The sequence below is a fragment of the Ammospiza caudacuta genome, chromosome 2, assembly GCF_027887145.1.
Source record: "Ammospiza caudacuta isolate bAmmCau1 chromosome 2, bAmmCau1.pri, whole genome shotgun sequence".
NCBI lineage: Eukaryota > Metazoa > Chordata > Aves > Passeriformes > Passerellidae > Ammospiza > Ammospiza caudacuta.
The window spans coordinates 72,191,717-72,335,895 of record NC_080594.1 but is presented as its reverse complement, the minus strand read 5'-3'; the positions used below and the strand labels follow the sequence as shown (position 1 = coordinate 72,335,895).

At 38.1% G+C, this 144,179-nt stretch overlaps 2 protein-coding genes across 9 annotated transcripts in view; both read right to left on the bottom strand.

Annotated features, from left to right (window-relative positions):
* Window positions 1–49,604, bottom strand: part of SLAIN1 (SLAIN motif family member 1) — a 49,938-nt gene extending 334 nt beyond the window's left edge. Inside the window, exons 1-8 of one of the 2 annotated variants that reach the window (XM_058799939.1) lie at window positions 49,156–49,604; window positions 45,912–46,051; window positions 20,943–21,092; window positions 18,919–19,068; window positions 16,518–16,856; window positions 6,850–7,014; window positions 4,613–4,904; window positions 1–673 (exon numbers count right to left, since the gene is read on the bottom strand). The exon at window positions 1–673 is cut by the window's left edge and continues 334 nt beyond it. In XM_058799939.1, the coding sequence (XP_058655922.1) occupies window positions 598–673; window positions 4,613–4,904; window positions 6,850–7,014; window positions 16,518–16,856; window positions 18,919–19,068; window positions 20,943–21,092; window positions 45,912–46,051; window positions 49,156–49,604 (1,761 nt within the window). In that variant the 3' untranslated portion in view covers window positions 1–597. The remainder of the gene's footprint in view (window positions 674–4,612; window positions 4,905–6,849; window positions 7,015–16,517; window positions 16,857–18,918; window positions 19,069–20,942; window positions 21,093–45,911; window positions 46,052–49,155) is intronic. The other variant, XM_058799940.1, reaches the window with a different exon arrangement.
* A 10,615-nt stretch (window positions 49,605–60,219) lies between these two features.
* Window positions 60,220–128,970, bottom strand: SCEL (sciellin). Of its 7 annotated transcripts, XM_058825393.1 has the most exons (22): window positions 128,747–128,894; window positions 111,604–111,671; window positions 108,926–108,978; window positions 107,076–107,190; window positions 106,886–106,998; window positions 100,809–100,887; window positions 97,582–97,699; window positions 96,908–96,970; window positions 96,528–96,599; window positions 92,186–92,254; window positions 90,444–90,509; window positions 89,203–89,268; window positions 87,143–87,175; window positions 85,796–85,867; window positions 74,444–74,503; window positions 72,737–72,793; window positions 71,661–71,720; window positions 70,093–70,182; window positions 66,650–66,724; window positions 65,270–65,378; window positions 62,861–62,963; window positions 60,220–61,837 (listed from the first exon to the last, which is right to left on the bottom strand). In XM_058825393.1, exons 6-22 carry the CDS (start codon window positions 100,849–100,851, stop codon window positions 61,821–61,823), a joined length of 1,173 nt encoding a protein of 390 aa, XP_058681376.1. In that variant the 5' UTR covers window positions 100,852–100,887; window positions 106,886–106,998; window positions 107,076–107,190; window positions 108,926–108,978; window positions 111,604–111,671; window positions 128,747–128,894; the 3' UTR covers window positions 60,220–61,820. The 7 variants fall into 7 exon arrangements, with proteins under 7 accessions (XP_058681376.1, XP_058681375.1, XP_058681378.1 ...); XM_058825392.1 differs by lacking the exons at window positions 108,926–108,978; window positions 111,604–111,671 and having other exon boundaries at window positions 128,747–128,970; XM_058825395.1 differs by lacking the exons at window positions 108,926–108,978; window positions 111,604–111,671; window positions 128,747–128,894 and adding an exon at window positions 107,903–107,937.
* Between the last annotated feature and the right edge of the window lie 15,209 nt (window positions 128,971–144,179).

Here is a 144,179-nt window from a genome sequence, read left to right as displayed (position 1 = left end):
GCCAATTGGTAAGATTCTGTAAGATATGTTTCTAGCACTAAAAAAGTACATTACCCCAAAAATATCATTTATGGCACAGAAAAAGTTAAATTATCTCTCTGTAGTTCAAGGTTCAGGCAAGTTTAAACGAACTTAAGTATACAAAATAAAATGTACTGAAAACACTAGAAAAAAATTCAAGCACATACTTAAGTACCCCGAAATTCAAAATAAAATGTGTGATGCCTTTACACTGAATAAATTATCTCAGAACTTCAGTATGGCAAAGCCACCCAAAAGCAAAATCTCCTAGTTCGTTCCAAGGAAATATTCTTTATTTTGCACACATATAATACTTTCTCCAGTTCCAAACGCCAACACTGCCATTGTTAGTCTGGTAACAATGCAGCTGTTCAGGTAACTGATTAAGTGCAATATTTAGTATCTGACTTTAAGATGTTCATTTTTTAAAAATGACATGGCATTTTAGATGGTTACACATTAAGATCCTGGGGAAAATAATACTGTATGACCCTCCTTTTCCAAATCATTGTTACCCAGCCAGCTGGGTAATGAAATCCACATTATGTGTTCTCCACTGTCAAGGGGCATCCTTCATCAATAGCAGCCGTCTCTCCAGTTCCCATCTCGTATCGTGCTCAGAGATGACAGGGGCTTTGGAGGCTGAAGGAAACTGTATTAACCAAATGACAAGGGGAAAAAAAAAAGGAAAAGGAGGTCATAATTCCTGTGAAAGATCAAGGTAAAACACATCATTTACTTCTGCAGTAACAATGGCTTTGGGGCTTGCTTAGAGACATCCCTCTGGTGCATTTCTGGCTACATATTAATGGACATATAAAGATCTATGGTGAAATTAAGGGCACTTCCAATGAGAAGAGCATGAAAGATTTGTAAAAAGGAATTGAGTGAATACCTGTAGTCATGAATGAGATGTCTCTAAATGGCTAGATTTCGTTTTCAGGGATAAAGATAGTAAAAACATATTTTTGTCACTATGGGCAGCAGAGAGCTAATGGGAAACACTTTCCAAAAAGCTATTGTGCTCAGCATGCTCAAGAAGAACCAGCAGTTTGTAAAAACACCATGCAAGCAGCAAAGAATTTTATCAGCTGGAGAACTCCACCAATTCTGCTCCAGACCCTGTTTTATCTGTCACAAGACATGTGATGATGTGTTTCCAGAGCCACCAGTTCCAGCACTGCAACTCCTGATGGGAACTCATCATCCCCTGGGTCACCACCCTCATACCTGGGCTGCATCTCTCACTCATAAACGAGAACTTCCAAAACACTTCCTGACCATCTTCCAAACCCTCCAGGTACTACTGAGGGAACTATTTCAAGTAAAACTAAACAAAGGAAAAACAACCATCTGACTTGATCTAGCTACTGGTAACACAGCAGGCTGTGTACCTAATTTGCCACAGCCATAATTATGTCACACCCCAATTTGCTGAAAAAATGTGTTCAATTTCATATAAAAGCAGACCTCAAGCCTTGTTTTCACGTTACTCTGCTTTTATTATAAGTTACTGATGCCTCCTCTCCCTTCCAAATGCTTTTTGCTGTAAAAAGGCAGAGATATTTTGTAAAGCAGGCAGTCGGTAAGTCAGTTGACAGAGCAGCTTCAACTCTCTGCTAACACTGCTTTTCTAGTAGCAAAAACACTGCATGTAAGTAAAAACACTTGGTTAAAGTTAGATTCAGCCAAGCTGCTTTTGTGCAGCTCTATTTCAGTGCAGCATCATTTATCTTTGATGTAAATCCAGTTACTTGAGACTAAGAACATAATCTGCCTCTGCTGTTTTCTGCAACTGCTGCTTTTGTTTCCAGAGAAAAACGAAAGTATATTTAATAATCTTCAAAAACACCCCCAACGCAAAGAGGGGAAAAAAAAAAAAAGCTAACTTAAAAATAATTTGTAAGAATACTGCTATGTATCTAGAGGGGCATCTCTGCTACAGGGCACTGACAGAAAAATGTGTCAGCAATGAAAATAATTTCAAACAAGCACAAGCTGTTGGTATGACATCACGTGGTTTGAGACAACAGAGTTTTGGAGGGGCCATAGTGCATTTCTACTTTTCCATCACCAGCTGGATAGCAGAAACTGGCTCAAGTACAAGGCAGCATGAATAAGCAAGCCCTGGCTCCACAGGTATGCTTACATTTCTACCACACTTGTGGTTGGTATCTGGCACGACCCAGACTCTGAGCTGCTGACTGACATTCTGGCTTTAGCTGGAACCTGTCTCACCATTGCGGCCTTGTCTGGAAACTGGGAGTGTTGGCTGACCCTGCTCACCATCAGTGGTGCTCTAGGCTGGGCACTCCAGGGCAGCCCAGCTGTCCCACTCAGCTCCCTGCTCACCCTGCCCTAAGGGCAGCTGCCCCCTCTGCTGTTCACACTGCATAAGGGTAAAACACAGAGAACTGGAAGGTGGGGCCTGCAAAAAGCCCCACAGCTGGAGCTGGAGAGGGATAAGGGTTGTGTGGACCCACTCAACAAATGTGCTGTCTGAATTCTAAGGCTAAGAAGAGATGGGTTACACTATCACAATTCTTTTACACTGCTTGAATCACTGATGATAAGGAGAAAACCAGTTAATATTTAGTTATTTATCTTGACTATTATAATTTTTTTACTATAAATTATTAAAGGCACTCCCTCAGCCAGTGTTTTATTCTATGCAGTAAATACTCAAGTTCCCTAATCCACCCCAATATAATGTGTCTAAGAACCCATTTTATGTATCTAAAATACCAGTAACTTGGCTACTTAACAGTATGGCCAAAGGTAGGAAGACAGATTTACTCTGAGTGTGCACTTCTCCCTAAACATCTGATTTATTTAAAAAAACAAAAACCTATTTTTAATCAAGTCATGACTACAAACACAATTTAAGTTTGAAAGAAGACTCTTAAACTGATAATCAGAAATGCCATTAACTAGAAAATACCACAGTAAAAAAAATAACAACTGAATTCCTTCCAAGAAAAGTCTGTATGAAAACTGAAACCACTTGTGTTTTTCCAAATTAATCTATAAAACTGAACAAGGGTGTTGAGGAACTGCAGGCTGACATCCAGTCTACCTGGGGGTTTCAAGTCCCGTGAACTCCGCACTCCTACAGTGCCAAGACCATCCATCTTCAACCATCACTGCTTTGGCTCTATGGCAACACAGGATGCTGCTAAGGCACACTGGTAGGAAAGGAGACAGGAGCCCAGACTTCCTGGACTGTAAATAGCTTTGTTACTGATTTGAATCAGCTTCTAATAAAAACAGTGTTGAGAGTACAGTGTCTCAGTCTCCCACTGAAACCTCTTAATTTTGTTTTTCTTTAATATTGTCTGTTGTATGAGAAGTTACAAAATAGCAAGGGACTGGTCTTCATGACCCAGAAAGGCTTCCTCACATGTTGCTATGAAAGATTTAAGTGCTCTGCAGAAGAACATGAAGTAGAGGAAAGGAAAAAGAAAAAAGGAAAGAAAACCCTTAGCTATAAAGAAGTCTAACTGAGAGAGCTTCCTGCTGAGAGCAAAGAAGGTTATGATAGAAATCTCATGGTACAGTCTTCATCAAAGAAGAAACCTGACGGCTCTTTATCAAAGTTTCACCACAGTTGGTCAAAGTCTGTTGTTAGTCACATCAGTGTAATCCCCAAGTAACTCAACCAAAGAGAGAATGTGAACAATTGAACTTATTCTGGATCTAGCCAGTATGTAGTGAAAAGTACAGAAATGATGAGAGCTAAACAGTGACAGCTGATCCAACAGAAAATGAAGCGGCCACACAGCAGGCCCTCACATGAGGAGGGATGTGTGCAATGCAAAGAAATAGTTGGAGGAGTTAACACAAGTTGAGAGAAGTTTTTCCTTGAGAAGATTTAATTCCTATTAATTACAGAACATGCAGCTAAGAGTTTAACTCCCAGCTATGATAAGGTGGTTAAAACACATCTTTCCTCAAGACTATTTTATTGCTTGACCTAAAAATAACTAATTTGAAGATTAATTTCTCTCTTTTTTTTGCATGCAAAAATTTGCATTTGCTTACAGTAAAGCTTATTTCAACTACGTGATATTCCAGGATTCCCTGTGCTTATTGTCTCCCAGCTGGAATTGAAAAGATGCTGGTTCAACCCATGACTGCACTATCCAGGGTATTTCCTTTTTCACAATGCTGTAATGGTACAACTTGCATTTTTACAGACTACTGCCATTTACAACAACAGGGATGCAGCTCTTTCTATGTGAGCACTCTAAGATTAGCTCATGCTGTGACTGAAATAGCAGTAGGCACAAGTCAGGGAGAAGGCAAGCCACATCAGTTAATGATATGAGGCCTGTGTTTGTTTGGATTTCTTACTGACAGGTGGCAATTCATTCCTAGTCACATGTGATTACACACTATCCATTATCAGAGATTACTATGGGCTACCAGCACTGTCCATCACTACTTCTGGCAAGCCATCTTCACCCATTCAGTGACTCAGCACTGGGAGACAGAAGCTTTTGTTTTATAGTTCCATATTCAGGAGGTAAAAAAATTCCACAATTTAGGCCTAAGCCATCTACACAGAGACTGAGGCCTGTTTAACCCTCACCTTCGAACTGGCTGTGCAATTTTACTTCTGGGAATGCCACTCCCATTGATGGCCAGCGATGGTCTTGGAAGAGCACTGCGCCCTACGATGCCTTGACCAGCAGTCTTGTTTGGCATTGGGATCCCAGTGTTGGAGTACAGCTGTGAGTTGCTGGACACTGGAATACTGCTACTGGTACTACTCCCTTGTACAGTTGGGCTTACATAGGCAGTAGCTTTAAGAGGCTGTCTGACAGACACTGGAAAATGTCCCACACTGTGAACTCGGTGTTGAAGCTGTCCTGGTGATGGAACTGTGAAGAATGGTAGAAAACAAAGCAACAAGATCAGTATGCAACAAATTAGACCAGGTAGTAATGCTCATTTCAAGATAGATCTGAATAAGGATAAACACACCATTATACAATTTACTTGCTGCTTACAAACTGCTGGAAAACCTCTTGAATCCAATACTGTATCCAGTAACACAGCAGTGAACTAAAATATCTTGTTCCACCCCCATCCTGAAAAAAAATTCCCAGTCCATATTCATCCTTTTCCTCACCTCAAAGAGATTAAATTAGCCATTATAAGCACACTAAATCCACCTACGCACTTAGAGCTTTAAACAGGAGAAACTGCTGAAGGTATAAATTAGTCACTGTTAGGTGATTTTGATTTCTGTGAGGTGGCATGCAACCACCACATCTTGCTCAAGCAACATTGCATTAAAGCATTATGAAACATCACAGAAGTTTAAGCTCTATGCAGAAAAACAATAAAAAGGCTATAAAAGGTCTTGAATGTAACAGAATATTCCACAGCTGATGTTATGTAAACCATCATTTTAAATCAAGGCTAGGAGCTCCAGCAGCTTTATATATATAGATTTTTCTACCCAATCCTGCCCTCTGCTGTGCATTTGGCAGGCATCACTTTCTGAGTCCACTGTCAATAGCCTGAAGCATATAAATTAAGACACTACATTTAGAGCAATCCTTTTTCAAGTCTTTGAAAAAAGGACATCTTTAAACCATTTAAAGTCACAGAAAAAATTGCAGAGGAGTGATTTAATTAGACTATACAGTCAATATATTGTTAAGGTACACTTATCACATAGCTCCAAAAATACCCCAGCACAGCCACTTACTAAGAATGGTTTTTTTAAAAAGTATTTCAGAAAAATGGAATTTTATACACACATATATATAAGAGCACGAACACACAAAGAAATATGTATTTCTAAAATAATAAACAAAATTAAATTTTCAATGCACAATCATGAAAATCCATGTGAAAACCTTAACTATTTCCATTCTCATATCCAAGCAGGAAAAAATACAACAAAATAACCCATCAGTCAAGAATATTTTCCAGAAAATAAGCAATTTAATTGAAGATTTTCATAACTTGTGCTCAACTTTGAAAGAAAACACCCACAACAAGCTTTTGCCAACTGCTCCCTCCAAAACCTCACAGGAAATGGAGAGCATAAGTTAAAGTCCTTCTTCCCAAATTACTTATTTCTTCCTCTTTTTCAAGGCTTCTGCCTGTGTCCAGTGAAATCCATTTCTCCCATTTCCACTCAAGAACCTCAACCACTGTGCTAGAAAAGATGGGTTTGGATCTTGATCTATCTTGCACACATACTATTTAATAATTAATTAATATTTCAGCTACTAGATCAATACTTCCTTCATACCCCCTTCAAGAAGTTACCTAAATTAAACCAATTACAGAGAAATTTTAATTCCCCCACTCAACAAGTATATTATACTTGAAAACATAACCCTCTTTTTACTGCATTTCCTCAGAAGAAAGTGGCTCAACTTCAGCAGGAGAGAGGTCATGTATTTTAAGATAGCGTTTACACAGAGTACTGTACAACCAGCATTGTATAAATTACCAAGAAAAGCAGTTTTTAATTGTAGTATCAAAACTAGAAATGTGAGCTCACATGAATTAATAGCATTTTTGGTGTTTCTACAATATTACTATTTATTATTATTATTATTTCAGTTTTAAGGCTAGCACAAAATAAATGGGCAAAGGAAAAAAAAGTGAAACAACTTTCAATAACAAGACTGGCAGAATTTGCTTTCCAAAACAGTAACTTTGAAAATCCTGAAGTTTATTAAAATCTGGTGCAAAAGAGCAGTTTGCTTTTAATTTTTCATAGAACAAAAGATCAGTGACCAGGACGTGTATTCTACCACTTTCTCCATCTCTTGTGCTCAGGTGAAGAACACAGGTACTTACTACACGACTGCATCCTTGAAATCCCATTACTGGCTCCATGCAAATTGGAGTCAAAGCTCTGACTATTCCTCACAGTGACAGGAGAACCAGCAAAGCCAGGGGTGCTGCTGATGGTGGGGGTGCTTGGCATCCGAGCGAGGTTAGGCATGCTTCTGCGGAGTTTGTCTGCAGCAAAAGAAGACAACACCCACAGTCAGGTCAGAACTTCCAACAAACACAAGCAGCCTCAGCATCACTCCTGCAGAAAATCAGAATTATAACAAACTATTTCAACAAAAAGAGAGGTTTTGCTCTACCAGAAGAACATGAATATGTTATTGACAGCTTTCAAATGGAACCATTATGTCTATTGTAACAGCATGATTATTCACAAGTCATTTTAAAGACACCAATAGGCAGTACATTTGCAGAACTGCAAGGATTTAAACAATAAATAATGATGAGTTTCACATAGATGTGTAAAGTAGGTCAGGTGAACCATGCCCTAAATGTGCCTGTTTCTTTGCAGTGAAGACAAAAGCAAGTCTGCACTGGCAGTCAGACACAGCTATGTACTCTATGGATGTCGAAAGACAGGTGAGAAATCTATCCTAAGTGACTGAAGTCTTGCTTTCAGGTGCCAGTAAGATGCTAAGTAACTCCATTCAGAACCTAACCTTGTTAGCATGTTAAGTTTCTGCAGGCAGCCACATGCAAAAACTGCAGAGTCTTGATTCTGCTCAGTTGCTTGGAGCCCTGTGTCGATATAAGAATTTTCAAATCTGGTGTTTCTCCCTCCTACCTCACTTGTGGTACCTGATTTGGTAGGCATTTTCAGAGTAAGGTTTTTTGTAGGACTTTTCACAAAAAGAAAGCTGCAAATGCCCCAGATGCTTTTGGGGCAGGTACAACAGCTAAGCAAGTGTCTAAAGAGGTCAGAAGACATCTTCAATCCCAGTCACACCAGCTCATTTGAAGAGAGGAACTGAAACCTTCCTGACATCTCAAGGCATCTTCCCAACCACACCACCATGAGGGAATCTAAAGGAAAACTCTTCTGGTCTCTTCTGCCATCCGGCCAAAGGGAGATGACTCAGTTATGTGCAATCAGAAGGGACTGGGAGAAAGGCACAGACTAAAGGACCTGGTCCTGTGACATGGCAGACTTCAGTAAAGCACTGCTGTGGGAAAACAAGGGGCATTTATTCAATTGTCACTGACAACATCACCAAGGTTTGCCTCTTGGCCAGGTTCAGAAGCACAAGTGCTGTGCCCTGCCGAGGTGGCTGCGTCGCCCCTCACAGCATGGCCGGCACAGAGATCACCAGCTCCTGTTCCACATAGGTTCCACAGGCTGGCAGAAAGACACTTCTCACACTGCAACAGAAAGCAGGTGTGTGCTTGTCTTGTCACAGCAGCTACAAGTGCTCTCTCCCACAGAGAGCAGGGCATTTCCAGACTGATGCTCTGGTTTTATGCATAGGATCAACACAGCACACTCCCTGGAACTGCTGGCATGGGTCAACCTCCTGGCTCAGTTCACAGAAACTGCATATTTATTTAGAAATCTCCATTCATCAGTCTACATAAATATCCAACCTATTTAGCACCATTATTAGCTCATCTAATCCTTAAAGCTGCTAACAAGTGAAAAGTAGTAAGACATGACAGTACAGTTCTATCTATACAAGTTATTAGGAGTCACTGACAGTAGCCTCAATATTTGTGATACCTACATAACTCTAGCAACCTGTGTCACAGAAAGGCTGTATCTCCAGCAGGAAAAGGAAATATAAGGTTTGAATCCCTGTGATCCAGGGTACAGTCAAATCCTAATAAAGAACTACAGCACAGACAATCTTTCACCAAACAAGTCAGAATTGTGCTTCAGTGACTAACTACTGACTGAAACTGTCAGTGGTACAGCAATGAACAGCAAGGGGATCACCACTGTGGTGCAGTCAGGTAGTGAGTATTAATATCAGTGATGTAACAATGATAAAACAGTTATCAGGTTTCCAAAACTGTCCTGGGGACGCAAACAATAGCACCCATACAGCTGCTGTATGTATCTATCTCTAAAATATTCAAGAATTCTGCAAACTGAAGAGGGAACACTGTCACCCTGTGATGCAATCCTTGGGCAAGAGTGACAAAAAAAAATCATGAGTTTGGGATGTCCGTAGCTACAGTTAATTCTGGAGTCCTAGCCTACCCTTTCGAAGTCCTAGGTTCTGAAATCCTAATTCAACATCACAGAACTTGGCAAAGAAAGGTCTGAGCAGCAGGATGGCGGTAGGAAAGACAGCACTGCATAAAATAGCTTTTTAAGTATCATGTTTTATAACAGAATTCTTTGGACTCTACATGCTCTTCCACTTAGAGACTGCATCAGCCAGCCCAGGCATTACTTGTGCCTTGAACTGTCCAGTGGATGCAGCCACAATAGCAGAAAAATAGGTACAGAAGTAGCTTGGATTTCCTCCATGTCTTGGGTGGCCACGTCTTTTGCCTCCTGTTCATTAGTCCCTTCTTGTTCCAGCAGTTTGCTCTGCTGCTGATTCATTCACTCCTCAGGCAGCAGATTCCTGCTGCACCTGCAAATTCTCATCCATCAAGCAGCTGTGTTACTTCTTTGATGGGTCCTTGTGTCTGCTGAGATAAATGGCCCTGAAAAGCAATGAAAATAGCGGGTCAGTTCTGTGTTTGGAGAAAACCCAGAAACGTTCACCTTGATGGCATTTTGCAGCTTTCATCTCTGTGGATGATGCATCCTCTTTCATCTTCTTCTTGAAGTTTGTTCTGTCACCTGCTTCCCTCCTAAGAACAGTAGAAAGAGTCTTAGAGATGTTTTGTTTGTAAATGAAACGATGGCTCTTGTGAGCTTAATATATGGAACCAGAAGGTGGGAATTATGTGATTTTAATATAATTTCAGGCCACTGAGATGTGAATAGATATGAACTTGCTGAAAATTTATGAGAAGAAAAAAAAATATTTTTCCAAGCTGCTTCACTTTTCAGACCTCTTCGGTGTCCTAAGACTGATGAGAAAATGAATAGAGAGGAGATGGAACAGAGATGTATTCTCAGTTGAGAATTAATTTGCTCAAACATCCTGTTTGTGATGAACACTGGAATTTGCTACAGTTTCTGCTACCTCTTCTGCGCTAATCTGGTTCAGTGACAAACCTAAAACTGTCATCAGTCGCTTGCAGCTGGTTTTTTAGGAAGAAGTGGATAGTAACACCAGTAAGAGACTTCAAAGGACCTACACCTGTTCAAGAAATTACTGGATGTGGCACTTGGTGCCATGGTCTAGCTGGCAAGGTGGTTGTCAGTCAAAGACTGGAGTTGATGATCTCCAACAGCATCCATAGTTGTTACTGTGACCCACTACTGAGTCTCAACTATAACTTAGGCTGAAAAAAATACAGTGTTTAAGTAGAATGCAGCCATATAAAGCAACACAGGTGTATCTTTGCCTTTCCCAGCCTTCTTTGAGATAAAATACTATGACCTACAGACATTGATTGTATTGTTGAGGTATTTGTACATGTGAAGAAAATTCAAGGATAGGTCATGCAAGGGGAGTTAATAACTGGTTCCTGGCTCTTACCACCTTCTAAGAATAATTCATGCATATACACACATGCTTGTAATTTCATGAGCTTTCTTTCAGCAGCATACGTTGCCCTTTCACATATCTGCAGCAGAACTGCCTACTGCATGTTTACATGCACACATGGGTATGTGGCATCCATGCTGAATTAGCCCATTGCCTCTACAGCACAAGAAAAGCTGGGAACTGTGAAATACAGATCCTATGCCCTCAATTGAAAATGTACACGAAAAGGTGTCACCCCACAGCACAGATCGTATTCACTACTACTAGAAACAGGTCAAAAAGCAGGAAAAGGCATCCCTTTGTCAAACATTCCACAAAATTCCAGTGAAGACAACAGTTCGCCTCTCACCCAGCTGCTGCCTCAGTTCTGATTTTTTGCCAGGAAGTTCTTCCTCTGATGCTATTTCTTCTCTGAAGTCAGCTCAGGATCAGGGGCCCAGCTTCTTTCTGGCAGGACACCAGAACACGCAGCACCTGCCTTCTGTCTTCTGATCCCCGCACCGCTGGTGGCTGTCCCCGTTCCACCGCTGCTTTCCTTTTCCCTTCCCTGACCTGACACTATCACTGGCCGAAGATTAATTCCATGTAGCATGCAAACAGACCTTGTCCTCAGAGCAAAGCTGCTCCAGAAGAAGTGCACTCTTGGTGGGCTGCCAGATGGGGACTTCTGTAGCAGTCCTTGGTCAGTATCATCTTCAGTCTGAGAAAATGCCTCATCCAATGAGGTTCTCCTTGCAGGGAGGGCTTAAGTTGACTCTACAGTGAAGTTTCTTAAAACACTTTTATTCCTTCACAGTTATTCTCTGCAAGTGTTGTCAATGTTTTATTTGAACAAAAGGACTCCCAAACCTCACCAAAAGCACAGAAATGTAATACAGTGAATCAGAAGTACTGGTGTCTCAGAGAAATCTGTATCACTGTCTGAGCTACCTTAGCAGTTTCTCACACATATTTAAATTTTTCACAGAAATCCTGCAAGTTCAATTCTGCTTTACATGTATTGTATGTAAAAATAGGTCAGGATAAAGCTATAAGGAAAAAACCTGTGCTTCTTGATTTTAAGTATTATGTTCTATACTATGTAGACATTCAGAGTGTGTTTCTGAAATCCTTAATAAATTTGTAGACTTCTCTTGTAGACTCTATTACAACTGCACTTTATGGGAATAATTTCTCTTCCTCATCTCTGAGGACGTGAGATGAGTATCTGCATTACATTTATCACAGTTATAGCATTTGTAACATCCCAAATACACCAGGGTCTCTTTAATGGTCTGTGGAATCACAAGCTGATACAACAGAGACATCAGTGTGTAAAAGCACAGATACAGATTAAAGCAAGACCTTCAGTTAAGTGAGTGATGTCATTCTCAATAATGTCAATACCTCCATTTTATTCAGAATTATTACTTCATCTCATCCTGGTTCCACACGCATATGTCTCCCGCCACAGATAGAGCCAATTAAAGATTTTTCCATTAGCTTTCCATGAGTTCTCCCACTGATCACTGTCCTCAATATAATCCAAAGGCAGCAAAGTAATACTGTTTTACTCCTTTTTTGTAATAAAGTCTGCAACAATCTCCTAGAAAGAATTTTTCCTTTCTTATTGAGCAAGAAAGGTTATGAGCAGAGAACACCTCGTAAGTCTATGCTGAACCTCTATCTAAACACAACGTACTGCTGCTCTTCTATGTCTGCCTGGAGTTTGCTTAAAATCCCAACCAACAAACAGAAACCACAACTGCAGCTTTCAAAATGGGGCAACTGCCAATGATGTCCCTAATATTTTTGAAGCGTAGGCGAGAAAGTTACTCATAACTAGTAATTTCTGGAAAAGCGAATTTTTTCAAGTGAATGGTATCTGTGGCTTTTTTAGGAAGGTTTATGCCAAGCCAAAAACTTAAAAAACAACATGAAAAGGAAATAGAAAATGTACAGTAAGATTAACCAGACTGAATGCGATGTGACTCTATGAACCATATATTTTTCATCCACCTCTTCTTACTGCATTATAATAAACTCCTTCTTTACCTGGAATAATTTATCCAAAATACAAAGTTTCTAATTTTCACGTATTATAAAAATGGACACTTTAAAATCTACATAAAATATCTACAATATCTTTTGTCTGCCAGGATAAAAGGTTGTGAGCAAGCTGATCTCAAGAGATGGAAAGTAGGCCTGAACACAAGAAAATCAATTCCATTTTCAATATCTTGTCATCTGGGTTTTGATTACTCTGGATGATTTCCCAGCACTACAGTTAACCATTACTTCTGGTTTCAGAAAATCAGAAGCATAAAGGGCAAAAATATTATCAGCTAATTAATAAAATTAATTAACAGAAATAAAATAAATATTTTAAAATTTGAAGAGAGGGCAGTTACTTTTGCATCAAAGTAACAAAAAGAATTAATACTTATGGACAATATAAAGCAGAAATCAGCTTGGTTTTATGACTTTCTGTGGTATTTCTTCTATGAAAATGATTATATATAAAGTATTCTGGATATTAATAGTTAGCAGCATTTTAAGTTGCTAAATAGTAACTTCTTCAAATTAGACTAAGGGGAGAGAGACATAAGCATAAATCTTTCCACTGCAAACATATTAAAAGAATTATTTAAGTATAAAACACTCACTAACTAGACAAATTCGCTTAAGTTAATTGAAACAGATAGGGTGTGAACAGCTTGTGAACTATCTCTCAGTTTTTCTTTACATTATCTATTTTCTGACCCATCGACCAATTACAAAATCCCCAAAAATCAGGATACCTTAAAAAGTTTACAAATGTAATTTTTCTGATGTAACTCATCATTACAGAAAATTCAGCTGATTTAGAAAGGTGTAATTCAACAAGGAAAACAAATCCAGACAGATTTCACACAAAGCTTATCTATATTCTTGCCAGAAGTGGCAATAAAACCTATTAGAAAGCAAAGATAACATAAACACTCCACAGACAATGGCTGTGAAAATGTTGTTTAAAAGTAACAACCAGTACACCTACAGCTCATGCTGGGAGTGCCCCACATACACCTTAAACACATTGCAATGTATTTCACATCTAAACATATTAAGATTGGCACACACCTGCCACTTTACACTAGTGTTTTACCAGGAGCCTTCCAGTACAGCAAGCTTTTGGGGCTGGCAGTAAATGAGACTGACACCATTCATTCAGGCATGAGTGGAATAAGGTGAGATAAAGAACCTGGACCTGAGAGTGGGGGTAACATGGTGTGGTGTGGTCCAGAAGTACGTAATTTTATCATCAAATAGATGTACAGCAATTTAAAACAGGGCAGAGTGTCAATATTACAGCAAGGGTAGCACTTTGGTACAATACATTGGCAAGAACAATGTATGAGCTCACTGAAGTATAGCTTCAGACACAGCTGGAAAACATTTGAGAGACTATTCTCACTCCCAGGAAAGGCAGAAAGAAGATCACTAGAGGAGCAGAAACTGCAAACCATTTATTTGCTACCTAAAATATAATCCTGTGAATGAAGAACAAGCTAAAGTGAGAGACCAGACACCTGGTGCACAAGTCAGTGCCTATGTGAAGGTTACGTCATGGCATCCCACAGATCCTGGGCTGTTTATGGAAGCTCAACAGCATTGACACAGGGTGATGGGGAAGCCACGGTGCAGCAAAGTACCTCATGCAATTCTACCTGCACAGCTGAATCAGGCCCTTCATACAGACGTGGGCATCCACATTTCAGCACTTAAATGTAGGTGCTTCTCATCAGGCAAACAATATTATACTCCTAAAAGAATTATGGAAATTTTCCAGGCTTACCACACCTTCACCATATTTTTCACATGCAGGTAATTAAGTACCTCGCCTAGAGGACCATGCCAAACCAAGTTCACCAAAAGCAACTAGGGCAGCATCCCTCAAACTATTTGCCTAAAGGCAAAAAACTGTAATTAAGCTAAATATGTAGACTATGACACACTAGAAATACTGTGTTCAAAGCTAAATACTGGGTTTTTTACCCTAGACTGAGTGTCAAAATTCAACAGTTACTTGCTGCTTGTTCTTCTTTTATGAAAAGCTCTGTGAATGCCAGATGAAGCAGAGGCCAGTCCCTTGACTGCACATACAAGAGCAAAAGTGATCTCTTTGGGAGAAGACAAAGGGATAAAAATTTAGGAAGACTGCTGGAATGGCCAAGAGCAGTACAGCATGTGGTATCTGTGACTTAATTATTAATAATGGATCATGCTTTCCACATATACTGAAGGCAGAAACTAAAGGCTCTGTTTTTCCATCTTCCACATCCTTCCTTTTCAACTGCCCTTGTAAACTAACAGTGTGGAACACACCATACATCACAGAGAGCTACAGACAAATTCTGGCTTTGCAGTCTACCTCCATTTCAATGTGCAGGAATTCTTGAGAGATAATGAAATTGTTGCCAAGATGGTAAGTGCTGATAAGATGTAATACTACACAGACACCCTCAGTACAGTGAACACTTGACTCCTTGTCTGCCAAAAGAACACAGTCAAACAAATGTTTCTCACCATCAGTATTTGTCACTTACATGGATCAGAGTTTCATGTGTTAGAGGCTGAAGGTGTAGAAGCTGAGGAGATCATTCCCTCCTAAAGACAGTGGTACTATTATAGCAATGTTTGTTAATCCTGCAAACAGGTAACTGAAGTCACATCCCCAGCTTCTGGGTTATGCCAAACACATTATCCAACACCTCAAATATCTTGAGAAAAAAGTCAACTAGGTGATAAAATGGTAATCTTTTACATGTATACACTTCACAGTTAATAAACTAGGAGTCTAATGTTTTTAGTACCTTAAAGGTTTTCATGCAGGAAATTCAATGCTTAAGTTCCACTGACACAGAACATTAAAAAAACCATTCAAAACATATTTGGGAGCCACATAAAAACATGGCAGCAACAAATAATTCTCTTATTCCTGAACAAAAATGTCCCAAAGGTTTCCTTTCAAACTGCCAACATTTCTGCAAGCCCAGCAATGCTGTCCCACTCTTGTACCTCCCTGACAAGAGAAGTAACATTAAAATTAATATGGCACAAATGCTGTACCAACAGACACCCACGCTGCTCTACCCTCTGTTAACATCACCTCTCCTTCTATATTGTCACTTGTCAATTATACTTCCATGCCAGGGCTTACTTTGAATAGAAGTGGTTTGGGCACCAACCCGTCATGTCTTGTTTGTCAGAAAAGCAACATGCATACCTGTAGCACCATAAATAGCAACTATATGTTGTTTTGAACAACACATTTATTTTCTTGCCCAAGGGTGAGCTGTAACCTGCAATGTTACAAACAAGACCCTGGATGGAAATGGATTGTTAAAAATTAACTTGGGGGAAAGACTGAAGGTATAGGAAAGTAAAATGCAGCAGAAAGAAGAAAAATTGTGATCATAATAAGGAAAGAAAAGAAGCTAACAGCAAAAATGGAGGGAAAGTTAAATCGTGAGTAAGCATCGAGATACAAATCTTCCATATTCTGGAATGCATCTCAAATGCAGTGCAAACAAGCAGCAATAACTCAGGATAGTTTGGGAGTGACATTATCTCCAACTATTTTAACAATCAGCCCTATCAGACCTGGAACAGAAGCAAAAGGCCATAAGCACTCATCACAGCACAGCTGCATTAACAGCAAACTCAGGAATAAGAAATAAAATTAAAATCTGAAAACCTGGATCTCTATTTTACTGCATCCAGAACGGACATGTGTACATCAAGCTTGAAAGCCCCAGAGGTTCTTCTAGCCAACTATTAGCCTGCTAAAACATGCTCTGCTTTACCTTCTTTCTTCACTTGTGGTCATCTTTGCAGCATTTTAAAACAGACTAAAGCCACAACTTTCATGACCAGGTCACAGATTACATTTTGTAGAAAACCGCTTAACAATAACATCCCTTCATCATTTACACAGGCTTAAACTGTCACAATGTTTGTCACAATTTGTGTACAATTCATCTTTAAAATGGCACTGGCACTTGGCAGAGAAAAGACCACTTTTCAGAAAAGCATGCAACCCACCTCCATTAATCCTATTTGGTTGCTGCTCTGGAGTTTGGGCTTGAGGAGAGCAGAAGGGCTGCTGATAGGTATTTGTAGGGAATTGTGGGGAAGTAGGGCTCCTCCTGCAGTCCCGGATACTGGAGAAAGTCTGTGAGTGAGGAATCCCTCTCTGGAAGGGGGAGCAGCGAGTCAGACGTGGCTGCGGAGGTGGGAGGTGGTCAAACTCTTCCTCATCCTCAAGACTATAGCGATCATACTCCTGGTCACTGCATGTCCCTTTTTTTCCCGCATTCAGAGAAACACTGGAAGTGTGCCTTGACACAGATGCTGAAGTTGAAGCATAATCTTGCCTAAGGCCTGTAAATTCCAAGAGGAGGATGATTCAGCTTCTGCTAAGTGATTAACTCTAAATATGCACTTCAATCTTGGAAACTACACAGGTAAGTAGACGGAATTTTACATCAAGAATTGAATTTAAAATCTAATCAGGCTGAGGATCTGATATAGGATTCATCTGATCCACCTTTCAGGCATCTAAGCCTGAATTCTCTCCTTGAATTTTTTTTTTTTTAATAAAATACTAAAAAAGAATACAAGAGTCCCCAGACGATGTCTGAGATGCCTTTCCTAAGAAGAACCACTCTCAGGAGGCACATATTTCTCTGCCAATAAGGATTACATGAGTACTAAGTTTTTAACTTCTCAATACTCTTAATCAGAGGAATTACACACACATTAGTTTTCCAAGCTGTTGCTATTGAACATTTGTATTCGTGCAACAAAAATGTTTACAATGACATTTCTTAAGCCTACAACCCACCTAAATCTTCTGGGTCTCCGAACTCCCTGAAAAAGAATTACTTCCTGATAGCATCCAGTCCCATAGACAAGGCTTAGCGGTAACACAACTGCATTTTACAGAGGTACACAACCTTCTCAGACTGTATTTTACACAGTACACCCTCTCAGAATGCCAGGTTTTGAAAACCATCTTACAATAAGCACTACCCTGTAAGAGCCTGTTTGCTCCAGATCAAGTGAGAGGGAAACATTTACATCACTTGCACATCCCTCCTTTCTCCAGCAACCAAGGAAAAAACACTGCACTTCCAGGAGACAAGTAACTCTGAAGTAGCTGCAGATAACAACCTTCCTAGACCTTCAAGAAGCTCTAATTTTTAACAGATGTCTTTGCTTCATAATGCAAACTTTCTTAATATGCTTCCTCTCCCTCTCCTCAAGTGGGAGTTTCTATTTGTGGCTGTGAAGAGAGCGTGCCTGTGTGCACATAAACTGCCACTTTCCACAGGATTAAGTGGTCAACAACTGTCACGTGCTCAAACATTGTCCACCAGCTGCTACTACAAGGATGACATACAATCAATTGCACATGACACAGATTTGAAGAGAAACCAGCATTTTTCTTTCCAGTCTGCCAATGCCCTGGTTCCTTAAAGAGCTCAGTACCTGAAGTATTTTTTAAACCTCACTCTGAAGGAGATGAGCACAGCTGTCATTTAAATAATGCAATCCTTAGTAACCCTGACAGTCATAACTTTTTTTCTTTTTAAAATCAGAACACTTGTTAATTTCTCTGCTGAACATGATGCATCCCACCAGATATTCAGCAAGCTCTCCTGCTGGCAGGTGATCACACTGCCTGCCCAGTCTGGTGGCTTCAGCCAGATCATGGCTCTAATTTTTTTTTCTCATTTTATTATTTTTGATTTATAAAATCACTTATTACTTAGCATTTTCATTCAGGCCCCGTCTGTGAATTTCTCTTGCTTTTAATCTCATCACTTCCTCCTTGATATCTCACTTGGCACTAACAGGATACAGGAGAAATACTCCACTTAATGTCTCAGTAACCTCTAAGTCAAATGCGTTTTATTTATTCATAAAGACATTTTACAAAAATTACTATTAAGCCAAACTAAAATCGATGTCAAAGAAGACTTTAGACTCAGATTTGTGCATAATTACTAGTTTTAAACCAAGATATTGAATTTAAAAGCCCCAATTCTGTATTTAAGCGGGATTTCATTTCAAAACTCATCTGAAAATTGAAGTGGAGGCAAAGAAAGCCAAGAGAGCTGCTTATTTTTACCTTTCTCATTAAATGCATGTATGAGAAAAAATGCTTTAGGATCTTTCCTGTCCAGAAATAGAATTATTTCAATTAATATTCAGGAAAACATAAACATCAGATTTTGAAAGATCCAGTACCAGTTCAGATTAACATGAACCCAACAACATACACACCTTCTCCATGCAGGTGAAGAGTACTTCCACTTGCCACTCAAGAGGCAATACAACTTAAAAAACATTTACTTCACTGAGACCAGACTGGAGCAGTTTTAACTATAATAAGAAGTCTTCCTCAGACTGTTGTGAAAACCAAAAAAGTGCCACCTACTCTCCTCCTGTAGACGAGCCATGATCTGAACATCAGTGAGGTCCTGCAGCTTGTATCCCATGGAGATGGAATCATCCTCCAGCTCCGAAGTGCTCAGTTCACTGTCTACCGATGACTGTGGACTCAAAGGGGAACTCCTAGAAATGTACCCTAAGTAAGAAAGCATACACTTTAGGCTACAAATATGGCCAACTTCATTCAGAATCATCTGAATTTACATTACAGTAGCTTAAAACATTTTCTGAATAGCACATAAAAACTTACAGAAGTGTAGTGCAATTCACTAACAATTAGCAAAGAGCTTTGATATTCACGAAAAGTAGTAAGTGTATGAATGGATCATGAATTCCTTGGCTTGTTCCCAAAATAGCATTGCATAGCCCAGACAATGAATAATTTACCTAATACTGTTCTGATACAGCTCAGATTAGTATAGTCTAACCAAAATCTGCATTTGCATCTCTCTTATGGAACTATGGTTCTCCCTACTCTGTTTTGAAAAACAAGTGGATATGTGTCACTGACTTCTGCTCAATACTCAAATGCCATTTAGCTAAATTTTACTATTATTTTTTTAAACTATATATAATTATCATGTAACTCAATCTCAGTAACAATTAGGGTTGAACATTATGCAACAGAGAAAGCATTACTTTCTTCACAGAGCTACCTTTTTGAAAGGCTCTGGATTATACTTTTTCCCTGAGTGTAATAGTAAAATATAAACTAACCTGCAATTAGTTGCATGAGCTAGTTGTTGTCCAACTTTAAAGAAAAGTCCCATCAACTAAAACAGTAAATAATTTTCTAATGTCCTGTGGACCACCAGAGACCCAGAGCCTGCAGGGCAAGAACTGCTGTGACTATGGCTCACCAGCTGTGCTTGTATCACAGGTGTGTCTGCATCCTCTAGCACTGCTGAAAGCAGCCACCTAAAATTCATCCTCAATTCAGCTATTTTCTAATAATATCTCCAAAAGAAAAGGATAAGCAGGGGATTACTTTGTTTTGGAAGGATTGCATGGAGTAAATGTGTTTGCTTTCTTAAATGTTTAAGTTACAGCAGTCCCTGAGGTTCTGCAGAGGTAGTAACAGCTGTGCTCTTTTGGAGCTGCAGAGGGAAGTTAGAAAAGGTACCTGAGGGTACCTCAAACAGCATGAGTTCATTTAGGAACTAGGCTTCATCCCACTGAATAGGGAAGATGTTTCACTCACACGCAGACAGCTACAGCAGGCTCTCTGTCTGGAGCTGTTTCTCACCCACAGTGCTCATATCCCTTAAAATAGGAATTTCTGCAGTGATTTCGAGCATTGTAAGGAACACTGCACACAGATGGGTGTGACACTGATCATCAGCCCATCCTCAGCCCATGCCTGCTCCTGCCAGCAATGAAACATAACTGTCTTTCACCCAGAAGATTGTTTTCTCCACTGCCACTGCAGTTTAAGCGCAGTCACAGATACAAACTGACTCCTGATATCTGTAGTGAAGAAGGAAAATGAAAATCCTTGCAATTTACAGACCACAGAAAGTTTTCTATTTTCCTAGAACTTATGTGTACCCTGAAAAATAGTGTAAAACATAAAACAAATCTTGAAAATAAGCAACAATATCAGCTTGAAAACAGGCATGATTCTGCCAGCTCTTCTTATTATAAATTCTCACTGCCAATTTCATTACACAGCTGTACATATGTTTCTGTGGACACAAGGAAGGGGCACCATGGGGCAGAAATGAGCAACAAAGCTGGGGACTGTTGAAGCTGACACAATCACAACTGTACTACTGGGTAAATCATTAGTGGTATTTACTAGCATCACTCTCCCGTAACATGCTGCGTAACACTTGTAGTTAACAGCCAAATTTTAGGGCATTAAAAAAATGCCCAAAACTCCAATTTCCCTCTGAGATATGAGTTCATATACAATCATTTTAAAAGAGTACTGTTGTTAAATGCTAGCAGGATTAGATACAATCAAGCACTTTTGTAAGCACCGTAAATCAATAAAAAGATAAGCATTACCTGTCCGCTCAGGTGTTAGTATTGCTTTACTGGAAGTTTTAGAGAAGCTGGGACTATTACAGCCATTGGTATATGGGGTGAGTCTTGCAACAGGACTATAGGGAAAAGCCAAGGAGACAGGCGTAGAGAAGAGGCTCCGCCATCGGCTAGCTGTTATGGATGCGAGGGAGGAGGGGGAGAAAACAAGATTTACAGTTATTAATAGAACAGTACTGTCAGAGAGAAAAATCATCTCATCTTAATCTGTTCATCATACATTTTCTACTTAATACAAGAGGAAAAAATGGTGAAAATTCAGCAGCAAATCAGAGGATCAGCACAGTCTTCTGCATGTAAAAGTGAGCTCTAAAAGGTTTTCTAGCAAATATATCTGTTGACTATATTTTGCATATGCACCGTTTTGGTATATGTTGACTATATTCTGCATATGCACCTTTTGGTTGGGTGACCAACACACAAATAACAGGAAGTAAAAACTGCTACAGTTAGCAGATAAATGAAAATGAAATTTATAGTGCTCTTCAAGGAATTGTTCATGACAATTAATCATCACACAATTGAATCAGCAGCTAAATTATGAGTTATGGGAGTTCAGAGACAGAGCAGTAAAAGACGCTTAACCATCAAGTGCTAAAAACAACTGTAATCCCATATCAAGCTTTTAAGCTACCATATTTTCCCTTCTCTTTTTACACCACCAAATTCCTGATTGCATAAGCATGATTTTTTTCCCCACTGTTTCTTGAATAACAGAACAAGGCATCCCTTTTTCTATACCTTGTTTACAAAAAGCTTGCAAGGCATCTGGTTTTCTAAGCAATATCACAAAGCACTCAGAGTTGGCAAAAATAAAGCTAAAGGCTTATTTCATTTACATTTATTTAATTTACATTTTCTTACCCACCCAGTATTAATACAACTGTCCTTTGCCTATTTTACATACCTTGAAAAAGTAGACTAAACAACATTCACATGCTCTTCCAAAAATAAATAAATATTAGTACTAAAATTGTTTTAAGAAAAAGGAAAATTTAAAAATACATAAATTTCAGAGAACTCATTCAAATACAAGGAAAGATGAAAAACATATGATGGAATTGCTTTTTTTTAAATAGAATCTATTTTCTACTCATAGATGTTATGTATACAACAGAGGGACCCAGGAAAATACTTACACCTAGCTTTGAAATCAATGGCATAACCTTAATACTACAATCTGCTGTGTTATCTGGATTTGTTAATCTGGTCATTTTACATGCTAACAGCCATTCAAATAACAATCAAGTTTTCTGTTTTCACACCAAAATTATTTAGCAGGGCATACAAACTTTATTCCTCCCTCCTGCTAACATCAACTTCAAGTAGCCATGGGAAGGATGTCTTGGCGGGCTGTCAATCACATCCTCACAACTTTTGGAACAATCAGTTTGTCACCAATCCAAACAGTGTCATTTCTCCTCCTATTCCTTCTGCTTTGACCTACTTAAATGTATCCTGGGTTTTTAAGGAGTAAAAGCCTCTTCAACTCCTCCCACAAGTGCTACTAAGCTTGGAATGAAGACAACTGCCTGCTTCCAGCACAGGCACACAGCAGTCTGCAGGGACAGGGAGTACCTGCACGGCTCAGGCTCTGAGAAAGGTAGTTTAGTACACATAAGTAGCATAAAAATTCAAACTGTGTTCTTTGCTGTCCCCTCACTGAAGAATTATTGCAATTCTCTCATTTTTGGTGATTCTGGTTCCCTCGAACTCAAAGACACCCAAAGTTCTGAGATCTTTAAAGGCAGCATCAGCACCACTTTCAGGAAATTGCTCAATGCCAACCAAGGCACACAACACAGACTGCCCAGCTGGACTGTTTGTCCTCAACATTCACTAACAGGATCAGTTCTAAAGTGAAGCATGCAAGTGTCTCAGGACAAAAAGGAGAGCAAACACAGATGAACGCAACTCTACAAACTAGCAATTAACATGAGTCCCTGGGGATGAGATTAATTCACAAGGTGTTAAAAACAGCAAACTGATCTAAGGTATTCACTGAAAGAAATCCATACATTAAGAGCAGATCTCAGTATCACATCCACAGCTAATGTCTGTCATTTCCACCAGGAACCATCAATAAGAGAAAGGGATGACAGTTGCCTGAGATTTTATTTTCCTGCCTAGGACAAGCTACTGCTTTGTAGCAGCCTGACCATTTGCCAGGCCAATTAGCTGCCAGCATGTTCTCACCCCCAGATGTGGTCAAGCACACAGCATAAATAAACATCATTCATTACCCTCTACAATAACCACTGTGAGCTGGCCCACTGAGCACAAGGCAACAGTTATTATGACTTTGAAAGCAAGAACCCACACCAAGAATTTAATTAATATTTATGGCTAACCAGATTTCAAACTCCTCTTTCAAACAGCATGTGTTCTCAAGGAAAGATGATGGATGGATGGATGGATGGATGGATGGATGGATGGATGGATGGATGGATGGATGGACGGATGGATGGATGGAGCCAAGAAGCTCTATCTACACTAACCTCTATATATATAAAATCTCTAGGGACACCAATGTAAAACATTCCCAATCCTACAAACTTCTGCCTCTCTGCCTAAAATAAAACTTTCTAGTCTAAACATCAGGAAATGTTGGATACTTTTTAGGCATATGAGTTAATCCATTGTTTAGGATCAAATATAAAAATCAGCTTTCATTAGGTTTCAAATAGGAATATCAATGTACATATTGAGCACTTTACCGTACTAAGAAAGACAGCAAAATTAAGACTTACTGAAGTCTTGTGCTAATGCCAAAACCATAAAAAGTTACGTAGGAAGTGAGCGCTATAGACATGTAAGCAAATATGTAAATTCATGTAAAATTTGTAAAATCCCAAACCTGTGCAATAGTCAGTCATTTCAGAACACTTATTTTGCTCCAAACTGAATGTGAGACTGTCCTGGTTAGCATGATAGGCACTAGTCTGCTGTGCATGGATGAGACAACATTGTTAAGACCTTTATTTTAAGTTTAAATTCCTAGCTGTTCAGCTGAATTTTACAGTATTTGTAGCTTCTTCTTAAAGCTCCAATGCCAGTTATCTGCAGTGAAGTAAGACTATCAGGTACCCTTTAAAAACAAAGTAAGTTTCTAATCTTTGCAGTTGAATAGGAACATAGATAATTCTGCTCTGAGTAAGTTATACTGAAGATGCACTGAAGGAAGGAAGAGATTCAGCCATGAAAAGGAAAGCAGAGACATCTAAAACAACAACCAAGAGAAAAGAAGCCAAAAAATCCATTTCATTTGCTAACATCAAAGACGTAAACATTTTAAATTTCATTTCTTGATGCATTAAGGTGGTGGAATGAATATTGTAATAAAATAAGCATAAATTGTCCCAGTCATCTTAAGTCTACAGCTATTAGAAGTGTCCAACTTTCTGCATATTATTTCCTTAGTCTTGATAAATTCTTAATAACTAGACTGCTGATAATGCACTGTGTTACACAGTACCTACTCTAATATGTTTAAAAAAGGACTTTCAAACTGACCACATAAGTGAGCAATCAAAAGCTTTCCTTCCAAAAATAAAATCAGCAACAAGTGAGACTGCTCATACCTTTTAAATATTTACTAATAGAACTGAAGGTTTAAAAATTAATTAATCTTATTTTTATAACATCCCTGGAGATATCAAAATGCTAAAACAGATGAAAACAGTAACTCAGATAGGAAAATATGAAGAAGTAATTTAAAAATAAAAATATTCACCATACTGAATCCTGTGAATAATCAGTATTTAATAAGAACTGCTGCAAAATTTCACATGAAAGCCTGAACATGTGAACATCCACAGCACTCAAAAGGAACCACACACCCTGCAAAACCACAGGATTCTGTACCATTTTTAAAGCAATCCCCCTCCTAAAACTAATTCCTCACTTAAGCCACATAAGGTAAAAAAAGAAGTCCTAAACATATACAGAAGCATGTTTTTGAAAGGGAAGATGAAATTTGCTATTTAAATTAATGGGAATGTTCATCAGCTGGAACACAAGGGAGTAACAGGTAGAGATCCTCATTATGTTGTTTTAGTTATGAGGGGTTACACTGATGTGAACAGGGACAGCTCAAGAACAGATCCTCTACTTGAGGAATCAGGTACACCTGGAACATCACATGTGATATATCCAGGACATGTGGGTGACCAAGCACTGGAACAGGCTGCCCAGAGAGATTGTGGAGGCTCCCTTACCAGAGGTACTTGAAAGCCCTATGGACACAACCCTGTGCAATGTGTTATAGGACAGCCCTGCCTGAGCAGGGAGATTGGACCAGATGACCCACTATGGTCCCTTCCAGTGTGACCCATTCTGTGATTCTGTTGTCATATTAGCTAAGGGTATAAGGGTTTCCAAGAAACCAAACCAAGTACATGCACATTTTAAACCCCTTCCCATTTTCAGGACTCCATTAGGAAACTCAGTGAGCTCAGTTTGCCAGACAAGAACTTTCTTTCACTCTAAGCAAGACAAATAAACAATATTTTTTTGCTATAAAGACAGAAAACAATAAAATCACATATATCAGTGTTGTACTACTGACTAAACATGCTAAATTATATCAGGCATCATCTGTCTTGTTTATCCACTCAATTAGTTAATTTTTGTATAGGCCTCCAGGCAAACTCAAAAATACCTTTTAAGTTCATGCTTAAACAAATTATATAGCATACATGCAGACATTTGAATATGGGTTCTAATTACAAAGCCTGAACAAACTCCCATTTTGAGCCAGCACTGGAGGAACACTTACAATACTGTGAATCTGCAGCACTGCAAATAATTTTCTGCCAACACAATTTCTTTAGAGCAGAAAACCCAAACCAAATCCCTGGTGTATTCTGAATATGTGTGGTTGCACAGTAGCCATGCTTAAAAGAAAAATCTCTCTCATGGGAATAAAACACAGAGACCTACACGGAAAACAGAAGCATTTAGCTGATCACAGGAGAAAATCCAGAGTGCTGGAAGGGAATTCATAACCCTCACTCTACCATAGATAGGAATGCCTAAGCCAACTAAGAGGCATCACCTCCGTGAAGCACAACTAACTTCTCCCTCCTGAAGACAGGTATTTTACCTTCACTTTTGGTCCCTGTTAAAAAGCCATGCAGAGTTTGAGAACTACTCCTGCAGTCAGATATACATCTGGGAATCTCTGTGTGTCTAACATGCCTGAAAAGACTGACAGAGGAAAACATGAAAATATTCCCCACTACTCATTCATTAGTGCTGTTATGCAATAACCGTACTGGCTCAAGAAGCAGGGAACATGGGCTCCCACTACTCAGCAGCCTGTAGAGATTTACTTGAGTCACTTGAAAACCCAGAGTTCATGTGAGAACTTGAAGCGATACAAGACAGTAAGTATCCTGCTAGATACATACCAGGAACCAACACTGTTGCTCCTATCCAATAGAAGAACTTCAGGGAGCCAAGTTTTCAAAAAAGCAGAATCTGTATTTCAAGTACCTCAGTAGCTCCTGAACACATGAACCTTCAAACTACGTGCAATCTTTGGTCTGTTTCACAGGGTGACGCACTCAGTCCTGTGCTCAGAATGACTGTAATACCTTCCACAGTTTTTCAAAACACAGTGTTCAAAGTTTTCCTTTGCAATTTCAAGTCCTAAAAATTCATTTTTTGGAAAAAATTATGGGTCTATCATTTACAAGATTGTAAAATCTGGGCTTAAGACAGCAACATTTTCAGTTCTAATAACTGTGAGTAAAAAGCATGGAGTTGTACCTGTAAATCTGGAAGTTAGTTTGGGACACGTCCATTTTCCCATCTTGTTGAATGTTATACAGCAAACTTCTTGACTTTTCAAGCAGCACACTCCTAGTTCCCGTCTCCCACAGCCATCAGCTTTGGTCATCCCATCAGCTTATTCCAGTTTGATTTCCTAACCACAGCTGAGCTCAGCCAGCCATCCTGCTAGTGGCAGAAACTTTCCTATCAGTCAGTCACACCTCATATGCTTAATGCACATTTGCAGTCACACTGAAACTGTCATTGCCCAGAACTATTTCCCTGCCCTGTCACACAGAGATCACAAAATGCTTGAGGCTTGTTTGTCATTTCTGTCTGTTGATTTCTCCATCATGAGAGGGAGAGCACCCCCTCATTCCCAACTCCAATGAGAACAGAAACTTCCCAGTATAGACTGCACAAAGGGACTCCTTTCAAGTGTCAGAAGAATTGAGGGGTGGGGGGAAGGTGTTTTAAGACTTGGTTTTATTTCTCATTATCAGTACTCTGATTTGATTGGCAATAAAATAAATTTTTCCCTAAGCTGAGTCTGGTTTGCTGTGGGATCTCAGCACCTCAGGATGGAGGTGCAGAGAGGCCGAGACCACCCTTGGGGGGCTCGGGAATCCTGGAATGTTGCCAGAAGTGTCTGGTGGCAGGATTTTGATCCTACACAGGAGATGAGACCTGTATGAAGACTGGGAGGATTCCACTGGGTGAATGGTGAAGGGATAAGTTAGTTAAAGTGTAAAACACAGGGTTTAGGATTTTGGTACAGGGGGGTCTAAAGAAGTAAGATGGAGGAATTGGGGCGTGTCCTGTCCTTCTTCTTCTTCTTCTTGGCCTCCATCTTCTGTGGTGATGGTGGCACTTTGGGATTGGTTATTACTAGAAGTGCACCGGTTAATAAGAGTAGAAAGTATTGGAGAAAAATGATAAATATTGTACACGTAACTTAGGGTATAAAGATAAGTGACCGCCCGGGGGCTTCGGGAGTGTGCCCATGGCTGACTTGCTGTGCAGACCTCTGTCGGGCTGAAAGAAAATCTTTTAGATAAACAATTAATAAACACCAAGACCGAGACAAGACCAGAAGTCTCTCCTCGTCCTTTGAAGCATCGGCTCTCCAAGGCCATCCCTGGGAATTCCCTGAGAATTCCTAAACAGCCTAAAACAGCAGCAGAAAACCTCACAAGCCAAAACAGCCGAGAAACCCAACAAGCGGCCTCCCGGAGCTATCTCCGGTCGTAAATCAGCCGGGAGAAAAATGAAATTTACAGTTTGCCTGTGATACTAACTGGTGACTGATCTCTCCCTGTCCTCATCTTGACCCACAACCCTTCCATTAAATTCTCTCTTCCCTGTGCAGGTGAGGATGGGAACAATAGCAGAGTTTTGGTGGGCAGCTGGTGTCTAGCTAGGGGCAATGCACCACATGGACAAACAGTGATAAATTAGGAGGAGCTGAGAAAATCAATGAAGAGTGTCCACTTGTCCCTAAGCCTAGGAAACTGAAAAACAACTTCAAGAGTATGTGAGAGCCTCTGTTTTAAAAATGTGAGAAAACTGGGAGTACCTGAGAAATTTGTTTCCCAGTTCATTCACATGAACTGATCTAGTATTAACATAGAATGAGAAAGCAGTTCAGTTGGTATGAATTAGTATAAAACTGCTTGATATACACAGCTACAACATACACCTCAAGAACTGTCCCAGAAAAAATAGCACAGACCTCTTTTAAAGGCAGAATCAGAAAGATTGTCTAAATTGCAGCAGTTCCTGTCACTTTCAGCTAGCACAGCAAGGAATGCAATCAGCAGTGGTGTCTGACATACTGCTATTGGTGACAAAAATGTAAATCTAAGATTCAAGACTTAATACTTTGCATGACACAGTCTAGTTGCGCCAGTGATTACCCATTGGTGTGAGCAGGAAAGTTTCAAAGGTAAATGTAAATTACTCTTCTAGTTTGATGTATTCCAGTGAAAGACTGACCTGAAAATTGTTTTTGTACACACTGAATGCTGAAAACACACCCACAGCACTGCCCAGCTGCAGCATGCTGAAGAGCATGGAAACTCCAAACACCATTCACTGACCCAATTTTGTAACAAAAATTATTTTATGACATCAAAGGATTCAAAAGACTAGAAAGGAAATGGAATCACAAGGTGCAAGCTACTTCCTACAAATCCCAAAGAAGGATTTTAGCTATGCCCTTTGGAGGGTAAGGTTGTGGGTTTAGTCTTGTTTTGTGGGTTTTTTTAACTTGGCTCTTTTTTTAAGGCAAGCCTTTTACTGTACAGCTATGTAAACAGACAAGCACAGAGGCTCTGTGAAAAATGCAACTCTCTCAGCATTCATCTTCCTCCTGGGTGCAAAACTCTACCTGCATTCACACATCCAAAAGCAAATGTTCTGATTAGAGCTAACAGCCAAACTTGGCTTCCCTCCTTTGAGAACTTGGCCAAATACTATGCTGAAATATTAAGCCTTAGGCATGACCTAGGGCCCAAATATCTGTTCCCTCCCCAGCTCCCAGTTTTTACACAAAAGTCAGTCTGATGCACTTCCATTCTATTTGGTGGATTGACCAGAACCCATGAGCATACATGAGCAGCTCACATTTCAGCTAGTTTGAAGTAAGACAGACCTTTCTGAGCAGAAGACTCATTCTCATGTACCAATACACAGGGTAACCTGGAACAAAATACACAGCCCCAGATTCTTCTACCAAACTATTAATATCTCATTATTAGGAAGAGTGTTTACTCCACTTAATTTAAAAGCCTTCAAGTAAGGCCTTAAGAGCCTTCAAAAACAGGATTTTGGTAAGGATTCTTACCAAAGGGCACTGTGAATGCAAAAATTAACACAGGAAGAATACACAAACTCACTAAAGAAGAATCCACCAAAGGTTAATAAATCACATCTAATTCAGAGTTCACATCTGGTTCTGTCAGTCACTGAACTGGCTCTACAGCTAGCATGGTGTCAGGGCAGTCATATACAGTACTTTCCCACATTCTCTCTCTTCCAGTATCTATTCATGGTGCTTTAGGATGCTGGATCCTGTGCCCCAGCCACAAGGAAGATGCTCTTCTGTACAGACATCAATGGCTGACCTAGTCACCTCAGGACACTATATTTCCAAGAGGAAGGAGAGGGAATGATTCATCTCACCTCTGCTTGCAAAGGACAAGTGAAAAGCATGATTCATCTTACCTCTGCTTGCAAAGGACAAAGAGGTATAGCACCCCTTGCAAAGGGAGCTATACCCCTTTGTCTGCTCTGCCTACAATGGCAGCCCAGTGTGACTGGCTCCAATACAGATCTCTGCATACAAACTAAACTCTCTGACTGAATTCATTACAGAGAACAATAAACAGAGCTTAAAAACAGAGTTCAAAGACTGCCTTCAGTTTTCACTTTTTCTAAACAACTGAAAAAGACAACTCTCGCAGCACTAGAGCACTGCAATGCTTGCATACATCCTCCTGAAACCAGCTGGTATTCAACTGGAGTCACCAAGCAACTTTCTCAGCAGCACTTCCAGTTGGAAGGGGACCTCTGTGTTAATTAATTTTTTTAAACAAGGAAGTGTTTCTCAAACCCCTTTACCAGGAAGATGAAGATCACTTGTACCATCACATTTAAGGGAGAGATGGAGAAGTAGAGAACAGTGGCAGGAAGGTGGGACAGCTGAAGTAACACTGCCTCCAAAAGAAACACATCAGAGAACAGACTCCAAGGTGTGCGTAAGGGTAGGAGAGATGAACTCCATGTCTGAATCCAGTCATTCACACACCCACACAGCACAGAGTAAAAGCACAGAGTAAAGCAAGACATTTTCAGCGTATTTTAACAATTAGCAACAAAAAAGAAAATTGTAACCACCTTATGATGTCACTCACTGGATAAAGATCTACCATCAGGATGTGCAGACAATGCACCTCAGGCCACTGAAATATCTTCCCCCAACTCTTTCTGGGCCAGCTGGATGGACCTCCTGACTCTGCTGGTTCTGGCTGTAAATTCCCAGGTGTCTGGTAAGGTACACCCAGCAGGTACAGACTGAATTGGGCATCATCCAATCATCTCAGCTAGTAGATCTGAAGGGGCAGCAACCTCTGTAAGCACAAATGAAGAGCTCTGAAGAAGCTCTGAGAAGACTAGTGCATCAACCAGAGGAAGGTAGAACTGCAGCAAGAAACTAATGTCTCTTCTACAATCAGAGTACCTTCAAAGCAGCCAGCTGTGCCGCAGAGGAAAATTAATCTGTTGAAATAACTTTGCCAAACCTCCATACCACACTAATTTCGGAGTTGTGGCCCTACTCCTCTAATGTGGAAAGGGTGTCTTCATAAAGACTTTGCTATTGCAGTCTGTGGCACTAAGATTCAAGCAGAGCTGTGCCACAAGTCATATCATATCACTTCAACATTGTTGGAGCGTTGTGATCATCATGAATCACATTTTACTCACTGCCTACTAATCCAAAGGGAAATCATTTCTGCTGGCACAATTTGTTAAAGAGTTTATATTTTCCTTAATGAAACACAGGTCTATCATTGACTACACACATGCACACGTTACCACAACATGACAGGCAAAAGCCAAAGTCTCATACTCATTTTGCATAAACATTGCAGAACTCACCCAACCTGGTTTTCTCTCTTGAATTTGCTACCTTTGGCAACTACTTTGTTTGTATTTCAGTGACAGTGTGATACAGCAAAATCCCACAGAATACTGTGGGAAGAGTATTTTGCAATCACTCAGACCTGGTTTGTTCTGCTTGCCACAACATTCCACAAGCAACAAAAACAGGTACATTTTGAACAGAAAAAGGTCTTTTTGTCTTTTTCTTTAAATGCAGGTTGGGTCTGTGGCATCTCCCAGGTTTAAGAGACAGCATGTCTGGGCCTCAGGACATCTCTTCACAGCCTACTTGCTTGCAGAGTGCTAGCAGACTTTGTCTACCATATAGTTCATTGCTTATAAATCCAGTAGAGATTTGCTTTGCAGATCAGTATGACATATTCTTGTCTGCAACAGTCAAGGGAATGTCTGCAGATATTCGGCAGCAAGAAGTATGTGGCTGTGGCCATCACCTCCACAGCTGCCACAATTCCAAACTTGCAGCATCTTCAGCGAACATGGCTGCCCAGGATGCAGCTCACGTGGTAAAATTCTGGTGACCAGGAGTTTCACAGGCACTGTGCCAGATTTATTACCAGCACAGTTCTGTGGCTTATGGCCATTACCCAGAATTATGAGGATGTAGGTAGATCTGTTTTCTCTGGCTCAAAACTGCTATACTTATCATCTTGCAGAGAGGTGCCTTGACTGTAACTGGATCAATGACATATCCTCACAGAGGAAAGAGGCACAATTTTGGCAACCTCACTTGAAATCATGTTGTTTGTAGGGTTTGCCACTGATTTTCAGGTCTGGTATAAAGAAACAAAGAAAGTTTAAAGTCTAAAGTCAGGCCCCAATCAAGATATTAAAAAAAAAAACCCAAAAAAAAACAACAACAAAAAAAAACCAAACAAAAAAAAACAAAAACAAAAAACCAAATTCCTTCCACTTTGATACGGAAAATAGGTACCAGAGCTGTTATTTTGCAAGACTGAAAACCACTTAACAGAAAGGAACAGGAGAGCTGTAGCACTCCAACTCTCTGGACACAATTCCCTGGGGCAGGCTGAGCCCTCTAACTCACAACTCTCAATAGCCAAGATTCTGGATCAATGAAGAGAGAAACCTGGTATTACATTTAAAATTAATAATGTATGTTAGAGTGAGAGTTGCTTCTAATGTAGGCCCATGATCATAAATCTGTGCACTTAAATAAGCCCTTCATCATCCTAAAACTTATCCAGTGGTGAAGCTGACTGAGAGGAATCTGGCCTGCTGCTTCTTTGGAAACCCATCTGGTATATACACTGGTTGTGTGACTTTTGTTAGAGGTCGTCCTCCTGCCCAGCCAGTCAGCTCTGTGCCTTGTGGCTATCCTTACATGAGGAGTTTGTCTCACCATCCAAGAGGAAGAAGCAGTTTCATGCCCCCTATTCAGAGGGCTTCATCCACCTTCACACACATCATGGTGGTTGTAGTGACAATTTTTTTCAGTTGCAGTAGAAGCTGGTAAATTCATTTTTGGCTAGCTCTCTGTCAGATAACTCCCTGAATATGCTTATGACCATGCTGCTTTCTTGGGCATCTGCCTTGCAGCTAGAAGATAGTGGCTTCCCCTAACCTGTCTACTCCACACACCCACTCAATTCTTTAGATTCCTTAATATGAAAACCAAATAAGCCTGTGGGTGAAGAGGCATTTTGCCAATACATTAGAATAACATCTGTAAATGACTTTTACACCACTGAGCAAAGTTGCTCTTTATAAAACACTCCACAAGCATTGCCATGGACTAGACAGGCTATATCAATACAAGGAAAACGTCCCAGAACAAATGTAGGTTCATACCAGGGACTTTGGCCAAAGCAGGTCACAGATGTACAGCTTTTCACATTCTTGATGAACAAAACCATGCTGCATTCACATCTTTAGCACAGACCTGACTTTCCCAACACTTTTACCAATGTCAAAAATACCACATGTAGCTCTGTTATGAGTCAGAAGAATCCCATGGTGTCTAGGCAAGTTTTGCGAAGTCCCCCTATAGTAAAATCTCTAAATATAGGGCATCAAATTCCAGAGTTTGACAGAATTTGTACTGATCACTGCCAGTCAAATTTAGAGCATAAAATTACTTCTTTTTCAGTCATGTTGGAAACAATACACATGTGGAAAGCTTACCACATTTTACCACCTCAAACATAAAGCAGAAGACTCCTCTCCAAGTTATCTGACACTCATCCCAAAAAGCATATGATTCATTGGCAAATATCTGGAGGAATATAAAGATAATGCACAAATCCCAGGTAACTTAAAGACTTCCAGTGACTTCAGCAGGCTTTGAATCCATACAGTTTTTTTTCTTACTACATTTCTATGATTTTAAGTTTTCTACTCCTATCTAGAGTATGTTAGACACAATCACAGAAGATTTTTAAAATGGTATTTATTTAGTTACCTTCCTTTGTACCACAAAACTGGAGACACTTGATTCTTGCCTCAGGTTAGTCCTGAAGTTGCAGAAAGCCTGTTTTCAACAGATTTAATTCCAGTATACCACAGGGTAAGTAAAAGCTGGAAATTAATTTTGCTTGATGATTAAAAATTCTTATGAGAGTTACAGTACAGAAGCCAATCTGAATTTCAGTCACAGAGGAGAAGGAGAACATTTGGCAAAACACAGCATATCCTCCATCTTTTAAGAAACTGTGACCTGTATTCATCTCAACTAGCACACAATATTCAAAGGTGACCTCCAGTCCTACCTAACCAATGATGCTACTCTCTGTCACTGGAGGAAGAGAGATCTCATGCTCTGAAGATGTTGCTTTTTTTCAACTAGTAACTAATTTCAAGCCTGAAGTTTAAGATGGCTTAAATAAAGTAGTATGAACCTCATCTTGAAAGCACTTAAAGCATGTTTAACAATGTTTAACACACAGAGAAACAGATATGGTAACTAGAAACCTGAAAACCAAAATATGAGCACTATCATGACATTCATTCACGCTGGATACCAGTGACAGCTATACCAATGTGCATTATCCATGCAGCACTGAGCTGTGCAGATATATTGGAGCCTGGCATGCTCTGGAGGGTGTAGAAAGGCTGTGTGCACTGACAGGATCAATTCTTACAATCTCCTGTTAGGTTACTTATGTTTTGGTAACACAACAAGAACATGTGAGGTCTTCTGTGAGCCTGGATATGCTCTGTATCCTTCAAGGCTACTAAGAACATAAGAAACTTCTCTCATCAGCAAGCTACTTTCTACATAGCGAAAAAATTATGAGTCTTAAGTGTTTTCTTAACTTCAGCCTGAGAAGGCCTGTTTTCAAGACCATTTAGCCTAATCAGGCTTTTTTTGGTGCAGAAATAAACCTCCACACTCTTTTAAAACAGTCTATTAGACATCCCCACAATATGCAGCCAATAGCAGATTTAAAATCCTGATAGCAATTCATCCACTATTTCAGAAATATTCTCAATCCTTAGAAAGTAACAGCTGCTTTGTAATTTCGATCATTTGTATTGGTCGGTGCTGAGTCATTGCAATCACAGCAATCCCAAAGAACTCTACTGAACAGACTCTCCTTCTGCAGCTTTGGTCTTCAAAGTCGAGTAAGTGATAGAAGACAATAGTAACAGCACCACTGCAGAAAAACAAATTAAGATCAAATCACCACTATGTAATAATCAGGACAAACATGCAATGGTAGTATAAAAAATTTTATTTATGAAAAGCATTGAATATATCTCAAGAAGAGCTCAACTGCTACTGACAAAATGAACGAAGATGAAGGGTGCCTCTGCCCTGTCACTCTCTAAGTCCTCGCTTAGGGAGATCCTCTAGGATAAGGAGCAAGGCTTCTCTGTGTGATTTAAAGAACAGGAATTAGTCAACTCCCCTTGCAGATCAGAGCTCAGCTACTACACAAGGTACTCTCATGCTGAAAACGCACTACTCATTTAGTCTATACATTGAACAAGTATAAAAAATGCTATTATGAACTGTTTAGCAGACTCTTCAGAGACAGTAACTCCAGTTAATAAAAGAGAATTTCATCTCCACATGCCACACAGGATGTACAACACTTCTAAGTGGACATGTGCTATACTGCTAATCAGACAGAATAGCAAGAATTTGAATCAAAGGTGTATTTTTGCTCTGAACAAGTTGCTGGAGGAAAAATACAGTTAAAAATATATAATTACATTTCCTAAATTTAAATTTTCTGGTAGCTTACATGATTCTTTCTTTGCTGCAATACCATCACCAAAACAGACAAGAATAAAGGGTAGGGGATCCATTCTGTTAAAAACAGACTCAAAAAAGGACAATTTCCCATTCTTCTCCTAACAGTATCTTTGTTATATACCAGTGAGAATTCAAATATTTGTGTCTGTTGGGATATAACTCTCTTGATCATTTATGACAGATGAAAAAACAAAAAAAAATTAGTCCAACTAGTCCAGGATTAACCCTTAATTGCACTTTTCCTATCCTTATTGTTTAGTCCTGAAATTCCTCTGCATCCCAGCAACACCTACACAAACACTACAGCTCCCCTATAACCATATCTGCTTGTCATCTGTATTCATAGGTTAAATTTCTGGCAGGAGGCTTCTGCCAGAGAGCCCAATTTACAGTTTCTGACTTCAGTACTGTTCCAAGATGCCCCACTCCCTTCTTTGTTCAAGTGTATCTGCTGTCTATATTGAGGCAGACTGAAAAAGCTAAATCTAAGGCTCAAATCGAGGTCAAAGCAGCACTTACCCTCCAGGAACCCTGTGGCTGTTGGATAAATATAGCAGGTGTCACAGTTATGTCATTATCATGGGAAACTGTTAACACTATTACCAAAAGCAGAAAAAAGATACACTTAAAAAATAAAAGCTACTGTGAAACAGATTTTTCATACTTCTAAAACACCATACAGGAAAAAATCTGTGAGAGTTTATGATTAATAAAGTTCTAATAGAGGTTTAATTGACTGTTAAATATAATAATATATTCAGAATACGTATTCTCATATAGAATTAAGGTTCAACAACAACCTTGAGCCAAATTAAGAAGCACTAACCAAAAAATTGCTACCAGGAAAATGAGTAAAGCAACATAAAAAATACCGTTATCATTACTGTCATAGGAGTTAGGGCTTCTGCAACAATTTTGAAGCTAAGCAGACCAGCCTCTTCAGATTCCCTAGAGAAAGACCAATGTCTCCTGACACTAACTCAGAGCACATTCCTACATTTAAAGTTCCCTGGGGTGATTTCAGGTATCTCAAGAGAGACTCCCTAGGTAAACTTTGCCTTGCAAGTACCTTCCAGATGTGCACTGTACCAAGAACTGTCCAAACATGTAACAGAGCGGCAATCTTTCCTCCTCACTAACAAGCAACACAGCTATAAGCTGGCAGAGGAGAGAGGAGTATAACATCACCCAAGAACATGGTACAACAGGGAAGGCATGAGAATGGCACACAGACAGGAGTCAAAAGCACACAAACTGCAGAAGCACCATCAGCACAACTATTACACTGCTGCAGCATTCTTCTGCCCTGCCTTACGGTTCAGGATAAAAGGTACTCTGCAGCATCTTTTAAGTGTTCCCATCATCAGAACCTGTCATGTCCACAATAAGCAGAAATGGGCTTGGACAATATAATTTGAGCTAATCCCTCAAACCTCTCTAGAAAGAAACATTTTATTTCTTCCAAATATTTATTAGAGATCTATCAGCATCCACATAAACCAGAAACAGGTAAAATATTTTTTTGGACTACATCCACTACAAGAATGTAGATGCCTACATACAAATTGAGATTATTTTTTTCAATTATAAATAAAGATCCATTTGTGGTTATAGTGAAGTTTTTCACACCCAGTGCTTCAAAGGACATTAAGAAACAACCATGAGGCAGTCTGAATACTGGCTACACAATTACAATGCATGAAGCAGAAATGACAAAATAGAAAACTGAGGACACCATGGAGGAACATGCCGAAGCCAAGATTCGACCCCTCCACCCTGCCCTGTTTCATGCTAGATTGCAAATCACTCTATATCCTCCCTTTCCTATGGGCTAGGAAGGAGGAACAAAGAACAGGGAAAAGGTTTGCTAGCATTTCACAGACCTGCTTGAAGGACATGGTGGACTTTTAGGAAGAAAGGACAGTAGGATGCTGAGCCAAGTCCTCTGTATCCGAAGGCAACAACGCAACAGATGACTCAGTTGCTATCACCCACGTAACAGCAGGCCACAAAACCCTGCCCTGCAAGGACTCCAAACATGCTATGAAGAAAAAACTGCCTGAAGATAAAAGTGACAGATACATCAAGCACCAACTAACTCTAAAATAAAATACAATAATAATTAAAAAATATATGGTGCCAGTCAGACGCAAATTCTAAAGACCTATACTCGATCCTACTCTTTTGTTAAAACTACAGTGGGGTAGGGCCTTGAGCCCAATGAAACTGGAATTACATTTTATGAGCCACTCCTAAAGAATAAAACAAATTAGAGCCCCTAGCCCTAAGAAATCACTTTATATTCTGACACAAATCTTTACATGATTTTCAAGTGATTTTAAATGAAGTGGCAAGCAGCTAATACTACTTAAAGTCAACTTGCAGTGGCATACTTTCACCACATGAGTGATCTTGCACTTACTTTCTTGTGTACTGTTAATTTTTCTATGAAATGACAGCACCAATATAAAGTGCATATTGTATTTTCTTATATGTAAAAAGCATATCTAAACAGAAAAGACAAAAAAATGCACACATACACACAGAAGAGCCTACTTGTAGACAGCCTCACTTTAACACCTACGGTCCGGAGCAGAACCAATCCCTCAGCGTAAACAGCAAGGGCATGATTCAGTCATCTAAAACCAGAATGTAATGTCATTTTAGTGCTCCAGCTGGTCCAGTTCAGAAAGGCTGTTGTGCAGATCCTGTATCATACCCATCTGCCCACCTAGATATGCCAAGGATGCAAAAGAGCGTCAGATTATTCTTGGTACCCTTGCTAAGATCAATGGATCAGAGTCAAAAAGTGACTGAACCTTAAACTGTGTATTTACTAGACATAAACCTAAAATTAGGTTGAACAAACCTGGACCATTACATATTCTATGAATTCACATATACACCTGAGACCCAACAACAAGGTCCTTACAGCCAGACACAAGAGGAAAAGCTCCATGTCTGGAGATGGAAACTGAGACACAAACTGTATGTCCAAGGAAGATTCAATCACATGGATGTCCCCCTGTGATATAGACACAACACAAAGCAATATCCCATGTATCTAACTTAAGACTGGCAGACAAAACAGTAGAATTTACACCATTTCACCAGTGATTGGAATGTGGAACAAAACTTTTGTGCATTTCTTAGAAAGATACAGATAGCTACTGGTATGTGAAAACACAAAAAGATCCGCAAGCATCCTGCATCCTCATTTTGGAGAATGAGCTTAGCTTCTAAACAAATGATTACAAAAAAGGTCAGAAATACCCTGATTGAAGAAATAGGAGACCATGAGAAACTATCTCTGCATGAAAGGCATCAGGGCTATTGTTGCAAACTGCAGAAGGTATTCAAAACTTGTTAAAAATTGAAATCCTTCTGATGCTAACTACTCCAAGGTCTTTTTCTAATTAGTGGAGAGAAATTACCATCTCCAGACTCAGTTCACCCAACTGCCTAAGAACAGCTGGGTGGACTGCAGCTTTGGCTTCTTCAGCATCTGTGGACAGACTGTTTCTCCCAAGTATCTAGCTTAAATGACTCAAGTTTCCGTAAAATTATGTGTAACATTTAGTATCAAAAAGAGCTCTTACAAATCCTTATTGTACTTAACTTGGAAACAATCCATCCTCCATCATCTACAGACAAAACTAAGAAAGAGCAACTGATCTCTCCTATGCAGCAGAGAACACAATTCATCAACATTTACAGAAGAATTTATCTGACTGCAGGAGGATATCTTCCAAGTTATCTGCCCCTAACTTTCTGAGAAACCATTTCAGAATTGTGCACTTCAAGGCACAAGTCTCCTCACCCTGAATTAATACAGGGCAGGCAGCAAAATCAACACTGGTACTTGGTACTACCTAATGGGAAAAGACAAGTGAACACAAAGAAGCTTTCTTTCCAATAGCAGGAGAAGTAGGAGACTTGTTCCAAGTCACACTGCATGAAGTGCAATGCTCCCCTCTGCATTAGAGGGGCACACAGGGTTGGCTAAGTTGAGCAAACAGCCAAAGTGAAAATACAGAAATAAACCTTTTAGTAAAGAAGCAATGCTACCTCTATCACATTCTGAAATGTTACTCCCAGCTCTCTTCTGCAGAAGTTAAAAAAAACAGACTGTGAAAGAAAGACAACATGAAAGACAAAAGCTGCAACAATAATTTGGGGGCTAACAAACAGTGAGTAAGCACATAAGACTATCAGAAGCAATAATGAAATTACAGCATCCACAACAGTCCAGTTTTGAAAAGATTCTCATTTCAATAGAAAAACTATCTCCAGAGGATAGGCTTCCAAATGCCCTCAAGTCAAATATTAAAACCTAGGTTTCTTTTTAATTTCTATCCAGGAAAGTAGTTGCACACTTCAGAAGCCAACCCAGGGATTAGTACTCTGCTAGGTAACACTACATGTGCCTGTACTTTTAGCAAAAAGCAGTGTTCATGCTACTTCTATTGCTTTTAGACACACACTGCATTACAGGCTTTGAACTTACATTGCGAGTATAAATTATTTTAAGTAAGAAAAAGCCTACTGAAATCCTAACATGAATTTTAACAGTGTTTCTAGCTGTTTAACCACTCATGATGAGATGATAATCCCAGCTCAGTAGTAATCATGGATTAAAAAAAAACCACACTCTAAAATGGGATGGGTGTCTTCTCAACTGAGGCATGATCTAACACCACCTATCATTACAGACACTTCAGAATTCAGGTTCCCCTTGCAAGTAAAATGACAACCAGAACTCTATTCTAAGCAAATAATTATGAGCTGCACAACAATCAATCCCCAAATATGAAAATAAACTCTTAAATAGTATGTAGATTGTAATTTAATAAAAAGTAGAAATCATATTGAAGAGCTGTAGTAAAAAGGCAAGAGATATCTCTGAAGTTAATCCAAAGTTAAGTGTCTGATCTTGTACAAATTTGTTGCCATAAGGGTTTTAAACCAAACACTTCCACCTTCAAGTGCACTTGCAGAGCAGCAATGTTACAGTGACAGAGAGAAATATTCTGTTTGAAATGCAAGTCAAGTATCAAACCTGAGTTTTCCCAAACTGAAATACACAAATCCTCAATAGCTGTGCTGCAAGATCCAGAGATATCAGCATTTGCAAAACCTCCAAGAAGTGCTTGGAATTATGCAGCGGTTACAAGAAACTACTTCAAATAAATGGAATCTATTACAAAGTAAGTGCTGTGCATGTATAGGGGTACTCCAAGCACAAAGCTTGTACTGCAGCAGAAGATGCCTCCAAGATGTCACATTCCTCAAAAGGTGCTGAAATGTGGATAAGAGCTATGGCTGCTTGTCATTTTTCATATTCAGAAACATACACAAAGAGGAACCAAAACTTCATGCCAATTTTTTCATACTTTTTAGAGCTTTAAACACTTTATTTATCATGGAAACAACAATCATCTGTAAGCTTCTACACATTATTACTTCCTGCCTCAAAAGCATTTTATGTAAAACTAACCTGCATTTTATATGATCAAGAAAGCTATATGAAATTTTATTAATCCAGTTAAGTATCACAACATACATATCTGATCCATCAATGGATGGCAAATAAAATTAAAGCTAAAAAATTTACCTTAGGAAAAAAAACCAAACAAAATCTGCCTTGTCCTTGTTTCAGCACAGGATACACCTCAAGCATACAAGATAAAAACTTTTGTTCACTTTTTTTTCCCTCACAATATTTTCTGCTTGTTTCTGGTTTTAATAAACTACAGCATAAAAATTCCCTATGACCGGGGTTTTTAACAGTTGAAGTGTATTCCACATCTTGAAGATTCATTCTTTCACTATGAACCCATGGAAAGCAGAAGAGAGTTAGGATCAGGGGAGAGAACACTGCCTCTTCCTGCATAAGCCACAAGTTATACATCCAGGTAAAACCCTCTGACTGGGGCCCTACCAGCAGTAACCTACCAGATTTTTCTTTAATAGGTAAAAAGAACACAGTACTATAAAAATAAATCATTTTGTTTGGTCTCCACACAGCTTTTCTTCTGGGTATGTTGTATGTTTGGCTATCAACCTTAACTGGTATGCATCATTGGGATACAGCACAATAAATAAAATTCCTCTAAAAAGAATCCTTGTTTAGTGGAATCTCAAGCGAAGGAGAGAAACTGCAATGGATCTGTTTCACAACAAATCTTGTCATCCACAGATGACATAACAGCATTCATCCTGAAACACAATAATAATTTAAGAAAGAAAACAGAGTTTACCTCCTTAAAACTATGAACTGTTACAGCTAACTGCAAAACCTACAGACTTGAGCTGCCTACTGTTCTTAAACATCTGAAATGGTGTTTCTGAGTAAGAACTCATCTCAGCACAATTCTGAATTGAGCCAATATTTCCTCTCTGGAAGGCTGAATTGGATGAGTTACACTTTGAGGCCCTGCATAAAAGCTGAGCTCCTACAGACTGACTCCTTGCTAAGCCTCTTAAGTCCTCTGTTTATCCACCCTCCTGCTTCAGAGCTTGTTCAGAAGTGAAGTTAGGCAGGGTATCTTCATCCAGGGTGTCAGTCACCACCATCTCATCACTTTCAGAGAGGTTACACCCATCTGCATCAGCTAGGAAGTTTGTATGTCACATCTCTCTGCACACTGAATTAATGCATGTCCCAACATCTTCAACTACCGCTAAGAAGACACAGAAGAGGCTCTACCACACCATTAAGACTGTTAGGTGGCCCTGTTACTTCAATTAACCTAAAAATATAAAATAAGACAGCAAGACTAAAATCCAAACAGCAAGCTAATTGACCCTACAACATATGAAGAACTGCTGCAAGCATAACAAACCAGAAGGGTTTCAAACAAAAGATAACTGATGAAGAGTGAGAACAAAGATGCAATCCAGTCCAGCCCACAGAGATAAAACAACTGAAACAAACAGCAAACAAATGTTACCTCAACACTGTAACTGCTCATGGAAAACAGGCACAATTCCAAGCAAAGATCCTATCATAGGAGGTTACATTAAACTTTCATTCTCCTTAAAGCTAGCATGCCTAATCCACAGAAACAGGGTTTGTAATAAGCCTGCTTCATTATAAACACTATAAAAGCTTTACCTATTTAGTGGTAGACCAGAGGAATGCTGAGAAGCTTGCCCAGGTTCTCAGAGTGGCTCACAGAAAAACCACCTGCTGGAGACCACCTCTGTGTTTGTAATAAACCCTAACAATTTATGCCAAAATGAATTCTTAACTTCCACCATGAAATACTCAAAACAGTCATTTTGACTAGAAAAGAAACAGGCTGCTGAGCACAGCAAAGTGAAAAGAAAATACCACCATTCAAGTGATTTTTTGGCCTGAAAGACCAAGTAGCTGTTAGACTATTTCACTGCCTTGGACTGCCCTGGCAGAAGTCTCTCACCAGACTTTCAGCCTTGTTATGAGATATCCTAATGCTGGGATATTTCAAAAATCAAATTGAAACTTTTATGACAATCAGGATGTAACACAGTAAAAAAATTTCCGGAGCAGGAATAAATGAGGGAGAATTAAAAATCTCAGTAAGAAAATCAGAATAAGTTACAGCTCAAAAATAAGACTCGCAATTATTTTTTTCCTTTCGGCTCACAGCTCTTCTCCCTGCATGAACTTATTCAGATATGCTGACTTTGCAGTCAAAAATCAGTTGTTATTGCTTTTTATTTCCATGTGCACCATGGTGTCTGAAGAGCTGTAACAACTAAACTGGTTTAATTTTTGGCTAATGCACCATGCACTAAGCGAATTCTACCAATAAGCCATTTCAGAAATCACACTCTGGTACATTACAAATGTTTTCTGACTGCTCATTTAATAGTTCTCAAGTACTTCAGTGTTAACCACTGATACAGAGCCAAGCAGAAGAGGCACAAGTAGATTTCAAAATACCTTGAAAATGCCCTTGCAAGGCATATGGCTAAAAGGGGAAAGCAGCATTCAACTTACAAGTACAAAGTTTGAAACTTTAGCACCAGAAGGAAGAATGCCATACTTAGTGAGTCACTTATAAAATTAGGATGGATTATGTGTACATATTTTTACATGTATAATACTGATTGAGTGCCCTGCAAAACAAAACATGGGGAAGTCAGGTTACAGAAAGTTTGCTTTACTTCAAAAACCAAATTATAATATTCTTACAAAAATCTCATATCTGGTTGAAAAACTAAGGAATAAACAAATATAATGAAATCAATTTCTAAAAGTTTAAGAGTAAGAAGGATGATGCTTGCTGATTGTGTATTACTTAAAAAGACACAGGTGCTAATAGAAAATATTTAGAAATACTAGTATTAATCAAGTCTTAACTGAATTATTAATTAAAGCAATTTTACCAAAGAATTGATGCAGTAAAATTACAAGTCTATTCACTCCTTGAACATACTGCTCCCACAATAGGTTTTATTTATGGCATATAATTTCTCAAACTTTTTACAGAGCTCAGGAAATTCATGAGCCAATTTCTCTGAGCAGAACATATGGATCAGAGTAACTCATTGTCAACACAAGTCAGTGACATATGCCATTTGCTGTGACTTCTGCAGAGAGAGACTGAACTGATAACCATAGCGCGATTTTAATTTGAAACCTTTGTTGCCTATTCAATTTAAATCAATCCTTTTCAGGGGAGGAAAAAAGGCCATGCAGTCCTCTTGCTTGTCTCTACACTGACATTACAGGCTTGACTCAACTGTCCATATTTGGATGCACCTGCCCACCTGAGAGGCCCTTGGGGAGGCCAAGATGTCATTAAAGAACACTAAAAGCACAGGACCTTTGGAAGGTCTGCATCTGCCCTGAACAGAAAACAGGGTAACAGGCCATCTCAAAGGGCACTAGTAACCCATGTGGGGCAATCTGAGCAGAGCTCCTACACCAGACTGCACCCCACTGTGGGATGCCCAACACCACACAGCAGCACCTTCAGGTAAACGTGGGGTTGAGTGCCAAGCACCCACTACTGTCAGCAGACTCAAGAGAGCTACTAAATTCATTCCACAGTCAGCACCTACATCTTGTCACCTGAGTAGCCCCCCAAATTCCTCGGACTCTACACACAAATCTTCCATTGATATTCAAACATGACACTCAGCTCACCCTACAGACACCTGAACTCAGACACCCAATCAACAAGCCAAAGTCCACCCTAAAACGAGATGGGATGATCACCAATATAGGAACCAGAGTTTGGCCCATGTAACTTGAGGCAAATAGGCTCAACTAAGTATTTCCAGATCAATAATCATTGTAGCATCTTTCATTTTTTTTTGCAGTCAATGCAAAGAGGCCAATGTCTTCAGAGCCTGATTCACTTAAACACTTGATTTTGGATAAGATTTATCCAGCTACCCATTTCCTCCAAAGCATACAGGAACATACTCAATCTCTCCTAATGATTGCTGTAGCTAACTTATACAGCCATATGTTCATGCTGTCATTAGCTTTATTCCTTCTTCTGTCATGTTCATGTATTGTTCATTTTCCTCTTCTTTCCTAGTGAGTTACAAACCTTAATATACTTCCTTAACTGCTTTCTTCAACACCACTTAATACAATCTTAATGAGACCCCAGATGGTACAAAAATAAGAAAAGTGCTGTCTGATATTTATTTAAAACAAAAGTCAGAGCACACAGAGAACTCCAGAAGTTCACCAGCACTGATCAGCCATCAGACAGATTCCAGTACCAGAGATTACAGAGAGGCCAACAAAACAGCACCACAGTCAAGTTACAGCTCTTTTTGGTGGGTGCTAAACTCAGCAAAGTTCTAACACTACATCATATGTTGATAAATATGTCTGTAAAGATTTATAGCCCCATGATAATTCTGACTTTACAAAAAACTACAATCACCCTTTTCCAAATCTCAATAGATACACCAACAGTAAAGTTAACATCACTATTTCCTTGCCAGGAGGTCTTCTATTTTAAGCCCTGGATGAAAACTGACAAGTTAGAACAAGTTGTGCAGGAGAAAAAAAATGGATAACAAAGGAGGCAAATACTTGCAAAACTGCATGATCAGAAACAAAAAAAAAAAAAAATCAATCATTTGTTAGCATTTATGTAATGAAGGAAGACTTGCATACATATGAAGAAACTCCACATCTGCCATGTGTAAAGCCTGCTAAACTGTGAAAACACCAAAGAGGAGTGAAACACAAGACCAGAAATGCCAACCTCCTAATAACAGAATTAACACAGTAAGATTACCTTGCTCCAGTCTAAAGCATAGGGAACGTTTTGCAGCTTCTATCTCAGGAGTTGGATGATCCAGAACATGTCTGCACCACTGCAGAGGAGTCAGTGATTTCTCTTGAGGAGTGCAAGTCTTGGTAGGCAAGACGTACAACCTTAACCAAAACACACAGAAGTATCAGCGAGATATGCAGTACTGCAAAGTTTGCTTTTGTATGCTCACTTTCCTATTAGATCACTAATAATTTATAGCATCCAGAGCCCTGCAAGAGGATATCTAATAAAAAGAAACATCCTAAAGTAGAAGAGTTTACATTTCTTTTCTTTCTTCCCTCCTCAGAAAAATAGGTGGCAAAATATCAACTCTACAGGTCTGGCATGGCCAAACAAAGTCCAAGTAGATTACACATTAAAATCTTCTATCTAATCACTACCACTGTCTACATTTCAGCACTGCCCAAAGTTCAAACGTATTAGGTGCTGTACACACACCAAAGGTGCTCTTGTTTTTCCCTATACTTATATTTACTGGAGATTTAGATAATTTCAGCATCTGAACTTATCTTCACACAGATGAACCAGATGTTGTTCAAGTCATATTTGTAATGATTAAAAAACATTCAATGAGAAAACACTGAAAATCTATTTTCAACATTCAACAGCAGAAGAAAAGAAAAAAAAGCACATATGCAAAAAAAGGTAGTGTACGTGCATTATTCTCAGACAAGAGTTGGCAACTGATCAGTTGCACATCAGGAAAGCAGGTTTCAAAGCAGATTTCATGGGAGAATTCTTGAGGCTGAGATCTGGGTTGCTGCTGTCGCCCTGGCAGATTAACAGGCACAGCAGATTAACAGGCCCAGCCAACTCACCTGGGAGAGTTCAAATCTTCCAGGGAGCAAACTATTCTTGTCTGCTGGACAAGACGCCGACTCACAGCTCCCTGGCCTGACCCCCTCCGAGACATGGGGCTAGGGACACCCAGAGCCAGACTCTCAAGGCACCACAAAAAAACACTTCACATGCCTTAAAGGGATCTGGCCTGTACAAAGGGGGAGTGAAAGCCAAGACCAAAAACTAAGCAGGATTTTGCCCTTCAAGGGGTCACTAACAGGTAGCAGCAGCCTTTCACCTTCACAGTTTTGGCTCAAGAGCTACCCAAGTCCCACCAGAGCAGCCCTTCTCCATGGAGTGGCTGCTCCATGGAGTTCTTTGCCTTTGAAGTCAATCAGCACTGTCTATCCAGCTCTCAAGGAACAAATATCCTCACTGCCATTGCCATCTCCCTCTCTTGGCAATCCCAGCAGAGATCAACTACTGAATTGCTCTGAGGAGAGGACTCATTTCCCCAGACTTCCTGCAGTGCCTGACCACACGTTTAAAAAATGATGCTGAGAAAACCAAAAAGCAAAGAAAAGAAAAGCTTTCAGGTTTCCTTTTAACCTGCAGAAGTGCTTCAAAAGCTAAACATCTGACTGATGATTTTCCTGTGAAAAGATGAACACTACAAAGTAGTTTCACTTGTCTGCAGTTTGACAAGGTTGGTTGGTTGGTCTTGGGGTTTTTTGTAACTGCAGTCAAAAACAAAAAAAAAACAAAACAAACAAAAAAAAAAAAGGCAAGCAAAACACAAAACCTCAAAGGTATTTAAGGCCTAAAATTGCAAATCAAAAACTAGGATATGCACTCAAGGCTTTGGCTTTCCAGGTAGCAGTTTGCTTTAAAGACTGAGATGACAAAAAAGCCCCAAGCAAATGGCATCACACGCCCAACCTTTCATGGACAATGACAGAGATTTATCCTTGAACTGAAAACATTCAACAGTTAAAACAACTACTCCTAGTGCAATAAATTTGTTAACAAATTGCTGTCATGAAATTCTGCCGGTGGACACACACATATGTGACATACAGGTAAATTTTGGCACCCAAATCTAGGATTGCTCCCAGGGAGGAAATCAAATTGGAAATTTCACTATGGCACACAATGACTGACTACCACCGTAAAATGTAAACAAGGAAAGCATTTTGCTTAACAAGACATTATCAAACAAATCTGATATTCCTTAATGCTAGGAAAGCTAGAAGTTGGAACCTATGTAAAATTTGATTTAAGTCTGGACTGACAAGCCCAAGCCAGCCCTGCAGACCAACCACACACACAATGAAGCAGCGCTGACAAAAATTTCCACACAATTTGTACATGGTCCTCAAAAGCCATTTCCAGAAACGCGATATTGTGTACCATGAAGCACGTAGAACAATCAGAAATATTTCTGATATTAATTTTTTAACATTTTGACCAAAATTAAGGATATTTGAACACATCTCAGCTTTTTTATACTACATTTTATTCTCATCTGACATTAACTTATAGCTTGATTCAAAAACTAACCTCATTAAAAGGAAAGCTACGTAGAAGCTTAAACAGATACTCTAAAACTTATTTAAATAAAGGTAATCTATATATTGCTATTGACACTTGAAAACAAATTGACGTTCCACATGGCTGAACGGCCAATACAGTATTCCAGCACTGCCCCTGTGATGCTCGCCCACGCTGCTGAAACAGGTTTTGAGGCACCAGCTTTACTGATCTACTTATACCTCTACCTTGCAGTCTCCCCTTCTGTTTCTTTTTACGGGAGTGTAACCATTACGGGTTACACACGTTAACCAGACCAGGTCGATTTCATTTTTTGCTCTATCCATTTCCGATTTATTCCATTTCCTAGCACCCTGCCGTGCCTTTTCAAGCTACATGGGCGCGTAAGATACACAATTTAGATCAAGTCTAAAAGACAAAAGCCCTCCCAAATCCCTGAAGATGGGAGTCAATTTGGCAGAGATTTTAAGATGAGCAGGCAGCGCTGCTCAGATCAAGGCTTTCCCGGAACGAAATTCCGCTATTTTTAATTCCTTATGTAAACACGGGGCTGAAACTAGGCTGAGATCTGAACGATATTCCTCGGGGTGGAAAACGAGCTCTGCTCCCCACGGAGGGCACGAGACGCCCGGGGCGAGCCGAGCGGTGAAGCCCCGACCGGAGCCGCGTCTCGTACACGGGGCCCTCCCTCGGCAGGGCGGCACGGTTTGGACGGGGGGAAAAAAGGAGAAAAAAGCAGATTTCAGTCTAAGCGGGGAGATCAAGTGGATTTGGGGGCTAACGCTAATCAGAGCCGGGAGACCGCTGTGGGAGGCCCGGCCGGGGGGCACAGCCGGGCCGGGCGGGGAGCAGGGCAGGGCCGAGCCGCATGTACCATGTATCCTCGTCCTCTCCGCAGCCGTCCTCCAGCTCCAGCACCGCCACCTCGTCCAGCACCGTGGCCGCCGCCCCCGTGCAGCCGCCGCCTTCCTGCCCGCCGCCAGCGGCCGGCGGCCCGGGCGAGGGCTTGAAGTAGGCGAGGGGCTCCGGCGGGCACAGCAGGGTGGGCACCGGGCTGGGCACGCACGGCGGGCCCGCGGCGGGGGGGCTGGCGGGGCGCAGCCCGCCCGGGGCCGGCGGCGGGGCCAGCAGCAGGTGCGGGCTGGGCGGGCCGGTGGCCACCGCGGCGGCAGCGGCGCGGCTCCGGAGCTGCTCGTTCTGCTTCTCCAGCTTCCGCACCAGCTCCTGCAGCTTCTTCACCTCCAGCTCGGCGCTAACGGCAGAGCCGGCGCCGCTCCCCTTCACCTCCGCCATCATCGCCGGCTTCAGCAAGGCAGCCTCCATCCTGCCGGCCCGCTGCCGCCGCCGGCACCTGCTCCGCCGCGCCGCCGGAGGGCAGCGCCCGGCCCCCGGGAGAGGCGGGAGCGCCGGGCAGCGCCACTGGCAGCGCCGGGGTCCGGCCCTGCGCCGCTGAGCCGCCTGCCCGGCCGGCCCCGCTCCGCCGCTCCTGCGCCTCCCGTTAACGGCGGCGCGGGCGGGATCCCCTCCCACTCCGGCAGCCCGAGCGCCGCGCACACGCACTCGGCAGGAACAAAGAGCCGCCCGGCGCCCCCGCCATCCAGCCCCGGGGAAGGGCGGCACGGACCACCTCCGAGGGGAGCCCCGGGTGCCTCAAGAATAAAGTGCCTTCCCCCAATGCCCCCAGCGCGGCTCGCCCCGCCCCGCCTCGGCCTGGAGCCGGCCCAGGGCGCCGCGCCTCTCGTGAGCCGTGTAATTAGAGCCTGGTGGTGTCAGGGTTGTAATTATGCAGATTGAGAGTGTGAGGGGAATGGGAATCACAAATAGAGGCTTTGTTGGGCTTGAAAGGAGGTAATTCAGCCAAACCGCCGTTTGTAGGTTTGAAACATGCTGATTCTGGGAGTTTTGGCACAAAGCGAGGAAAGCGACACGTTTTGGAAGTTGGTTGGTGGTGAAGCAAACACTGAATCGAACATTGCTAAAAACTACGTAACTGTATTTTGGTTATGTATAGGAGAGCTCCTGAGGTGAAAGATGCCCTCGTATTGAAATGTCTTTCTTAGCACAATCCAGGTACATAGGTGGGCTTGTAGCTTGCAGATCTTTGAGAGCGGTATGAGTAGGGTTCACTTACAGCAGTGGTGTTGCGTTGTCTTTCATTGCCCAGCACTGTAGGAAGCCATTGCTTGTGTCCCTTGTGTCACCTGGTAGGTGAGCAGGGATTCAGTGTTGCCTTGGACAGCTCAAGCATCACACAACCTTCGTTCAGTTCATTTTCTCTGGCTACAGCTTTAGGGGACAACCTTCTAAGTCACAGTCCTGTGTCTCCCACGGCTCTGATATGAAATCAGGTACAAACCTCATGAAGTCAGGGCAGGTTTAGATTAGATATTATAAAATATTTCTTCACCAAAAGTTTTATCAAGCATTAGAATTGAGTGCCTGGGGAAGTGGTTGAGTCTTTCATCTATTTGAAAGATGTGTAGATGTGGCACTTGGGGATGGTTTAGCGAGGAGTGGGCAGTGCTGGGTTAACACACTCAGTGATCTTTGATGCCTTTGCCAGCCTAAATGATTCCGTGGGTCTAAGGGTTGTAAGTTGCTCAGCTGCCCACTAAAAATGTCTATTGGTCAGTCACTACCCAGCTCTTGAACATCAGCTTTAGGCAGAGCAGTAGCACTGTCAGCCGCTGCTGCCTTCACCCCGCTTCGGTGCTGTCTCAGGTTTCTGGTGTAAGGAGGAACTGACAGTGATTCTCTGTTCAGGGCATAAGTCAACTTTGGAATCATCCAGCCTGTCACAATTTTGTCTCTTTTGTTTATAATCTGGAAACTTTCTTCTGCATGTGCACAGGACAACAGCACTATTGTTTGTCAGTCTTGGAAGCATTCTTTTAGTATAGATAATAACAACCAGTTCTAAAAGAATGACTAGAAAGGAAGCTAGAGTGGAGTACAAAGCATTGCCTTCCAGATGATATAATATCTATCAGAGTCAACAGAGTAAATACCCTCAGTAGCCCCCAGTGTACTACTTTGCAACCATATAGCAAAGACAAAACTTTGGTTTTGTCTTCTCTGTCCCTTTGGAAGAAAGAAGGGGAAAATGTTGAGTGTAAAAACCATCCCATCTGACCCCAATTCTACCATGTTTTATTAGAATGAGTAACATAATCCAGTTTTCACTACTACAGATATCTGTAATTTTTATTCGCACAAGTGAATGGAGAATTGAGCTTCTACATGTTTAGTCCCAGGCAAAATGTGTGTCTCTCAGTTTGTTATCACTAATAATGGTACTAGCCTTAATTCTTAGATGTGCATTGTTACTACAGCAAGATTGAAAAATTATATAAAAAGATTCATTAGCAGCATATGTAATATTGAATTTATTATACATCCCTAGTGTACAATAAAAAAAAAAAGCCAAGAAGAAGTTTATTATAATATCAGTCCTGGAGGATGCAATGAGGAAGTAGAGCTTCGGTTATATATCATAGCATTTTTTTTCACTGAAATAGTAGTAAGGCATTGCAATAAGTTGCCCATGTAATTTATTACATTAGTGGTTCCACCACTCTCTCTGGAAGCATTCAAGAGGTGTCTGGATGTGGCAGTTGGGGATATGGTTTAGGGGTGATAATAGTGGTGCCAAGTTGATGGCTGGACTAGATGATCTTGAAGGTGTCTTCAAACCCTGATGATTCTGTGAAATATCAAAAGAGATTCAAAATGGAGGTTTTTGTTTTTAATTTGAACCAAGGATCCAAAGTCTTTTAGTGCAGCAAAAAAAAAAAAAAAAAAAAAAAAAAAAAAAAACCACTAAATGGGTTTTTATTATTTAAAGTTTCAGTTTTCATAACAGGAATATGACAGTGTGATCTGGATATTGCATCACTAAAAATCTTGATGCAGACACCAGTTTGGAGATACATCAGGAGACACATTTGAAGACAGGGCAGAGCATGTAGCATCATAGCACAGGATCTTAAGAGTCACCATGGGAATGCTTGTCCTCAGTTACCAGTACAAGCAGTTGAAAATTTTCAAATGCCCTCTACTGTTTGTGCCACTTACACAAATGTTGCTTGCAGGCATTCATTTCAGAACTCAGTTGCCAGAGAGAAAAAGCTTAGGACTCAGTGTCGTGCCCTAGCATGGGTACAAATGCATCTTCTCCAGAGAAATGCATTGATCACAGACATCATATCACCAAGAAAACAGCCCAGAGATTGGCTCCTCCTTGACTGGGACTTCTTAAGTGAGATACCCAGTAGTATGGGTAGAAAGCAGCTTGACGTTGTGCATACTTCAGCTACCATGCTCACAGTCAGTGTGAGAGACTGTCTTTTTCAGGCCTTTCCTGTACAAGTGGATTTAGTAAAGAATAAAAATACATTTCACTGTGTTGTATTTGTTGCTCTATTTTAAGTGTACTTGTAATTTCACCAATACATAATTCCACTAAGAACATAGCTTCACACGGAGGTGCTGGCAGGTAAAATGTGTGTTGATGAATACACTGTCCCATGGTACTCAGGTTGGTCAGCTTGAATACTGCAAAGATTATTTGAACATCTTAGTCATTCAAATAGTTAACCTGATTGTTTAGGTTTTTAAACATAAATTACTCTCCTCCCAATATTGACATTACTAATAAATTGTTAATGAGTTCTATTCAGTATGTCAGCAATAAATGATGAGTTTGATAAACCCAGAACTTCATCAGCACTTTACAAACCACACTGAAGGCTTGATGGTTGCATTCTTTTTTTTTAAGGCATTGATAAAATGTGTCTAACCCCAACCCCAAACATCCTAATGTGCCATGAAACCTGTTACTCTTGGACTTGGGAAATCATATGCCCTAAATCAGTAGAAACCTACCATAGAATTCTACTTACACTGTATCCTCTGTTAGGAATTTCTGAATCAGTGTAGTCACTCATAGGGTGTCGATGCAGAGAACAAAGAAGCAGGAAGTCCGCAAATCCCATCTGCTCTTTTCTGGTAATAAGCTTGTTGCTTTATGCTGCAATAGCTGCAGGCAGGCTGGATCTGCCTTTCAGGCAAGCCAGTAAAGAATTAATTGGTGTAATCCAGTCTGGGCTATACAAAAGATGTGTAACAATAAGGTCAGAGCATGGACAGTAAACTTCAAGTCTTGTGAGATTATTTTAAAGTGCAGTTCCAGTCTGAAAAATGGCTGTGAAAGTTGTTTTATAAAAACAGAGCCACTATCATGCCAGCAGAAGTGCACCCTATCCAGTATTCTGCCTTTAGCAAGGGCTGATAGTAGCTTTGTAAGGAAAATATCTCAGAAACAAGAAAAATATTGAGGGATATTTTCCCTCTTTCAGAAGTCATTGAATCAGGACATCTGGATCATTTAATTTTGATAGCAACCAATGTGTAATAATATTCCATTTGCTGAGACCCATTTTTAAGCCATTTAAACATGAGGGCTCTACAACCCCCTGTGGCAATTAGAGCTGCAATTTAATAATGTATTGTTAGGAAAACTACTTCTTATTATCTACTTTAAAATCTGCTGCTTAGTAATTTGATTGGGTGCCCCTTAGTTCTGGTTTTCTGAGAAAGACAGAATGATTAATCATTCTCTATTCAGCTTCTCTTTGTCATTCATGACTACATAAAATTTAGATACTTCTCTTCCCAGCTGACAAGCCCTAATTTATATAGCCTTATCCCCACAGAAGTCAGGCCAAACCTCCCATTGTTTCCTGTCTCACTCCATAATGAAAATGGAATTTTCTAACCCAATTTTTTTCTTTCTATTCTCACTTCATGTTTTCTTATAAAGCCAAATTTTCTTAGTTAAAGAAATCAGCTTAACCAAAAGCATATTGCCTTCTTCAGAAACACTCATCTATTAATGAGCATGCCTTGCTTGAAAAAATCTCCAACAGATTGAAAACATCTCCTCCTGTAGATTCTTCTCCAATATATCATACATATCCATAGTTTCTGTATTCTGATATTTATTTCAATTTGTACAAATTAGCTTGATTAAAAAAAAAAAAAAAGACTAAATTAAATGTAGTTCCCCAGAGCAGTTTTCGTGGTTTTTTCAAGGCTGATGTCCCAGCTAATGCTTCCAATTTGTTTGGCACCAAGCCTGCTTTGATCGGTAGGGTAAATGTTTGTGAGAAGTTCAACACTGTCACACGTGAGTTGCCATAGAGATTTTGCATAGATCCTAGACCTAGCAATTTGTTATTGTTAAATTTATATGTTTACTCTGCATTATTTGAGCAATTAATCACTTTCCTGAAGTTACAGCATGTTTTCTTCATTCTCAGTGTGTCTTGCAAACATTTTGACTTCCTAGCTGTTGCTAATTTCATGCTAATTGACTTTTTCTTTCTTATACTGATTCCTTCTCTGAACTACCATGATTCCTTCAGGCTTTTTGCTTATTTAATTAATATTAAATTGAAGTACATTGTAATCACCATTAGAATGGATTTACTTTAAGTACAAATCCAAAATTGCATCATTTCAGTGAGCTCAAATTGCTCCAGCGCTTATGGTATCCAGAGATACTCTCTGTGAATTAAACTCAGGCTCTGCTAGTTCATAGATCCATCTAGACAGAATTATCCATGACAGCTCTTGTTCAAGGGGTTGTTATTTAATTGTTATCAAATCACTCTGACTTTCAAATGCTTTAAACTCCCTTCCCTTCCCTCCCCCCCTTCCCATCCCTTCTGTTTATTATAAACTGAAAGTGTCAAGGTGAATCTTGCAAATCAGGATGGGTTTCTTTCTAATGATCTTCATCGATAACAAAGACTAATTAGACTTTCAAAGAAGTTTGAATATTTACATTGTCTCCAGTATACAAAGATATTGGGGAGTATAATTTGGTTTACCACTGATGAATAAGAAAGAGAAGGTTGAGGGGGAGATGGGGTGTTCAAGGTTATTAATAAATGAGCTGATAATCTAAAAGTTTTTGAAACACTGTTTGAGTGTGAAATGCTGAAGATCATAATGACAGAAATACAGCTTCTCTCCAGAAGGCTAAAAATCCATGACACACCTTCTGCCAAGACTCCAGATTTCAGCTCGACTTATCTTCAGGGAACAGTGGCGGTTGATTCAGGAAAAATGCCTTATTTCCTGATAAAATGATTCTAGGAATCATCTAATCCTGATTATGATTTTTTCTTTTTTTTTTTTCCTTTTATTCATCTTCTGTAATCTTTACTTTTTCTCTATTTACATATAGTTGGGGAAAGAGATTGAAGGAGTTAATCAACTTTGCAAAAAAGTGGAAAAAAATTACTATCCATGTTAGTAAGTCCATCATGTGGATACATAAGGGATATTTACAGTTTGCAAAATGTTAGTAAGTGTAGGCCAACAGACTCAAGACTTTGTGATGCTGCAAATTGGTTTAGAAGTTATCATCCTAAAAAAATAAACAGCAATGTGCTTAGCATTGGTTATGTGATGTACGTAGGAAAAAAATTAAATCATAAAAAATCCTCAGGCCAGCAGTGATTGTGTTTGAGAAGGCACATCTGAGTGGCACCATGTCAAAGGAGCATGGGAAATTTGCAGTTGCTTGAAAGGCTTTTCTTGTGTCAAAGTGGGCGTGTTAGCTTTTCAGATAGGGAATTGTTTAAAAAAATAACTACCTGAACTTTCATCCAGGTTCAGTTTGGTTGAGCAAGAATCTTTGCTGACTATCCAGAAAAGTTCATGTAATTTATTTTTATCATTTATTTTTTAGTGTCAGGTAGGATAGAAAAAAAAGCCTGTAAAAATAGTGTATAAAAATTTTGCGGGTAAAAACTTGTCATTGCACTATCTATAACCCACTGAATCACAAAATGGCAGAGATACCCAGAAGGTAATTTAGGGACAGTGAGAAAACTTATGGACCCACTGTTCCATAAACTGTACAACTTGCAGAGTACTTGATATCTTTCCTGCAGCATCACTAGAGTGGCACAAAACCCCTTGCCCTTTCTCCTGCCATGCCAGAGCTCCTGGGTCTGGGTAGTGATGGATCTATGACAGGCAGTGATGGATCTATCAGTCTTACTCCCTCTGGGTCCCTTTTGTCCATCCTTGAGATGTGCAGTCAGTGCTGGACACACTTCCAGGGCTGGGGGGAGAGCTGGTCTAAAATCAGCCCTTTCTGGGACAATCTGGAAATAGAAAAAATGCAGTACAGCAAAGGTATTTCTTGAGTACTTTCATTGGATTGATGGAGGATGTATGAACTGTGGTTTTACTAAAGGAGTGTATTGTTCTTAGCTAGATCTTTTCCTTGTGTTTGCTCCAATTTCATTATGAGAAGCAAAGTCCCTGCTATCTTCACTCTCACTTTCATTTATGTTTCTACTGAGGAGATTCTGATTCTCAGTTAGAAGGCAGGGGAGTTTTTAAATAGTCCTGGTGATCTCCAAATTAAAACCCAGAAACCACAGTTCTCAAAGCATATGCCCTCCTGGGTACATGACTGGGTATTTGGGATGTCTCTCACTAGAGTGGAAGAGGCAGAAAAAACATTGTTCCTTCCCAGCTTTTGTCCTTCAGCTTTCCACAGATGTCAGTCATGTCAGAACTGGTATGCTTGCTCCCAGACAGAATTTTGGTGTGAGAAAACTGGTATTTTGTTGAAAAGGCTTTTCTGTTACTTTCACATATGTTACTTGGGCAAATGGACAAAGTCAATGCTCAAATGCATTATCAATTGTGAAAACAGCTAAAACCAGTGTTCAAATGCATTATCAGTCACATACTTCTGTAGCTTTCCTAAATATTGTTTAACTGTTTGAAATTACAGTGCTACAAGTGTGGTTAGCTGGATTCTCATTCTTAATTCCAAGATTTGAACTACATGCAAGGATAATATAATTCAAAGTTCTGTGGGTGGAAACTCCCTGGAGGAGTTATATCTTCTCCTTGGAGAAGATATGAAGACAGACCAATGTTTTCTGGAATATTCATCTTACAGTCAAGTTTGACAATTAATTTCAATGGCACCATTATTTACAACAACACTAGTACTGTTAAAATTCCTTAATTGACTTATTTGCATAATGCTTTCATCTTTTTCATGTTTTCTCCCTTTTCCGCTTCTTTTGGTATGTAAACATTCAAAAATGGCTTGAATGACAGAAGAAGTTTGTCCTTCCTTTCCAGAATTGATTGTGTCGTCTTTTTTCCTGAGTAAGTAGTTTTAAAATGTTGGCTGCCAATTGTTTTGACCACAATAGCTGTCTAAGCCCCCTAAACAGATGTCTAATGACTGCACAGCAATGCCAAGATTCAGACAAGTGCTTTTGGCGTGATTATATTCAGATATTGATTCTAACAGGACCAAACCGGTCACACTGTAGCTGTCAATTTATAACTGACACAATTATAAAAACCCCATTAAAAAATATTCCATTTCCAAGCAGCTTTCTTGGAAAGGGAGGTATACTCTGGATATTTCTTGGGTCATTCATACAGGTGCAGCAGTACCACCCAGAGGCCACTGCTGTGCTGGACACTGCACAAACCAGAAAGAGTTCCTGTCCCAAAGGGCTCAGAGGCTGGAAAGGCAAAGAAAACACTAAGGCTTAGAAGAGATTATCATATAAAGATGTATTTGTAATAGTCTTCAGATGAAAACTCCAAAAATGTCATTTTCTCACTGTCCTACTCAAACCAAATCTGAATGTAGACAACCCCTCTAATCATTGACACTGCTTTTAATTCTTAATTAGACCAGTTGGATGAGATCAGGAAATTCCAGGATTTGGTCCTTGGTCCCAAGACAACGTATTTTTTGTTCAGGAGTAATTCCTGAGCTATCAATAAGCATATAATGACTGTGCAAGCAGTGTGGCTATCCAGTGGAACGTGGGCCTTAAGGATTCAGCCTGCTCTGGGCAGGAAATGTGGCAAAAAGACTACCAGGAACATCCTGTTTATTCCACACATCCAGCTGTTCCACTGTGTTACACAACCTGCTTAGGTATGTTGGGGGAGACGCTGAACTTGGCACTCCCATTTTCTGGGCCGTTTCTCTGTTCAGAAAACATAATGTCCATGGTTTTAAAAGGTGGTAGTTATTCAGGTGTCCAAATGGTCTCATTTAGCAGATTGTGCCAAACATATTTATTTGAGAATACCTGCAGATTCTTCTCTCTGATATGCAAGGAATGTTTGTAAGTCCTAGTTTTGCTGATGATATTAGAGTTGAGTTGCTCAGACCAGGCAAAGCACAAAACAGAAGAGGAGGCCTTTGAAGTCAAAGAAGGACCTTATCAGGTTAAGAACTCAGTTTTTCTGCATCAATTAAGCAGCTAAACAGAGCTGTTATGGTCAACAATTTCAGACTTCAGCACATCAAATCTACCTATGTATTTAGTCTCTTTATCCTTTGCCTTTATGGAATGGTGGATGTCTCTGCTGCTGTGAAGAAAAATGAGGTGTTGTGGTGCAGCAGAAGGAAGAAAAGGAGGCATTTCTCCCATCAACTAGTCTGAAAGCTGAAATCAATTTCTGATGTAATAGATTAGCTACAATGAGCAATGTTCAAGTATGGTCAGAGAGCAAAACCAACCAAGAAAGTGGGTACTTTTCATTCTAAGCAATGAGATTATGTTAAAACATCAAGTATCAAGGAAGGCAAGCAGAGTTCTGACCTTATTGTTGTGAGTACATAAACTGAACACCTGAAGCTGTCCCAACAGTACACACATCCCTTTACAAAGAAGCAACGAACAGAGGTGGCCTATGGAGTAAATGCAAGATCTATTTGATGTTTTTTACAAGCCTAGGTAAGGAGACTCTGTGAAGTAGCAGAGACTGTGTCTTGTCAAACTGTCAAGGATCTTTATTTCCAGAGGAAGAGGATGAGGGGACAGTGTTACAGATGTTTATCCCTCTGTGTCAAGCACTGATAGGGAGGGATGCTCAGGCTGAGCATTCTGTGGGACCCTACACAGGATACAACAGAATATATTAACACTGCAAAGATGTTCTTATGACATTCCTTGTTCTTGTAAGTATCAGTAGTTTTGAAGCAATCTACATATTTAAATGCATCAATATGCATTATATGCATTATTTCACTCCTTTCCACTGATTGCTTGATTCCCCTCCCCGTAGAGCAATGCCCCAGCTTTGTAAAATAAAGTATCCATTGCACGCTGAAAAAATGGGCCTGATGAATCACAAACCTCCACATAATTTAGTACATCATCTCTCAATACAGCTTTTCAGTCTAATTTAATGCATTATTGAAGATAACACGTTCATTAAAACAGCTGCCAGCAAATTCTTCATTTGGATTGTTTCATGGAAGGACTAGTCAAAGGGAAATTAAACAGTACAGGCTAATGATATGCAAAAAGGACAAAAAACATTTAAGTTTTGATACATTGGTATTGAGATGTTAATATGATTTTTCTTAATGAGTACTGCTCTGCCAGATATGGTAAATCACAAACCTGGTGTTTCTTCTTAGCCAACTTACAACATATAATAAAAAACAACAAAAAAACACATGGCAAAATTACCAAGGCTGTTCAGTGAGGATGACTTAATGAACACAGAATTATTATTTATTGTTTTTTATTGCTACTTCTTTGTCAGTGAGTGTTTAAGTAGCAGATATTTTCATCCAGACCTCCTGGTCTCTGGGGGAGTGAACTGAAATCTCTCATCCCCTCAAACACTAAGAAGTTCTAGATTCTAATGTGCTGGCTCAAATGAATGTCTAACATCTTCCATTTAACTGGGCTTTAGCAATAAGTTTTGGTCTCTCAACAGGACCAAATTTGTGATATTAAAATTTTGCCAGTACTTTTTTCACCCCGTTGAACCATTTTTACTGGTGAAGCACAGAGTTTTAATAATTATTGTTTCACTAGGACATGTCATCAGCAAGAGACACACACCAGAAAAATTATCAATAACTAAAGATTTATTAGAGTTAATGACATTAATTAATAAGATATTAATAAAATTAACAAAAAAAAAATCTGCTGTCTCATGTCTCCATTGCATAATCAGTCTGAACATCCTTTAAGCCAGACAACATACTTACTCAGCTGCAGGCCCAGTGCTTTAAATTACACAGACATCCATATCTCCTGCCTCCCCTATGAAATGTGCAGTCAAGGAGAGAGTTTGACTGGGACAGCTACTCACCAGTCTATTATTAACCTATGGCTTTAATACTTTGCATGCTTTTAACCTCTTGCCTAGGTCCAGCAGCCTTCAAACACTAACTCTGTCACATCCAGGAAGTCCACTTAAGCTGAGATGTAAAGAAGAAAAATCCGTTCTGAATAAATCATAATCTAAAGCATCTCATGACAAAGACTAGTAGTCAATACCTTTGTCTGTCCAGTAAGCTCCTGAACTATTGATTATTTCAGACAACATATTATAAGAAAGCATGAATTCTTCTTCAGTTATATTCTGTTTCAATAGTTATATTCTCTCCAAAAGGAAAAATAAAAAGGTTTCACGGTAGTCTCAAAGGAAGGAGTGTGACTGACATAGTGTAGATGTCTAGAAATCTGAGCTGTTCATTCCAGGTTCCTTTACAAACCATGGAAGTAAAGATGAACATTGATTAACGTCACAGTAAAATAGATGTTTGCAATCTGACCAATTGAATTGCTTCCTACAAATGTCTGCTTCTCTCTATAGGATAGAATAAATCAAGTAACTCAGAAACAGAAATCTACACTGTAGATGTATAAATTTAGGCAAGATTAATCGATCCAAAGTGTTTTGATAGTCAGTTTAATAAAAGTAGGAAAGATAAATACAACATACTGTCATGCAAAGTAGGTGTTTGATTATTTCATGGCAACTATTAAGTGCACACCTCTTAAAAAAATGGTGATTAAATAGTTACCAGAATTGCAAACATGGAGTGGGGTAGTTCTTAAAACCCTCTAGCAATTTTTGTCCAGATTCCTTCTGCAGTAGTAGAGATGCATTTTCCAAAAATTATTTGTTCCATCTCAAACTTATTGTTCAAGTTATTTAGGAAGAATCTTTCTCTGGAGTTTGATGTCTCCCCTTGTAGGTGCAATATGAACCTACTTCCCTCTGCATGAAAAACAGTCATTTAAACTGAGTGATTTCTAAATGGCTAATCTTGATGAGGAAAATCCCATTCATGCTATATTAAGCAAACAGGTCTTTATATTGGAGTAAAAGAGAATACAGCCCCTTCAAAACAAATATGTAGGAATGTCCTGGCATTCAGAAAATTTCAATAAATTATCATTGATTTGACTTAAAATTTAGTGGTTTCACAGATCTGATATATATACTGACCAATATCTTGTTTTGCTTCCTGCAATGTGTGTATGAAAATGCATCTAAATTCTCATTAAAATAATTCTTTTAATAACCATGCAGTAGGACTTTGTTCAGAGAATTCCCAGCAGTAAAAATGAATAACTTCCCACGGTGTTTTGAATTAACAGGCCAATACAGTTATCTTAACATTAGTAATTTCTTCATCATACGTTCTGTATGTCAAAATTAGTAGATCCATTTTTCTGCAAAAGAGAAAAGATTGGTCAGAGATGCCAAACAAATCATTATACTCTAAGTGTCCTAAAAGGAAACTTCACATTTTTTTTCTTTTTTAGAATGTCTACTGAAGTCTGTCTGTCTGTCTTGTAACTTGATGAAATAGGACATGCCAATTTATTGTGTTTAATATAGAGATCCTTGCTATGTCTTTATACAGTTTTATAACTGTTAGTATGCTTTATTAATTTTCTGATCTGATTAGTTGCAAAATTCCCCATTCCCATCAGATTTTGCAATGAGTTAACAAAAGCATTCTAAGAAAACAAGTTTTTAATATAATTTTAGTTAACATCATGTTATCTCAGAATTACATAGTTGAAAACCAGCTTGTCAGAGTATTTCATCTACATTTCTGTTTATTAATTTGGTACAGAGGTGCTGACTTATAGTATTGTGAAATAATAATTGCCATGAAGAGAGAAGACTTAAAATCTAGCAACTTCTAGAAAAATTAATAAAACAAAACATTTATTTGTCCCTGCCTTGCACATTTTTTTACTCACTTTGCTCCTCACAAAGGTAAGAATCATAATCACATGTAATATCTTCATTATGATTTTATAGATTTTGTATCTTCTCTCATCACAATTACTCCACTAGGTGAAAATACCTCTGCGCCCTGGCTTGTTTCAGTAGAACAATCTGATTCTCAGATGGCCTTGTAATTTGTTCTCACTTCCAGGGCAAGATGCCGTTGCTTCCCTCTAGGGGTCTCTATTGACAGGTACAACTCTACAGAGAGACTTGAAGAGATGACCTTGCAATGAGACCAAGATCTCCCTCACAGATACAGAATAATTGTGTCTAGAACCTGGGGTTGGATATCATCCTAAGCACCCAAACTTACTGAAGTGGATGCTTTGGAAAGGTTTAAGTACACACCGATGGTCAAAAGCAACAGCTGTGTTGTCATAAATTGAAGTCTTTTGAATGAAGTTCACTAAATGGTTTTTCCCATCTTCAGTATTATACATCTTGTGCCTTACCTTTAACTTTGGAATAACAAGGCTCACAGTGCACAGTTTGTTTGTAAATCCAAATGCTGTCTCCTGCTTTTAGATCTTCCAGAGGTCTCTTACATACTTCACACTTCAACACACAAGTCAAAGAATGAAGAAAAATTAAAATGAAACATTTCTCTAATACTCTTACCCAGCATGCTTTCCTTAAGAAAACAAACAACCCCAGACTAGAATAGGAGTTATTAGTACTGCAATATAAAAATGAACTCTGAAAGAGTAGTTTTAGAAAACAAGAAGTTAGATATCTGAGTATGTCACTTTTAGATATCTAAAAATCAGATACCATTGTCTCAACTGGTTGCCTAGGTACTCATTACACTCAACAACCCTGTCCCTCCTCCAGACATTTCCCCAGGGTACTTTTACTTTCTCTGTCTTAGCTTAGGTGTTTATCCTGCAATAAGATGAATCACCATTTTGAGATTCTTTTCCTTCTTCACTGAATAAAGGGAGAATGATCACACATAATCATCTAACTCAGAGTAGATCTTAAAGAATCTAGATCTGCTTATTTCAAAATATCTTATGACACTTTATCTTAACGGTTAACTATGTTTCCCATTCTTGCAGTATCTGGACACTGCTTTCACAAACATCTCAAAAAAGTTAATTTTTTGAGATAGAGAAGTGAAACATTTCCCATGTTTCACATATGAAAATGCACACATACACACAGAGGCTGACTTACCAAGATCACAGGTAAAGCCTACAGTGGATCAAGAAGCATGGTAATTTGATACAGAAACTAGGATCATGATACCCAGATAACTTTATTTATTTATTTAAATCCGATGAAAGAATAGTAAATTCTGGGTTCTTTGCATATTTTATCCACTGATAAGTGAAAATCAGCATTAGTATTAAGGTGCTGTTAAAACAATCTGCTGTCTTCACTGATTTTATGTTTCTTTGTTTAAATCAGTAAAAGGGTGGACATGTGTTCAAAGCTCTGATCACCAATATTGGTTAGAATTTTTACACAGAGGAAAAAAATCTAAAATTTGGGTTATTTAATTAATGGGCATTTGGTATATACCTTTACAAGGAAATAAAGATGGTGTACTGCTGACAGCTATGTGCAAATCTCTAATGGATACAGGGTATTTGTTAGGAACTAAATGAATATAAATTATAAGAAATTGCACTACTTAGCTAAATATATACCTACAAGCATGAACCACAGACCTACATCAATTGTTAAAATTTTTTTGCCAATGCTTTCATAAGTTTGTAGTTATATAAAAATTAAGCTGAATATTCCTGGACAGACAGGTCCCTATTTGATAACAGGTAACAAAAGAAAATAGTTTAAAAAATAAACATAAGTATTTAACAGATATTATAGCCACTACCAACATATAAATACTCCAAATGAAAAGCCCATTCTTCTTTATGTGGGTTGATCTGTCTAAAAGGAGTGGAAGCAGACCAGAACTTATATTTACTTGCAATAACAATATTGAGGACATATTACGTAGTAGTTCCCATGGAAGAAAATGCCTTTCTGGTGCTCAGAGAGCTCAAAATGTCCACAGTTAACAAAAAGCTTTCACATGTATGAAGCTTCATACATGTGAAATGTAACCTTACTGCTGTATTCTGATTTGTGTTACTTTTCCTGTAGTAAATAGGGACTGCTGTCAGAAGCAGAAGGAAAAGCTGTGCAGGACTGGGCAGAAATATGAGCTGTGCTAATGCAGTGACTTTGCTGAGTATTGTTTGTTAGAACAACAAACTCTGTGTGTAGATGCAAGCAGAAATAAGACAAATGAAGCAGAAAGAAAATAGACTATGGGACTGAGCACTGCCAGGCATACCCTGAGAAAAGTTTAAGAGTGAATTTTAGGCTGAGGCCTAGGATTTGGAATTACAAACAAAAGAGAAATTTCTTCTGTGCTTTCATTCTTAATGGAAATAAGAAAAAATTACCTACTTTTTAATAATTAAGATCGTTTTAGATGTCAATCAAGAGCAACTAAAAAACTTCATAACAACTGAATAAAATTTTACAACATGAAGAAAAGGTAAGTTGATATAATTCACTGTATCAGATTTGAAGTGAAGGCTTATAAATGTGTAGGACTTTAAGAATACATTCAGCTGCATCCTTTATCTTACTGATGGTTGCAAGTGAGGAGAGTAGAGGGAGAAGGAGAGAGGGAGATAGAAAGAAAAAGGAAGGGATTGTGTAGAGAAGAGAGGCAAACAGAGAGATTAGTATTTCCTATGTTAATCATCTCCTCCAGTCTCAAGACTTCTTATCCTCACAGGTGGAGAAGGCCTAAGGCCTAAATAATCTCTTATTGTATGCGTACTATAATGCAGGTATTACAATCAAATTTCATTTCTTGATAGCAGGCAAAATCTTCTTACCTTGAAGCAAGTCGAATGACAGTGAATTTGCAAGGCATCTAAGATCATTTTGGCATCTACGCCCAAGGGCTTCCTGCAGTATGTACATATATCTTTTCCAATTATACTCCTGTGTATATAATATAACATCAGCTGTCAGAAAAAGAGCTGCCATTGAAATCTCAAGCAGAAAATTGATAAGGTTAGCACACTGTGTGGGAAAGACATTTGTATACTGTACAATGGCCATAATGGGAAAATGTCATTTGTGTATTCTCTCCATTCCTGTTGACAGGTGTTATACATGTACTCCTGTGATGGGCAAATTGCTGAGCATAATTGTCAAGTAACAAAAATACCTTGGTAGACAGAATGGTCTTCTCTGGTAAACTGAATTAAGTTGCTGAATGTTTGGGAATGTGTATACTAAACAGGGATAAGGTGGAGGGGAATAATTTTAATGTTTTAATCTCAAAAGTAAACTGGTAGTTGAATTCAAAGTGCCATAATTTGATCAGTCTGGTTCACGGAATTCTCTGTGATGCAGAGGTGCCTGAAAACATTTTTGACTTTCTGCACTGCAGACAGAACTCATACCTTCTTGGAAATTACAGCAAATTAATGTATGAACAGCCTACAGGGTATTCATGACAATAACATTTAAAATAATTTTCTCAGCTCTTGCTGCACTCCTTTGTGACATCACTCTGTACTTTGTCTAGATACAACTGTTGGTGTTGTTTTAGCATTACTAAATCAATGGCTCTTGCTCCTTGGCTGTCAGTGACAAACTGCTGTACTAATATGTAATCATCCCCAGAGTTCCTTATCCTTATGTTGGAACGGATACAAGTTTTTCTGATTAGGTATTTCTAGGTAGTAGAGCTGTCCAAATGGAATTGAAAATTGTGGGCACTTTTAACTTCTTTTTCCCCATGAGGTAAGTTATTACAGTTTGAGCAAATATCCTGCTTATATTTGGGAAATACTTACTTACTGGTGTGAAAAGATAGTTTTCAACAGCACTGTCACGTGAACCTATTCCTCCATGCTTGTACATAAATTTGATCATTACCATTCTCACAAAGGAAGGAAATTTTGCAGAGTAAGTGGCTGCCTGAGATAGAAACCTACAGAATCACAAAGCCAACTCTGTCACTTAAGGCATTGGCTCTTGTTTCTATAGATATTTTCAAATGTCAGCTGTGACAAGCCTAACATAATATTAGGCTGCTGAGCTGTGGTAATGATTTGATGACAAGATTTCACTGAAAGAGAGCTTTGTATGAAAAGCTGTCTCATGATGGTGACTTCCAGGGCTCTCTTTTGTCTGAAAACTTGAATGCTTATGTAAATGTCTGTGTCCTTTGCTACTCTACGATGTTATTAATGTGTACTTACCGATCAGAAGTAGAATAAACAGTTTTGATGGTATTTCCAGTTATATTTTTTTCATAGCCACCAAGTGATGATTTGCTGTGAAGCAAAGAGTACATAGCTATCACTAAACAGGACTACATTTTTTAAAGGCTTCACTACATTGATGATAATATGCAAAATAAACAAGACAAAATGCCTTGTAAAAAACATACTTGATGATGAATTCTTTTTCTGTTTTTTTTACAACAATCAAGAATAATATATCAAATAAAAAGTGTGAATTAGTAATATATGTAATATAGTGTCCTTAGACTGTGTTCTATTTTTGAATGATTCTTCAAAATTAAATCCATGAGCCCATTGAGCAAAGTTTACATAACAGTATTGGGTTTCCTGTGCTGATATCTCAGCCTAAATGATACATCAGAAAATGGTGACAGACTACATTTTTTTCATTTTCCTCTTCTTCTTTCACTTGTCCTCGAAGAGCTGTCAAACAGACAAACAAAATTACAATATGTCCATAGAATTAGAGTGAGAGTCTTTGTAATACAGGCTTTTCAGTGTATGATTTGTGTTCACTACAATAACTGTATTGTTCCTTATATCAGAGTAGAAAGGAATATACTGAATTTAATTATCAGGGAATAAAATCTTCCATTTTTAACACTCCCATTTCCAAGTTACTTAAATGTCAGTTTTTTTCCATGGAAGGGATGAACATGTATGTGACAGTAGAAGAAGTTATCTTGCTATATGTGTTTTGAAGATATCTGAATTGATTTATTTATCCTATTCTCCAAAAATTCTTAAGGCATATAGTAATTATTACATGTCTCATATCACTCCTGAATAATGCTCTGCAACATTAGGAGCAATTGTTTATAATCATGTGTATTTACCAAATGTTGATTTTTTTTTCCAGGAAATACAACAGATTGATAACGTGTGTGTAAGGTGTTACGAAGCTCAGATACTCTTTTCTACATACCTGTATTTTGTAAAGTACATATATCTTATTTGATTTCTGTGCAGCACCAGAAATGTATTTAAATTGCAGTTACTGATAAGCTGAAATGATAAATGTTTTATTTATATTTCATAGAATATAACATAGAAATAACAATGGGCTTGTTATTTAATCAGAATGTAAGAAACCTGGGTTTGCTTACCACAGAGGAATTATCTCCTCACATGAACACCTAGACCTCCATTTACATTTCCGGCGAGATGAAAGTAAGCTTACTAAGTAGGAATGCAAACTAAAGTTAAGTGATCACCTTTTGAAAGGGTTTCTCTGACTGAGAAATTCTCTTGACCAAGAATGTGCACAACACATGTCACAGGGTGCAACATGTTGATAGTGCAGTTGCCTAAAGTTTCTTGCTACAGTGAAAAGTGGCAAAGGAATATGATTTATTTGTTCCTGTAAAGTATGAGTCTTTGTTTGTTATTTTTGTTGTTAAGCTTATTTTTTCCCAAATCTTCCATTCCACTTGTATTTAACTGTGGAATCTTGGGGAAAGTGAGTACTGTGCATTGGACACTCGACATAATATGGGTATTTACATGCTGCATGCCTGAAAGTAACATTATCTTACAGGAAATCAAGTGTCCTAGTGTAGAGAAGAGCAACCCTTGGATTTTACTAACTCTGTCATGGTTGAAATACACAAAAAAGATATATAATCACAGCTTAGGTAGGAAACCTCAACTGGAGTTTGTAAAACAAAAAACACTGAAGTTACAGCAAAAATATTTTCAAAGCATCAGTTTCTAACCTTGTCAACTGAAAGTGTAAGGAAACTCAGAACATTTAAATAAATGCATAGTCTGACAGCTTGATGAGACACCAAGTGAAAACTGAGTCCCAGTGCAGCCTGAGAATTGTGCGTGTGATCACGTCCTTTCTTTCAGTTCATATCAGTCGCTCCTTTACTTGCTATGGTGTGACTTGTTCATACAGCAAACTACTCAACAAAAATACTCTGTAGAACCTATTGCATAAAACCTGAAAGAATAACCTACAAAGACCATTCATTTAATAAGTTTTCATGAATTAAAATGGGATTAGAGGTTCAGGTAGAGGTTATAAAGTCTATCAAGTGTAAGGTAACATTGCATATTGCAGCACATTCTTTGCCCTGTCGTTCTTCTATTACTGATCTCTATTTTAACTTTCAAAGATAATCAGAATATTAAAACTCAAAGCCATTATGTGCACAAAATTCTGAAAAATGCTAATTAATTTTTCCATTGAATATTAATTTTTAATCTTAAATTGTAGGCTGTTTGCCTTTGCTTTTATTCTCAGCCAATTTATGGGTCTGTCCTTCAAGGTCATGCAGAATTTTCAGAATACACAGATTTCAACTGTATTCCAACTGCAGATGTAAGAATATGAAGGATTAAAGATCCTGTGCCCATTCATATCTACAGCAAGGATCAGGTGTGCATAAGGTTAAGGATGGGGACATTGACCATAATTCCTATTAAGTATCAGACTGTGACCTTTTACTTTCCCTGTCAGCAAGACTCAATAGATTTCTCCTCTCCCTGCTGAGTCATCAACCCTGGCTCTGGCAGTTTGCAACTATTATACAGCAATACAAACCTCTAGGTTATGTCTTTAAACAATCCTTCCTACATAAATAATTAATCCATATAGATGGGTAGATTGATGCTGAAGAGAGGTTCTCTTAATCCAAAAAGGTCTTTCACTCAAGAGCTATATATATTATACTTTTTGTTGTCATATTTTGTGAAAATAATTTTGACCGTGACGAACGAGATAACATTTCCTTTTATTTCAATTATTTCCTGATACCAATAGACATGGTATACAGTTAGTTCTATTAAATATCCCTACGTCACATTTTCCAGTCAGGTTTGCAATATGTGGGTTTGTAGAGGCAGAATCCAGCTAGAGCATGAATACTGCAAGAGAATTTTTTCTTAAAATAGTTTGTTCTTGGTCAGAAAGTCAGAATCCCATGCCACAGTGTCAGTGGCATTGGGTTGGGTTGATGCTCTGTGGGTTCAGATTCATCCCATATAGGTGTGGGAAGTTAAAAGGGCACTTTAAGGGAACAGGTAAGTTCATAAGAAGTTCATAAGAAATAAGAGCATTCAAGAAATGCCTTTCCTCTATTGATTAGATAAGAATTCTGGCTTAGCTGCCCTCGTAAATTTTATGTTTCAGCTCTCTCTCTAGAGCTACATAGGGTGTGTCTTGTTCTCCTCACTCTGTGCACTTGAGTTAGGATTTGTGACCTTCTGTGCCTGGGATCCTGGAAGCAGATTTGGAGTGGGGCTGCCATGATTCCAGAGACCAATGAGAGCCTTCTAAGAATTCATAGAATTTCCTGCTTTTTATGAATTATTTATGAAAAAACCTTTTTCTGAATAATTTTCAAGAAATGGCACTTTAGCCATTACAGTACCCAATTAACTTTCCACAGTACCTGGTCTTTCTTTCATTGTCACTGGAGTACTTTATTTCTGGGAGATTATTTTGAGCCCTTGGAGGATTTTCATATGCTTTCTCAATTATCCTAAAATAAAAAAGAAACCACACAACAAGAAAATAAACAATTTTTAGAAATCTTCTTCAGCTACACACTTTTAATTTACACTTACAGTCATTAATGCAGAAGTTTGGACTAGAAAAAGCAAGTAAAATAAATTTAGCTTATTTTGGTCAAATCATTGCTGGTGAAAAATAATACAGTGACTGATCTACAATTTTTAGTCCTCCTTTATGCTGATATATTCATATATATTCATATAGGAAACTTCATCTAACTTTAATTGAACTCTAGTTTCCTCAAAGTGCCCACTGGGGTTTTCAGCTGTGCAATAATTCTCAGTTGTTGATAGCATCCCACATTTTCTTGTCCATATTCCATAATGTTGTATTCTTAGGCTTTTAGTTCAAAATTTTCTTTTTTGGATGTACTACTGTTATGTTTTAATTAGAAATGACCAAATAAACGTAGATACGTAGACTAATTTTAAAAAGCAGGACTATGATTGAAGCAAGAGAAACCTCCTCCTGCAGTTTTCCCTGCCACAAAACATGACAGGCAAACAAACATAAAAAATAGACCTTGTCATACAAATTATGGGATATCAGGAATAAGTACTAATAATGTTTCTGATGTTTTACAAAGCAGCTCAGACAAAGGCTGCTCTTGTTTGGTTCTGCCAGAGGTTATATTCTGGAACAACGTGCTCATTATCTGCCTTAACTCTGGGTGTGTGGGCTGCAGCTTGATTATTTCAGTGAGCCTTGCAAGGACAGAGGCTCTGCTGAGCGACCCTCCCTCAGTGCTCGTGGTGCTTTGTATGCAGAGCGGGGCTGCAGGAAGCAGCACCTCCTTTGTGCCCAACTCCTGATGGGGCAGGCCTCTGCCAGGACTGAAAGGGAAACTCATTCACTGGAGATGCTCAGTACATGCTTCCCTGGTCAGACCGTCCAGTGGAACTGGGATAAAAATATTTTCTATTAAAAATATAAGAACTGCCTATCTATACAGATAACTACATTCTCTCTCTTCATGTGGATATACTTCTAAATTGAAGACTCAAAAAAGACACCATCAGAATTGTACCTACAAACATAGTACTGATCTCACTTTAATTGTCAAAATGGATCCTAGATTTTGCAAATAATGAAGTCTAGTAGCAGTAAAGGTTTTATACTAGGAATGTATTTTCTTATATTTGCTTGAGATGCTAGCAGCTGAATTCACAGAACACTTAGATAAGCACAAAATACTTAGGATGATCTTGTCGCTAGTAATTTTCATTCTCCATGAGAGATTACATGTTTGACTCATTGCTTATCAAAATACATGCAGCTTTACTGTTATATTTGATTAATCAGGCACATTTAGAAATAATACAGATATCTTACACTGGGCAAATTACTGTCTGTAATAGTAATTCATATTTTCTGGTTCCACTAAACAGCTACAAGTCTTGATATTTGATCATTAAACATTAGAAGGAATTATGCATTGATTCTCACCACTTTTTACTTTGGCCATCAGCAGACTTTACTTCAGTGTGATCCCCAAGGTACTCATCTCTGAAAGTGAGAAAGACCTCAGAATTAATATAAGTATTTTCTTTAATCTAAATATATTAAATGGACTAAATTACTTATGTTAAAGAAGAAAAAAAAACTGTATGCATTTCCCAGGTAAGACTCCTGACTATAAGTAAGTTATCTGTTCAGGCTTCAATACTTTCCAGTTTCTTTCCAATGTGACACTGCAAAAGAATTACAAATGGCTCAGAAATGTCAAGTCCATGATAGTATTGTAGGATAATTCAGGTTTTAAGTCAGGGACTTCAGGACCTCTTTGTTCCAACCTTCTGCTCAAAGCAGGGACAGCACTGAGGCCAGACCAGGCTGCTCCAGTATTTGTCTAGTTGGGTCTTGAAAACCTGCAAGGAGAGAGATGGCACAGATGGCTACCTCTCCAAGCAAGCTGCTCCAGTGCTGGACAGCTGTCCACACAGCCAGTCAGAATGTCTCATGTTTCAGCTCATGGCCACTGTGTCACATCATGGTGCCACCCTACCAGTGAAGGTCCTGCCTACATCTTCCAAACTGACTGCGGCTCTGTCACTTTCACGTGGTAACTGACTTTCATTCAGTTCATGCATCAGTACCATGAGCTTTGGAAATGGCTATGAAAGCGTGTCCCTTGCTTTGTTATCATATCCAGTCCAAATCTCTCTTCCAGCTGCTGTTATCTAGGCTTGTGTACAATCTCTAGGTCCATGTGGTCACATTTATACCAGTAACTCACCAATCACTGGCTCTGAAAAAGCTGATTTAATATAAAAAATTTCATGTATTAGCATATGTCAGGTATATAAAATATAATTTTACTTTCATATCAGATATTAAATGCTCTATAGTAAAAATATTACCCATTGACAAATAGTTAAAGTTTGAAAAAAGGTCACAGTTGTCCTCATTTGAAAACAAATAAAAATCTAATTGTGTTTGCTGAACAGAACCTATTAATACCAATATCCAATCCACCATAACTATTTTATAAGTATATAAGAGGCAGATTATGACAGGCTTACCTCTTATTTTTCTGATCAGCAGTATTTTTTTCAGTCAAATCTGAAAGGTTTTTTCCTCTGAAAAAAAAAAAATAGAACTGTTAAGACATTCCCTCTATCTAGGAAGGGATAAAGTGTCATAAAAGAAAGAAATATATACGCACACATTTAAAAGAAAAAAAGTAAACTTTTAGTTAATTTTATATTAAAATTTTGCAAAAATGAGTGTTCTTCAAAAAATATGTTTGTAATTTTCCCCTAGCAAGGTAAAGTTCTGTACTATTTATTTATTTATAAAAATTATTATCTAGTACATCCAAGAAAATAAAAATGTTTTTTTAAATTGTATTAATTCCATAGTTTAAGATTGTTTTATGCCAGTGAAGACAGTGAAGAAGAAACATGAAGTTTCAAAGAATTTATAATTAATTTACAGATTCCAAGCAGCTTAATCCATGTTTACATCATTTATTTGCAAAAATAAATTTTTATTTAAACTAAGAAACTTCAGCTTCTGAAGATAAAACCTAAATATATGGCCACATGTCCAAAATTTCACTCCTGGAATGACAAGAAGTTACCTCTGTGTGTCATCATGGTTAACAATTAAAGCACTGATCATGTCTGTATTTATATTGAAAATTTAGTATCTGAACACTTGCATATTTTACGCATAAGGAAACCTTTTCTTTGATTTCTAAATGTAATTAAATTAGAGGCTAGGTTTTTTTTTCTGTTTTCTTTACTATTTTAAAATGGTTCCATGAATTCAGGAATGGAATGACTTATGAAAATACTGTAAGAAAAACCCCATGGTTCTCTTTGGGTAGAAGGAGAGAGCAAAACAGAAGGCCAAGTTAGCTCTGTGAAACTCCTCATTTGGTCTCTTCAATTCATGATAGGCTTAACACTTTGGATACTACTAAAATTCAGTAGTATCTCAAAGCCTTGGACTCTATCCTAATAAATTCTCTATAAATTAACAGGTTTTTTAAAAAAGATACCCAACTTGGAGTTTAGTATTAAATGTATATATATATACATTTAATACTAAACTCTATACATATCTAATGTATATATGCCTATGTGTGCATAAATGTAAGATTGTCTAACATAAAATAGATGATCACAGGTTAGCAACATTTGTCTGCTCTTACTGTTTAGAACATGGTTCTTGAAATTATTTGTAGAGTATCAGTGCTCAATGAGACAAATATTACAGTGCTCTCACTAGCACAGTACTCTACCAGTTCTTCTCTTTCTCTGTGCTGAAGGGCTGCTTGCAGACCTCCAGAAAATCGGCTTGAAACCCGTTGAACTGACACACTGTTCAAAAAAGAAAGTTCAAGCTTTTCTCTATGGATCACTTCCCTTGCTGATTGAAATGCATTGTTGCACCTTGCTGGGCAACACTTACCATCCATGAGTTCTACAAATTTTGCTTACTGCCTCTTCTCTAACCATATCAAAATATTTCAGTGATGGTTCAATTGTGGAAACATGTGAGGCATGCATGAAAGCTTGCCTTAGGTAGTACTTGTTCTGCTGACTATGCACATGCCAGTGAATTAATCCAGATTACTATATTCATCTTTCTGTATAAGGAATGCTACTTATTAATCTATAAACAATTTACAGGTTAGCAACATTACCTTTCCTGACATTCTCATAGTTGCAAACTACTCACTGCCTTAGAAAAGTAGGGCCTGAGGAACTTTGAACACTTACTCTTTGTCACTTGTGGAAGAACTTGGAATCACTTTGCTGAGGTTATTGAGGTCTTGGTTCCTTTAGAGACAGAACAAAACCCAGATCAAAACACAGTTAGTATAGCCAGTTGTCAATTAGTCAAATTAAATACTCATTTTAAAAAATGTTATAATTGACACATTCTGTATGAAAGAAAAAAATTAACTGATGACAGTCATTTTAGTAATTCAAAGGTATTCATAGATACAGCAATATGCCCACCGTATGCACATTAAGCACATACTCTTCCCGGAATAAAAAGACCACTTTATGTTTTGGAAACAAAAGGTTATATCTAGTGCTATTGTCCAAATGATATTTCCTGCTGAACATGCATTGTGGACAACTTCAAAGAGTGTCTGACCTCAAACATGCTATGATACAAGAAAATATCTTTACCAAGTAGCACAATAAACCAAGTACTCCTGATATGTGTGTGAATCATATCTTACCTAAAAAGTGATTATGGACTAAGTCTTTCTGTCTAAATAAAAAAAAAAAACCAAACAAGTTCTTTTGTCTGTTTGGTAAGCTATCTTGACCAGCTCCTTCCCAAGTAAACTCTCCCTTCTCACAAGAAATGTCATATATAAACTGAGGGGTGCTGAGATCTGGGTACACCCACTGATTCTTACCCTTCCACACAGGGATAGAATGTCATTTATCATTAATATCTGATGTAAGGACAAAAAAAATCTTCCTTGAATTCCATCTTGTCGGTTATTTTCCCTTTTCCAATATACTAATATTAAAAATATATTAATGCAACAAAACTATTTGAAAATAGTTATAGGGAAAATGTATTTTCATGGGGGCACTGGCATTGTGCCAGTGTCAAACCATGACAATATTAAAAATAGAAATGTAAATTAATGTATTTTATATTTTTTGAATTAAACTTTTAGAAGTATCATGCCAAAACATGGACTGTTGCTTTGAGTACCTTTATTTTCCTTCAAAGTATTGCACTAGTGTTAACATTTCTGTCAAGTACTTCATTTCTGTGAAAATGCATTTTCAAAAGGTAAACTCCTCTACTTGAAAATTTTCCAGCAGCTTTACCTAAAAAGCTACCGTCTATAACATTAGCTCACTACAAAAAAATTATAATTTTACTCCTCAAAAGAAAGGAATGGGGAAAGAATGATGCCTTTAATGATATGACGTCCTATAGAACCTGTTATATAACCTGGCAGTCAACAATGTTCCTTTCATATGTTTGTTTACTGACTTTTCATTCTGACCTGTTCTGTCATGAAACAACATCTCCATGGAACATAAAAGTAGCCATTTCAGGTTTCTTCTCGGTCATATTAGTGAGATTTGGGGCTGCCTTTGATAAGATTATCAAGATCTCCATTTTTTTAGGAATTAAACAGTTCAGTGCAAATAGAGTCAACTGCCATTTAGCTAGAATTCCATACTAGTCATTAATAAACTATATACTTGTGGAAAATATTTTTATATTATCACTGACTTAACACTTTTCAGAGTATTCCTTCAGAAGCTGAAGCCTTGCAATTATCCAAAAATATCCTTTCCTTGCTGAACTGGATGGCAAATTGCTTCCTCACTATGTGAAGGTAGCAACACTAAAATTATAGTAAGAGTAAATAAGAGCCCAGATAGTTACTTAACTTACATTTTTGCAACTTTTATTGAAAAAAAAAAAAAAGAGAAAAAGCCAAACCCAGCTGTGCATATATCTGGCTTGAGTAAGTATGTGTTATTATTCTTGTCTCTTGCATCCTCCATGTCTTTCTGTTCTTAGAGGTATTTTAAATATTCACTTCAAGTCTTCTCTAAAGTCTATTGAAGTTTTGAAGTTGCAGCAATCTCAGTTATGATCTTTATGGTCTCTGCAACCTGCACATATAAGCCAGCCTCAGTATTGTATATTGACCCAAAACACAGGAAGCAGATTTGAGGCTCCTGTTCACATTCTGCTTGCAATCACAGGATTATGTGCAGTTTACTCAGCACAGTTATCAGTACCCTTTCTGCTGACTTCTGCTGCCTTTCCCAGCATGGAGCAATGGAAAAACTGTGACAGTAGCAAAGCTGTGCCCTGCAGGCCACTGTGTCTGCATCCTCCCATGTCTGATTGTCAAAAGCATGTAAGCATTTGCAGAACCAAATCCCAATGTGCTTCCAATGAGATTTTGCTCACTAATACAGATATGTTTGGAATTGTTACTCATGTTGTGGATGTAAAATATTCTATTCAATTTTGTATGGTTTTCAATGTAATAATTTTAATAACTCCTGTGGGCTCTTCTTTCAGAATTAGATACCTTAATTGAAGAAGCCTTCCTATAAAAATATTCCAATACGATGCGGATAAAATATGCTCACACAAGGTCCAAATACTAGAACTTTCTGTGTTAATCTTTGTAAAAAATGTTAAAATATGTCAGTAATATTGTATCAAATACTACATAATTGCATGAATAATGCTATAGAAATATATTTTAGAGCACTGGGAAGTTGTATCACCTCTATATTTGTTCTTCTAGGTAGTAGCTTTCTGTCAAAAGGGGTGCAAGAAATTCCTTTGAAATGAGCAGGAAAGATTCTGGCTCTAAGACATGTTTGTTTAAAGTTTTCACATGTATTTTAACGCTCTTCCCACATAACTTCACATTTCTTTACCTTAAATTGCTCTGTTCACTTTGCACAGAGCTTTCAAAAAAAGAATGACAGTTATCTAAAATAGTTCAAACTTGGCCTACTGGAAATAAGTGGGGAAAGAAATTTCCAATAATTTAAGATTTATTCCTGCATGTACTAGCCCACATTAATCCTTGGCGCAACTTGAAGGATAGATGAGTTAGTTCCCTTCTGTAATCTTTAAATCATCCTGACTTTGTCGCTGACAGCATTTTGTTACTTCCTCTCACATTATTCTGTTCTTGTCAGTGCTTTGGGTATCCCAAAAGTGCACTGACTGGCTTGCAAGGAAGATTTTACTTGCTATCTAGATGAGGCTACACGTGCACTCCTTGTTATCTACAGCCTGATTCATAGAGCAACAACAGTGAAGGGTCCTAATAAGTGAACAGAAACAGTTGCTGCTGCAGATTGCAGCACAAAAATACAAGCAGACTGACCTGTTCAGCTACACATTATGGCTCCTATGAAAGAGAACTTCTATAAAAGAGAGCCTTGAAAGATAGTAATTTACTGTACAGTTCTCAAACTTTCAGCCCCAGGAAACACCTTGACATGACTGCAGCAAGTATCCAGGACTGATGTCCTGCAAGTTCTTTGCCTTGAGATGGCTGGCTTGGTGCAAAGCAGAAGTCATGGGATACACAACTGCAAGCTACTGGTTCAGGTTAGTTCAGGTTATTAGCAACTGAAATTAAAGAGCTGTTATTGACAAAAAGGACAAAATGTAAGGTAGAACAAGCTGTAGGACATGGGGCATGACTCAGAATTTATCTGATTGTGCTCAGGGCATACTTTTGCTGACTTTTTACATCTCTCTTTGTTCAGAAAGCTATGTTTGCTGTAGCATTAGCACACAGTACTATCAACCAGTGTTGATATTAGAACATAATTCAGCCTTACATTGAAAGTTAGAGTAGATCTGCATTACAGAGCTTAAACAGCATTTCAGGTAAGTTTTCGTTTGAGAGTTATTAGTGTGTTAAAAATCAGCAACATAACTTACATCTTTTTTAATACCTCTAAAAGAGAGGACAACTATTAAATTAGAAAAAGACTAAACTATATTCATACATTTAAAAAGCACCTTGAATATCAGAGTATCAGATGCAGTGAAAGGATCCTGTGGAAAAGGATTTCCAGTTGCAAGTATAATTTAATTTTCACTTGAAAAAATGGACTATTATTGTGTCCAAGGCTGGCTGAACTGAATTCATGCTTCTTACATTTGTCAACAACTTTTTAAAACATAGGTGATGATGGAAAACAGCAGCATAAAACTTCTATACAAAGCAGTTTAGACAAACTAGGAGGAATATATTTCTAGTACAGTAGGTGACTTGGAATAGATGTTGACATTTTTCATAGGTCATTCCAAAGGATGCCACCTCGAAGTATAGCATTTTCTGAGACAGCCATTAAATCCCTGTGAACATTCTGCCTAGGGTGACTATTTTTGAAATGGATGAGAATGAGGTAGGTCAGACAGCCTGCCAGGAGGAGAATATATAGTTTGCTGACAAATTTAATAGGATGAAATATTTTAATCAAGACTCAGGATATGGCTGGAAGTTTTTAGGAGCACCTAACTCAGGACAGCTAATATGCATTTTTGCATTCTACATAAAAGTACTTAGAATGGCGCTACAGAAGATTTTGTATTGCATATTGTACAAAAGGCTCTCAAGTACTGAAGAAAACAAATTAATTTATTATAAAATAGAAACATTAAGATTTGGATTAAGACCTAGGTATGCTTGTCATTAAAGTATGGAAGACAATTCTCTTGATTCATTTACTTTTCTGTTTGTAAGTGACCACCTCATTAAAAAAAAAAAGCCTATTTTGTCTTTAACAACATCTTTGCAGAAAAAATGCACAAAATAGCACTGTGAATCCAAAGAAAGCCCCACCCTGAATGATAGAAAAGCTCATGTGCAGCTGTGCTGCTGTGGGCCTTATGCTATAGACTTGTTAGCCATGAAATTTGCTGCTGCTCTCTGCTATTTTGCCTCTAGCTGCCTGTGTAAAATAGGATTAGAAATCTGACAACTAATGAAGACAGTCCAGCAGAATAAAAGACTAGCAAAGAGTATAAGTAGGTTTAAAAAAAGCTGTCAAGGCAGGCTGCATGCAAAATGTGTTGCTGTTTAGTCAGCAAAATGTATTGCTCCTGTTTTGCCTTATCTTGGATCCCTATGCCCCTCAGACACAAGCAGAAAGGGAAATTATATAAGGCTTGTGTGACAAATTCTATAGAAGTCAGCTAAATTCCAAAAGCTTAATATCTCTGATCCTATATCAATATCAAAATGTTCCTTCTTTATGGAACAAGTGTGGTTTGCATTACCTGATTGTATTAATGCCTTCCTTGATTAAATGTATGAAAGATCTATGGACATCTTCTGAAAGCAATCTTTAAAAGCAGAAAAATTAATGTAATATGTAATCACAAAGAGTGATTTTTTTCCTTTTATGGTCTGTATCAAAAAGTTAAGAGAAATTGAATTGTCTACATTTTGCTTTGCTTTTCAGTCTGCCTTTGATTTCTAACTCCGTTCACTTGAGATAGAGCAATAACATAATACTTTTCGGTTCTGCTCTGTGGTCTGTTCTTGTGAATCTCACTTATTTCAGATAGTAGTTTTGAAATTCTGGTGTATCTGGTGACAAGTCAGATTACCATCAAAAAAACCCCAAAAATTAATCTGATCCACACATTCAAGCACATCTAGTTCTTTCTGATTTCTTGGGGTTTTTTTAATATTGAAAACATAGAGATAAAGCTTCAATTAGGAAACATGAATCACACCTACAAAAAAGATTTAGTGATGTTATTCTTTAGTGAAAGCAATGAAAATATTTTTAATATTTGCATTTAAAATTCTGAAGGCAATGCTGAGGTGAAATTGAAGTTGATCCTAGACATGTGGGAGTGAAAAACAAAATTTTAAACAGACCCCAGCTAAACTCTTGAACCTCAACGTTCAGGAAGCAGAGTATGATCCCACAACTCTCTCATTATTTAGTGAATACTTCCCTAACCTGTAAAAGTCCTGAGCCTCTATCTAGTTCCAAATGTTCCCTAATTCTTGAAGGCATTCTTTCCCTATTGCCTAGAATTTTATCATCCATCCATCTTTGCAGCTACTCCAACAGTTGACATAATATCCAAGCACCAATAGCACCAATACTTTGTTATTTTATGGAATAGAAAACTAAAGGACCACGCCTAGTTCAGACTGGTTGAGGCACTTGATGTGAAATCCAGGGATACTCAGTGAGGTTTTGAATTTAGTCACTCTGTCATCATCGACATAATCATGAGCAATCAAGAGGCAGCTTTATTAAAGGAATCATCTACCGTATTTTTAATAGATCTGCATCTGTTTTTTTGATTAAAAGCCCTGAACAGAATTATAAAAACTACCAAGATGATTCCCTATTTCTAATATATGATATAATAAGATATATATAATACGCTTAAATGTGATACCAAACAAGGTGCATCTGATGTCCCTTCTTCAGTGATCTCCCTGTTGACCTACAAAGCATTCTGGTCAACAGCTTCTTCTTCTGACATGATGGAATATGAAAAGAACACGATAAGAAAGTCTGGCTAAAACTGTAAGGATATTTTTGAATTGGTCATATCAGCATAGGAAAAGAAAAAACAACCAATTGCCAAGAGGGCCTTCCAATGCTGAAATAAAAGAATTGGTCTCGAGTATATTAAACAAGTCAGCCATTTTACTGGGTAAAGTTTAGCATCATGGGCCCAGCTGAATTTTGATCCTCTGTTATGGCTGCTTTACTGTCCCTGTAAATCCCTGTCCATCAGCTTTTGTCAAGGATAACTGAGGATGAATAAAGGAACTTTTTCAGAGAAGATTGGCATTTATCCTGGAGCAGGGTACATTTCCTTTCACATTGCTATGCTCACTAATCAGTGCCAGGAGCCCTCGCTCAGACCTTTCATCAATAACAGCTGAGAGTTAGGGCACAGAAGATGACTGCAGTCAACTGTGAAAACCAATTTATAATGTGCCAAAACAAGTGTAATGCTTAGCCCAGAGGAATTTGGAGTTAAATACAGAGGAAGAAGCTGTTGATCGGAATGTTTTATAGGAGATAGACTGGGAAAGATCACTGGGAAAAGACAAGTTACTCTGTTTTTCTGGAAGGATATGTATCACCCTGTAAACACTGTATTAAAATTTCCTTTAGGAATAAGGGGCTTGGATCTCTTCACAGAAGCTGTGCAACAGTGAATCATTTGTATCAACATGCAGAAAAACTGCAAACCAGTGTTACAGTGAATGCCAAATCTATCAGAATTGAGAGAAAAAAGGACCCTGTCACTTGGAAGGCCCTTCTGCTAAAATAAATTTAAAAAAATTACTATATTGACTTGTATTATCAAACAATTTAGAAAGTGCAAAGCAACTTCACTTTACCATAAAGAAACAATTGTCATTGTAGCAAAAGCAAGCTAGTGAATTATGGGTGTGCTTATCTGAGTTCTGTTTCAGTATCCTTGCTTCCAACAACTTCTGAGGGGCACAGGTGACCTCCAGAACATTTTAGAGGTCTCTACATGGTCTAGCTAAAAATTCAAAGCAAATAAAAGACATCCCAAAGGAAAATTCATACAGGAATTACTCATGTAGGAGCCATGCCTTTAAATTTTGGCGATCTAAACTTTAGTCCAACCTAAGATAAGTCCTTTGAACATTTCTCATGGCTCTTTGGAATTGCATATCTTACAGACTCATAGAATGGTTTGGGTTGGAGCTAAAAGATCATCCAGCTCCAACGCCCATGCCATGGGCAGGGACACATTTCACTAGACCAGGTTGCTCAGAGCTCCATCCAACCTGGCCTTGAACTCTCCCAGGGATGGCAATTTAATGATAGCACATAATTAGCCAATGTCTCAAAATGCATTGATACGTTCTTTCAATTTTGTGCTTTACACAGCTCTAGAGTAAGAAAGGTTTTGTCAATAAATGTTTGTTTAGGAGACCTGACATCATGGTTTTAATTCCATTGGTTTGGAAAATTTCAAGTCAATAACAAGTCACTAATTTTTTTTTAATAGAACCCCTGCAACTTATTTTTTTTCTGCTTTTACAAGTTCCCCGGTGTTGATAGACACAGCAATGTTAGTCCTTATTAGAGGAGTTAGTATAAGCACAGGTAATTAATGTGTTCTTCTTTCACAATCTATTGCAATGATAACTGGGAACGCATCTTGGGTCAAACAGGAATATCATTAAGAAGGAGCATAGTACACAAAGATTTACAGCATTGTCTGAATTTTCTGCTACCTGAGAGGAGTAATAATAGTGAGTTATCCTGTACACTAGGGAAAAAAACTTGTACAGGAGCACAAACATAGGATTCTCTTAATTATGCTAGAAAAATTTATTCTTGTCCCTTGTTTCTCTTCCCTAGAAATTGCCTCTCTCACCCACATACTTAAAAATAAACAGCTGAACTATTTGCTTCAAGACAACTTCTGTAGCTGCCATACCAAAAAGACATCTTTTGTAAAGGTTTCTGCAATATGCCCTTTGTCCCCACAGACTAATAATCTTTCCCTGCTAGCAGACAATCTCACTACAGATGCTTTAAGAGCTGAGTGAGATCTCTCTCTTATCTCTTGTATAGCCCCTGTTACTATCACCTCAAAGCTTTTCCTAAGGTATGTCCAACATGAATTAATTCTGATATATCCATGAAAAATAAAGGATAAATCAATTAGTTCTACAGTTTATGAACTTATGGAAATGCAACCTCTTGATTATTCTGCATTATTGGGTGGTAATATTTTGTATGCCCTGGTAAATGTGCCTCACTGTGCTACACACCATTACTTTCTGTAACTATGTGTAGTTCAATACATGTGAACACCATTATAAAAGCCTTTTTATAGAAACACAGATATTTTTGTATCCTAACTGTCATCATTATTGAAAGACTAACTAAAGCTGTGTTAAACACCCTCAATGTTTGAAGTGGTTTAACATGATTTTCTAGAGAACATTGTTTTAAAAAATGCCAATTTTAAACACATGCATTTAATGGTTACTACAGTTATGGAAAGGAAAAAGGCAGAGTGAGAATCTTGCATCTTCACTGATGTGGAAAAAAGCACAAAAAGAACTTGATAAGCCACGAATAATAGGCCCATTGAGGAAATCAGAAAAATGTCTCTGTATATATCCAGTTCTCATCTCCTGCTGCATTTGTGAGATACCAAGAGACCTGATTTGACCTGTTATGCTCTGAAATGTGCACAATTTTTAGGCAGTAATCTCCACCTCTTCTGCATCCTAGCCTACTTTTGCTGCCTAAAGTATCTGTAGATGCCCTAACTAGTCATGAGATGCCCATTCTCTTAATCATATCCAACAGGTGAAGGTCCATAAATCCATGCCTTCAGATGTGAGATGTGTGTATATATATATATATATATATATATATATATATATATATATATATATATATATATATACACACACACACACTCTCTGTGTTTAAAGATGGATGCCAGGTCTAAGTGTTGTCCTTAATGCATTAATTGCTTTTTTCTTTTTGCAATTTTAGCCAGAAGAGAGTATCTGACATCCTTTTCAGGTAAATCCCTTCTGAAAGATTTTCCTTGTATCACTGAACAGTTTGTTAGAAAGCCAATTGCCATTTTCCAGTTATTTTATATTGAAATTAATTCCTCATTCCTTTAACATCCCTATCCAAATCCTGAATGATAGACAATTAATCAATTAAGTCTGGTGTTAAAATCATGACCTGAAAATCCTTCTATTCCAAGTAAAACTATAGGTAACTAAAGGATGTAAATTAAAACAGTATTCTAATACACATTTATATTACTATATATACTCTTCATGTAACTGTTTACTTGCCCTGTGTGACACAACCATTTTTGCTAAAAATGTAGTATTTATGTGACATCTTTAAAAAAGGGTAACTTTTACTGGCAGCTGATTAATGCAATTTTTGTCTAACAAAAATGTAACAAAAATCTGTAGTTTTGGGAAGCTAACCCATCAGCAGCAGATGGATGACATCTGAAGCACCAGCCAAATGTAAAGGAATTATAGCAGCAGTAGAGAGGGCTGAATTTTGCCCACTAAGATTACAGACTACTTACAGTTTATATACTGACACAAATAGCAGTGCAGTGTTGCCATAGAAACTTGTAGACCAGTGAAATATTCCTCCAGCTCTTCACCAATGAAGGGGCAGGAATACAGAGCTTGGTATGGTAATGAGAGCAACCAGGGGATGATTAATGTGAACTGATTGAGGGTGAGAATTAAGTCAGACCCTAACAAGCCCTTAGCAGTGAAGAATGGCTGTGACTTCCCTACTTAATACTAGTCATATTTAATTCTCTAAGATCCTCCACGTTTGTTGACAGGAAAATGTTTCACAGAAACATTGCCCTTTTTTTCCCTCTTTTCCTATGGATTACACTGTCAGACATCTTTGGGATGCTTTTTTAGTCATTTTGTACTGGTTTTACATTTTTAGGACTTTGGGGAAGGGGAACAGGATTCAAAATAGTAAAGACTAGCTTCAGATCTCATAAAACTGAGCTTTATGAATCAAATTAAATAAAATTAACTAATTTAAATTAATTTTAATGTTTGCACCATTTAATATTTCCACATAAAAACTGCAAATGAGGTATTGTAATTCTCAGTGCATATCTAGAAATCTCTTTCTAATTTAATTCATTTTATAATTGCATGTTCAGGCATTTTACTCTGATCAGGGTCACAGAGTAAAATTTTTTGCATGTTTATAGAATCATAGAATCATAGAATGTCTTTGAGTTGGAAGGAACTTTAAGAAACATCCCATTCCAATTCCCTTCCCTTGGACAGGGGCATCTTCCACTAGACCAGGTTGCTTAGAGCCCCATCCAGCCTGGCCTGTAACACTTCCAGGGATGGGGCAGTTATTACTGATTGCTTTGAAAAATGTAACATCTCTATCAGTACAGGACCTTACAATTTCCTGAAATTCTAGTTTAAAAATGTTTAAAAAAACCCCGAAAGCCCCAGTGTCTTTTCCACCAACAATTTTTATGGTATTCTGCAGACTTTCAAGGATTAGTTGATATGGCATCTAACTTATCCCTCAGAAACAAGGCCATCTGTTGAGACATGCTAATTTTGTCACTCTAAAGGGTATATATTGGGTTTTCACTATTCAAAATGCTTACACCACAGTGCACAAGTTGGGGTATTTTTAGATACATAGTAAAGTATAGTTACTACCCCTCTCATAATGTCTGAAATGCAAAGAAAATACACTGTATAATCCATACTACCCTGATTTTTCTGTTTCCAAACATTTACAGCAACTGAAGAAACATGCTGCTTTTTAGGATGCAGGCTGGACAGACTGGAAGATTAAAAAATTAAACAGCTATAACCTAGCAAGTCAATGAGAGGGAATTCAGAGTTTGGACTTCCAGGCCAATGGTTAGGACTGTTTAAATGTTGCATTAATCACACATTATGTCCAAACAAGGTATCAAATATAGAAGTAAAGCAAACTGAGCACTTAATATCCCAATAACCAATGCTTATGAAAACACTGGTTTGATTATCCTGTTTCTGTTACCTTGCTGTAGCTTGATTGTCCACATCAGTCCCTGATTTCTGAGGGATCACCTGTTCTGATGAAGGGGCAGCCCTGCAACAGGAATGGTGAAAACATATTTAAGGCACAAGAAGACATTTGAAAATATTGTATCACTTAAATGATTTATCATTGTAGATACTACACCTTCTTTCAGGTATAACTACAAGGAGTTCACATTGTCTTTGAGAAATTTTTTCTGGTTTTTTTGTTAAATATAATTTTTTTTATCTATATATAATATGTGTATAAAGACTTATACATTTATTAAAAAATAAATGTAATGCTTTAGTTCACTAGATTACCACATCCACTGAGCCTTTTGAAAAACGAATATCCCTGGACTAGTTATTTGGCTAATATGGATCTAGTAATAAAGTGGAGTTTCCTTTACTGTTCAAAAATTATTTTAGTAGTAAAAAAACTCAAAAAACCTCCTTCCTAATATATGTTATTTAGTAGAGACAAAACTTTTATTTAACTAGAAAAGTACCGATTTTTAAAAAGCTAAATAAATAAACATTTACACTTTCCTATTTTTCTTTATGTGACCAATCAAATTGGTCACTACAGGGATACTAAAATTATAAGTAATTATAAGAAAAGGAGAAGGTGGCAGATAGAGTTAATGAGGGTTACCCTGCTTCTTTAGAGTGTTTTTCTATTAGTATGGCAACTAAACCATGACAAGTTGCATAGCTGTCTTAATTATAAGTCATGAAATTGCAGGCTGGTTAAGTAATATTTTCTTAATTTAGACCATGTTAAATGGACATTTAATGAATGAATTAATTTAATAAATTTATTTTCTAAAATTAGAGCAATCTTTGCAGATACTAAAGTTTAGAGTACTTTGCATCAATACATCTTAATGCCTTCTATTACAAGCCTTTGCATGTGCAGAGCTTCTTGCATTAACTTTCTGTTTATTCACATTGCTTACACACTTTAACAGTTTCTTTTTCTTTGCATAGCTCACACTCTTTCACTGACTTTAGAGCAGCAGTTCTATATAAAAGAGTATTTGCATTAACAACATATATGACTGTGGAACTAAAACTGCAAAGCAGTTTTTAATGTTTTATGCAGTTTTATGTTCTTTTCAATTTGAATAAATATCCAGTGAAATATTTTAAGCTATATGCAAATAATTGCATTTCTGCAGGGAAGGAAGTCTTCTTCATGCAGTTCTGCAATGTCAGCTACAGAGAAGCCCTCCCAGGTAAATTATACAGTGTTTGTATTAAAATAAGTGTAAAATAGAATTGAGGTTTATGCAAAGGAGCGTGTTAAATTTCTAAACCTTCTAAGAAGCAAAGTAAGACATACGTTGTTGGAGCCTCTGAATTTTCTGAAGCGGTTCTAGAGAAAGAAAAGAGTAAGCATTTCAGAAACCAAGTAGCCAAATGCTAGTACTGAAGCACTTTGCAAGATTAGTATATTTCTAAGATTCAAGATTTCAAGCAACAGCAATTACTTTTACTTTCCCTTCCTTCCAACATAATTTTTTTTAAATGTAGAGGATATGTTTAACTTAAGAAACATAATACTAAATTCAAGCCATATTCTTTATATCACTAAGACAATCATTCTTCAATTAACATTCTCCAATAAATCACTTTGATTAATAGTATTTTGTTTTCAACACATAATCCACAACCATAAAACTCAAATATGGTGAGCTGCTTATAGTCGTAGCTCCAACTGCAATTTCTTCCAAGTGTTCTGTAAAGTGTGTTTAATCAGCTGAAACTGAGGCAAAGAACTCTGGAAGTTTATATATCATGTTTAACTATAAAAGCCTAGAACATCTCAGAATCACAAAAGTACATAAACCGTGACCAAGAAAACCCACATATCCATGGTTGCAGGACTCCCTTCCTGAGGATAGCAGAGCAGTCAGCCATTCTCAAATATGAAGAAAAGACACAAATAGCAAATATCTCTTTGCTCAGTCTTTAAGGTGGATAGTGACCTTTAGAAACTCTGCTTATTAGCATCTATGTGTGGCACTTTATTTCTTGAAACTCACAGGCAAGTAAAAGGCTTTCCTTTGATAACTATTTTTGGTTATTATAATATTCACAAGTTGAAATAGCTTTCACATCTTCAAAGCACTTTTAAAAGCTAAACCAAGTAATCATTACATGCCCATCACTTTTTTTTTTATCAGCTGTTTGTGGTGGCAGCATTGTTAGAGGATGTAGGAAGGCTCATGAAAGCTTCAGAAAGAATATGCCTGTTTTCAGTCTTGTCTGAACTGTGAGACTGGAGGAGTAACTGGATAATTAGTGTTGAGAAGAACACAGGAATTCCAGCTTGCTGTTGGAAGCTGGGTGGATGCCATATAGAGCATTATCCTATGCTTTCAAAATTACTATGATCTTAGCAAGATATTGAAAGGAAGCCAGATAAATTCTTCTCATTTGACACATTGAGAAGACTTCAAAGAAAATAAACTTCAACATCTTGGAGCCATCTTTCTTCTGGGTGGAGAGTGACTGAATCTTGGCCAAAAAGATAGAGGGTAGTAAACACAGCATAAGATTAAAAATAATTGCTAAACTTGGTTTTAAGTTCCAGACATTCCATAAACTCCTAGGGCAATAGTCTACCAAGGCTTATATCTAATATCATAGTGTATCCATTCATTTGTGTTTCATTTAATTTTCATCATTGCTGCAAATGAGACTCACGTTGGAAATTTCTCAGGTTAAAATTAGGGAACCAGAAGGCCACATGGCAGCAAATAGTGGGCACAAGAAAAAAAGATCATGAAGGTTTATTTATTAATATTTTAAACCATCCAAATTCTGCTTTTAGATAAAAGCACAAGAAACATTCCCTATTTTCTCTCTCCCAGAAAACAATCGCAACTTCAGAAATAAACATCAAACATTTATCTGCAAGTAACTTTAGTCTGATTGTTTGTTCTTGGATACTTTGATGACAGGATACTTAGTAAATTTTGAGGTTTTGTTCACACTGATACCAAAAAGGGCCAAGGGTGAGCCCTGACTGTGAATCCAAATGGCACCAACAGATCCCTGCCCTCATGGCCAGTCTCTCTGCAAAACATTTGCCTCGAGGAGAATAATTGGAATAGTCCAAAGTGAAACCGTGAAGAAAGAATTGCAAGCGTGATAGAAAAATTTTGGGATCACTCATGTAAACTGAGGTTGCTGGCCTTTCATATGCCCAGGCCCCAGTCAATGCTGGGCATCAGGCTGCCAAGAGCCCAAACAGGTACTTAGGCATGGGATGCTTTCTCTTTGTGTGGCATCTTCTGCATCGATCTCAGTCCACACCAAAGGACTGCCCTGCTTTCTTGCTCCCAAAATGAGCTCTAGCCAAGAGTTAGGAAATAGCCAGCGATCACTGATACGCACCGTTTGCTTTCCACTCTTTCTGTTGGAGTCCTACTACTGGAAACTGGGGGAGGCATCCAAGATTGCCTGTAAATTTTAATAAATAATTTTTTCAGTATTAGTTTAATGCTCTGGACCTGAACAGCACACTGTGAATGTTAGAATAGAAGTGATGTAAAAATACCTGGAACTTTTATTAAATTATCAGTATTTTTAAAGACTGCATGTTGACAATTTTTAGATCTTACTGACAGAAAGGTGAATGGAACAGGAAATAGTACAGTAATTTTATTTATTGTGAAAAATGTTCTGTGACTCGAAGTGGTTTTTTCTGCAATCTGAGTGCTGTAAATAAATGGAAAGGACAACCACATAAAATGCACAAAGGGTGTCAAGTATCAACACAAGAAACACAATCAGGCTATTAGAGATCACATAAACAGCACAAGCACTTTCAGTTCCTTTTTTGTTTGGGTTTTTTTTTTTTTACCCTCACAACTATCAATCCAGCAATTGTTTTTAAGATAAAAACAATTACACCAGAAGCAGTGCAATTCATTGCATATCTTCCATATCTTCCAAGAGCCTGAAGAAAACTACTGGACTGAAAACAGCATAAACTTCCACTAAACAGGTCTGTTAATATAAATACAGAGACATTTTCATTTCTACATTCATTATTCTACTGATCACATTTTTATGCATTAAATATAAAATAGAAAATCATGAATGAACAGAATTTGCAGCTGGGAAGGATGCAGAAAATTATGGCTATCACCAGCAGTACATTTTAAATTAAAAATGCATTTAGTTGCACACTCTGTTTTTATTCTTGCTTAGATAATGGTATCTGAAATCCAGATTTTTAAACGTAGCTGTGTATCATTAAGAAAACTGTGTGATTCACATGCACTGCAACAGCACAGGGTCAAGTTTGGCATCAGAGATTTCACAATTACAGTGAGCTACAATGCTTTAAAACTGGACTCTGAAAATGAGTACACCAGCTGAGTTAGGGGCTGCAGCCAAGAGTTAGCACCTATTGTGCCATAGCTCACCAAACAGGCTCTACAGAGATAAAACTTGTAAATCCCATGGAAAAAGACAGAGGATGTAAAAGTTTAATTCTTGAAGCTTGCTGAGGAGTTTGAGCGTGCTGAAGGAGGAAGTAGGTAATTTTTTCATGTAATTGTGATACATTACTGAGGTGTAACACAGTGCTATAGACACCCTGGCAACCAAGCAGTGGTGATAATGAATACCTCTTTTTCTTGACTGGAGCAACGACTGTAGTGGTTGTGGATGCTGCATTAGGAGTCCAAGACTGTCTGTTAAGGAAGTATATTTAATGAGTTAATCTTCAGAAAAAGCATAATTTTAAATTATTAAAAGAAAAAAAATATCACATTTCTGCTTTCAGAATGATACAAATGGGTATGGTAAATGCTATAACTATGTTTATATACTTCAAAGGACACAAGATGTGGGAGACCTTAAGGGGTGCCGATGTTTACACAACTGCATTTTTACTTGATATCCAAATTAATTTCTGACTTCTTAAAATTTTTACTTCTGTACCTATACTTTAGTCTCCAAACACTATAATAATAAACTTTCATTTTCTTACTTTAAATTTTGTTTCTTGTTCAATTAGAATGCTTTAGGTTAGTATATATTTGTAAAACTAAACTATAAAAAATCCAAGCCGGTGATTTCTTATAACATTTATCAAAAAGTTATTGTCTTATCCTCTGCAATTCTTAATGATAGTAATTGGCAATTCATAATAACAGTAATTGAAGAAGAGTGCTTTATAAATCATTTTGCTCTCTGTCAGGAAAAAAAAATACATACAATTTAAGTCTCTCTTAAGTCCCACTTCAGAATTAATTGTTGGTCTGTAAAAACCCTCTCCAAAAAGCACCCTATAAAATTCAATTTATATGATGCTTCATGTGTCATCATCAGCATGATTTACAACATAATGGTGTGAAATTATAATTTGAAAGAGTGACCTCAGTTGACCTTTAAATGCCAGAGGTACTGATTTTCTCTTCAGAGTAATATCTCAATTCTCCACAAGATGACTTTTAATTGCTGTGCTCTCTAGCAACTATGTTCTGTGTAATTTATTACTGACACAACTCTACTGACATTGATGAAGACACAAAGTGATGCATTTACAAGTATGGTGGCTGAGCTCTTCTGACTTCCTTAAATAATGAAAATTTCAATCAGGTACTAGGTGGAAGTTTTTTAGAAAATAATTTTTCACTCTTGTGGAATTACATGACATATATAAAGTGATCACTTCTGAATCATAGCAACTTTTTAAATAATGTCTCAAAAATGTCATAGCAACCTCTTTTAAATTAAAACTGTTTTAATCAAAAGACAGGCCTTCTGACCAAAGAAAATGTTTCCACTGGAAAAATCAGCTAAATTATCAAAAACCTATTTTTTATGTTTTGGTACTCAGGTTTTCCACTGGCAGTGTACAATAGCATTTTCTACTGAAAGCATTAAATAGATTTTTTTTCTTTATCTTCCTCAGAATTATGTATTGTATTTGGTAGATTTTATGCAGGGAATTCTGGAGCTCTAGAACACACACACATTTCATAATACTCTTTTTTATTTTGTATTAAAATCCTGTAATTATTAAATAATCATTATGCTGAGTAAATGTGTAATCTGAGGTGGTGTCCCTTTTAAACTGTGTGGAGAAAAAGGATTCTTTAAGGAAAATTCTTCTGGTTTTAATGATTTTTTTTTCTCCTCACCAACAATAAAAAGAGATAATTTAGATTCCAGAGGTCAGGTGGTCAAATGAAGCCTAAACCAGGCCATATGCCATGCAAATAATTTCTCTGTATAGTCTTGGTGTGTATATTAATTCTAAAGTTATGGTAATATATAACACTTAAATGATAATGCATGATCAATGATACATGATAAATTATAATACATAATACTTAGATGATAATGGTTCTGAAATTCATACCTGTTGTTTTGCTTATGGTTCAGAGTTGGGGACTTATTTATTTTATTAGTATCACTTCCGGCTGGAATTCTGTCAGAAACACAGGAATTATTTATAATAAACACCCTATTTTTTTTAATCCATTTTCAATTAAATTAAAATATGTAGTACCACTTTTCCCTGTGTACTGATATCCCAGTGTCACAATATCCCAGTATCACTAAAGGTGGAGAACAGAAGCTGAAATTATATAAATTTAGTGTATTATTATCTGAGACTATGAGTAGCTCACTGAACAAGTTTTCCAAGATGATGTTCAAACCATTCTGTATTAAACCACTCTGTTGCTAACAATTTATTACAACTCCTTTGAATTAGGTCAAAATACCGGAAAGAAAGCAATGTTAAGTCAAGCAGTACACACAGAACTCTTGCCTTTTTCTCTGCCTCACCATTCCTAGAGAGATGCAACAGTCTTGTTTTATTTACAGATTTAATAGATCAATTAAATCAAAAATAATCTAGTGCAAAATCCCTGGCCAAGCATAGTATTGACCTACAGGAGTAATTTCTATCAAAGAAGTTGGATTCTTTGTGCTTGAACTGATTTCACTAAGCCATGAAATTTACATGAAGAAACAACCACATGATTTTTCAAGCCCTTTATGTATGCTACAGTTGTTGCCTAAGGCCTTCAAAATTTTCACAGAAAAGACCATGTAGCTATCATAGCTGAAGCAGATTAGGTTCTTATTTTATTCCAGTTTACTTCCTATATATGAAATATTTTTTAGTAAGGACTGGGGGACTCGGAAAAGCTTAAACCGATGTATACTGAAATAGAGGACAAATACTAAGTTGAGAGAGTGATCTTAAATATTGGATTAAATCAGCTGAAACACATCTTGAGCTACCATTTACATATATTTTTTAGATTATTTATTCTCATCTATAAACTGAAGCCATAGATGCAAAAATAATTAATCGTAGAACTGTAATCTGATGTTACATATAAAATATTTTGAGTCCTGCCTTCAAGCAGCACAGGATCGTGTTGTATTTAATGAGAAGCCTTCCGGGGAGTTCTGGGACACAATCTGCACTAGCGTGTGCTCTGTCTTTTGCAAATCTTTAGCGCAATTTTGCGAAGAGCCCTCTCCTGTCAGGGCAGCACGGGATGTGACAGCAGCTACAGTTGCCGGGAAGGTCACTAGAGGTCTCACTAACCCGGCTGGCTCTGCTGCAGAAAGCTGCAAACACGAGCTTTCCCTCTCATTCGCCAGCGAACCAGCATTTCTTTCACGTTGCATCTCGTATTTTCAAAATTCCAGCACAATGTTTTACATAGTTTTGTATTTTGTTATTTTAAAGCCAGCACTTTTTTTACTTAAAAAAAAAAAAAAAGTAAAAGAAAGGTAGGCGTTGTGTTAACTTCTCCTTGTATAACTTTGGAGCTTCTGATAAAGAATGAAAGAATATCCTCTGTTCTCACCCACGACGCTGTTTCCAACAGACACCCCTGGATCAATGGTCCCATGTAATGTTTATCTGAATCAGGTTAAATTTCTGGCCTCCACAGTATCCTGTGGTGGTGACTCCTACAATTAATATGTGCATTAAGGAAAAATAAATGTTCTTTTCCTTTCTCTTTCTTCTTTCTTTCTTTCTTTCTTTCTTTCTTTCTTTCTTTCTTTCTTTCTTTCTTTCTTTCTTTCTTTCTTTCTTTCTTTCTTTCTTTCTTTCTTTCTTTCTTTCTTCTTTCTTTCTTTCTTTCTTTCTTTCTTTCTTTCTTTCTTTCTTTCTTTCTTTCTTTCTTTCTTTCTTTCTTTCTTTCTTCTTTCTTTCTTTCTTTCTTTCTTTCTTTCTTTCTTTCTTTCTTTCTTTCTTTCTTTCTTCTTTCTTTCTTTCTTTCTTTCTTTCTTTCTTTCTTTCTCTTTCTTTCTCTCTCTCTTTCTCTCTTTCATTTTTAAAATTCATTACCCAAACATTTATAGATTATGTCCCCATTCTTACAGTATAACAAATAGAAAATATTCTTTCGTTATTCAGTTTCCCTATATTATACTTTTCCAAGCTGAGGACTTTTTGTCTTTTTAGACATTTTTCATATAAGGGCTATTCCATCCTTTCTCACCTTCCTCTTTAATTTTTTTTTCTGTTCCTATTGTAGTTTCTTCACATCAGTGAAATTATGCATGCAGCATTCAAGATGTGGAAAGCAGGTTCATACCACACACTGCAATGGGCTTCTGGTTTGCTCTCCAATCCTAGTAATTTCTATCATTCCAAAGTATTAGATCATTAATAAAGCAAACAATTGAAGTATGTAATTTACTTCTGTCTCATCTATCCAGATCTAATTGCTGCAGATGCAGTTGGGATTTAGTGTTGCTGGAAACTATTCTGGATTTAGGATTATTTAGTACATGGAAAAATAGCATTGTAATTTTCATCCCTACCTGACTTATAAGGTTTGTCTCATCTTTTGTCAAATACTTAGTTAGCTTCTAATAATATTTCTGTTTCCTTTGGGAAGGATGTTCTCCACTTGGTACAATTCTTATTTACACCTAAAGTCCTCTTTTGGTGTACTCTGTCATCAGTTGCATTTCAAGAACCCTTTATGTTAGATATTTGTGTGTATGAAAAGACAAAGGTAGTCAGTTTACAACCTGAAATAATTCAGATACTTTAATATCTCAGCATAAACCAAAAAGATATCAAGTACAAAAGAACAGTACTCCTCAGTGACCCTGTAGAAACTGGATTTGTCCTATGACTTCTAAATTAGCAATTAGGGTTTGAGACATGAAAGTCAAGCTTTAAAAATTGTTTTGAAGTGAGTGGCCACTTGGATAGGTGTGACTTAGGTGATATATGCTATAATGCTACTTGAATTTCCAAAAAACTTCATAGAAGTCTGTTTTAAGTGTTCTTAAGTTAACTGACCTCCCATGGGTAATAGAAAAAAAACTGCTTAAAATGTAAGAAACAAAGGTTTGAAATAAATGGCAAGTTTCCAGAGTGGAAGGAGAGATCTGTACAAAACCTGTGTTCTTCCATACATTCATGATTTATCTGGAAAAAAGGAGAGTGGGATGATGTTGCTTGCCAATGTCATTACTTCCCGGTAGTCAAAACAAATGGCAACTGGCAAAGCTTTTCAGAAGTCATCTGCTAACATGTCAGATTTCTAAAATGGCAGATGACATTCACTTTTCTTAGATGCAAAGTAATGTCTGCCAAGAGAAACAACTGATCTCTGAACCAGCAATTATCATGCAGAAAATAAATCTTGGAATTACACAGATAATGTTGTGAAAATTGAAACTTAATTCTTAGTAGCACTCAAAAAAGCAAACTCAATGTTATGAAGTACAATGGGAGGAATTGCAAATGAAATAGAAATCATTGTTATTACTCCTCTGTGTACATACAAGGTGTGCACAAATCTTAAATACCTACATGGAGATTTGGATTCCCACATCAAAAAACTAATATGGAAATAGAAAAGATACAAAGAAGAGCAACAGGTAAATTGAAGTTATAGAATGGCTTTCTCATGATGAATGAAACAATGCAGTGAACCAGGATTCACTGGGCTGTACAAGAATAGGCAGGGTGATGGTACTGTACAGGTCTCTAGCCTATTCTTTTTCAAACTCCTGTAGAGAAGGTAAATTTTGTGTAACAATATTGCATTGTTTCTTACAAGACAATTAAGGATCATAAAATAAAATAACACAGTGCTAAACCCCAGCTAAATAAAGTGGACTTTTCCCACAGTGTGCATTTAAGTTCTGGTTCTCACAGCCCTAGCATGTTCTGGATACCACACGTTAATGGAAGCTGGATTATGAAGTTGCAACACAGAAAGAATCTGCAAACACAAGCATGGTCATGTCTTCACTCAGCAGAGGTCAAGGATGAACAGAAAGTTCAAATTAAGCACCTGTATGACAAGCATGACTGATATTGGTACTGATCATAGTATTTGCAAAGAACAATGGTTTAAGCCATCTTATGCTTAGCTATTGGAGATAGGACTTGGGTTTAGAATTTGAAAAGGAGGAAACTGGGTAGGAGTGGTTATCAGTTGTGGAAAGCTACTTGCATTTATAAGAACAAGAATACACAGAAACAGGTACCAAAAAAAGAAGATATCAAAAGAACCTTTTCCCAAATCACATTTTCATTTGTTCCATTGAAAATTCATGCAAATATCATTCAAAGTCTTTTGCTTAGAAGCTTAATAAATAAAAAAACTTTAAAAATGCACTGACTTCATTCGTCCTTTCCTTTTAAAGACCTCTCACTGGTATGACAATCACAACATTCAATACATCCAGAAGAAGAGTCCTACCTGTCCAAGGTGGTATCAGATCTGTATCGTCCAAGAACACCTTTCTGATCTTCCTTTCCATTTGTGCTACTGCTATAATAAAAAATTTAGAAATGCCACTTTGGTCACTGATTTTATTAAGCAACTTTCATTAATGAAAGACTATCTATGTCTCAGATTAAAGTATCATACAGGGTTTTAGACCATCCAGGTGTCAACAGATCAAACTCTGGATCCACTGCAGTGATCATTTATTGACACTGGAGTCAGATTTACAGTGAAAATATGTATAGACTAAAACTGAACAAAGCAAGTTCTTTGCTTTGTTCATGATATAGTAAAAGGATACTCAGGTTTTTTTGGTAATATAATTAGAAAGGTGCTCAGATACTCCACCATACCTGTGTAGGCTATCTTGGGATTTGTACTGGTTAAGCACCGCCCTTCCGTAGTTTTCATCAGCACTTCAAGCAAAAGGAAAACAGTAAGTATTAAAAATAGATCACTTTTTCTTGGCAAAAGATATTCTGTTTTCCATCAGATTTCACAGCTGTCCACTACCACTGTAATTGCACCAGCTGCAGAACTCTGCAGTAGAAAACTCCAGACATTTTGGAGTAAGAGTTATCTCTTCCTACAAGCTGCTCATGGACCAGATAATGATAACATGGTCTCAAGGCATTGTTTCTGCTGTAATTTTAGTCCTAGTTTACACTAGAGGAAATTTAAACTGATTCTGCCTTAGGGTCCTTAAAAGAACTTGCCAAGATTTATAATCCTCTTGCTTATAAAAAGATCATAATCTTGCATGTAAAATGAAGGATTTTACTTGTAGGGCAGAATTTCATTAAATACTCAGCACTCAAAAGTCCCAATGAACAATAGTCAGTGAATATTCATCAAACTAAAACTTCCAAAAGGCAATCAATACCTCATAAAGATAAATAAATAAGAGTTATTTGATTGAATTCCCCTAATTTGGTTGACACCATCCATGCAAAAGTAGATGCTCCATGCAAAGGTACATGGCATACTGAACTAAATATGGAAGAAATGCATTTCACATTTTTCTTACCTTTCCTCCTCAGGCTTCTTCTTTATCCAGCTGTTATCTTGCAAAAGGGTCCGTCGTTTATTAATATCATGAGTAGCCTGTTGTCTGCTTTTGATTGCAACAGAGGGGCTCTTCTTATCTGCAAATGCAGAGAAACATGTCTTGAAAATGAACATGTAGAAAAATTTTGTCAATCTAAATTATTATTACATCGGTTGAAATAGGTAGAAATTTAAAACCAATTGAATTTTCAGTTATCACACCTGTTTAATCCAGATTGCTTCCTGAAAAGTTTGCAGTTTCACCTTGAAGGGCCCGCAGAAGCCCAGCTTAGCAAACTCAATTCAGTTTCATCCTTAATATGAAAATGCTTTGCCTGTTTCTAATGTAAACACATTTCACAGATCTGATAAAGCAATTATGAAATTTGCATACCACAGTAATCCCAGGAAAGTCAAACTAATGAATCCTGTTTCCTGGGGTGTTGTCTGTGGGTTTTGTATTTGCAGATGTGAGACAGGATACAAACTTTGAATGACAGCTAAACTTGAGGTGACCACGTGGCACTCCTACTACACCCAGCTTAAAATATGTGGATTTTCATGTTTCTCGGAGTCAGACTCCCTCTGAAGCTTTTTCCTCAAAGGCTGAATAAACAGAGTTTCTTTACTAGTCAGTTACTTAATCTTAATCTGAACTTTGATCAAAGCAATACCTTTACACCAAATTTAACTAAAATTGTTGTATGATTTCAAAGGTTATTTGGGAGAGACAGACTGACATGCTGAACAAATATGGAAGCCTTATTTACTTTTGAAAACAACCTAAAATATCTTTGTCCAACAAGGCTGATATTTAGTGTATTGGGAAAGTAACAGTATGATGTTCAATTGATTTGGGAGAATCTTTTGGATTCTTTTTTTGGGAGAATATGGATTCTTCAGTGTATTAGAAAGCTGATGTTTATCTCCTTTGTTTTTTTCGTGAGAATTTTGGCTCTTTTTGCAAGCAAAATATGCAATTACTATTGCTTAGCATTATAAGTCCACCTAAGTTTCATGTCATCAGCCTGTTTGAGGTAAGAGGAAATATTTTTTTGATATCTTTAACATGGCCTATTAAAATGAAAATATAGAAGTTAAGACCAAACAGAAATTCCATCTTTTTAATTGCTATATTTGCCCCAAATTTTTCCAGAGAAGAGAGGGTGAAATATTAGATATGCAAAACCTTTATTAATACAACCAAATAATAATTTAAAAAAATGTGGAAAATACAAAGGATCTTGTGTTTTCCTCTAAAGACCCTCATGGATTTCTCCATTAATTCCTCACTCTCTGAGCATTCACGTAAAAGGATTTTTAAAGTTCAGGAGACATCACTATCTGGTGTTCAGTAACTAGATTGTAAATATTGTGTGCAGAAAGAACATGCTCCAGAGAAAACACATGCAGACAGTAATATATCATTTTTCAGAGTTGTGTTTTGGCATTCTGCTCTGATTTATAAGAAAATGTACTCCTTGTATTTAATACAAGAACTTCACCTGTAGTGATAACATGAAAAAATGACAAATAGCTACACTGAGTGGAAGACCGAATTGTAATAAAACATCAAAACAATTATCTTTCGTGACAATAGCCAAGAGCGAATTTTTAAAAACTTTTTTTCCTAAAAGTAGATAAAATAGAGATAAAATTCTGTAAAAAGAATAAAAACAGATGTGTAAAAAGAGATAAAATTCATTCTAAAAATGTATGAATGTCTCTAATTCAAACTGTGCCTGTTTCAATTCCCTATAGACATGTCCATCCTGCCTAGTGAAAGAGAAGGAATGAAAGGTTTGGACTCATCACTGATGTTGCCTAGTTACAAATGTTCTCTGGTTCTGTCTTGGACTTGCTCTCTCCAAGACTGAGGTGCTAGAGAAGTGTTTTAGGAGCCATGGCTGTGATAGCAGAGGTGTGTGCTTCCATCTCTTGGCCTTGATACCCAGGTTTGGCTTTCTTCTTTTTAAGCAGCATAGATCCAGCCAATTGATGAATGATCAGGGACAATGCTGTTTGTAAGAATGAGCTGACAATCATGGTAGATTAACAAAAGCTAATCTATCCTCACTGCATGAATTCTGCATCAGCCTGTTCACTGCCTATTAAGCTAGTTTTTATCTTAAAAATATTTATTAAAATCCGACTTTAAAGACTTCAAAAAAATGATAGCATTTCAGGCTTGCCTGAATAGCTTCAGTGGGTTGTCAAAAATCACTTCTCAGAAATCATGGCTTTTTAAATTGCAAAATGCAAAGAATGTTTCATGAAACCTTGTGTAAAGCTGGTAGCCCAGCTGGTAGGAATATATATTGTTTTCTTGTCAAGAAACATTTGACAAGTGTTTAGCAGATTAGCAAGCAATCTGCTAATGCCTGAGGCCCTGGGCTAGCAGAAAAGTACTCTTTTCTGGCCTAATGAATTTTCTCCCGAGCTTCAGCTAAAAAATTAAACATAGATCTGATCCAACAGATTAGGTCACACGAGCACAGGCAGATGCAGCTCATCCCTGTCTCTATTTGACAATAAAAATTTATGTCCTCAATGCAGCAGAGCCAAGCAGCTCCCTGCTGTGTCTATGTGAATTTTGGTGCAGTTGAGCCTGGCATATCCCACCCGAACCAGGCCCTCATGCATCTCAAAACCTTTCAGTCATTAGAAATATTTTGGAGGTTCAGGAAAATGGAAAATTTCATCATGTTTCTAATTTGCCTCTGGTTATTTCTCTGCACAGAAAGCAAATTCCAGCCCTCCTCGAGTTTTACTCCTCTAGAGGACTAAACAATCCTACCAGACAATGATTAAACAGCTTTTTTCTCCCCTTCCTCCATTCTAATTTTCTCAGTTTCTACTCATTTTCCCTGTGTGAGTCAAAGAGATGGTGGGGAGACCAGTGGATCTTCCCACTGCCCTTGCAGCCACTTTGCTCCTGCAGCTTTTCCATCACAACCACACCACCCTGTCCTCACCACCTGGCTCCACCACACTCTGACACCCCATGGGATGTTGTGGCCTCAATCCCTGCCAGCCACATGCACAACACCCAGAGTCTGGCATCTAAAGCAGGTCATGGTGGCCCTGGTCACCCTCCTGCCACTGCCTGTGAGGGAGATGTGCCAGGGGCACGGAGAGGCCTGGACAGGAGCGAGGCCTCAGCCTGTAGTGCCCCTGGAGCAGGAAATGGAGGAGACTCAGTGTTACCTCCTTGATTAGGAGACTGTTTCCGTATGTTGAAAGCTGACATTTGTCCTGTGCGATTGTTCCGTCCTTTTGCGGGAATCTAAAAGAAAAAGTGACAAAGAAAGGAAGTCAGCGTTGTCAGCCACATTAGGAGTCGGCCCCAAAGGCAGGTCAGGTTTGCTGTCCACTTTGGTCATCTCCTTGCACAAGTTTAGTCTGACAGGCTGGAATGGCTGAGGGCTGCCCACAGCCATGCTCAGAGTAAATCTGGTGGCTTTTCCCTTTTTCCCTTTTGCCTGGTGACAGCTCTGTGCATCCCTGCCCTTCCCCTCTGCTGTCACCCTGCCCCTTCCCTGTTGGGAGCTCCTGCCCTGGGGACACTTGGTGTGGTGGAGCCCTCAGGGCAAGAGGAGCAGTGCAGGCTGGGCAGAGGTGACAAGCTGCAGGGGAAGATGGTGTCAGTCCCTGGCACAGCACCCGGGGCACACTGAGCTCCTCCAGCCCTGCTCAGGGGTCACTCAGGCTCAGTGGCCAGCAGCTGATGCAAGGGGCAGGACAGAAAGCAGCTCTGCTGCTCTGCAACAGTGCTCAAGTCACTGACTTCTCCCCTTAATTCAAATCAGCTTAAAAGCCTCCAAGACTGATGATTTTAAAAAAAAAATCAAAATTGGGAGTTGAGCTACTCAAAAGATTTCATGTTTTGCTTTGAAAGTGGATTGTGAATACCAGGATTCTTAGAGAAAGCATCAAGCAGAACATGACAACATTTTAATGACAGAAAATTTTCCTTTAAGTTAAAAAAGCTCCAAATGCTAACATTGACTTTGGAGTTTGGGCAAAACTGACCTATTGGATTAATTTTTGTAAAGCAGCATTTTCCAAGAAAACAGTGCTGTGCTGGAAAGCTCACAACCAGCACCACTGTCAGGCTGCTAAAATTTACAGAAGCATCAGAAAACTGACAGAAACAGTTCTTAAAAATCAGAAACATTCCTGGTTCTCTGGATGACAGAGCTGTCCTTGTTTTCTTTTTGAAGATGTGAAGTGTATTGTTCACATATGTAAAATAGAGTGGCGATACCAAGGCCTGTGGCTCTTTCTTTACTGATGGAAGGTGAAGCTTTTGGATTCTGGCAAAAGCTTAAGAATAATGCTTACACTTACATCCACAATAAAACATTGTGGATGCCACAAAGGATTGAACTTAAAGCAGATTTTTCTTTTGCTGCCCAACTATTACTAAAAAAAGCTTATGGTTTAAAAAAAAAAAACATAAAAAGAATCCCAACCAAAAAATAGCATCTCAAAAAATATCCCAACATAAACAAACAAAAAGAAGTATTAAACAACTAGAGATCTTTCTAGAAAGTAAAGATATAAACAAAAAAACTAACATTGCAGTCTGAAGTCTGCATGTATCTTAACCAGTTGTGAAATTCCAAATATTTCTTAGAGTTTAAAATTCTGGCATTTTGAAAGGCTCCTACCCGCATTCCATTTTTTTTAACCTTAGTTGTTGGTATCAAGCAAGCATTGGCACAGTGTGTGTAGAAAACATGTGACTGCTGGATCGGGTTCCCACACAATAAAAATATGCTCGGGGCTATGGTGAGGCTTATTTATTTTGCAATAGGTTATAAAATGCCTTTTAAAAATATTTATGTAAGGTTTTAAGCATATATGATCTGAATTTCCTAGAAACTGTTCAGGTAGGTTATAAAGCAATCAGTTTTTTTAGGTAGTTACCACTTTCACTATAAATTTTCCTGAATTGTCCCAAGATGATACAGAGGCCTCTGGTTTACTTTTTCAGCTTAGGTACAGCTGGACATTTGATGCAGTCATTCCCAGGATAATAGAAAGTTTGATATTTCAGTACATTTTCAAGCAATGAGAATTAGAACTTCTTCATCTCAAGAAGTAGTAGTTTGCATAGAAGGATTTTGGATTTATTTTCTATTAAGTACTTTTAAAGCCATTTCCTAAGGGAAATTAATCATACAACTTTGAAAAAGGAGACTTCTTTTGTGAAAATTAAACCAAATTAAAAGCAACTATAAAGAGGTTTGCAACTCCTCTTGTATCCATAAGAGTCCAGTGTGTTTGTTTCATCCTCCAACATTTAATTAATACTGGGCTTTTTCTCATCCTATATTAATTTTTTAATATTTTTAGGGCAAAAAAATATTTCTGTTTCACATGTGCACAGCATTCAGAATAAACTGCTGCATAGTGTCCTAGCCCAAAAACAGTATGCATAAATGAATCTAAGAAACAGGTACACTCCCTTTTACAGTCAGCACTGAAAATGTGCCAGGTAGTCTGAAATTTTAAACCCAAGCATTTCAGCCCTACAGAATACTGCCATTTTGTCCTTAAGGCTTTCCTCTTACCTCTGAGCTTTCAAGATGTATATCAAAGATTAATTCATTAAAATTTAAAATGCAAATTAAAAAAAAATTACTTTAATCTGTAGCACAGACAATCAAGAATCATCAGGGTAAGATTTACATGTTAGGACTTAGAAATGAAAAGAATCTTGCATGAAGAGGCAGAATAGAGCTCATCAAAACATTTTTCCTTGGCCTTCACTATTTTGAACTGTGTGTGTTTGTATTTGAAAAGGGGAGTGGACTAGAGATTATGAGGATCCCATTAGTTTAAAAATATCAGCTCATAAAAGTCTGGAACTGTCACATTTTTCACATAGGTCAGAGAACAGCTCATCTTCAGACCATAGGGAGATAAACAAAAAGTTTTTAACTTTGTAAATGAGATTGTGAGAAAGCTGAGTTATAGCTTTCTGTACTATGCTGTAGTAGTAAATTATGTTCAGACATTTTTAATAAGATCTGAACCACCGAAGCAAAACAACTCAGCTGGAATGCAAAACAGAAACAAACAGGAATGCAACTCCAGTGTAATTTGAATTTAAAAACAGCGTCAGGAAACTCTAAACGAAAATTAAAACTGCCCTGGCCAGTCCAGTAAGCAGCTCCTAAATGGTTTTAAGACATGCCAGTCCTAGATTCAGATCCTCAAACATTTTGTGGGAAATCCAAACATAATCCCAATGAAATTCAGAAAAACTTCAGACATGGCTTCAGGGAAAGTAAAGGTCCATCTAACCTGCAAGAAATTCTTCCAAAAGCAGCACAAGTCTCTAATACTATTTTTATCCCAAATACCTATATTTACACTTCTGCATCTCCTTTTCATCTCCTGCAGTGACTGATCAGCAGAATACCTCAGGCCTGCCTTAAATTCTGAAAGCCAGACCTTCTAGTTTTCAGATCATCTGACCACACCCATTCCTCCACCACAGAGTCCTTTTGCCTTCCTTCTGCTCTTGGCTGTGGCTGTCTGTGTGATTAGGCTTCACACATATGCATTGCTGTATTTAAAAAAATACATAATAATAGAAGCATTTCCTGTAAGATTCATGTTTTCCACATCAGACTGAACTAGTTCCAACACAAAAATCTTTGCTCTTTGGCTTCTAGCTATGACAGTCATTAAGACCTTATTCATAAGAAGACAGTTGATGTGTATTTTGCTTCTAATAAAACAAGATTAATTTCCACAGCTTAGAGGCAAGAGGCCTCTGCATTATCTGTATAATAAGGAATTCAGCATAGTAAATGTTGAAGGAGTGTCAAGAAGGATACACCTTCTTCTCTTTTTAGCCAAAATATTTGTTTTTATACTGAGACTTTTCATGTAAAGCATTGCCAAATTCAAACGCCTAAAATGTCAAATTTCCCACAATTATTAATGAACTGGGTGATACAAAAAGTGGTAACTGAACAACTGAGTTAAAAAAAGGAATGTTCCAGAATTTGCCCGTCATCCAACTTCTCATGCTGTATTGCTAAACCAGCCTCAATTGTAGAGAAGTTGCTGGGATTGGCATGAGCACATTAAACACCAGCTGGAATAAACGGGTTCAGTATATGGCTCTACACAACCGCAGCTTGCTGGCTGCTGTTTGCTACATGATCTTCAAGTTCCAGCTTTCTGAAAGCATCTAATATTTGCCGTGCGAAAATAAAAATTGGCCTATACTTTGTTCTTTCTTTATCCCAAATATGAAGCTTGCCACCAAAATTTGATTTTCTTGAAGAACTTTTCTGCTCTGAACAAAGCTGAACAGTCAGTATCCTGTCAGAAACCAGAATTCAAAATTGTAGAATCATTCCATTAGAACTGAAGACTTACTTCAGCTCTACCTTTTATTTTCCCTTGTAACTCTTAATCTCAATTCTATAGTATGTGGCTTATCTTTCATTTATGTGAGTTGAATGTAGAGAATACCATGGTTTAAAGAAAATCACATTTGGTCTGAATCACAGTTATGAAAGACACAACAGAGTTTCCTTGCTTTCAGTTAACAACTTTCAAGTCAGCAAACTTCATTATGTCCTCCCTCATTTCTCTTGAATTTAGTGCGAGCAAGCAACTGAATTAAGTAATCCTGACTTGATACAGGATAAAGATTTCCAAGCCCTACTAAGACACTGAGGACACACATAATTGCAGCTTTTCTTCTAGACAAGTACCCATAATTTTGTGAGGTAAAATCTTACTGGTCTGGAAGTCAATAGCAATTTTGCTGTTGTTCACATCCATCCTTTCTCCCCTCAGATAAGAGTGCTGTGACTGGGCTGTCAGATCTGCCTACCTACACTTACACTCAAATAAGTATTTCCTGATTGCAGATAGAGGCTGTTTTGCAAATCACTATCACAGCCAGAACCATTCAAGGCTGTACAATCCTTCATAAATCCGAACTTGTTATTACAGACAAGAATATGATCTTTTCAAACAGCTTTAAAGGCCCCCTCTGTCAGGTGCAGATCTCTATATATAACTGTTGCTCTAATTTCTTCCCTACACAATTGCATGTAACATGATTCTGTTTGTTTGGCAATTAGCTAGTCTTTTTGTCCTTTTGCTGAAAACTACATTTAAAAATTGCTACATTTATTTTACAGATATTAAACAATCACAAAAATGTGTTCCTAGACAGATTTTATTTCAAGAGTTACACATCAGAGCAATAGCCATATAATACGTTTGTGAACTTCTGAAAATAACACATTTTTGTGTTTAAATAAATATTTTACTCTACCATTTTTTCCACAGAACTAATAATACAGAAAAGAATTCACACAGAAAACAAAAATAACGTGTATTTGTGTGAGAAAGAAAGGCAAGATAGGACTAGAGGCCACGTGAATATATGACAGCAATCATTCACGTATTTGTAGCTGAAAGAGCTGTCAAAACTGGTTTTTCAAGATGTGGGCGGAGGAGATTCTGTTTTGAAAGAAGCTGTGGAGCTGTCACTAATGTAAAATCAACTAAATCACAATCCAAATTTGTATGAATTTTCAAATTAGAAATACTCATTCAGTTGTAAATATAGGGTTTTTTTTTTAATAGAGTGTAGAAAAGGGGGTGATAATTTTAATTTTCTTTATTCAGCTTTGTCATTCAATTCACTAGATTTTTGATGAAGAACACTTCCTGTTTATACATGTGTTCAGGTCATTGTATAGCTAAGTCCTTGCATTTAAGTAGAATGGGTATTTTTGCAAAGGTGAAAATTAAAGGCAACTGTTGTTTTGGGGTTGGGGTTTTTTTCCCCCAAAATAATAAAAATAATTCAAGAAAATTATAAAAGAGTAAATGCTCATTAGTTTTAGACAAAAAATCCAAACAATGAAAAAAAACAAACAAAATTAACCGAAGAGCAAAAATGACATTAAAACAGCAATTCATGAAAAGTGGTCTGAACAGTGAATTTATCAGAGAATTATCACTAGAATAAAATACAATTAGCAATATAATATAAATAATGAAATAATTAATATGGTCTGGACAGAAGTCAGAAAGTTCTCAGGAATCTGAACACGAAAACTGTATAACTTTCAGAGCTGCATTTTCATAGTCAAGTTCTTCATACTTCTTGAAAATCAGATCCTTTGAAATGGCATCCTAAACTGGACAGTAAGAAATCACAGAACAACTGAAAACGTAGGAATTTCCCAACATGGTAGGGAACAGTATAAAACCAGAACAGTTAACACCCTTACCTAGGTATGGCAGAAGTTCGTGTCCTAGTGTGGCTCAGTGTGGTTAGTCAGCCTGGAAGGGAGGCGCAATCAAAGCAGACTGAGAGCTGAACTGTTCTTCCCCATCTAGCTGTCTGAAAAGTCAAGAGATTTCTCCTTCAGAGGCTGAGTCACTTAAGGAGGAGGTAGGAGGTGTGGAAAAGGGTGGCACCTTGTAGAAATACCAGATCAATTAAGAGTACGGGTGAGTTGTTGTCCTTCTGTGCTTGCTGTTCTTTTCAAGTGCAGTAGGGCTGGGTTTCACAAAATGAACTGCCTTCACAGACCTTGAAAACAGAAAACTAAACAATTACCATTTCGAAAAATATGCTAGAGTAATTTGGTTTTTCCACAGAAATACGTGTTGCAGAGCTATAGGGCTGTCTCTCAGCCAGAGTTGCAGGTATTTACAGGGATGAACATGAAGAAACACCACATTTCACCAAAGAGAAATTCTGCAGAAGTGTTACGTGGGTATCACATGCTGGGATCTGATCTGCATTATTTGCACCGTTTGGGTACGTGGGCAGAGGCAAAAGATCTGGGGGGAAATCCCTCCCACGTGAGATCTTGTTGCATGTCTCTCTTATCTCTGCACATTTGCATTTCTCCTTCTGTACTGCCAGCAATAAACAAAGGAGGGAAGAACTTGTGTTCACTTTTTTTTTTTCTTTCTTTAAAATGGCTGCAAATAGATTTGTAGGCTAAGAACTGCCTTACTGTTAGTAAACACAGCAGTATGAAATCAGTACTTTTCTTATAGGTATACTGTGTACAATTCCGTGCTTTTCTTTAAGATACAGAGGCTGGTTTTAATGTATCTTGTACAAGCCCACCTTATTTTATATTTGGGCAGCTTTTGAATTGAAATATGTGAGAGATCATTTAGCAACCTTTAGTCCTATTATCTTTTGTGAAAATTAAGAATTTCTTTGAACACAAAAAGGCAAACTGGCATGAATTAACTTAGTAATAGCCTGTATTTCTCTCAATGGTTACCTTTTCATAGGCTTGGTACTTAGTAGTATGAAGTTATTCTCCAAACATTGGTTCTATTTGATAAAAGACAGCTGATGAAGCAGAGCAGCAGACAAGAAAATACAACATATTACACTAATAGTATAAACTATTAACTACCACAAATCTCAGAATTAATGAAAATAAGCATGCACACATTTCTAAATTTTGTACATCTCAGGGTCTGTGTCTCTTCAAGTCAAAAATACTTACAGCAGTCCTGGAATTTTCAGGTACTATGTGTTTATCTTTTTACAGTCAAGAAGAAACTTTTGTGAATACGTGTCTTTACAAACACATTGAGAATTTAGTTGCCTCTGATATGAAACAAATATCTTTCCCCATAAGAAATGAGGAATTAGCATTAAATGGGAATTAGCTTTAAAAAATGTACATACACTTTAATTTGAAATTGACATCTAGCTTTTATTCACAGTAACACCTGAGAGTAGGAAAATCTTCTTTTCGAAACACTTTTCTTTCAAAATTCAGGTGCTACGTGATATGAATTTGTTATCAGTTTCCATTCAACCAGACAAGCCCCACTTGTAAATCAGAGATATGCTTAACCTGTCTCACAGCACTACCTTCTTTCGCCAAAGTGTTTGGGAAACACAAATAGAGATGCAAACAATACAGTCTGGAGAAGTTACATTTATATTTTCCTGTATGTATGGCCTTTGAACACAGAGAAGAAACTTTGGGGCAGAGCAGGCCAGTTCTGCTACCCCAAATAAGCCCAAGGCTTATTCTAGGGCAGTCCTTGCTAAGTCTTTGGTGTCTGGTGTGGCAGAGTAGACAGCCTATAGGAAGATGCATACATATGAAATTCCAGCAGTGGTGCTGACCTCAGCCTAGGAATAAAGCAGGCCAGCTGTCTTTTAGTGACAACCACTATATTCATTGGATAGGGAATTTTTGGTGTTAGTTATGCTGATTACTTAATATTTCAAAGCTGTAAAAAATAATACAACCTTTTTTTAGACTGAAGTAAATCTGACTTACTTATAAACAGTCTGTCTCATTTTCTGTGTTGTAACCACATGCAAATAATGTTCCTAGGGAATAAAGAATATATGATGCAGTGATGTATATCAGAAATTGAACAGTTTCAGCATAACCATAACAATGAAAATGACATAACTATTTTCCATTAAAAACTTCTCATACTCTGAAGAAATTCAGCTTTCAGAAATTCAGAGGAACTCAAACTTTGCCCTTGGACCTCAGTATAACATGTAACACTTACAAATCCAGCCATGCCCAGAGTGTGAGAACTGTTCTGCAGTCAGGGTTCATTTTTTTTCAATTCTCTAGTATAAGGTCCATGTTAAATTGAAGGAAGGATAGAAGTGAAATACAGCAAAATGTAATTTCTCAGACTATTTCAGAACTTGAATTATATTTTCCTTACTACCTTTCTTACTCTTAAGAAACAATCCAAGTTGAAGCACAGGCAGGCAGTATTCTAGACACAGATTTTTCCATAGTGCCAGAAAAGAGCAAAAAATACAAACAAGTTTGTATTGACAACTGATGACTATCAACTGAGTGTGTAATTTACCTAACCATTGCACTGGGCATGTACTACTATTGATTTATCACATTTCAAGTATCTTTCCAACCAGTGAGGTGCTTTGGTGCAAACAGTAAATTGTTTCATATCTATCTATCTATCTATCTATCTATCTATCTATCTATCTATCTATCATCTATCTATAATCTACTTGCTGGAACTTCAGTAAATACTCTGCTTTTGCTTGTCATTCTCTCAAGAAGAAAAGAGGAAGTTCTCTAAAAAGTAGATACAAACATAACTGGCAACATCCTAGGCTTATAGAACCCCATCAAAATCATTCTGATACCTTGATTTAGCAGAGTGTGTGGCCTGTCCTAATTTATGACAGAAAACAAGAAATATCTTAGAATTCCTCCCTACAATAAATCCTCTTTATCCTTTATTAATAACCAGCAATTGGGACATATTAGTGATCAGTAATGAGAGGCCACTTTCTCTTGCAGCTTAGATTTTTGACACGGTTTGGAAGACATTTCAAGCAGGCTCATTCTAAATACCTCATCTACAATGAAGGCTTATTTGCCATCCAAGGAACTCTCACAATGCCTGCTAAGAAACGGCCAGCAGGGGATATTGACTTTTAAAACAGAGTAGCACTGGCAGAAAACTGAACAGAAGTATTTCACAAGTGCCATAATTTTGAATGGCTTATTCAGTGTCATTAAAGTCAAAAGCTTATAGCACCCTACAGTGGTAATACATTACCATACTTCCCAACTCTCACAGTTTTCTGAACAAGATGATTGTGTTCAGTGTTCTTAGCTTCAGCTTATCCACTTTTCTAGACATTCTATGTCCCTTGACTGCTAATAAAATACATTTTTCTCTACATTATTTTCTTGTCAATTTTTGTTGGTTTTCCATTTTTCAGTACAAACCCTACTGCAAAATATTGTGCTACCTCCACATCTTTGTTAAGGTTTATAAGACAGCATAATGAAAATAGCATAGTGTAGCCTAGCTCTATTGAGCTTTTATGTAGATTCACAACACAGAGCTGGGAATGAGCAGTGACTCAGAAGAAAATTTTTAGACAAATAAGGTTCTGTGACTCCTCCCAAAAAGGGAAGAATACTTTACTGAATATATTTTTTAATACACTCAGTCCTCCAGAAGAGAAGTCCTGTAATACTTCAGACTTGCCAAGAAGGATAGGTTAACTGTGGTGTTATGGGTTAGGAGATTCTATAACTGGTATGTCCAAAAGATTTGACGACAGCCTAGCAAATAATATTCATTTTTTTTAGTTTCAAGATAGGTTAAAGCAGCTACATTTAAGCTATTAAATGAAACATACCAAAGCCCATTATCTGGCCTGAGGACAAGGAGCACAGCATGTTCTGTACCTGTATCACTAAAGTTGCTTTTCAAAAAGAACTGTGTGGTCTCATCCACACTCCTGCTGAAAGCAATCCAGAGCTTGTAACAGGGAGATCTGTCCATGCCTAAGTTTTTTTTCAGAGACAGATAATTGTCATTAACAATACTGTGTCAAGGACTGTGTGTGATAATAATATGGACAAACAGAGGATATTGCTCAGGTCCAGATCCTATTCCTACTAAGTTAACTAGTATGGTCCTAATAATTGGCCCTGATTTCTCCAAATTTAATTGTGTTCAATAGATCTCGTGTCAAAAGATGACTAAAACTAAACACTCTGAAACACATAGATAGGTTTAGGCAGTGGATGGTGCAAGGCAGCATTTAGCAAACTAACACAGCTTGTTAATGTAATCTTTATTGGGGATGTTGGTTGCACATCTGTGCCACCTGCACATTTTTCTTGCTTAAGCTTAGTGTCAGCTCACCTATGTACATAGACAGCAGTTCCAACAGGTTGAGTCAAAAGGGAAGGGGTCACTATTGCAAAAAACCCAGTGCAGCAAATAGAAAAGGAAGTGATGCTCATGCATAGGGTGACACCTTCCTCTTGAAGGTGACTAACACACAGCCTGCTCCTCCCTAAATTCCCAGTCCAGCCCTGCATAAAATAAGCTGATGGTTGAGACCTGTGTTAGGTCTTTATACAGAGTTACTTTTCACTCTGGTCAAAATAATTAATCAAGAGAATATATTGCCTATGGGTAGGCATAGGTACCTTACCAAGAGGTATGTGTGACTCAGAACCAGATTATGAATGTCTCTATGAATCTGAATCCCAACATTCATGGCTGCAACACAAAGGAGAGGGAGAAATAAGTATGACTTTCTCCCATGGCAGGTTATTCTAACATTATAAATTCCCCCTGAAGATTCTGGTCCTCGTGCTCCTTGAAAGACAAAATAAAATAATCTAATATGATTCTATCATTAGATCTAATGATACTAATGAGATGGAAAGGCCTTTTCTTAATGGGCTTCCTTACTCCTTCTAGGATATGGGTTTTAAAGGTAAATAAACCATGTCCTGGGCTTCCTTGCAAAGGGCAACTACTGGCAGTGCCAACTACCTGCAGTACTTTGTAACAACTTTGTTCTTTCCTTTATGCTCAAAAATTAGAATTCTTCTGCCTAATTCATGTGCAAGGCTCATGCTTTTACAACCCAATGATTAAGACATGCCTCTGCACAGGTTTAGGTGCAGAGACCATATGCGCAAGTCAATGATACAGATTTATTTGAACAATGAGTGTGAGGTAGAGAGATAGAAATAAATGGAAAAGAGGTGAAGGGGACAAGAGGGATGGGGGGAAAAAGAGAGAGACAGAGAGTTAGAGAGAGGGTCCCAGGCTTGTTCAAAACTTTTCCCCATTTATACATCTCTTATTAATTAGAATTCTTTCTCTATTGGTTAAACAATCCCCTCTACTCCAAAGCAAATTAGTCTGCATGCTCAGTCTTTCTTTTGAGTTGGTGGGTTTCATGGGTCAGTGGGTTATGAGTTGGTTGTCATGATCTCCCCTGTGAATTGTGTTTATTAGTCTTTCTTATCTTGGGAGGTATGCCAAATGTCCTTGTAGCCTGTAGACTCTGCATTCTTTGTGTCCGCAATCAGTGATACATTTTTCTTCCCAAGCTTTGCTAACCTCCCCCTAGGCCTGAGATCACTGAAGTGTGTCAAGCCCTAAACTTCAGCAAGTTCTACAGACAGGTAATTTATCCTCCAGCACACAGACAACAGTACTACCTTTATCCAGCCCAAGTTCCAGGTATCCACAGAGACATATCTGGGGGGCCTTGGTGGCCACTGGTGGTCTCAGATGCCATCTGTCCCATAATTGGGGTGATCCTTGTTTGACCAGTGATATGCCTGTTAGCCATTGTTTCTTTTCACACAGTTTGCCATGGTGAAAATTTCTGTCCAGGTCCATTAACCAGAATGTGCTGACCAGATCTTGCCTTTACCAGGCCTGAAATTAGGGCCTTCCTGTCTCAAATTCATCCCTTCTCTGCCCACTGTGGTGGCTTATTTTATGGCAAGTTCCTTCTGTGGCCTAGCAGTGTTTGAGACAGGCAACTGTGCTCTTTAACTCTTCGACACACACTTAACTCTCTCAAAGAACAGGACAAGAAAGGAACAGCTCACCAATTGGAAGAGTCACTTAGCATATGACTAAACCCAAGTTCAAATAATTCCTGCTTTTGATAACAGCTTATTTTTACCAGCAGACTACCTTAACCACTGAGTTATAATTTTTTTGTGTAAGGGAACACAATTGCCTGGGGTTTTTTACCTCCTGAAAGTTTAAATATTCACTGGAGAAAGAATAATGGTATAGCCCTTTTACTATGGCATACAAATATTCGCCTCACTACTGTCAAAATGAATATTTAGATAATATGTATGGATTTCTCATTTTTTCTTTTTGAAATTTCTCAGCACTTTCTCATTTGAATGATTAAAATAGGTAGACATAAGAATTATTTTGTAATATGGTGTAGCAACAGCTGTTGTACAGAGGCAGAAGAACTTATAAACACTTTCACTAGATTAAGTTACTGTCAAAGTGAGAACAGCATTTCATAAAGTCTGGTATGAAATACCATAATGCACCAGAGATAATGTTGTGTTTATGGATTAACTTTTGCCAGCCAAGCCATTTCCTTTAGTTCTTGTAGGTTGCTGTTCCTGGGGAAGACCTTTCAACTGGATAAATTAAGGCATGCAATCTTTTTTTAACCACACCTTTCTGAATACAGGAAGGAGCACTGTCAGACCTTTTTCATATGCATTTTTTGAATGCTAAGAAAACCTTAGTCACAATACAGATGTATTTGCAGCCCATTGTTCTCCCAAAAGGGTGTGGCAAAGTTCATAAACTAAAGGAGGAAGAAAAAATGTCATAAATATTATGCAAAGTGTCTCAAAATTTTCACATCTTCTGGTTGCCCCAGAAAATGTCTGAGCAGTGTCTTCTGTTCATAGCAGGTGCCAGTGCATTTCATGGAGGTACACAGTCTTTAATGTTATTGGGCCTGATTTTCTCACAATTTGAATAGGTCCTGACTCTGCAAATAAGTAAAATATATTTCAGAAGTCCCCAAAAGTCTAGTTCATAGCATGCTAAACTTGAGTATTTTGATCTTGCACCACTGCTATTACTGCCTTAGCTAAAGAACATAGTTACTTGTGTTATCAGTTACTGATAAGATCAGTTATTTGAGGAAAACTGTGCTGAAAATCTGGCTAAGTCAAATGACATCTGTGCGGCACCAGATGAATGGGTGTAACCAGTTCTGTAGCTTATGTCATTGATAAATAGCTTATTTGTTAATTTGTTACCAGTTTCTGAATTAACAAAGGACATTCACATAGATGGCTAAAGAATCAGATTGTGACCTAGAGTAGTAGAGGGAGTGTGAGAATTAGGATTAGATGGGCTTTTTTCATTAAAAAGTGACTTTGTAATATCTCTATCAAATCCCCACTGAAAGAGCACTGGGAAAGAACAAACAGTGCAGATCTCAGGAAAAGACATCTCTAAAATATGTTCGAAGAGTCAAAGTTAAAAAGAGAAAAGTTTTTTCCTGCTCCTTGTCTGAAATTTTCTTATAGCATTTAATTTGTCATGGGCACTGTAAATACATAGGAGACAACCCCCACAGGCTGTTCTTTTTTATGGTGCAGATAAGGAGATGTATCTGCCCCAAAGAATGATATCCATGTGGGGAAGTTCACATTACACTTATCTGATAGACTGGTTCTCCTCTCCTTGCCCTGGTATTGTGTTTTAATTTTCTGCTAGGCCTAAGCAGCTTTCTCTTGTAATTCCTTCTTTTATTATTTGGATCAAATTAGTTGACTGAAAAATTGATTGTCATTTGAAAGCCTACATGGAAATTCCATACCAATCAAAGCAACCCAACAAACCAATATCCCACCTATTTACTGAAATCTTCCTTTGATGTACATTCCATACTGGTTTTATCAGCTCACTTATCTGCTGTGCATGATAGCCAAATGTTACAGATTGTGATCCTTTTCTCCATCCACATCAAAGCTGAATGTGGACATGGAAGAAAGGAAGGTTCCTAGAAGATGCTGGCTGTGGTATAGTTAGCACAGAACAGCTTATTTTAAAAGAGTTAGTAGAAAATGTGTTCTAAAATCAATAACTGCAAAAATAAGACACAGACCAAAAACGTGAATCGGAAATGATAGAATTGAACTTAAAAAGGTTCAGAGAAGAAAAAAAAAGATGATTGAAGATGCATAATTACTTCTCCCCACACTGAACAAATGCATCAGCTAAGACTGTCTTAGTGTGGTGAAAGGAGGTGTAAGTATAAAAACATCATAAACAGTATGAGAAGGGTGTATTTCAATTCTCCCCAGTACAAGAGCTATTTGGCATCAATGAGAAGAGAAGAGAAGAGAAGAGAAGAGAAAAGAGAAGAGAAGAGAAGAGAAGAGAAGAGAAGAGAAGAGAAGAGAAGAGAAGAGAAGAGAAGAGAAGAGAAGAGAAGAGAAGAGAAGAAGGAAAAAGAGAGGTGTCTCTTTCTGTATGTAGGATGTAAGCTCTCCTTGCTGCAAGAAGATGTATCTCCAATAGTTTATGAAATAGTTTATTTATACTCATGCCTGCCTGTACTTGTGCATGTGTGTGTGTATGCAAGCATGTACTTATATAGGCATGTGTGTGTACCCATATGTCAAATAGCTGAATGAGACACAAGCTTGAGGAATAGAAAAGCAGTGATGGTTACTAAATAAACAGAAATTCCATTGGGCTAAAGAGGACCTTGAGAAGCAAATTGATGGAGACTTTAAGGACACTTAGGGAAAGCAACTTAAATGTTCTCCCTGTTCTTCCACTCTTTCCTTAATTTCAGAATTTTGCTTTTGGCAGCTGTTGGAGACAGAATACGGGGCTGACCAAGGAGTGCCACTGTCATGTTATGCCTCTATGGTCAAAAGTTGTATAACACACATAACTTCAATTGCATTAAAATTCTTTCCTAATTATTTGATGATAATGCAAACAATTATCAATACAATCAAAGTGATACCATTTTTTCTGTGGAATGTTGATTTGTCAGGTATTAAAACAAATCTTAGCGAAGGATTTATCATTCAGTCCCTCAACTGAGAGTCATAGAGCATTGTCACTTTAATTCTTCAGACTGTCTTTGTTTACATGACAAATGTGGAAAGTATGCAAATATGTAAACATGGAGAGAATTTTACTTTGTTCGTACATGTTTAAGATGTGTACGAACTTTCCTTGCTAATAAATACCTTTGCAATCCAGTAAAAATTTTTCACCTGTTCAAATAACAGAAAAAATAGCAAAGCAGATTTATGTAGTTCATCTGCAGGAGTAAAATTTAAAGTGGTACCATGGAAATGGCATCAGCCCTCCACATTCCCCTTCCCTGCAAAATAATTCAGCTGACTTATTGTTCTCCCTTATCCACAGAATTAGAAGGTTTAGTAGCATTTCCAAGCATCTTCCAAGGAATAAACTTCAGGTGCAGATTTCAATCACAAACTATGTGAGGGAAAGGAGAATACATTTCCTTAATCAACACATCTGTAAATAGGGCCTTATGAGCTGGAAAGCTGAAGGAATAACTGAGTTTTCTTCCTGCCTTTTCAAAAAACTTGTCCTTTGATATAAACTGGCCAATAGACTGATATCAAACTCAGTACATTTTAAATATCAATTTTTCCTTCCCTTTTATTTTGAGTAAATTATATTCTTCTAAAAATTGTTTTCCAAATTATGAGTACTTTGGAAAGAATGTTGGCAGAAAAAAGAACTTTTACAGGAGTTTTAATGTTCAGTACATGAAAGAGAATTGAAGGGTTTTTAATTTGTTTTTGTTGCTGCTGCTAAATGAAATTAAAACAAGGGTGGGCTTTGAAATGGGATGATTTTTAAATAATTTGGGTGATATTACAAGGGAAAGAATCAAAACAGAATTATTATAATTATCTGGATGTAATCACAGAGGCCCAGATAAGTTCCTCAGGTTCCAGATCCTGCCACAGTGCAGTAAGAGCATAACATGAAGAACCCAGTAATTTCAGGTGTAGGCTTCTCTGGATCTCTCTCTCCATTAGCTCATCTTCTCTGGATCTCTCAGGCTATTAGTCTGGGAGAGGTAAATGCCAATTAATGTGTAAGTAAAGAATTTGAATTCTACTCAATGAAGGAGACAAGAGAGCAGTGACAGCAATTTTCAACCACTTGTTTCCTCAGAGCTGGGCGAGACTTTCCATCACAGGCCCTATTTAGCAAAAAAAGCTAGACTACATCAAAAGCTAGGCTCCTATCTCTAAATTCATCACTCAAGACACCCCTAAAGTAATCTCACACAAAAGCAGATTAAAGTAGGTCAGTGGCTTGGGCTGTGAAAGTTACCATTTCTCTCCACTGTTTTGAAAGGAAGCCTAAAAATGACAAGTCAGATTTAGGCACCTACAGTGTAGATACCTATACATGTCAGATGAATTCCATGTAATGGCAGAATTTCAAATATTTTTTTTCTCTTGCAGAAAGCAATGGCTTCTTGTCAAATTAAAAGGAAAAAGAAATGAGGATGCAGGGGTTTATTTTCTCTCTGTCTGGAAAAAATTCAAGCTTATTCTGCAGCCTCAACAGTACTGCATCTATAAAAACATGCTCCCCTACTGCACTGTAGCCCTTCACACAAAAAGTGTGTCTAGAAAACTATAATCTGGCCATGTAGGAGTCTAACACACAAAGAAATTGTAAGATGAGAGAATAGAGAAGAGAGAAAAACAAACAAACAAAAAAGTGCTTTCCTGACAGTTTCATCCCTTTCACTCACGGGTACAAAGGAAATATTACTTTTATTCTTAGAAAGAGTATGTCCTATTTTTCTGCATTTGACTCCTCTAGCTATAGCAACAGTAAAACTTGAATTTTGGTGTTTAACTACTTTACTTGTAGGTGTCTATATTCACTGTGTTCACATCCCTGACCTCCAGATAAAACAGTATAAATGAGTTTTGGCATCTTCTGTGAATTTGTGAATAGAACCTCATAGCATTGTACATAATCACAATCTTTGATTTCTAAATTTTTTCTTAGTTTTCTTAATATAACTTTGAAATAAGCAATTCTGCTCCGGAATATTTGAGAATTCTAAACTCACAGTGCTGAACTCATTTTAGGTTGAAGCAGAAACCTCCAAGCCAGTGAGCTTTGTTGTAACTTAATTATATGGCCAAGCTGGGTGTGTGAAAATATCCAGTGTGCACTGGAGAATAAATTGCTGGGTTTGGTTTTTCTTGATTTACAAGTTGCTATAAGTGGTGCATGTTCCCAGGGAGTGGTGAAAAGTAGGGGTGTGTTAAACAGGTTTAAGAACATTTTAAAGAAACACTGTCAGGTTTGAAACATAGTAGATTTGGTGTGCATCCTCCCTCCTTCCAAATAACATTTTCTGTTCCTGTGGTTACAAACAGCTGAGTTGCACACTGACTCTCTGTTTAAGCAATACCACAAAATCCAGTGTAGCAGTTTTGTGTCACACTGTTGCTCTCCTTTTTTTCTTTATTTTTGCCATCAGCGGGGAAATGAAACTGCCAGAATTGCTGTTCTCTGCACTCCTTGGAGAGCTCAATCCACATGCCATTGAATTCAGCCAGTAAAATCTTGTGGTTTTCTGCAAAAAATAGCTGTGGTGAGGACAAGCAGCTTCTGGATCAAACAATTTCTCTGCTCAGAGTTGTACAATAGTTATTTGATAGTGTTGCTGGGGCCACCACTTCAAGGTCTGAAACTCCCCAGTACAAAGTCTGGGCTGCAAGTTCCCAGGAACCTTGGAAAAGTGACATGATTTTGAACCTAAATCTTTTTTGTTTGTTGGAAGCTTTGCATGGAGAATTGACATAATTTTAAATCTTTTATAGACATAGCACTGATTTTGAGCCTTGGAGACCTAGTGGGTATTTCCTTCTTCTGGATATCCTACTGGAACCAAGGAAAATTCCAATTGAATTGAAAATAAGAGTAAACTTTCTTAAACAGATTTCACAAGAGATGTCTGGAATATCCATTTCAATAGCTTGTTTAGTGTAGGAGAATAGACTCAGCTGAGCAGAGTGTATATACAAAATTCTGTACATACAAAAAGCCATTTGCCGTTATTGCAAACAACACTGAAGTCTTTGTTTTGGAAGGATTCAATGTTATTCTCTAGGCAACATTTTGAAACCACTTTTTCTTCCCCAAGCTGGTAAATCTATTAATTTTATTTCTCTCTCCTGTGGCATTATGCTATAGTACTTGCAATGTTATTCAAAATTCAATAAAATAAAAACATTCAATGCCAGAAGGTCCAGGAGAACCATAGAATATCCTGAGCTGGAAGGGACACACAGGATCATTGAGTCCAGCTCCTGGCCGTGCGTGGGACATCCTCAAGAACCACACCCCATGACTGAGATCATTGTCCAAACACTTCTTGAACTCTGGCAGGCTTTGTGTCATGACCTCTTCCCAGGAAACCTGTTCAGTATTTAGTTATTTGAGTAAATACATCTTTTAAATTCTCCCTCCAAAGGTAATAAGGGAGCACCATGACAAGCTCACAAATCATTGTTTGCCAGAACAACACTTAGTCCATGAAAAGAGGAGAGTGGAGTTGTGCCTTGCAAGTGCCACTGCTGGGAAGACACAGAGCAGAGAGAGACTGAAATTTGGAAGCAGGTATCAAAGTAACTGAAGAGGATTTGAAATAAGAATGAAGGAAAACTATGCCAAAGGAAAAATGGAAGTAAGCAAGAAAGGATCTCAAAGGTCAAAGATCAGTCTGATTTCATATCCTGACAATGCAAATCCTCCATGGCAGTGTTCATGAAGGGTTTCAAGAACAGTATCCTTGTAAATGAAGATTAATGTCTCCTTCTGTTTTAAGCAGTGGTAGAGATGTTTGTGTAAAAAATAGAAAATTCTTTGTCTGGAAATTGTACACTTTAGAAAAACTGCAATCAAATGAAGAGAGACAGGATGAGCATGAGAACTATGCCATGAACAATGCATGGTATGTCAGCTATTCCATCCACATGGCTTGTGTTTGGGACAGATTAATATCTGAATTATGTTGTAGAAGGAGCAAATAAAGGCAAACACAGAGGATGAGGAAAGAGGGTTGATGAGTTACAAACAAGGGAACCAAGTGATTGGAAGACAATGCCGCAAACAAGCAATACTCAGAAGTTTGGGCACGAGGGCAAGGGCATTTATAGCCTCTCAATACAATTTTTTCTCAGGGTTTTGCAAGGTCAGCCTCCTAAACAGCCAAAGGTATCACTGCAGGGACTGCATGTTCAGGAAATACCACAGAGATTGTCATGAACCAGTATATCTCTATAATTTATCTAATTGTACAGAGAAGTGATCCAGTAAATGGGTGTTGACAATAGGTTTGGCAATGAACACCAAGGGTTGGTTTCTTTATCAGTTTAAACTGATCTAGTACCACATTCCCACCAAAAGTAACAGTTGTGCCTGGCCTGTCCTGCCTTTGGCTGTGCTCTCCAACTAGATTGCTTTGGTCAGATCACCAAATATTAAGATTTAATTCACTGCAAGTCTCATAATCAAAAGGACTGAAGCAAAGCATGTGGAGAAAAAAATATTTCAGGTAGACCAAGTCCATTCCATTGCTAGAGCGTGTTTGGGTGGTTTACAACAGTCAGGAAACCAGCTCTTTCAAGTTAGCACCTTAATTTAGTAACAATTGGAACCAAAAAAACCCCTCAAAACCAATATTTTAACCTCTCTCTAAATTCAGTCCTATTGTTATAAGTGATTGTTATTAGTAATTTCCCTCCCCTAACAGCTACAGTGTTTTTAATACAAGAGGTGTCCCACAGGATTTCAATTGAAAGGATTTTCTAGCACTTAGAAGGAACCATCTATGGCCTTTCTGACGGTGTCCAAAGTTTCTTGAAGTATTGCGTTAGCTTTTCTTTCATCTACAAATCACATTTTGTTCAGATCTCTACATGCATACGTATGGGAAAGGCTATAAAAATATAATTTGGTATGTATGGGTGATTTGCCAATTATTACCAATTCATGTCCTTTTCCATATGGAGCATCTTTGTCTGATATCAACACTTTTTTCATATAAATGGTCTTTGATATCTTTCAGGCACTTCTGGGAAGGGTAAAATTTGAGGATAGGATTTGAATGACAGGAACTATTGTCACTTGCGGTTTAAAAGAAGCTGTCTGACCTCCATAGTAGTCAAAAGTGCTGCAGTACTTTAATCATCACTGTACTGGACTCACTCCAGTGAACCACACTGTTTTTGTACTGGGTAATCCAGAACTGGACACAGTACTCCAGATGTGGCCTCACCAACATTGAAGAGAAAAAGGATCCTTTTCCTCATCCTGCTGGCAATGCTCTTACTAATGCAGCCCAGGAAGGGTGGCCTTTTTTGCCATGAAGGGTGTATTGGCAGCTCATGATCATCTGGTTTTCCATTTTCTGAAAACTTTCACTCCAAGGACCTTTTAAGCAAAGCAACTTTTCAGCCAGCATGTCCCCAGCATGTACTGGTGCTTGGGGTTATTGCTGCACAGATATAAGGGCTTGCCTTTACCACTGCTGAAGCTGAGATTCCTCTCTGCCCTGCTCTCCAGCTTGCTTCAGTCCCTCTGAATGGCAGCACCACCACTGGCACACCAGCCAGTCTGCCCAGTTTGTACCAGCTGTGAACATGCTGCAGGTGCACTGGGCCCCTTGTCCTCATCCCTCATAAATATGGAGAGCAGTATCAGCCCCAGCACTAAGCCCTGGCATGCAGCACTAGTGCCTTTACCAGATTAGATCCAACCTTCTAAAGCACTTGTGACCATCCTGCTTCTTGTGATGAAAGCCAATTTCTCTTCTCCCTAAGCAGCATGTACACCATATAAATTGCTACTACCCAGAGGGAAGACCAAGCCAGAATTAATAACTTTGAAAAGAAGCCCATGCTTTCTCTCTTTAATTATATAGATCTTCTTTTTATGTGACAGCATTAACCTGCTTCCTTCCTCATTTTGTCCCATTCTTGCCACATCCCATCTCTGACAACCATGCAGAAAAAATTAAGGGCTTCCTTGAACCCTTCATTTAATAACAAACAAGAAGGAAGGAGGTAATCACCCATATATTGGCAACTCTATAATTATAAAGTCAATTAAATGTAAACCATCTTCACTACTGCCTTCTAAATAATTTCTTTTAATTACTAAAATGTACTGATTTATTTTTATTCTTCTGTTATGACAGAAATTACTATTAAAAAGTTTGCAAAAAGAAAGAATATTAGAAGCCCAAAATCCAAAATTCACACAGAGGAAGATGTTTAAATGTAAGCATAAATTTGTATTAGAAGCAAAGGAGATGAACATAATAAATAGGCATGTTTTATTGCAGTATTTCCACTGAAGTATTTAATCAGTTGCAGTTTTGTGTAAGTACTAGAGAAGTTGTTCCATGATGAACATCCAAGTTAATCAGAGTACAGATGTACTGTATCTCATTAGCAATAGTACTATGGAAGGTAAAATAAACAACTGTTTTGATTTATCAACAAGGTACAGAATATGCATTCAGGTAAATACATGACCACACACTAGAAGCAGACTTCATAGATAGTATGCAGATGAGTGAAACTTTAAGCACTATTTATGTGTTTTAATTCCACAGTAAATTTAATGTATGTACAATATAAATATTAGTTTACTGAGCTTAAATATGGTCATGTACAAAATTAAAGTTCCACATGACAAGCTTTCTCTACAGTTGTCCTGAAAATTGTGCCACCGTACAATCGGGTGGAGTCCCAATTCTGGCCCCTGGGCCTTTCATGCAGTCTCTGACCCCAAGGTGGCCACATGCCCTTTCTATTACTTTCTCATCAATTTGTAGTTAATGGAGTGGTCCTTAGTCAATAATACCTTGAGGAAACGGTGGTGAACACCCACCTGAATCCAGTTCCAGATGGGTACAGTTCACAATAAGGCTCCTGCAAGCCAGATGTAAGGCATCCTCTGCCCTCAGTAATTCTGCACTGACCACTCCTAGGTGACTGCACAAAGGGAAAGGGAATTTCAGGTGGCTCCATAATCAGGGATCTCTGGCTCCATGCATTATTTAAGGCAGGGAGACGGCCTGACTCAGGTTTGAGTGTAAAGTGGCAGACAAGTCACTGGTGTGGTGAGGTCACATAACCTCTGGTTATGTCTGACCTCCCTCAAACTTCTTTAATTTTATTGTTGAGACCTTTGAAAGTTCTATCCATAAATTCAGGGAGAAGGTTGAGATTAAGACCAAGAAAAGTGCAAGTTCTGAAATCATCACAACGCAACACCAAACACAAGGGATTAGATTAATCCCTTGGAACAGACACAAGGAAATATCTGCTCACCTCTCTCAGTGGATAGTGATTTTCTGTAAACATACCTAGGCATGTCCAGGTGTGAATTTTTACAGATCTTGGACTGGGACGTGCCCCAGCTATTGTTGCCCCTGCCTCCTAGCCCCATGCTGTGCCTTCAAGTCTCAGCAGCCACCTCATTTTGTAACACTGAAGCTTCAAAGAAGGATCAGAGTTGAGAGCTTCTGCTGTTTCAGAATCACTCAGTGCAATAAACAGAAAAATCTGTGAAGGGTTTATTCATTATTTCTGGCACCACAAGATGAATTTTCAGGAGGCTGCTCAAGGTGTATGGACAGATGTATTACTTTAATTTTAATATTAGAGGAAGAGCAGTGCCCTTACTTCTGATTGCAGGTCCTTGCACCTTCCTCTGAAGCATCTCCCTCCAGGCTCCATCAGAAACAAATTACTGTCCTGGATGGTGGGTAGGTCTAATCTAATGTGTCAGTGCCTCTCTAAAGGAAAACATTAAAAGCAGAAATGCGCTTCTTCCTACCACCCTCTGCAACAGAAAACAGTGATTCAAACCAAGATATTGCCATTGAAATGTTACAAATATTGAAGCAGGGTTACGCCTCATTTTTAAGTGTGATAATTAATTTAATTGATTTAATTTTCCACACTCTCTCTAGAAAAAAATCAAAAACACATTTTCATCCAAATACTCATTAGTGCAAAGATCACAGGACAGGACTATATAGACAAGTCTGAAGAGGAGACATAGTGCTAATTTAATTTAATCATCTATTAAGTATTTACATAAATACAGTCCTCTAAGGAAATAAGCTTTTATTTTGCCAAGAGCAGTTCCTTGAAAGATGATACGGCAAGAAACTCTAAGCATATTATTACAAAAGATTATTTAGAAGTAAAAGTACTAATTTTAATTATATTGGATAATACTGAGGCATCCCATTCTTTAAAAAATTAATTTATTCTGCTTGCACCACTTGGTAGTTGCTTTCAGACACAGGCAGTAGGTTTTTCTCCTGTAACAAAGTCATGTGTTCCATCCCCTTGGAAAGACACACCCTCTCTGAAATAATACAAGACTCAGTCTTCGCCTGACTGGGCAAATGTAGAGAATAAAACAGCCCCTCGCCTTACTATGATCCAAGAGAAGAACAGCTGGTTCCAGAGGGGTGGGACATTCTCACAGACCCCACATACAGACCCTGCCCTCTTCAAGGGCTGTCTTCTCTACTACAGTTACATCCACAGCAATCCCTTCCCTTGTTTACATTTCCTGCCAGATCATTTAAGGACTCAAACCAAAGCTACACTTCAATGCAGGAAACTTTCTTTCAGGAATGAGGAGCTCAGGTAGCAACAGTATAATACAATAGTACAGTACACTTATACCTCCCCATGCATTCTCCATTAAAAACACTATTTAATTAATATTATTTCACAAATAAGGAGAATTTGACTCTAAATAAATTTTGATTTTGCTATTTGAGCAAGAAGGTTGCATAACAGAAACTGGTGGAAACTTGAACAATTCTGTAGCTCAGAGTTCATAGCAATGTCCACAGTGCTAAAAGAGATACAGTATTTTAACAAGGAGGTTCTGCTAGAAAAATGCTCACCTATACAGTCCTACGCACTTAGTCTTTTGTAAGATTAAATAAGCTGTTCTGTAAAATGAAATTTAAATCTAAAACTGGAACTGTAAAAAAACCTCAGCTTGCCTGTTGCCTCTACCCAGAAAAATGTAAATTCTGTAGGAAGTTCACTGTATTTGGAGTTCCCTACTGACATACATATATGCCTCTGTAGAGGTATCTGCATGGCTTGTAGCAAATAGCTTGGTGTCTGCCTCTCATCTAAACTGGGAGAGGAGTACCCAGATGACCTAAAAGGAGTTTGGTGCACTACAGGTTTTCAGGGTGGCTTAATGCAGCAGTCAGTGCTGGGCACATAATACACCAGAGGAGATGCAGAAGCTTTATTATAAAACAAATGTTATCACAACTGGTGTAGTACGAAGGGGCCTCTCAGTTATTCAGAGTTAAGACGTTTCATTTGTGATTGGTACCCTGCTTTTACCCAAGAAAAGATGGCCACAGCTGTGCTGCCTCCTACCTGTTAAAGCAGAGCTTACTACGCTCTCCTAAACCAAGGACATGGCAGTTTCTTAGTCTGGGCATTACCTCATCCATATTTTGCACATGCTCAAAGCGAAAGCACAACAGAAATGCAGGAGCTCAAGCTGTTTTTCCAAAGAAAATGTTCAAACTACAAATTGTGGAACAGGAGGTTTCGTCTTCCCACACATCAGACATCAGGGGAAATAACTATCCTGTGTTTTTCAGATGGTGCCTGTGGTACAGCTAGGAGTTATTTAGCTTTTTTGCTTTTTATAACCATATATACCATAAAAATTTTGTCTTAGAACCTGAAAATTATTGAAAACATCACTTGTCCTGTCTGTGCATGCTTGCATCTGTCCATCAGCCTCCTGCTACATTTGACAAAGTAAATCCATAAGTTGTCTTTAGCTCTTTTCAACCTCCTGAAAAAAAAATACAAATTTCATAGTCCATCACAAAATCTGTCCGTTTTTTCATCCTGCAACACCATCAGGTTTTTGAATCCTCCAGTTGTGTTACTAAGAAGTTATGATTGTTATAAATTGTGAAAGGTGTTTTATACCCTGAACTATATGGGGAAAGACTATCCAGATGAGTCCAGCTCAGAGCTTCCAGGTGTCTTAGCAATCCCTTTCTAGTCTGCATCCTGAGCATGCACTTTTTCCTGTGAGCATAATGAATGTCTCTCAATTATTTTGATCCTTTTTATCCACATGCATTTATTTGTCCTCAGTTAAAAAGAGAACTACCACCAAAAAAATGCATCCACAAGAGGGATTCTACGAGTTAAACCAAATAACTCTCACTCCTGTTTCTGCACAGATCATGCGGCAAAGACCATACAGACGCTTGACAGATTTTGTTCCAGGAACAGGTGCTTTTTATAAAAGTGATATTTAATCTCACATTTGCTTATTTGTACTGCAGATTCCCCGAAAACAGAGAGCGACACCGAACTGCCGTTCTGGGTTCTAGAACATACGCACAGCTTGGTGCAATGTGCACTCTGAGCACTAGGTGGAAACAGAGCAATGGAAATGAGACCCAGTATCGACCCTTCTGCACAAGAAATGGAAGAGCTTTTCTCAACAAACGTGACAGATCCCAGAAGGGAGGAATGGCAGCTAAAATCCACTTCATTTTGGTGGGGGGCTTCTGTCATTCTCTCTTCTTTCACACACAAATGAGAGAAAATCTTATCCTTAGTCTTCTTAAAATTGATTTTTAAGTTTCTTGCCTTAAATTTTGGGATACCATTATTCAGAGTGCTCAGATACATTTCTGTTGACTATTCTTCAAATTTTTCCATGGAAATTAGACACAAAGCAATCTTTCCTCTATTGCTATTGCAGTGTTGCAAGATTTTATGCTGAACATATACTGCTGCTTTTGTCTGCTCCCATTTCCTTGGTATAGATTCTAAGCCAACAAAATAGTGAAAATAGAAATGTAATGCTTTCCTTTCACTTGCTTATGCAACAAGAAAATCAGAGCTAGAAATGTTACCCTAATTTTGCTTCTTTTATCAGACAGTTCTAGGAGACTCTATCATAATGTTTTTTGGGTTTTTTCATCTCAGGAAAGAGAACTGGAACAATATTTAGCTTTGGATGGCAGCCATATTTTATATATTATGTTGCTTGTGGAAAACTTGGCTACAGAAAAGTCCATATGCAACTGCAGCAAAAGCCCACAGAAATGAGGAGGAGTGATGTGGCATTACACTGGAAACCACAAAGCAGAAGTGAGACCCACCACAGCCGTTCTGGTCCAAGCATTCATGGGCAGGATGGGACACCCAGGCCTTCTCATGTTACTTCCAAGATCAGTGGTGTGAGATCCATTGAAAGGATGTAGTCATGATTTATGCAGCCTCAAAAGAGCCTGACCTGGTCATCCCTCACCCTTTCACTCTGTCTGCAGAGCCTGAAAGGTCTGGATTAAGAAGCTGGTACAACAGCAAGGGACATCTCTTGTTTCATTTGTGACTGCTACCCTGTTTCATTTTCACTTCTTCCAAATTCTTCTTTTTTTTTTTTCTTTAGATAAAACACTGGTGATTACCAATAAGCTGCTCAATTTCATTATACATGTTTGCCCAAGTTCTGCATCTATGCCCACCTTTTAATGAAGAAGAAGCCAGAGAACTCATATCTCAAGCCAATTTTACGAATTGAAGCAGATTTCAACTGCCTGAGGTGACTTAGTCAATCAGCTCAGATGCCAGAGCAAGTACTCATACTGATGGAATTCAAATCAAAAGCTGAACTGAACTTGAAACCTGTTGAAGCTTGGGGGTAACTAAGACTATTGTTCCAGATCCAAGAAAAGATCATCTTCTTTCTACTGGGTAAATATATTCAATAAGATTAAATTATTTCAAACACATTTTCTAAACTCTGTAGGAGCAAATGCTAAGCTAAACTCTAAGAGCTAATATCAGGTAGGTGCATAAACCTCCTGTCCACAGTCCTGAAGGAAGTTTGTGCATGATGTGTACCATGAAGGTTAGATACGTCAAGACATTAATGCAATTATAAAGTAAAACCTTAGGTTGTGTAAAGGTTTTGAGGAATTCAGTGCCAGTTGCCATTAAATTAAACCTGCCAGTGGGACACTGTATATTGTGAAAGATGTTTTATACAAAGATTTTTGAAAATAGTTTAAAAAATAATAAATTCCATCAGACAAATAGTGTCTACTTTGTCCTTTGTCCCTCATGAGGTGGTCATCACAATCCTTATAATTATGTTTATCTTTTAGAGAAGACACACATTAAATAGCATGAAAATCTCCTTGCAATATAATAAAAGAGTGTCATTCATCCTTTACTTACAACTGAAAGGTGATGAATTCCTAAATAAAGTACAGGAATTGTTAAACACATCTTTAAGAGGTTCTTGTGTACATTCACTATCATCTCTGCTTGAAATAGTGTCAGAAGATACTGGCATGCATTCAATTTATTCTATTTTTCCAAATCTGCTAAGTATTTAGAGACTGGATTTTGTATCAATGGGACTTTTTAGCAGTCTAGTTACATGACTGAAAAGTTTCATGACAGCAACTTAAAGAATTCGCGTATTGGTTCTGAAATAAGAAGGAAAAAAGTACCTTTCAGGATAGTCAGAGCCCACATTACAGATAGCAGGAGTACAGGGGAAATTCTACTTGTAAATTAAACAGAGATTATATGTAAAACAGTGCAAGTCAAGCACAGATATTCTTTTTTTATTTCAAATTCATTCCCATTTTAAGTTCCTCAGGTAAGCTTATTGCTACAACACAGACTTACCAATTTTGGCACTGAAGACTGTAGCTCAGGAGGGCTTTCCAATGCAGAAACTTCCACTGTTCACAAAGCCTTTGAAGACTTGACCACTGAATAGAAGATGCCTGATGTGTTTCCAATTACTTCCAACATCTAAAATCCCTTTTCCACCAAGATTCAAGTTTTCAGGCTAAAGCAGACTGGAAGTTTACCTCTGCTGTTATCTGCTTTTGCTGGCTGGCAGTGCTGTTGGTGACTGGAAGTGTTACTAGGAGTGGTTTTGGCTCTGAATAGGAGAGCTGTGAGTCAACATGTGGGATAAATCCAGACATGCCCAGCTTTCCTCCTGCTCTGTAAACACAGGGATCTGATACAGAAATCTGACTTTGAAGCACTTCAGATGCATTGTGTATCTCTGCCTTTCTGACACATAAAGACTGGCTTCATACCCAGCCCAACAGTCATGTGGCACAGGTTCTTTTCTGAGGCACTTGAAATTGCAATGACTTCCCTGCCTGCAAGGTCAAGCATGAGTGATAAGCATCAAAAGTGAGATCCTGGCTGCTGTAAAGCCAAGAGAAAAGTCCCATTGATCTCAATAGAATAATGGCATTGCCTCAAGACACTGCAGATCACTTTGGAGGAAACTTCCCTCAGAACCCATTTTTTTCCTCTCTATTGTACTGTTCTGGCCACTTCTTTAAATCTTCTGCATCTGGAGCCAGTATCTTCTACCAGAAAACTCCTCATGACAAATTTCCTTGTTTCCTGTCCTGTTTCCTCAAACAGGCTTCTTTTATATTCTTGTTTGTTTTGACCAAGTGAAATTCCAGCTAATACTGTTATCTGGAATATTTACATACTAATTTTTTATTTTCTGGGTGAGTAGCTGTGTTAAAGCAAGAGTCATTCAGCTGAGTTCTTTAGAGTGTGTCTTTATGCTACACATCAGGAGGATAGCAATTGCTTTCCTGGGTTTAATATCACACAAGTCTTGGCAGTGTAGAATATCTTCTGCAGACAGACTGGATTTTAAGCAGGTGACCACAGTAAGATGTATTTATTCATGGAAGCTACAAATTGACGCAGAAAAAAATGGAATTTCATATATGGAATGTTAAGTAAGTATTAGTATATTCAATAGACAAACTGCTACTGTGCTTTTGCAGGGGAGGACATCAGGAATTTTTGTTTCAAATGTTTAGAGCTAAGGTGGTCATAGACAGAAACAGACATTCATGGCCATATTCTTTGCAGTCTCTGCCTAATCCTGCTATCTCAAATAAGCAGAACAAACAGATATAAACACAGTTTTCAAAATGTTTATTAAGAAAATTCAAGGAGAAAAGAAGACAGAAAGAAATAAGAAGATTGACTCCAGTGAAGTCAGGATTCCTCTGTGAGTGGCTACTTATATCACCTATTTATCCACTTATGAATCTGTGCATTTTCGTCCCTAAAATATTTTAGGATTAAAAAGAACCCTTTGATCTTTACTCTGACATCCTGTAAAGGCCATTGGCATCCTGTAAACTGTGAATTGCTCTGAATTTTTTTTATATTAGAATGCATTTTTGTAAGGTAAAGTGGATAATATAATTTATCAGCCACTGTAGTATACATTTATCATAGGTAGCAGAAAACTGGATCCTTGCAGTGATACTAAATCTGCAACCCAGGTATTTGCAGAATTCGTATACAGGGCATAAAAAAAATTTGCTCATTACTCAAATTAGACCATCAAACTGGCAGGGCATGAAAGAATTCTCAAATGGTTCACAGATAATTTTCCACCATCCTTTAACACTGTAAAATTTATTTGCTATTCGATCTTTGAGTAAACAGCTATAGGTTAATCTCTCCCTTAGTCAACAAAAGTTTGACAGCACTTGATTAAAATGTAAGCATCTTAGATGCAGAGCTGCTTGTAAGGCATATTTAGAAGCTGAAGACTTACCTAAAGCAAAAAGCAGTTTACCTATGTGGCTTGCTTACCTTTTGGATGGTGGTCTCCTGCTTGGTAACTAAAATACCTGAAAGCAGTTAGTTATGAGCTCTGCATACACAGGTGTGCACATGCATGAACATACTCGTGTTTAATTGTCTTTACATCAAATTTCTCTTAGCAGTCTTGGCTATCATAAACTGTAATGATATCATACAACCAAATACACCAGAATCTGACAATACTCAGTGAGCAGCACTGAAAATACCACTTATATAATAATACATTAGGTTGATGCAACCCTTTCCTATTGAACTAGTTCATAAGTGAAAATTTCTTAGAATATTTAGCATGTGCCATCATAAAATCACAGTGAATCATTAAGTAGCAGCCCTAAGAGCATTTTAATATGACAAGAGTGTATTTAATGTCAGTTAACAATGAGTGTAACTCTAAAAATATACACTGTCTGTGTTTCTTGGATAGCAATTCAGGATGTGTTAATTTTCATAATGTCAGTCCTCTGTCACCCCATCAGCACCTTTGATTCAGTGCCCCGTGCAAAGTGGCACAAGTTCAAGAGCATATCAAGGAGTGGAGAGCTTAAAGCACACACAGTCACTTACAAGTATTATCATGCACTCAGAATAATTGCACCTAAAAAAAGCCAGGGGCTATCAAGCAACATTTTAATCTTAATTCAGAGTAACTACAATATATTAAGCCCCTCTCTGCAGTTTCTAACTGGAGATCCTTAAAAATATTTTCCTTTCCAGCTGAAATTACTGGAACTATTGAGGAGTTCTCATTGACTGGTGTTTCCTCAAAGTACAGGAAATCACAACAGACTTTCAGTTACATGTAGACGCAACTCCTTTTTCATTGTTTTATTTAGATTAATTCATTTAGATGGTTTTTAGATAAACAATCCAAAACCAAGCTGAATTTTGACTGCTAGCATATCTTCTCATAGCTGTGCTTTAAATAGAAGCCTATTTGGCACATGAAAAAGGAAATCTTGTCTTACTACACACAATATATAGAAGTGTAACTTGTATTTTAAGAATTCAGTTCGTAGCATTTTGTGTTAACCTACTGTACTGTACCTTCTATCACTCTAGAGGAGACAAATAATAAAAATGCATATTGTATAGAAATTGAAATTGGCTGCTTTTGGTCTTGAATAAAGAAATCACAAAATCATGCCATCCATTACAATGCAGTATGGGCACATGAAACTTCAGGAGAAAAAAAATTGAAAACTCCCACAGGTGCAATTTTTTCATTCATAGAAGGTAGCTCAGCAAATCTTTTCCTCAGAATTGAAATGACACATCCTAAACTATTCCAAGACATCGAGGATGAATGCCAGTCTTAAAGACAGCAAGAAATTCTTGTAAAATCTGCTGTGAACAACTCCAGGCCTGGTAGCTAAACCAGAAGGAAATATAACATAATTACTCCCAGTGCTCTCATGGGCCTTGCTCTGAGACATAACAATGAGAAGCAAAGCTGTGCATCACTCTTCTCATTAATTAACCTGTTTCTTTCTACAGTGCGACATAAGAAAAAGTAAAATTATGGAGACATGAACTGTCACCAGGTCTCTGAGCTTCACTAAGCAATGCCTGTCTCTTGCTGTGCCAGAGGAAAGCACGCAGGCGAGCACACAAAGAAGTCAGCAGGTCACTCCAGCTTCACAGAACGATGATCTCACCCTCTCCTCCCAGTAGGACAAAGAGAAGAGCTGCTACAATTTGACTGATTGGTTTTATTTTATTACCTACTCTCCTGATATTTAGGAGAAGTTCACGCCCAGTGATCACTTAAATCCATTTCAAATTATTGGATGCAAGCCAGCTGATGCTGACAGAGCTTGGGATTTTCATCTCCCTATATGAAAAGAAAAAGAGTGCTGGACAGTTACATCAGTGCTTTTTAGCAAGGCATTAATAAATCTTGTGGAGATTACTGATACTGATGATTACTTACAAGCAATACTTGAGAGCTCAAGTTCCTGAAAAGAACCAGGTGCCTAAAATATGTATTTCAATGATTATTTGTGTATTGAGAATGTAATCTCTAATGACATGAAATTAATACATGAATTATAGAAATACTATGGAAATGCTTTGCTTGATTCAATGTTATGTTTGTATAAAAGTAGTATGAGTATGAATTGAATCAGCTTCCCTTTGAGAATCTTTTTCTCATTAATGGATGCCTAGGTTTATTCATTGTCATTTAATAGCAGAGTTTGAATTCATCTCATAAGTAACAAAAAATATTGGTAAGAAAAATGCTGCTTCTCACTGCCATGGAAAATAGCAACAGTATTTTAATGGATGGATTGATTATCTATAGAACCAAAAAATGGATACCAAAAAAAATATACATGCCCAAATTCTATACAAGTGACTTAACTATTTCAGAACTGTGTCACCTGACCTACCTTGTCATTTTGCACACTGGCAAACTGCTGAAAAAGATGCATTTAATATAGTTTGGCTCTTGTGATTCTTCCGTACTTTGTGGTTTTATACCCATCCCTGCATGTTCTGCAACCCTGCTTTTCTATCTCTTTAAATGAAAGCTGCTACTTTGATCATCTCTAGCATGTGCCAAGACACAAGACATGCTCCAAGGGTACAGTTGTGCACCCTCAGAAGGAAACTTAATACTGGAGAAGAAATTACCTCTGCACTCGAGATTAAAGAATGGATTTACTCTTCCTTTGGTTATTCTCCTGCTACAGAGAAAGTGCAACTGCCTCTGCAAATGGCCAGGAGATTCCCCCTCTTCTCAGCAGCAGGGAATAGCAGCTTGGGCTGGATTGCCCAGATTTGCAAACACAGGAAACCACCTACAAACAGCTCTCAGGAATGCAAAATGTGCAATGAAACATGTGGCAACACTGAATGATTAATAAATACATCACAGGTTACACAACTGGGTGGTAAAACAGCCAGCTTAACAGAAGGACAGATTATAGAATGCCTTCACTTTCAAAAATTCAGGGAAGGAAGGAAAGAAAGGAGGAAGTGAAGGAGGGAGAAAGGGAATAGAAGGGAAGGGAAGTGGGAGAAAATATGAAACAAAAGGGAGAGGGATGGTGGAAAAACTTTGATTTATTAATATATATTGTTTTATATATTTTTTTTAAATTTCCTGATGAACTGCATGAGTAAATAAAAAGATTACATTAGAGCATCACAGAAGTTCTACCAAACAGCCACAATTTACATTTTCTGAGTTTATTTTTGTTTGAACAGTTTTTACTGTAGTAGAAATCTGTGCTCAATCTCTTTCCCATCCCCTAAAGATTTTCTGACATAATCACCAGGACTGTGTTAACAATTCAGAATGACTTGGTCATGTTCTTCTGCCAGATCAAGCCCAACTGTTCCAAATCAAGCAGGAACTCCGTGGTTTCAGTTAGACACTTCAAATATGTCCTTCTGAAATTAAACATTATCCCTTATTTCCTGTGATCAGATGAAAAGAGCCACATCTTAAAAGAGTCTTGAAATTTCTGAAATACCAAAATAGTGATGTTTATTGGTCCAAGAAAATCCCCTGTAAATAATTATCCAGAGTTAATAGTTTAAATATAATCATGGGTTTGTACCAGAAATAACATTTATTGATACATCCATTTTGCTGTTACATTTTCGTACCAACAAAATGACCCTCTCCAATGACCAGGCATGCAATCTCTTTCAGAAAGGAAGAAGATGAAAAACAAACCCATTCACTTTTTAAACAGGGCTCTGTCATCCTTTCTTCTAAATCTCAGAGGTATTTATGCTTATACAAGAGTCAGTTACAGTTCATCGTGTTGCTCCAGCTCTACATTTGTAACAGCACAATGCCATTAGTCATTCCCAGAACCATAGCTATTAGAGATTGAAGTGACCTTTTGATGTCATCACATCCTACCCTGATTCCTACTATCCATGGCAACAGACTAATGTCAAACACACAATTATGACTTAACTGCAAAGTGTAGCAACAGAGAAGCTGATTTCTAGTTTTAAGCTAAATTTCAGAAGTAAGAGGCTTTTGCCATCCAAATCAGTGCAAGTTATTTGTATTCCATTTGTAAGCTGTTCAATAGTCAAATTATTTCTAACCACCCACCTCGCACTGGTACCTAAATAAAAAAATTATTCTTTTTGGCAGAGGAGAGAAAATTAAAATGGCCACATCATACAGAAATTGGTGTTTGATCCAGGAATCTTTCAAACAAAGGTCAGCTTTTTTATGATGTGAGGTGGACATGGTTTTTCTCTCTTCCTTGCACCAATCAAAGCATGAAGGCTCCTGCATTGCAGGGGTGGAGAGTGTACAGGCACAGATCCATTTTATATAATATGGACTCCAGTGCAAAGCAGTTCACAGTTACATCCCCCATCCCCCTGCTGGAACCACCCTGCTCCACATCAGACTAAAATAACACATCTGCAATGCAAGGTGTTGGAATCTGGGACAAACACAAGGTTCACCAAAGTTGTAGTGTAAATACACTTTTGGAGATGAGCAGTCTCTGCCTGCTGCACATATCTGGGTGTGCATGTGTCTGAAATGCATCACTGTGTGAAGATCTTACAGCTTGCTTTAGCCTAATTGCAACACAATGCAGTTTCAGTGTGGCACTACACCTGTGGGATTTTGCCCTTCCTGGAGGTGGGAATGCTCACCCTGGGCCACTGCCATGCTGACACAAACACATCTACTGCTTGTAGGAGCAGAGCTGATGGTCCAACGGGATATTTACTGGGCCATACCTGCCCATTCCAAGTGCATTCTGCTTCACTGAAACTCACTGGAGAGTTTGCTCAGTACAAACATGATACCTTAACAAAATAGAAACAATAATCAAGCCTCCTTTATTTGTGTTTAATGACATTCCTGCAAAGTTGCTTGGCTTGCAAGAGTGTGAACACCAAGAGTAATCACATCAAGATCATTTATCAAGAACTGAGATGTGTGACTCAATTTTGTAGCTGGACCTCGGTCTCTAATGGGATTTAAAGGACATTTCAGAAATAATTAAAACCCTCACAATTATCATAGAGAGTTAGAGTCCTATGACATCTCACCTCTGATATAAACCCACAGGCTGTTGCAGCTAGAGACCTATGGTAATATAGCACTAGGCAAGTGCAAAATGCCTAAAAATGTACTCAGATAAGGTCATGTGCGAAAGGGAAAATATTTTGTAATGAAGAAGATTCATTTCCCACTGACATTCCAGTGATCAAACAGAACAAAGGAGATATATTCTTAATTTGTGTCTATTCAGACGAATTCATACTGAAATAAAAAGATACCCTTAATTTCTCTTCAAAAGGACTGAGCAGGGCTACATAAGGGCTTACTTAAGGAGTTGGCTCAGAGCTTTGTAAAATGCAGTGTTGGGAAACTGAGCATCTGTGGTTTTATATTTCAGGGATGATGCAAGGTTTTTCAACCTTTAAATTACAGCTTGTGCAAGCAATACTCTGCTTTTTAACAGATTTGCAGATGTGTCCATCTCCAAGGTAATGGGCATTGCATTTCTGTCATTCAAAAGGCTGAGATTCAAAATAAATCCAAGAATGAATTAATTCAATCCTCTCCTTCTCTAAAAGCTTCTAAACACTACTTGGGGGGATTTTAGCAGAGGCTATAATAGATTTGTATACAGATACTCTTAAAGAGTTTACAGATAAAAGAGAGGGAGGGAGGGAGGGAGGGAGGGAGGGAGGGAGGGAGGGAGGGAGGGAGGAAGGAAGGAAGGAAGGAAGGAAGGAAGGAAGGAAGGAAGGAAGGAAGGAAGGAAGGAAGGAAGGAAGGAAGGAAGGAAGGAAGGAAGGAAGGAAGGAAGGAAGGAAGGAAGGAAGGAAGGAAGGAAGGAAGGAAGGAAGGAAGGAAGGAAGGAAGGAAGGAAGGAAGGAAGGAAGGAAGGAAGGAAGGAAGGAAGGAATATTTCTTTGAATATTGAACATAAGACATAAATATCTGCATAGGTTTATGACTAATATTATCTGCAGTGATGCAAGCTAAAATAACAGTTATTTCTCAGAAATAAAAGCTGAGTTCAATGAAAGGAAATAATGTTACATGTGTACAATCACTGGGAAACACCGACTGGCATTTTCCCTTTTGACCTTACATGATGACAGTGTTACATTCCAATGGAAATCATTGCCAAGTCTCAGTTCAGCATAAAAACAACACTGAGGAAATAACTATGTAGCAAACAAACAGAACTAAAAACTGTTCCAATATAAAAAAAGTCATGCTTGGAGTGATCAGCATCTCTGAAAGCCTGTTTATTCTGTTGCCTGAAATCTGGCAGGCCCATGATGAATTAAATGTACAATTAAAAGAAGTGTTTGGGGCAAACTAGAAACGCTTTGTTTTCTTTTTCACACTAGGATTCAGCTGACTTACATACCACATCACAAGATGCAAGGATGTGGCAACCCTGCCCTTCTTGCTGTGTGACAAAAACTTAAAAAAAAAAAAAAGCTTTGATAAAATTAGAAATAGAAATCTTTAAAGCTTAATATTATGCAAGATACTCTGTAATAGAGGAATCTTTTTTTTTTTTTACACTTCAGTTTCATGATTTGGAGTTTGTGGCTGTCAGTTTACAGAAATAAATCTCAGAGAGTCAGATTTGCGTGGGACTTAAGTGCCGCCTCAGCTCTCATAATGCTCTCTTTGCATTCGGTTGGAAATATCAGGCTGTTAACCTGCTTTTTCTCAAATAAAGAAATATCTTTTCTGAAATAAAGAAGTATCTTTTACTAGGAAACATGTAAGATTTTACCAGATTGTTGAAGATGTTAGTTGAAATGAATCTTCTAAAAATTAACCTCCTTGCTGTGCTGTGCTGTTTTCCCTTCTGAAAAATTTTCAGACTGACCCCTGAGAAATTTTTTATGTCCCAAAACAGACAGAAAATGAAGCCACTGTCTGTAAAAAAGAAGCAACACTGTCTCTGTACAACAAAAGGCAGACTTCTCTCCCTTTTTCACAGTCAGGACAAGGATACTGAAGAAATATTTTTGAGGAGGTCCCCCTGCGCTTGTATTGCTACTGCCTGGGCTGGGAGCAGAGACATGCAGGTTTCCCACAGCTCCAGAGGAGACTTTGGATCCAGAAAGAGATCCAGGAATATCTTAAGAAGCAGTCCACCTGGTTATGTCTATATTGGCAGACAGATGCATTATGCTTTTGCCTTCTCTGTTGTTAAAGAAGTAAAACAGTCCCTGATATGAGGCCCTGATGAGTTCCCAAATAAATCTTCAGCCCCAGAGTTAGAAAAAGCCATGCACTATTTCCCAATAGTTAGCTGGGATGTAGCAAACTTGTTTATGAGCTTTCAGTGGTAAGAACAAGACTAGTTCATGCCAGCTGGCCAGAGAGGATTGAAGCAAGGATCCTGGCACTGCTGTATTTGCAAGTACAGGGATAGCCCTGTGTTGATGAGACAAAATCTGTGGTGTTTACTACTAGGAATGGGATGAAATCAGCATGACTCCCAGCATTAATAGCACTTGTGGAAGAGCCAAGAGAGCCAGAGAGGTGAAAAACAGCTTATATCCTGTAGAACAGTAATGTTGATTTGAGTAGGGAGGAAAGCAGATGGAGTGAATGGATATGCTGTTCAGAGGAGAGGGAGAAAAGAGCCTCCTCCCAGCACATCTTTGACATTAAAAGTCCAATGATTTTCCTTTTTTATTTCTCAGTGTTTGCAGATGTGTGCAATATTTTCAGGATTCAAATTTTTTTGTGTTCCTTTGTATCTTGGTCAACTACATTTCAGGGCTTTGGGAGCTGTTGGCATTACAGCAAACCAAGATGGGCTTTCCATGTCATGGGCTTTTGTTATAAATCCAAAATGCTGAGTAAACTCCCTCAAATTTGCCAATTTTTTTAGACAAACTACTGTGAAGTATAAAAGGCTAATCAAGGTGAATGGAAAGGAGCAAGTGCACATCTACTAAATTATCATGCTTTATAATCTTTTCAAATGGATTTTCTATCTGTAGACAAAGCTGACCATCAGGTTGAGTAGCAAAAATAAGCCCTCTTTATTAATTTGAATTTACTGGTTAGGTTCACTGCCTCTACAGTAAGAAATCAAGTTGACACATTTTAATAATTGCTTTGTGTTGGAAGAGGGAGTGGTAATTTTATATCATTACCCCTTTTTGAGATTATCCAATTGCCAAGGTTAAAAACCTGTTTCTATCACCTTTAAAATTACTTTGAAACAAATAAGTATTACTTCAATTGAACTTGTAAATGAAAAAAAAGCTCATTTAGACTCACCAGCTTTAAATTCCTTTCCTTTATCATTCTTAATACAAGTCAAAAGAGGCTATTAAACACTACTCCTTCTTTAGGAATTCATTAAGATAGATTAAATGCTAGGTTTTGACTATCTCATTTAATTAGAAGATAAATTTAGTTTTGGTACACGGAACCACTAAAGCATATTAACAGCTGTTTTAAGTAGTTATTAATTTAAACCCCAAACCAGCAAAGATTTTGCATGTCCCTGAGCCCAAAATTATGTGGATATTTTCCTTTTACATAAAGTGAGCTGAATTGAATGTTTATTTTATCTGCCATCTACTTTTGCTGAAGTTTCATTTCCTGTATGAACCTGTTCTGCAATGGCATTTTCACTGATAAATAACACACTAGATTCTAATGAAAGGCAGGAGATCATCTTACAGCATTTCTTACTGCCTTATGAAATTGTTGTTTCACCCATTACCTCCTTACCACATCTTCATTAAACTGCCACACCCATATAACAATTTATGACAACAACATATAGAATACACAAATTTAAGGAATGTAGAGACCCCCAAGCAAATTTTGTTTCCAGCAAGAGTCACAAGAAATTGACAATATAATGGAGATACCTTGGAAGTTTTGCTAAGATGGTCAGAGGAGAGAAAAGTCTGTGTCCTAATTTGCCAGTGCCACTTGCTGTGGCATCTGCTGTCTAGGTGGCAGCACTGCTTTGAACTCCTCTCTGCAGGGATGTCTCCCCTCTGCACCACGGGCAGAGCTAATCCTGACAAGTCTAAATCAGCTAATGATTTCACAGCACAGGAAGCCAAGTTGTGGAATGATGACAGACTACAATGTGCCAAGTGCCACAGACACACCAGGGATGTGCATGTGGAGAGAAAGATGAACAGAGGCATCCTCCAGTGCTGATCCAATTTCATTCTGCCTAAAAGGGCCTGGGGTGGAAACAGTATTGAGAATGAATGTGTGGCTCTGTATCCAACATTGGAAGAGCAAGTTTGCTTTGTGTGCCCTACCCCCAAAATCACACAGACACACCAATCACCTACTTGTTTGGTATTAATTTGCTTTATGAGGATTGACTTAACATACATATCCCAAGTGTCACACCAACCATAACCTGATACCTTCCATCTGCTTCACCTCCACAAAGATCCCAATCCAGTGCATGATCTAAGAATAATACAAATTGCAATAAAGTGAGATTACATAAAAACAGCAAATGGACTTTGTATTTTTTCTTTATATACCTCTAAAGCCAAAAATGATAGTGTTACCCACTCTGTATCAAATTATACAAATATTAGGACACTCATCAGGATCTGAAACATATTCCACCTTTTGTGCTGAACCTGATGGAGACTCAAATCCACATCTCCCTTCTCTGAAAAGGTAATCTAATTATGGGGCTACAAGTCATGCAGAGAAACTAATAAATGGCAGAATTATATAGTGCCACAGCTCCAGAAACAGAAGGAAGGAGCATCTGAACCCAAAGTAGCCTGGTAGAGAAAGGATTTATCTAGGATGTGGAGAAAGTGGGGTTGAGCTCTCCATCAGCAGAGTAGTGATCTGAATCCTAGTTTTTCAATGCTTGAGCATGAGCTGGAATTATAAAGGAAAAAGCAAAGAGAACAATTCCATGTTATAATCTCAACTTTTAAAATTAAGAGTGTGCCCACCCAAAAGGAAAAAAAAACCAAAACCTGTCTTCAGGAGGAGACTTTTAGTAGTAGATCGCAAGTAGAAAAAGGCTTTGTAAAAAGCAGAAAGACACAGAAAGACTCAGAGCACAGGCTGTGCCAATTCAGATGCTGAACTTGGCTTGGTGGTGCCCTACCATGAAGTGCTAGTCAGTCTGGCTTTGAATGCCAGCTCAATGCAGAGAACCCCTATTACCCTTGGGAAAGGAACGGAAAACCTACATCACCTTTGCATGGCTGCAAGGGCATTAAGGAACTTTGAAACCACAGTGCAATGAGAGAAGTTTTTGTCCATCCTTTGCTTTCTTCTCCCTCCTACCTTTCCTTCAGCCAGGACACAAAGAAAGTGCAGAGCCTTGTTCTTCCCCTCCAAATCTGACTTGGTGAACCTTCTGTTGAGCACTTAGGGAACTTGTTCCATTCACAAAGCATGCAGACACCACAAAGTGTTCTCACCACTCAGTTAATGTTTTTTCTTATCTAATTTCATCCTAGAATTTATGCCTTTTAAAACACAGATATAATGTCCCTGGATAATAAAATAAGGGATGTTATCAGCTATTTATTTTTATACTGGTATTAAAAAGGGATGTGCTGGGTCTGAATCTTATTAAATTATTTCTCTACAAGTTTGGTATTTACATTCTATAGGCACATGGGAAAATACTGTAAATATTTATAGTACTCTGGATGAGGAGACTTGAAAATTAGCAGAAAGAAGGTTTCCATACTGCAGTGAAGACTGTGAACATTTGCTTTCCTGGATGAGATGTGCCCATTTTCACTTTGAAGGCTTGCCAGGTGGTAAGACTGAGTTAAAGCACCTGGCAACCATGAGTTCTGGTACATCTGAGCTGTCAGTTGGGCCTGCTCCTGTTGCCCACGTGCACATGCTGGATCCTTCATGGAGCAACTTGGTATCCACTCAGCTAAACCTGGAAATGACTCAACGATAAAACCAGCTCAGGGCCTGCTCCAATAAGCATTCTGGGTGGAAGCAAGCCAGCTCCCATCACCTCCACCTGGCCCAGCCTTCCAACCCCTTCCTAGCAGGCAGTGAGCTGTCATAATACATAACTCCTTATGCAAACACACCCTTGGCATCCTGCACAAATACACCACTGTTTAAGATGCCTAGGAGTAAGTGGCTGCAAGGGATAGCTGCTGCATCTGTCATATCCTAGTGCTATAGATAGGGCCAGGCTGCTCGAGGGGGCATGCAGCAAGTTGTAGAACACAATTCCCTGACTGAAGAGGTGGGAATCCATCCTCAGAGCATGTGGTGGGACCAGCACAGACACCATCATCCTTTCCTGCTGAATCCTTTCAGACAGAGGTTGTGTGCAAGCCAAACCCAGAGAAGCTGCAACTGAGAAAAGCCTGGTCATGCCAACTACTGAAGCTTATTTGAAGCTCATTTCCTGCTAAGTCCCAGCTTGAGAACTAGTATCAGCCAGTCATGCACTGCATGCCCTACTTACTTTACTTACTTGCCTATTTTTTGAGGGGGTTGTTGTTTGTTTTTATTTTAACCACTGATAGAGCCAGTGCTGAATGCTGTAGATCAGGTTTGGTTAACCAGCACTGCCCTGGGGCTTTGTGCTGTGTACAGATTCCTGAATCATGCACACCCTGCTTTTTCTTGTTTGGTGACTCCTCCCGGATTCATTGTCCACTTTCACCCCAATGTCTGTTTCTGTTTTCTGTCCTTCTTGTGGTTCTGTCCAGATGCTTTATTATCTGCATTTTCTAAGATCCATCAACAATTTTGATATTTTTATCTATTTTTATTTGGGTTTTTGGTGTTTTGGTTTTTTTCCCTTTTCTTTATGTCAGTTCTGTGATTACCTGCAACCTATTGCATAAGAGCGCAAACACACAGTTCAAGCTTGGGGATTTTCTTTGATCATTAACAACTATGATTAGAATGATAACTCTGAACTCTGTACAGAACAAGTAGAGTTCTACATCATCTACATTCAATAAATTGCTCAAAAGTGGCAATATTTATAGGTTTATGAGTTATTATTCAAACAAAGTGACAATTTATTGAAAATTGCTTTTGAAAGAAATATTTAAATTAATTATTGATAGTTATTCAAGTAATTTATTGAAATTCACATAAGAGCTAAACTTCTTTATGCCTTTTACCCAGTGTTTTCTCCAGCAAACTTTTTTCTTTGGCAATTTTTCTCCACTCAGAACCAATTAAGTACTGACTTAGATATTGCTCACCATATTTCTTTGTTCTACAGACATCTGTGTGAAAATCTGATGACCTCATAATACTATAACTAACAAACTCTTTTTTTCTTATATTTATTATGAAATATAAGTATTTTTCTATAACTGAATAGATTTTTTCATTTTTTTCAACAATTAGAATTATCATAAAAAGTAGATTAAGAACTTAAGCATTCAATAGATATTTTAATACCTATATTCTAAAAATGTTCTCTAATCTATTTCACAAAGCCCATTTTATGATGGTTTCTTATTCAGTGGTGGTAAAACTACCTGAGATTTTTCTACAAGAAAATTAATTGCTACAAAACCTTTCTTACTCTAAGTGTGCTATAATCAAACTCTACTGACACTTCTTTCATTCCTCATCCATTTCATCTTTCCCAAAACAACTTCTCAGACAAGGCTTTACTTTCACTTCACATTTCATCAACATTGCACATGACCCTATTACTCTTTCCACCTTGCACTATCTCCTTGCACTTATATTGGCCAGTCAACAAAAATCCCTGGAGTGGCAGCAGGCTCCTGCTGACCTCCTGTGTTGGTGGGTTCAAAATTAGGCATGAGCCACACACGAGCCAGCAGTGCACCTTGGCAAAAGATGCCAAAGATGGCTGACATCATCCTGAACTGTATTGGCAGGAGAAAAGCCAGCATTTCTTAGGTCACATGAATAAGAGTGCGCAGTTTTAGGCCTTCAGTACAGGAAGCTGTTGCGGTGTGCTGTAATGTCCCATTTTAGACTTCCAGGTCACCTCCCAGGTGTGCCTGTACCTCTTCCTCCTCGCCCCCTTGTTGAGTGAGTCCTGTCAATCAGGTTTAACATTCCAGCAAGGCATTGTGTGGTTGGTCAAGTTCAAAGGATGCCCCCCAGGCCTGGGGGTCATTGGCCTGTCTAGGTGTCCCTCGTCCCTTGAGACCCTGCCCCTTCCACCTGGTTGGTAGCTCACCTGTCCCTCCCCTTCCCCTGTTCCTGAGCTTAAAAGGTGAATCAAGCCATGCGGTCGGGATTCTGTTGGAGCTGTTCCCATTCAGACCTCTGTAATAAACCTCTGGATATAACCCTCCAGCAAAATCCATCTCCTTTTCCTCTTCACCATCGCCTGAAGCTTTCCTCCTGAGGTAAACGGAGTTCCTAACAAGCCTGGACTTTTTCAGTGCCCAGCTGCAACCTCCAGCAAGCCAAAGGTATCTCTGGGATGATACACCACAGCTGCCGCCTTTGGCCCAGCAGCAAGGG

Excerpts from the sequence above, each read along its gene's own strand:
- SCEL (XM_058825394.1), bottom strand. The coding sequence starts at position 100,851 with ATGTCAGCTTTCAACATACGGAAACAGTCTCCTAATCAAGGAG. Across the intron at positions 96,971-97,581 it reads AAGAAGCCTGAGGAGGAAAG|TGCTGATGAAAACTACGGAA; the intron begins GTAAGAAAAATG and ends TTTTGCTTGAAG. Across the intron at positions 96,600-96,907 it reads TCCCAAGATAGCCTACACAG|CAGTAGCACAAATGGAAAGG; the intron begins GTATGGTGGAGT and ends TTTTTATTATAG.